At 41.7% G+C, this 144179-nt stretch overlaps 1 protein-coding gene across 1 annotated transcript; it reads right to left on the bottom strand.

The window, feature by feature from the left end:
• Positions 1-64175: 64175 nt before the first annotated feature.
• On the bottom strand, positions 64176-111757 carry LOC147609207 (uncharacterized). The gene is made up of 2 exons (XM_086787428.1): positions 110965-111757; positions 64176-65088 (listed from the first exon to the last, which is right to left on the bottom strand). Exons 1-2 carry the CDS (start codon positions 111631-111633, stop codon positions 64537-64539), a joined length of 1221 nt encoding a protein of 406 aa, XP_086643554.1. The 5' UTR covers positions 111634-111757; the 3' UTR covers positions 64176-64536.
• Positions 111758-144179: the final 32422 nt, after the last annotated feature.

Below are 144179 nucleotides of genomic sequence, written 5' to 3'. Positions count from 1 at the left end.
GGGGGTGGTGGTGAAGAGGCTTGTGGGTTTGGAGGTGGCAAGTTGCCCTACCCATCTGTGCCATCATCTCGCTGCTGTTATCAGGGGTAGGTCCAGTTTTGCAGAGCGGCATCCTGAGGACCGTGGGAGTAGAAGAAATTAACTACAAGGGAAGCCTCAGCTTCGTTGAACTCCCATGGAAAAGTGACATGTGTGTCATTGAACTGGCATATGCTAGTAGCCTCCATGAGCTCAATTAGGGTGAAGCAATGGTGGTAGAGAATGAGGAGGTCGGGTGCTAAATAGGGTGGTAGAGGATCGTTGAGGAGGGAGATGTAGGAGTCATGGACGAGATGCCAACCATGGTGCGGAGGGACTACAGCGCTTGGCTCAAGGAGGGGGAGATAAGGGTAGGGGCAGACACCATCTATTGGTAAGGATAACTCAATGAGGTCGGATGGGGCTGAGGCAAGGAAACCATATCGAAGCAATACGCTCTAGGCTGTTTTATGGTGGCTTGAAGGGGGTGGAAGGGGAGTTCAAAGAAGTCATGAGGGTGTTGGAAGGTGATCAACCCTGGAAGACAAAATGGGGGATGAGGCTTAGGCTATCAAGGGGGATCTTGGAGAGATCATAAGTAAATTGTTGGCGGGAGAGGGAATCCTCTATATAAATATTGTTGGAAGGTGATCAACCCTGGAAGACAAAATGGGGGATGAGGCTTAGGCTATCAAGGGGGATCTTGGAGAGATCATAAGTAAATTGTTGGCGGGAGAGGGAATCCTCTATATAAATATCGTTTTGGCAGGAGAGGGAATCCACTATATAAATATCGTGTTGGAGGAGGTTGAGGCAGATGGCTCGGAATTGTAGGTCGAGGAGCTGACAAGGGGTTTGAGGGGGGAATGCCAAAATTGGGAGCTTTGTTGCGGTCTCCATAAGTGCGTCCACCTTATGATTATCGACCGAGCTAGATGAAGGGGCTGATGAAGTGGTTGGCAACTGTGCAGCCCAGGCCTTTGCCTCCGAGCTACTCATGTAAGCGATGGAGGGTGGCCTCTATTAAGTTTCAGTGCCTTGCAAACTCCATAATCGTGTGGGTGAGAGCTTCCTCTACTGTCTAGGCCCGGCTCATGGCCTCCTGATGCAGTCCTTCTATGATTGTAAGCTCTTTGTGGGCTATGCATGGGCTTGGTTAACATGTTGCTGGAGCTCAGTAATCCTAGAAATGGCCATGCCCAGTTGCTCTGTCTGTTGATAGAAATTTTTCTGCAGCTCCATGAGCTGGACATTTGTTTGTTATAACTCCTCAGACACTACTCTCTCAAGGGCTTTGGCTAATAACATCTCCCTCTGTGAAATTTGTGCCACTTCTTACTATCAAGAGATGCAGTTTGTCATCTATTGGATGAGCTCTCGGGCGATATTAGCAAAACCCTAGGCAAAATTGGGCACATCTCCTCAGGCCGCATGGATGCTTTCTGCGTAATTTTGGCTAGAGCTAAAATTGCCAGCACGGGCCCAACGGAGAGTGTTGATGGTATTTTGGGTGTTAATGGGGGATGAGGGCTAGCCTGATCATGAGGTGGCATTTCTGTGAACCTGTCAGGGGGTGGGGTCTCATAAAGACTTTTGTGGAGGAATTCTTACCTATGGTGATCCTCTTTCTCTTCTGTGGTCTTCTTGGTAGCTTCTGCAAACTGTAGCGACAACAATCTCTTCCTGTGTGGGCTTAGGGCTTGGGGGTGGTTGTGCCTATTTTGTAGCTGCGGGTTCATGGTGGGGCCTCTTGGTGGCTAGTGGGGAAATGGGGGAGGTGGATGGATGGTATAAAGAAGCAACTGTGGCATTAGGTCTGCTCAACTGGATGGCTAGTGGCAACTCTTCCCATCGCACCGCGTAATAAAGAACCCGAGTAAGTAATGTGGTGACCGCCAATTTGCCCTGGGGATTGGAGCAAACTGCATGGAGCTCTTGGAAGAGGTAGTCGGCCCAATTTACCTACTGGCCCTGGTGCACATGAGCCAAGTTTGTCAGACTGCACCTACTAAACCTGTTAGTCCACCTTGTCGTCTCGTGAGGAGGAGAAACTGCAGGGCGCGTGCTGGCATTACAAAGTCATCTTGGGCAATGTTTCCCCACTCTACTCCATCCTTGTTGGCGATTCCCCTGTAGTACAGGCCACGAGTGAGCTTAAGGGCATTGACAAGGCAGACATATGGCTGTTCCACTTGTTGTGGTAGTGCTAATGCCTCTCTCACAAGTCCGATGCTGAGCTAGATTGGATGCCGTCTCCCCTCAATATCCAAAATGATACCTATGTGCTGATTTGCATCATAGGTCTCTGTGAAATGTAATGTGTTGTACAAGTCTACCCCCAAGGCTCCATTGTGGGTAGTCGGGGCCTAATCCAAGTAGCTTCATTGTGGGTAGTCGGGGCCTAATCCAAGTAGCTTCATTGTGGGTAGTCGGGGCCTAATCCAAGTAGCTTCAACTTCTGGACCAAAGTTGGGTCAGCTGCCTGCAACAACAGCTCTATAGCACGGCCTTGTGTAGTAAAGGAGCTTGTGCTCAACTTTACGATGGTTCTTCATCAGGGAATGGACAGTGTGTCCATTCACCTCCTTCATCAGTGCTTCCCCTAGATGGGAGAGGTGGGTTGGGTGCTTCACGTACTCCTCAAAGTGTCCACTGGTAGGTCTCCTCTTGGAAGAGGTAGTCGGCCCAATTTACCTATTGGCCCTGGTGCACATGAGCCAAGTTTGTCAGACTGCACCTACTAAACCTGTTAGTCCACCTTGTCGTCTCGTGAGGAGGAGAAACTGCAGGGCGCGCGTGCTGGCATTACAAAGTCATCTTGGGCAATGTTTCCCCACTCTACTCCATCCTTGTTGTTTGGCAATTCCCCTATACAGGCCACGAGTGAGCTTAAGGGTGTTGACAAGGCGGACATAATATCCACTTTTTTGAATATGCCAAAAAATTCCTCTTTTTGCATTTAAATGATTGAATCCCGAATGTCATGGGAATTCCTCTTTACATTTAAAAATTCTTATGCATAAAATAAATTTATCACAAATTCCTCTTTTTTCTTAATTAAATAGTTATGCATAAATACAAGAAAGTATTCTTTCATGAATATGGTCAAAATCATTCTTTTTACTTAAAATTTCTAAACCTACAATATGGTAGGATTTCCTCTTTTAGTATTATGCATAAAAATAAGATGTGTATTTTTAAAAAAAATTACCATAGCTTCGTGTTGCTATTACTGATAATTTTTAAATTTCCTCTAAGAATAAAAGCTTGTAATGAAAATATGATAAAAGTTCTACTTTTAAGCTTAAATTTAAACTATGAATTTAAATCATAATTTTTATCATAATTATAAACATAATTATGATTATTCCGCTAGATTAAGCTAATTTAGACATTCCTCTTTTCCCAATTTGCTAGGATAATCCTTTTCTCATTTAGAATGAATTAAAGTAATTTTTATCTACTCATAAACAATCTAAAAAGAAATAACCATTATTTTTCCTAGCGCAAAATCATGAAAATATCATTTTCTTAATCTCTAGCTTATCAAGCCTAGCCTCGTCTCTAAATCACACGGTGCATTTAAGAGGGGGTTCAAGTGGGATCGACGGCTGAGGGGGCCCGATTTTGGGCGGGGCCGATCCGGGCCATCGGATCCCTGAAAGTAAACTAGGAAAGTAAACTAGGGCCGAAAAAAAACTCGGCCTGTGAAGTAAACTAGGGATCCTAGTTTACTTCGTAGGCCGAGTTTTTTTTTGTAGGGATCCCTAGTTTACTTCACAGGCCGAGTTTTTTTTGTCGGGGGCTTGCCAAAATGCCTAGTTTACTCCAGTTCCCGAGTTTGGACTTATAATTTTTTTGCCTAAGTCTCAAATTGCAAAAAAATGGATTTGAACCCACGACGTGCCGCTAGAGAGGCCGTAGTCTTACCATTAGGCTATAATTTCTGCTAGCTAGTGTGTTCGGCCTTTATTAATATATGTGCGCGGCAGCCCTAGTTTACTTTCGGACCCTAGTTTACTTTCGGGGATCCGACGGCCCGGATCGACCCCGCCCAAAATCGGGCCCCCTCAGCCATCGATCCCACTTGAACCCCCTCTTAAATGCACCGTGCCTTTTAGACACGAGGCAAGCCTAGAGTTTAGTTTTGAAATAAGAGATTATCATTGAGAAACATTTTTTTGCTAAAGATTTAGCCATAAAGATGACTATTCTTTTTGAGAGAGAGATTTACTTGAAAACATTACAAATAAGCATAAATATTAACTTAATTCTAATTAAACATTAAGAATTTTAGAGAAAGCTTGATTTGAATAAAAACAATCATTTTGAAAGCTTCTCAAGCTTGAGAGGGGTTGAGAAAAAAGAAACTTATTGAGATAATTAAAAAAACCATTAATCTTACCACTAAGATTTGCTTGATTCTTTCCTTTTTTAGTAGTGAAGCCCCTAACCAATCAATTGGTTACCAAGAGGAGAAGAGCAACTTCAAGAGTTGTTGGAGAGAGAGAGAGAAGCTCCAAGCTCCCCAAAAGAAGAGGAAAATTAAGGGATAACAGAAAATATGATTATTTTAATATAATACTGGCACATGGTATAGCTCAAAGATGAGAATACAAAGGAATGAGGGTCTATTTATAGGTGAGGTGAGGTGTGATTTCGGACACTCGAAAAGGTCCTAATCCTCTGTACTTGAGTTTCTTTTTTCTGGTGCTTCCTACACCATACATGAGGACAAGGTCCCCCGTTTCTAGTTCCTTTTGTTTCAAGTTATTGTCAAACTAACGTTTTCTTCGTAATTTTTCAACCATAAGACCATGTGATGCAATTAGTCTAGTTTCATCAAGTTTCTCTAAGTATATTAGCCTTTCAGCTAAAGCATTCTCAGTCAATCGTTCTTGCACTGTAATTCTCAGGCTTGGAACTAGGTACTCCATAGGCATTATCGCTTCAACACCATAAGCTAGACGGAAGGGAGTATATCTCGTTGCTACCTTAACAACTAACGTGTGATTCTTCTCGTGATGCAAGGCTTGTTCACCAAGTATAATAAAGCCTGATGGTATACATAAAATACAAATTTGTTGGCCAATAGGTAATGTAAGATTCCTCCCTCCAACTTTTGAGGTGTGCAGGTATAAGAACCTCCCCTTCTGATCTTATAATTATTCCCCTCTCTGAAATAAAAGAAAGATCATGTTTTATCGTGTTTTGGCCTGGAGAGAGAAAATGTCTAGAGGGAGGTAATTCAAAATTGAGATATTTTTGGATATAAAAATCCTCCTAGTATCTAAAATGGTTTCCCCTGAAACAGAAATTCAAAAAGAACTTTCCAATGTGCATATTGGAATAAATTGAAAATAGGTAAAAAGGACCTTAGCCTAAGGGTCCAGATTTTCAAAAAAAATTTAGATTATGGTTCAATTAAGGTTCCTATGGACCAATAATATTAATCCAAATGTAGGGAGGAGATAAATTGAAGAATAAAAGAAAAACCCCCAAAAATGAGTAAATGCTCACATAAGATGAAGAGTTGACTGAGTACAAGGTTTATTAGTTAAAAATTAAGAGATATTTAGAGGAAATGATGCATTTTTGACACTTCAATGTGGGGATCTCCCCTCATGAAGGAGGTGCCTATTTCACATGTGTGGAGGAGTTTTAAACTCAAAAATAATGAGATATTTTCATCTCTCCTCTCTCCTGTTTCAACTAGATCCAAAAAGTAAGCTAAATTGACCCAAAAATAGTCAAAAATTGACCAAACTGATCTGGAAAATTCTAGAATCAGTTTTCTTGGTTCGAGTCTCACTTTTTTCTATAAATAGAAGCCTCCCCCTTTGTAAAAGCTTAATGGTGTTTATGCACTGTTACTCTGCTCCTGTCCTGAACATTGAATTTATTAATAATTCAATTGTTTTTGGCCTAATCCTCTCCAAAGTGAATTGGTGGCCACTCTTGCTTCAAACAAGAGTAGAACCCTCAATCCCTCAAGCCAAAGGAGAGCTTACAAGCTCTATATAAGTTGATTTTCTTACTTATTTAATTTTAAATCTATGGTTTTTTTGATTTTTATGTTTTGCAGTAAATTGAATTAAATTCAAATGCTATGCCTTGATGAAAAGGCCACCCCTTCTCTTCTTTACATTCCAGTCTTTCTTAATCCTAGAAAGATTAACTAAAGGATTAATTAAACTCTTCTTATTGTTTACTCTCTTGAATTTAGAAAATTGTGTAGATTAGAGTTCTATGAATCTAATTTGGGTTAATTTAAGTCAATTAAAGAATAATAAAAATGAGAAATGGTCAGCCATACAAAGGAGGTTATGGCAAAATTTTCTAGAATTTTGTGGAAAAGAAAGTTGATTTTTATGTTATTCCAAAAGAGTAATTCCCACCATTTTTGCATCTAAAAGAAATATTCTGATTACTCCATGTACATATTCACCTATGAATATGCATAAAGGAATTATTTTTATTTCAAAAGTGTTATTCTCATTAAAATTGATTTTTATGCATAGAAAGATGCATAAAGGAATTATTTTTCTTTCAAAAGTGTTATTCTCAGTAAAATTGATTTTTATGCATAGAAAGATGCATAAAGGAATTATTTTTATTTCAAAAGTGTTATTCCCATTAAAATTGATTTTTATGCATAGAAAGATGCATAAAGGAATTATTTTTATTTCAAAAGTGTTATTCCCATTAAAATTAATTTTTATTCATAGAAAGATGAAAAAAGGAATTATTTTTATTTCAAAAGTGTTATTCCCATTAAAATTGATTTTTATGCATAGAAAGATGCATAAAGGAATTATTTTTATTTTAAAAGTATTATTCCCATTAAGAATTCTCTTAAATTCTATGAATAGATGTGATGTGAATCAGATAGATGTGAATGAATGGATGGATATGTAATGTGAATAGAGGTGATGAGATGTGAATGAATGGATGGATGGATGTGATGTGAATAGAGGTGATGAGATGTGAGGTGAATAGATGTGATGAGATGTGATGTGAATCAGATAGATGTGAATGAATGGATGGATGGATGTGATGTGAACAGAGGTGATGAGATGTGAGGTGAATAGATGTGATGATATGGGATGTGAGTGGATGCATGTGAAAGAATGGATGTGAATGTGTATGTGAAGAATGGATGTGAATGAGTATGTGAAAGAACGGATGTGGATGTATGTGAAAGAATGGATATAGATATGTATGTGAAAGAATGTGATGTGATGTAAAGAGATGTGATGTGACATGAATATATGTGGATGTGAAGTGATAGATATGAATGTATGGATAGATGTGAGAAGTCGTACATGTGAATGATTGGATGGATGTGGATGAATGCTACATTGACCTTTCTGAGATCGACACAGACCCTAAGTTTCCCATTTTTCTTTGGCACTATACTGATCGGTGATAACCAATCCGTATGTTCTATCTCGTAGATGAAATCCTCAGTCAATGAGTTTATCAATTTCCTCTTTTACAATTGTCGCATATTTAGGATTCATCTAGTATGGTTTTTACCTGGTTGGCCTTGATCTGTCCATGATTGGGATCGTATGTTGCACCACGTCAGGTGTGGTAAACCCTTCATCTCTTTGTAGTTCCAGGCGAAACAATCCTTAAACTCTTTAAGGAGAGCAATAAGCTCCTTTTCTTCAATTGAAGTCAAGTCCTTAGCGATATAAACAGGTTTGGTTTCCTCCCCTGGTTTTGCAATATCAATTTCCTTGACTTTAGCTGGGCCATGATATGATGTGGATAACCCATCTTCCTTGACTCTTTTTGCTGTCAATCAGACCACCTTTCGTTCATCAATTGTGTATGTTTTGAAATGGTCTAGTACTGAAAGCAGGTCTAGTTTATCCTCATCCTCACCTTTTGTTTTAGCCATCACCTTCTTAGCCTCTCGCTTAGCTTCTGCCAAAGCTTTGTTTCATTTTTGGCACCTAGCTTTCGTAAGCTTAGGTGTTTTCGGTTCTCAAAGGGTGACTTCCTCCTCCCTATGTTTCCCTTCACAAGGGATATCTTACTCAATTCCTCACCCCAATTCTTAGAAAACTCATCGTCTACCTTAGTAGCTTCAAGGTATCTTAGCCACTGAGCATCGTGGGTTTCCTAAAAACAGGGCATTTTGTCGAGCGATATATCATTTTTTCTTTTGCTATATTCTAAGGCATTGGGCACTAGTATGGCCTTGTGATCCACTCCCTTCTATGCTAGAAACTTCCTCCTCCAATTCCTCTTCAATGGGTTGCCAATTGACCATACAGACAGAGAGGTAGTGGGAAGTGTCCTAGATTCCACGTATTGGGTTCCTCGGGGTTGCATCACATCTATGGTGGCTAGCATATGCATCAAGTTTTCACTGAAATCCGGAGAAGGAAGTGATGCATATATTTTCACTTCCTCTTCCTCTTTGGAAATTTCCACCGTGGGCTGGCATATTTGTACGGATGTGGTTCGCTCGGTTATGACCGAATCATTACCAAACAATTGCCCTTCCATGGGGTGTGCTTTCCATGTCCACAGATCTATCTTTAGAATTTGTGAGTCCATTCGAACATACACATGGTCTAATGCCCAATCGTGCAACCAATTTGGTTTCCCTCATGAAGGGTCTCCCTAATATTATGTCATATGAGTCTGGTTGGCGCAGAAAATCCATTACCACAAATGTATCATGTAGCAAAATGTTAGGAGTTTGAGTCGCACATTCTTTAAAAGCCCAATGGGTCTTGAAGATGTTCCATTTGCCATTTTAACAATAAGATCTGCTCTTTTCACATCGTGTTTTTCCCAATTTCCCCAACATCGTTTCGTGAGATGATGCTGACCCCCACCCCACCATCCAGGATAGCCAGTGATTGGTACGATGAACTGGGATTGTAGCATTAGTGTCGTCACTTTCGTAATAATGCCCCAATTGATTAACCAATATTTTGATAACTCTAGATGTTTTTTCCCCTGTGTATTTAAGGTTCTTTCTGCTAAGGTGACTGAATCTCCTCTGCAGTGTGTCGGCTGGCCTTATCTGCGCTCTACCCATTCTTTTATGTCTGACCACAATGTTGGTGAACTGCATAGCAGTTGTCCCAATGGCATTTGCACGGAAGTGGACAGTACAGCTGTGAGACTGCCTATGTCTCTAGGCTCTCTAGAAAATGAGGATTCATTCCATGTGTGCGTCTCATATCCATTCCTAGGGAATGAATGAATGGACTCATCTTGCAAAACCTCCTCAAACATTCTTGACATCAGGTTTCCTTGAGATCCCCCTTCCGAATCTTCTAGAATTGAAGTAGGTGCGTCCAATTCCCTTTCCTTTGTTGGTTCGTTTCTTGGATACATCATATCCCTGGCCTGGTTAGCACGTAATTTGGCTTCGTGAAGTCATTGACACTCCTCTACTAGGGCCCTGGCTTCTTCAAGCTTCCTTATCTCTTCTTCAGCATTTGGATATTCACCAACTCCTTTAGGGGTTAATGATCTTCCCCCTTGTGCTTCTTGGTCAGGCTCATTTGGTTTGAGTGCTTTATCCCTCTCTTCTCTTGATTGAGTAGATCCGGTGTCAATCGTATCTTCTTCAAATCCATCTTGAATTATGACTTTGGTGTCACCTTTACCCACTTTTTCACCCTCCTTCTCTTGCCAGTTCTAGAAATGGTTGCATCTGCTGAGTTCTTCCCTTTGTCCCCTAGTTGCGTTTCAGGACATTCAATGGCGTGATGTTTCTAGGTTGCACACTTATGGTCCGGATAGTGGCCTAGTTAGAAGTGGAAGCCGAACCACTTGCACGGTATGGACAATCTTTGATCAAATGCATATGAACCACATTCTTGTTAGGGCATTTAGTGATTCGATGTGGTCCACCGCTACCAAAACATTGTAGTGGTCCTCTCCTCATATTTATGTTTATGTCTTTACCTTTCCATTGTACACCATGGTTTGAAACATAGGTACTGGCGTGTTATTCTGTAAGACATAAAATTCTGGTGTAATCTTCATAACTTCCTCATAGTAATCATCACACTAATTTCTACTTCACGCACCATTTCCATATCCTCTGATGGCTCCTCAATCAATACTTGGTTAATTTTAACCTATGGTGGTAGAACAGGTGGCGATAGAGGTGAAGTGTCCTGTACTCAAAACATCCCCCTAGGTAAATAGGAAGGTTTTGGTTGTCCTGCATCTGCAATGATTTGCACGGGTGGTGCTGGTAGGGCCAGTGGTGCTCTAGGTGCCAACAGCTGTGCTATGGTTTGGAACCTTGGATACCTGCACATGGAGGTGTCATGATTCCTTAATTTTACACAGTGCACACAATAGAGTAATGGCCTTGCTCTTAACTGTGGGCATTTAGTGGTAGTGTGATTCAATCTACACATAGAACACCACACCAAATCTCTACAAGGGTAAAGATGGGTATGCCCATGCCCAGATGTTTCTCTTCCATCCTTCACCTTCAATTTTTCCAGTATGGCATTACTAAGTTCGTCCATAGTCATGTTTTCAACTTACTTGCTCCGAGTTCCAATCTCTTAGTGACTCAAAACTCATGAAGTCGTTGCTGTCAAAGATATTTTGACATCTTCTAGTTGTAGCAATTCCAGCATATTATCTTCATATTCAATTTCTAGCTTATAACATGCATCTAGAGTAGCCAATCGGGCTAATACTAGATAATCATGCATTTTGTGGTCTCGGACTCCTCTTCAAAAGCATGGCAATAAACTAATCATCAGTTAGCCTCTCCCATAGTTTGCATCTTGAATTCAAGTGCTTTAGCCGGGATACATCATCAAATATCAACTCAATTTCTTTATGTTTCATGTGATGTAGCTGTGCCACATGACTCCATCTGTCACCACTTCGGGCAAAGCTTGGCACAAGCACATTCTTGAGCCGTGTGAAATTGATCTTTATCTTCTAGTTTGAGGGTTCGGGAACCATTGATGAGCTTTTCCTTCTAGGGTCAAGGAGAAGGCATAAAACATGGTTAAATCACTTACTGGCCCTGCAGGTTTCGCATGGGTACTCAAAGATCTCTACATGTTGGATCGGATCCCCATCCCATCATAGAACTTTTGTATGAGCTTTGAAATTATGTGTGGCTTCATTTGGGATGGTCTAGCTTCTAGAGTAGTGCCTAGTTTCTTGACCATTCCTCGGCCCATTTTTGCAGCCATATTCAACAAATCTGCCACATTAAGATCTATATTTGGATCTGCCCTTAAGGAGTGACTCCGCCCCTACTTAGACCTCGTCCTCTTCCAACATTGGCTCTTCTAGGCATTTTTGGTCTATAGGACGTCCAGCCACTTCATTCTAGATTGGCTCATCATTAGTAGCCTCCGTACGCCGTTGTAGAATCAAGAGCTCCATGTCCTGTAAGAACGTGGATGATTGATCATTTTCTCGATGTCTTTCTTAGTGTATAGATGGTCTTCTACTTTACCCATTTCCCTCGGTAGATTATCCCCTTCATCTTGGGTTACAAACCCTTCCTCCGCTCTTGGCTCTTCATTAATAGGCTCTAAGTTTGGAATTTCTCCCTCACTCCTACCCATGACCATTTTCGGCTCTTTGCCATGTGATTAAAATAGGTTCACATTTCCCATCTCCTTTTGTTCGGCCTTAGCCCTTCGAGCATCGAGCTCTTGTTTCCTTAAGCTCAATTCTCACAATTGTCATTCTACTTCAATCCTTTTCAGATCTAATTCTACTTCCTCTAAGGTTGGGAAGAATACTTAACCTTTCCTAGCTGCACTTTCCAAGTCTCTTCTCATTCTGGGGGTGCCAGTGTTAGACAGCCTAGAATTTGAAGATTGGATTGGTAATTCTTACCTTGGACCAAGGCCAGTGCTGGTTGACGACCCATGCCCATAGATTGCGCTTCCTTGCTGGTTTGGAGACCAAAAAATCCCCAGGCTATATCAATGATACCACTGGTGGTTTCTCCTCTTTGTTATGGCTCACCCTAACCCTCCTTGAAACACATCCAAAAGGAGATTACCTGGTAAACCGCAACTATCGTCGTGAGGATCTTTCTAATGGACGAGCTTGTAACCCTTGAGGTCTCCAAGCTCTACAACTCTTTGAGAAGCAATTCCACCGCGTCTCCCCGTGAGCGTTGTCACACCGCCGCATTGCACTACAAGTCCTTGTCCCTCCTCTCACCTCACTTCACTCACACACACTCACTAGCATGCATTAGGGAGAGAGATTAGCAAGAGCAAGACTCAATTGCACAGTGGGAGAGTATGTTGTATTATGAGAGAAATTCACTTATATACATGGCCATAAGTGTTCACACTCACTTAAACTATGGCCAGCTGAGCACTTTAGGCGAGACCTAATGTTATTACAATGACTACTCTCATAATATATCCATGAAGTACATCACTTAGGAATCCATCCTACCTTGCTACCACATGCTCTTGAAGCGGGAATCACCATAAAAACTCTGTGACACCATTACGGGCACCCGTCCAAGTTGTAGCTTTGGACACTATGGCTTCATATCTTGAATGTATGACCCTTTGGTGTATCTACCGTGAATGCTTGATGTAAGATAATGACAGTAGCTCTTGTTAATCCTAGAATTGGATTAACATCCCCCCCTTCCTGATGGCAATCGCATCCGTGTGATCGCGTTGAAGACCTTTGTGTGGGGAGAATGAACAAGATTTGTTGATGGCATTGATGTTTGAGTGACGTTCAATGGTCTTTGTTCCTTCGGAAGGAATAAGAAAAGCTAGTTAATGAACGAATATGTTAGTTGTGTATTGGGAATTCCTAACGGGGTGGGGGTGGGGTTTTGTTGTTGCGAATGATTACATTTTTATATTTGTTTGAGATCCTCTCTTTTTTTGCTCACTTTGTTTTTGGCAATCATCGACAAGGTTACATGTGATTTTTGTTAGTGGGGACACTAAGAGATGTTAATAATGGGAGGGAAGAGAGAGAAGGACCCGGAGGAACGTAGACTTAATCATCAGAACAAGATGGTGATTCTCAGTTCCTCATTTGATTCATTGAAAGTGACATTCATCATTTGAAGTAATTGGCTTGTGATGATGTCCCTTTGTGTGGCAGGATTCTTGTCAAATGTTTTTGAGTAGGACCTGATCCTATCTTCTTTTTTCCATATGCTTTTTATGTTTTTATATATATTTAAGTGCTCTTATGAAAAGTAGATTTACATAAAGTACAAGAATTGAGTCATATAGACTCATATTGAACTGCTCTGTGTTGAAGTAGCCACTTGTTGGTGAGGATTGAAAGAATTACGTTGACTTGCGAAGCTAATATAGAGATTTTCACTAGGGATTGAAAATCATTGAGTTGTAAAGATTGTGGTGTCGTTTGGAGAGGTTTGTAATTTGCAGGAAAATTCCAAGCAATGGATTGTACCATTGACCAGGCTTTCGCCCACCATGGCCCCCCATCAAGAGATGTACCTAGAAGTTGTTAATGGTGAGACTGGTGCAAATGTTCTCCAGTGCATGAGTATGGATATATACTCATGGAGCAGCTACTACATTAATGGAGCCAAAAGAAAAGTAAGTAATAAGCTTAACAATTATATATATAGTGACTATTGCATGATATGGCTTAATCTGTGATGAGGCTTAAATCGTGAGACAGTGCTGGTTCTTAAGACATGAGATTGTATCCCTTGAGAAACCTGAGCTCGTGAGATTGTAGGATTTTGGCCGTGAGGGGTTATTTTGTGAGATGGCCTAATTTGGTGAAGTTACAGGTTTTAACCCCGAGGGTTTTTATTTTATTTTATTTTATAGATCATCTAAGTCGTGATTTGCAAGCAACAGCTTCTTGTGTGCTAATTTCTCACTTCTAGAGGGGTGACAAGAGCATTGTTATTTTGTTCTTGATGTGCTCCTAAGTCTTCAATTCTTGAATTTGTTGCTGAAATGATGTCGAGGCAGTAGGAAAGACTGCTGATTATTTGCTTGAATAGACAAGCTCTTGTGTTGGTGTGCTAAATGCACGAGAGTGGTTGAGTGATTTACTTGTTGTTGCTTGGGCCTCCATTCTTGTTGAACTTTAGGTGCAGTTGTTGGGGTTGAAGTCGGTGGTGAGGTTTTCTTCACATTGTTTGATTTTGGCAACCATATGATGAAATTACCATCATAGTATCCTTGTTGTTGAATTCCATGCACAGGCACCCATCTTTGATGAACACTGTAATTTGATGGCCGATGTGCTTGGTGTTGAGGCTTTCTTCTTTGTGCAAGATTATGGGACTTTGTGATGCACTTGGGACTTTTTGCAAGATTATGGGACTTTGTGATGCACTTGGGGACCCAAACTTTGGTATTTCTATGGTAGTATCCTTGACAATGTGCTTGTAGCAATGGTTTTGGTACCCACACTTGTTGCATTAGTGGAGTTCTTTAAGAAACTTGCATAGGCTTTTGTGGATGGTGTTGTGGAGTACTTTTCTTTTTCCTCTATGTTGAGGAAGAGGTTTTGACTATCGAGGCACCTAAATTTGATTGGCACCTTCATAGTAGCCTTAAGCTACAAGTAGCTCCTTCTCCACCCACATTTTGATACTATTAAGATATCGTGATTGTGGTAGTCTTGGTGGAGTTTTCTTTTGGGTTAGTGTGGAAGGTTTGGGGCCCTCTTAACTTTGGTTGGCGCTGAGGGTACAAGTTTGAGACTCATGGGCATTGTTGATGATGATGAGGTTAGAGTCTCTTACGGAGAGGTTGTTGATGAGACGAGGCCTTTGAGCATGTGGTTGTCTCCTTTGGTGAGGTTTGTCGATGAAGATGCATAGGCTCAGGGGTCTTTCCTTTGATTTCCTTGTTAGAGATAGATGGTTTGGCTCTGGGAACTTCTTCAGGAATAGCTGCTGATTCCAAGGTTTTGGAATCAAACTTCATAGGGTGAGGATGGGGTTGAAGGAGTAGATGCTTTATCGGAGTCGGTCGTTAACGTAGATGGTAGGTCATTGTGTAGAGAGGATTTTGTAAAAGAGGGTCGTATCTTTTTGCGTTCAGCATCATAGATATCCATTAAGGTTGGATCCTCTTCCTTGCAATATGGTATTGCCAACTTTTTGTTGTTGACCATCGTGAGATGACTCTATCGCTACTAGCAAGGCACAGTGGTGCTTGGGCAGCAATAGTCCATTTATGCCCCAAGAATAAATCTTCTTCCAACACATACTCAACCACAAAAAAACTTGCAAGTAAGGGGGTTAGTTTCAATATACATTGTATAATCAAAATATCCCATACATGGCATGTTCAAGTCTTGTGTAAAGGTAATCCTTTCAGGATGTGCCATGAGTGTTGGTTGACCTAACAAATCCCATAGCTCGAGAGTCATGAGATTGTGTTCTCGTGTTGGATAAAGCTGTGCTTGAGCTATGGTGATTTTATTTGAAATTTTCAATCCCACCAAAATCCTAGGGATCTTTTTAGTAAGATATGTTGGAAGTTCCAGCTCCTACAAGGTTTCTTCCTCCCGTAATAGCAATTGTACATTGCCTACAGGAGTGTTCAAGGTGACTATTTGCATGGATTCATCTAGTGAATACAACCATTCACTTATCCAAGTTTTGCTAAGGGAGGATGACATCATACTCAAGGGAATTTAGGGTAACATGAAATGTAGATTCCATATCACCATCGATTATTTGAGTAGTGTATCTAAAGTAACGTGGAACTTCAATGTTTTCTCCATTAGCTCCTTGTGCAAGACTATTGCTTTGTAGGGATGAGTTTAGGTTGTCCCAATGACACCCAAGTGTCTATTATCACACGATGTTATGACTAGCTCAAGGGCTAATAAATGCGCGTTTGCGCTTAACATCATTACCTATAGGGAAATCTAACCATACCATGATAAAATCTTCCAAAGGAACCATGGCTATTTTGAATAGTATTTCGGTTTCAATTCTTGTTTCTGTTTCATACTCCCATTCACTTTCATCCTCTATTTGGGTCTCAGCTTTTTCAAGAGTACCCAATGCGTACACTGGCATACTTGGCCCTTTGACAATTCTTAATGAGGTCTGTTTGGAAACTTGCAAATCCTCACAGTCTTATTTTATGGAGTTCTTTACGTCTTGGTATAACTTAGGTTGAGCCATTAAAGGTGCGAATGCTAATGTGATGCTGGCTTTATCATGAGAGAAGAGCATTCCTCCAAATGAGGTTTTGAGAGACTGTTTTAATCTTGTAAGGGAATTATTGAATTCCTCACGTGCTTTCTCAAGTATATAGTTCGTACAATTTGTCTCAACAAGTGACTCTTCTGTAGAGAGTATATCTTCCTCTTGAAAGGGAAAGCGGTACTCTTCTAGGCTTTGTATCTTGGTTGCTCTTTTAGGATTGGCATTATGAGGCTCAATCATAACTGGTGACCCTGTAAGACATTCAACCAAGCTAAGCATGCTCTCCTGAGCTTGCTTTTTGCATTCCGCATATGTCATGTGATTATTATTATCCATTTGGGGTGGTTGGGTGGGTTCTAGTTTCTTGATTGGTCTATGTGGTGCAATGAGTGAAGAGTAAGAACTTATTTCATCCTCACTTAGTGATGTACTAGAACTTGTTTCATTCTCTCACTTTCTTTGGTTTGTCAAATTTTCATTATGTTTACCCATGCGACGAGATCGAATTTTCTTTTGAGTTTTTGTATCCTTCATTCGCACATATGGGTGTTGAGGTTTGTGTGGTGGTCTTTGAGGTGGATGCTTCTGCATCTTGTATAGATTTTGGTTCTTTTGTGTTTATGTCCACTTTTGGGTTTATGTCCTTCACAAGCTCTCATTCCCTATCTTTGAATTCGACCTTGGTTTCGACAATGTGTTGTCCTTTTTCTTAGTTTTAGAAGGTTTTGCTCCTTCTTTTAGGTTTTGTTTTGAAGCATGTTCTTCTACCCATGTTGAGGTATTGTCTTTTGCGTTCTTTTTTACTGTTTCTCATGCCTTGGCTTGTAAGCATGTACGCACATTCAAATGTACCGTGGTCAGTTGCCCATTTTGTACACTTAAGATGTTAAGAGTTGTATTTTGTGAGACAAGTTACATTGAAGCAACTCGTCTTGGGCAATCTTGGAACATGTGATCAATGCCACATTGTTCACACATGGGTTGCAAGGTGTCAGTGACTATGGACACGGAAGTATTCCAAAATGTGCAGTCTGCCACCTTGTGAGGTCCACGACAATAGAAACACTAAAATGTTTGATTAACTGCTTCCTAAGCAGTTTCTACCCTTTGGACTGTTTTTGTTTAGTGCACGAGAGATGGAGATTTTGAGTCCATTGTGGATGAAGCGGGACACTTTTTAGTATCGTGGTCAAAGGTTTTACAATATATGTAGTATAGAAGAACAGGTGCCTTGTATGCATAATGAGGATTAGGATGGTCGTAGTGATTGCACTCAACACAAGGCATTTTGTTTCTCACTTTTAGAGGCATTAAGGATGTCTGGTTTTGAAGGTTTTCATCCTCTCTTAGAGATGTTTGCTGTAAGGTTTTAAGCAAGGCTGCATAAAATTCGAGGAATGTCAATTCTGAGATCGATCCAAGGAATGTCAATTCCGAGATTGATCTTTCTTTTGCCATTGCTTCACTTGGTTTAGATGAGGAACACCTCATAGCATGATCATCTTCTAACGTGTTGTCATCTAAACGTATTGCTTCTTTACAACATTGATCGAATGTTTCTAGATTGGATACAATGATCAAGTTGTGTAAGTGGTTATTCTTCAAGCCCATCATGAAACATCTCTTCAATTGAACATCGTTTAATTTTTCCCATGACTCACAACGTGAGTCCAAGAGTTTTATCCTGAGGATAAAATCTCTAATGGATTCATTTGGTTGACGCTCAATTGAATAGAGTTTTGTCACTGCACTCCATCGATTACCTTGTCTGGAAAAGCCATGTATAAAGGCTGATTTCAAGGTTTGGAAATTGGTCTTAATCACCGGCATCAATGCGATGAACCATCAACTAGCTTTTCCTTCTAAGCATAAGTTCAATACATGTACCTTAGTGGGGCAGTTGGGATTTCCAAAGCCTTCACATCTCTGTTCAAACATTTGAATGAATTGAACAGGGTCTGTTGTTCCGTCATATTTGCCCATAATTTTGAAAATTTGTACGGCCGTATTTCTGTATGAGTCACTGAGGCCGTATGAGAGTGCTCTTGTTGAAAGAGACTCACTGAGTCCTTGGGCCACCCCCCTTCCTAGACTAGTCAGTATGTCCAAGGTGTGGGCATTCAAGAAAGGGTTGGTGCTTATAGGATTTGCAAGAATGTTAGGCAAGGGGCCAAAGCTTGGTGGGATCGAAGTCATAGGGGGTGTAAAACCTAATGACACGCTTGTTATAGGCATGGCCAATGACATTGGGAGGTCAATTTGTGGTATAGATCTCAATGGCTCTCGAAGATGTCAGCCATTGGGTCAGTCCTTGCGTGATCCCTGGAAATCCCTCTATCTTGGCCATATTAGAGTGCCTAAATGCTCCTTAATGAGCAAACACAGTTTGTTTTTTTAATATCTTCCCAGAGCTTGTTACAGCCTCAAGAGGCTTGGTGTACTCTTAGTTGGATTAAATGGGTGTCCGTTTGCTCTAATTAGCTTGGGCGCTATATGACGTGAACGACAGAGATATTTTTTCAAAAAAAGCGTATGTTAGGAACTTCCCAGTTGGAAGAGGAGGTTCTAAAACCTATTTTCCATCACTGTCTCAAGACGAAAAAAAATCGAGAATTTGTTCCCTGTTTCGCAGCACATTTTTTAGAGTGTTCCAAAAAGAATTTTGAAAAACTCTGCACGAGGGAGTTTTAGTAATTTTGGAGTACTACAACTTTGCTTCCCTGAGTCGTCCATGATTTTGTTGTTTAGACCCTCAAAAAGTAGCATGAATATGGCTCGTCGGTGTTTTCATGCTATTTTTTACGATTTTTCGTGGTTTTTGGGCTATTTTTGCCTTGATTTCCGGGTCAAATTTTGAGGCTGCTGGTCGGAGGCCAAAATGGTCGATTATAACTTCGGAAAACCAAGTCCAAAGTCAAAGAGCTTGATATCACCTTTCCGATAAGCCCTAGAGCGCCTTCATCGGATATACGGTACGGGCCTCCAAACAGGGCTGTTTTCCAGAGTCTTTTTTTTTGTCGACGGACCTCTTTTCACGTCGACGAACTTCACGAGTTTTATTTAAAAAATTATTTTTATTTTTGGTGCGTGAACTCTAGTTCCATAAAATTACAAAAAATGATTCACGCTGTGAACTGGACTCCATAGAATATTAAATTTGTTTTTTTTTTGCGCGTGCTCTAGTTCCATGAAATTGCAAAAAATGGTTCACGCCGTGAATCGAACACCACGGAATATTAAATTCTTTTTTTTTCAAGTGAACTCTAGTTCCGTGAAATTGCAAAAAACGATTCATGCCGTGAACCACTTCCCAGAATATTAAATTTAAAATTTTTTTTACGTCAACTTTCACATCTGAAATTTTTCATCTACGACTGGATTTCTGTTCACAGCTGTAATTTTTTCGTTCACGACTAGATTTTTTCGTTCACGACCGAATTTTTTCCGTTCACAGCTGGATTTTTGTTCACGGTCGGAATTTTTTCATTCACGACCGGATTTTCGTTCACGGGGCCGCCAGAATTTTTCCGTTCACGGCAGCCGGATTTTCGTTCATGGTCAAAATTTTTCCATTCACGGCCGGATTTCCGTTCACAACAGCCAGATTTTTTTTTTCTAGTGGGAAATACGAATTTCCTTTTTTGGGGGAGGGGGGAGAATATTTTTGAATTTAAAATGAAAGGGGTATGGGCATTTTCCGAAAAAAGTCAACCTTTTAATGACACCCCTTACACCCTTTATAAATGACCCCCAAAATGGACAGTTTGACAACTCATGAGCATCTACTCATTGAATGCTCACATTAGCCTTAATGAGTTGTGTAAAAAAAGTGATTAATGATTAATTAAAGATTAATCCTCATCACTGATGTTTCCCTCTTTTACACTAATCAAGGATTCTAATTAACCCCATCAATCCCTAATTCATTCACACAATTGAGCATATCATTGGATAGAGCAATGGAATGCTAATCTTTGTGCATCAACGATTGTGTAAATTAATCTAAAATAAGAGATTAATTAGACTCTTAATTATGATCTCCTCTTTTAAGGTAATTTTAAGCAAAGAGAGTCAAATTTCTCCAATTGATGTGATTAGGTGTTTTTGATGCATCTAGATGCTCTCAAAACACTCAAAAACACCTATTTCAACTACTCATATGATCCATTTAGACCCCAATTAACACATTTTCTAATTTTTTAGCCTTTTGAATAAGATTAATCACTGTAATGACAAAAATCAGTCCCTTAAGAGAAATTAGTCAAATTCAAGGGTTTTTTTAATGGTTTTAAGATATTTAAAAAAGAATTTAAGCTACTCCTAATGCTTGCTAACACTCCAATCCAAACAATTTCAACAAAAAACACACAATTAAACTAAAATTAATGATCTTAGTTCTATGTTTAAACTAAAGAGAGCTAACATTCAATAAAAATTGCATTCTATTGCATTGTTTGATGCAATGGATGCAAACTAAGCCTAATACAAACTATGTGCAAGCCCTAAGAACATGAAAAACCACCAAAACAACAACAAAAACAACAAATTAATTTTAAAATTAAGCAAAAAACATTCTTTTCAAAAACAAAAAAGAGAGCTATTCTACACCAAATCTCACACAAATCACCATCAATTCCATATCTTTTTCATGGGAAACCATTAATCAAGATAATGGGCAATGGGTTATGCGTAGATTAGAGGCAAAATGATGGAAAAAGCCATGGGATCCCCGACAGTGGTGCCAAAAATATTATGGCTCACCCTAACCCTCCAAAAGAAGATTACCTAGTGAACCGCAATTGTCGTGAGGATCTTTCTAATGGCCGAGCTCATAACCCTTGAGGTCTCCAAGCTCTATAACTCTTTGAGAAGCAATTCCACCGCGTCTCCCACGAGCGTTGTCACACCGCCGCATTGCACTATGGGTCCTCGTCCCTCCTCTCACCTCACTTCACTCACACACACTCACTAGCATGCATTAGGGAGAGAGATTAGCAAGAGCAATACTCAATTGCACAATGGGAGAGTATGTTGTATTATATACATGAGAGAAATTCACTTATATACATGGCTATAAGTGTTCGCACTCACTTAAACTGTGGGCCGGCCGAGTACTTTAGGCTCATAAGAGGCCTAATGCTATTACAATGACTACTCTCATAATATATCCATGAAGTACATCACTTAGGACTTCATCCTATCTTGCTGCCACACGCTCTTGAAGCGGGAATTGCCATAAAAACTCCATGATCTCCCACCCATCCCCCCACATAACCTATTACATGTCCTCTCTCTCTCTCTCTCTCTCTCTCTCTCTCTCTCCCTTACATCCTCACTCCTACACCACCATCTTGCTTGCTTTCAAGATTGCTTACAGATTCATAGTGCTCTAATTTTTTTTTTGGCCTTTTTTTGCAGGTTGCATATCTCCACCCCCCCACATGACCTATTGGTTGTTCTCTCCTACATCCCTGCACTCTCCTACACCACCATCTTTCTTGCTTTCATGTTTTCTTACACCTGCATAGTGTTCTAATCTTTTTTTTCAGGTTGCATATCTTTATCATCTATCCCTAATCTCTTAGAGAGGTAAGCCCCTTTTTTCTCTCCCTAATCTCTCCATATTAATTTGATTTTATGTTTTTAAAATGTAGTTGATTAGTGTGGGCTTTATGTTTTTGTGATGTAGGAACTCTGACAACTAATCTCATAGGTAAGCCATTTGGTCTTATGATTTTTTAAATATATTTGTCACATATTCATATGCTCCTGCATAACCTGCATATCCACCTACATAACCATATCCATGCACATATGCAAATGGAGGACCATATATATAGCTTGGGAAATCACCCCTAGCATTACTTCCCAACCAACTGTCCCACCTACTCCACATGTCATGAGCCCTGACCAGTTTTTCTCCTTCATTGCATAAGCCACCCCCGAGCAAGCAACCATGGCTAGAGCCTATTTTACCCATGGCAAACCGGGTGTAGGCCCATTGGCAACCGTGACCACGGTCACGCCCATACCATCCCCTACTCAAACCCCCCCACCCTCATGCCATTCCTCCAACCGTAGTCACAGCTCGTGTCATAGGGGTAGTGGTGGCTGTTATGGTGGTAGTGCCACATATGCATCTACCCCTACCCACGAGAGAGCGTTCACCCATACATAGTGTGGCTGACACCCCCATCTCATTGCATCAATCTAGTTAGCGTTTTGCTATTAGCCCTCTCCCCAATGTAGATCAAAATCTTTACATAGGCAGGAAGGGAAGATCATTCTTGATGATGTAGGTTATATGATGCGGAATTGTGTGAGAGAGCTACGTGGCATAGTGTTTGCCCATGAGACTCTAACCAACCTCCTCCACCTCCCATCGGAGAAGAAAAAAAGAATATGTAATCAAATCAAGAACGAGTTCAAGCTTGCCCCAGGTGGCAAGGAAGTACCTAACAACTACGATCTCATGAGAGATTGTATGAAACACAAGAGGTCCAATGTCACCAAAGCGGTGAAAACGGCGGGGGGAGAAAAGCCTTGGTTTTGTAACTAAGAGAAATGGGATGAGAAGAATCTAAGGAAGCACAAAGAAAAACCTCGACGATACGTGCAACAAGAGGAAGCAAGAGAGGCGACTAAAGAGTGTGGGGAGATCGCACCTTGGGAGCGCAGATAGGACTCATTTTATGAGTATTTTGCAAGTATCCATGCTTTCTCTAGCCTCTCATTTGTATGTCAACTAATGAATAGTTATATGTTTTTATTTATGTTTTGTTTTCATGTATGTAGGAAAGGGTGGTTAGATGCCAAGATACCAACCTGGCGGAGCGTTATGCATTCAAGTATGGAACTTATGCCTTGCTTGAGCACATTGAGCAAGACGATGGAAATGTAGATTGGATAGCTGTGGTTTCGGTAAGTGCTTCATACCATATGCTGTTAACCCATTCCTAGGGTTAACAAGAGCTACTACCATTATCTTATATCAAGGAGTCAAGGTAGATACACCAAAAGGTCATACATTCAAGATATGAATCAATGGTGTCAAAATCTACAACTTGGACGGGTGCTCGTAATGGTCCTATGGAATACTTATGACAATTTCTACTTCAAGAGCGTGTGGTAGTAATTTAGGATAAAGTCCCAAGTGATGTACTTCATGGATATATTATGAAAGTAGTCATTTTAATAACATTAGGCCTCTTATGAGCCTACGGTGCCCGATTGACCACAGTTTAGGAGTGTGAACACTTATGGCCATGTATATAAGTGAATATCTCTCATAATACAGAGGACTCTCCCATTGTGCAATAGACTCTTACTCTTGCTTATCCTCTTGCTCAACTCTCTCTACTCCATGCTAGTGAGTGTGTGTAAGTGAAGTGAGGTGAGAGGAGGGACGAGTACACACGTAGTCCAACACGGCGGTGTTACAATGCTCGGCGGGAGGCACGATTGAATTGCTTCTCAAGGAATTGTAAAGCTTGGAGACCTTAATGGTCATGAGCTCAACCTTTGGAAAGATCCTCACAATAGTTGCGATTTGTTGAGATGTCAAGCTCAACATGAGTTGACACTCACGAGGTGCCTACATGACCGTTTGACATTTATATCACTAGGCGGGTTTGGTAGCTGGCACCGATATATCTTCACTATAGAGATTCTACAGCTGGACTACACCAGTAGGACTACACTGTCTAGTCTACATCTACCCACTCCTCTTAGCGTGTTCACATTATGGACCGCTTGTATATACTCTATTATGTGTGTTAGTCACTTTATCTTCTTGGTAGACCTCTTTTGTTGTGTGAAGAAGAAGAAGAATTTTCAGCCTCTCGCCTTGTGTGCTCTCTTCTAGGGTTTGTGTGAGTGTGTGTTCTTGCAAGAGCTCAAGCCCTAAAAAATCCACCAAGAACCATATTCATGTACCTCTGAACAAAACGGCTCCAGCTATATAGACTTCCCAAGATTCTCTACCTTCTAAGATCCCAAAGCTAACCAACTTCCCACGACTCACTACCTTCTAAGATCCCAAAGCTAACCAACTTCCAAAAATACTAAAAATCCACACATATAACTTGAAAAATAATCCGCCTAAGGTCTACCCCAAACATGCAAATTGGGTAGGTAGCTCATATGATAGGAGGTCTAGTAGTGGTTATGCCTTTACATTTGGAAGTGCAGTGGTGAGTTGGAGCAGCAAGAAGCAACCTACTATTGCTTTATCTAGTACAGAGGCTGAATACAGTGGTGGAGCCATTGCTACATGTGAAGGAGTATGGTTAAAGAGTCTCTTGGCTAATTTGGGTGAGCCTATTGATGGCAAGGTTGTCATTCATTGTGACAACATGAGCAACATATAGTTGGCCAAGAATCTAGTTTTTCATGAGACGGACCAAACACATAGAGGTCCACTATCATTTTATGAGAGAGAAAGTGTTGGATGGTACAGTGGATTTGCAGTATGTGAAGACTGAAGAGAAGGTGGCCGACATCTTTACAAAGCCACTTAATAGCAAGGAGAAGTTTGAGTACTTCTGTACTATGTTGGGAGTACATGGGATGAACTTGAGGGGGAGTGTTGAGAGCTTTAATAGCCCAAGCTCATCCACATCTTCATCTATGGCATTACAAAGCCACTTAGTAGCAATGAGAAGTTTGATTACTTCTGTACTATGTTGGGAGTACATGGGATGAGCTTGAGGGGGAGTGTTGAGAGCTTTAATAGCCCAAGCTCATCCACATCTTCATCTATGGCATTACATCATGAGCTTGAGAGGGGCTGTTGAGATTCAAGCAGCTCGATGTCAGCTTATGCCAGTTGCACTATGTGGTGGCATGTTAGGTAGTAACATGTGTGAGACATAAATGACCGTGTCCAGCTAGTCATAGTGTGTGGACATTAGCTAGGGTTAGCAGTGTGTGGACACAACATATGTAGTGTGTTGTAGATTATGAATTATGGCTTTATGCATTGTGTGAGAAGGGAGATGGCTTACCTCTATGGTTAGGGTTTGCTCCTGTGTGTGTGTCTCCTCTCCCTCTACCTATTTTTCATCACCTTTCAACCTTTGAGCCTACCCTTTGAATGAGGGAGCTTGTATTTGCTTGAGTAGGAGCTTCTTTTCGTGTGTATATGTGTATAATGCATTGGGACCAAGAAGCTGACGATCTTGGTTATCATTGTTGTGAGATTAAGTTTAGAATCATAAATTTATGCTTTTCAATTATACATTAATCATAAGGTCGTTAGAGCAAAGCCTTGAAATCTTTCATTTCTTGCTTAAATATTTATAAAGAACTAGAGTTAATTACAAGGGTTTGAGATTAAAACGTTTAGTCTTATTTATATACATGATAGGCTTCTAGAGTCTAGACTTTAAGGCATAAGACTCAAGGCACTAATATTGGTAAAGATCAAGGGCTCTACCATAATTTCTAAAACCCAATAAGCTGCTAACAAGGGTGGTAAGCCATGAATGAAGTGGCATTCAAAAACGGCTATCCTATCGGGAGGTAACATCTCGATCACCTTGTCATAGACCCATTGATTTTGCAGCATGCAGTTTCCATCCATGGTTACATAGGTGTCTGTTTGAGCGGTCCCAATAAACCAAAATAGTCGAACCATTTGTAAATTCTTAGCAAAATGGCTACCCTATTAGGAGGTAACATCTTGGTCACCTTGTTGTAGACACATTGATTTTGCAACATGCGGTTTTCATCTATGGTTGCATAGGTATCCCATTGAGCGATGCCAATAAACTAAAATAGTCGAACCATTTGCAACTTCTTGGCAAAACGGACTCACCTTAAGTTGAAAATAATATCCCCAATCCAGTCGGCCTGGATGACAAAATAAGATGATCCACGCTTCCAATGTTCATCATCTCTAGTCCATCCCATTCCATTAAGAGAAGTGAGGAAGAAGGGTTAGCTTATCAACAATGTGCATCATAGCATCACAAAATTCAAAGTTTTGGGAGCAACAAGAAGCCATGAACATACACTAGAATATCAAAAAATGGGAATAAGGATCCATCCCGTCATGCAAAATTAGTTTAACAAGAAATCCTAGCAAATCAAAAGAATACAGCATACAATCTTCTAAACCCTAAATTGCACTCTGATACCATGTGTAGCTGGGCCAAGAGAAAATATTTTGATAGACACCTAAGTCTCGTGGACTTCAATTTGAGGACTCCTCAACCTCTAAAAAAATACAAGAATATGAGAAAATGGAGGGACCTAACTCTATCTCACAGGGGAAACGTAGTCATTCTTAAGAAATCTAATTCCTAAATTAAATGGCATAGCACGTGATTGAGAATGGAATAAGTCCCATAGTTGGTTCGTGGAAGCCATTTTTTCCCCGTCTGCAAGGCATGGATATTGACTCGATCCCTTAAAATGGAACTTGTTACATTATCTAAAGCCACGTGTTAAGTCACGTGGACTCCGATCGACTCCTCGATCTTTCAAAAAAATGAGGATATGCAAAAATAAAGGGACCAACTCTATGTCTCAGGGGAAACATAGTCATTCTACAGAAATCTAGTTCCCGAATCGAATGGCATTCCGGGTGCGTGATTGAGAATAGAATAATTTTCACACTTGGTTCATGGAAGACAATGCCTTTTTCACACTTGGTTCATGGAAGACAATGCCTTTTTCCCTGTTTGTGTGAGGCATGGTGCTAACTCAATCACCTAAAATGGAACTTTCTCGGGTTGTTACATTATTGAACGATGCATTCTACACTTGATTGGAAAGTTACCCAACTAATCAGGTTCACCCCTCCGTAGGATGGTGCCATTGGGGCATCCATCCACCCCCTCGCCCAATTCACTTTTTGTTATCTAATTAGGTCTTGCCACACCATGGAACACATAAAAAAGACAAGTTCCTTAATTAATAGCTTTCACAGTGTTCATAGTGTTCCTTAATATTACCTTCAGTGTATAATAATGGAAGCAACGGTATTTACATTCAAATAGTTTTTATAACCAAATATTTACAAAGACCCTGAAATTGGGTCACAGCCATATTCAGGATTCTATATTTCTATATCCATTCCCATAGCTTGTCAAAAATAACCAAAATCACTGATGATGTAGAAATTAGTCTTCCAACTAAACTAGCTAAGCATAACGGGACATCATTCCTAATCCTAGGTGGACAAGACGTGTTTAGGTGCTCATAGCCCCCACTAAGCCCCTCCTTCTCCTCAAAGGACATGTCACTCACTTGGTGGGCACTTACTTTTCACCACTAGATCTTTTCTAAAGAAGCGTGGTAGCTCATTCTCCTCCTTGGATCAAGTTTGACGGTATGGAGGATTATCGCCGATCAGCACAAAGCCTCTCAATAATGCCTCCACCCGGCTATAAAAGCAGGGTACAGGGTCACTTCCATCATAACATTGAAGTAGTATTGACCAACAATTATAACAAAATTGCAAAGCAAATCTTTCCATAACAATCCTTTCAACAATCTATATAATGAATATAGAAACAACATTAAACAACCATGATCTTCTTAGTCAAAAGTCTTTGTCACCATGACAAGAGAGCCATCAAAATTTCGAGAGCTAGATCTCTCGCTCATGGCTAGTCTTATACTCTAAGACTCTTAAGCCCTTCTATGATGTGAAGTAACATTTTCCCATGTCTCGACGTAAAGAGAGGTGCATAATCATTTAATGATTAACTAGTAAAGAAATAATCACCCTACTAAGTCTATAGTGAGTATTAAAATCTTATCTTCTTAAAGACTCAAAATTATTTAATTTTTAAAGCGATGGAAATTATGGCCAACTTGGTTATCATTTGTGTGATGATTAGCATCTTCAGGAACAAAGTCATTTTGCATGGACACACAACTCCTCATTTCAACTTGGGTATTGCACAGTTCCTCATTTCGGCGGCATTTTAGTGCCATAGTAGCACTTTTTGTTTGTGGGGAATAGAGAGCAAGTGAAGTGGGTATGAAATACTAAGGATAACTAGGGGAGAGAGAGGATGAATCAAACGTATATGAAAACAAAGTCTGTTTGGAGGGCAAAAAGGTCACTCAAATTCCTAAAGCTAATCTTGATGTGAACAAGCCTTATGCTTGACTTTAAGTCTCTTCATATGGGGGGTGTGCGGGTAGGGAGATTTGGGCTGAGTGGACTCGTGACTTAAAGTTTTTTCACATAGGGGAGGGCAAAAAGTTGTAGGACACTATCCTAAGAGCCTAGATGTGAGGGGAGTTGGGGTGTGTGTAGGGCTAGTGTGCGCACCCAAGGCCTTGTGGAATCTCACTTTGTGAAAAGTGAGGGTTTGAATTGAAGAAGAAAGGTGGGCATAGAACTCAACCAAAGCTTAATGTTAAGCCTTATGATAATTATTTCTAGCTTGATTTTTGTGATGCATGTGAAGAAATTTGGGAGTTGCAAGAAGAGATCCTTTTTTTTAGTTTACTTGTAGACCATGTATCTTGAACACAAGTACATTCACCTAATACTTTTCTCTTTGTTCTATTTAGATGGGGTCCTTTTGTCCTATTGAGTAAATCTAGGTGTTGTTTGTTATATTTCTAGGTTTGTGTGAGGATTCCAGTGGGCTTTAAAAATATTGTGTCGCATCTACTCTTCATACATGATAGTGATATGCGTTCTTACTTGGCTACTACCTTCTAGATGTCTCACCACTTGTACTTTACATTTACTATATATACAAACAACATTGCTCACCAAGTAACTTGATCCTTTGATTGCATATATCAAATTTTTATTAACTTACTTATGAACTTAGAACATGCCGAGCCAATTTCACAAGTTCTAAAATTTGGTGAACAATTTGAACGTTTAAAATAAAAAACCTTTACACGCTCTTTATTGGGGTGATAGAACTCGAAGACTCATCATGATGTATGGAGTCAATTCACCATTCTTTAAAAAAATTTGGATTTAATTTACCCAAAAATAAAAAAACTCTATTTAAATTTTGCATCAATATATAGTTTTAGATGCCACTCCTTTTTCTTGACACTTAGCTATAGCATTATATGGTAGTGATGTGTGTGAACACACTTAGGACCACTGGGGAACTTTTTCCCTCACTAGGAGGTTTTTTCCCCATGCATATGTACACCCTCTTATCTACTCATTTTGGGGTGTGTACTTATATTTTATATCTGGCACACATTTGTTCATTCTTCTAAACTAGTGATTTTGTGTGCTTTCAAGCTTCTCTATCTTGTGTGTGTGCATTGTTGCAAGCCTAACCCTAATTCCAACAATTGGTATCAGAGCTAGCTTCCTTAACACTTGATCTAGTAGTCTGCCTCCCTTCTCACGACCCTATTTTTCTGTCTCTGATCGAGATACCCTCTTAGGAGAAGAAGGTATATACTATAGTGTGTTGTATACAAAGTACACAGAGCTTTTGAGGTCCGCGGTGCGATTCGGGCACATTTTGGGCACCGCAAGGTTTCTGCAGAAGTTTTGGAGAGGTGTCATTTTGGATTGGTTCTGCTCGATTTTGGGTGTTTAGATTGTGTAGCGGTAAAGATTTGGTGTGTAACAACATCTACAGTGTCTTCGACAACATCGACCATCATACTTTCACCAGTAACACTCTATTCTCTACTCTGTGTTATTTTTCATACACTTTGCAGGTGATTCAATCAATTGGTAGCCATCCAGGGTTGCATTCACTGAATACTGAGTACTTGTAGTGTGTTGAAAGATTTTGCATTTGGTAGAAAGTCGTGGCTGGCAGTAGTGATGTATTCAACATGTTGTCTGCTGCTGAGGACAAACTTGATGGGACTAACTACCCATTGTGGTCCTATATGATGAGGCATGTACTGGTTGCTAAAGGCCTTTGGAATGTGGTCAATGGTAGTGAAACCCGACTTGTTTCACAACTACCAGTGCAACCAGGTGTTGCAAGCACATCTAAAGTAAAATTTGATATAGATGTGGCTCCTCCACATGCACCACTAGTACCTCCCACTGCTGCTCAAATGAGATGGGATGGAAGAGATGCCCAGGCACATGCATTGCTTGCACTTTCTATGAAGCGAAGCATTATTCCTCATATTCGGTCATATAAGACTTCAAAATAGGCATGGGATGCACTTGCTGCATTATACCAGGTACACAATGAAGCACATGTTGCATATCTGCGCAAACAGTTGGAGTTTGAGCACATGAATGAGGGAGACTCAATGGACAGCTTCTTTACCAAGATTGTAAGATTCCTCCCTCCAGCTTTTGAGATGTAAAGGTGTAAAAACCTCCCCTTCTGTTCTTGTAATTATTCCCCTCTGAAATAGAAGAAAGATCTTATTTTACCCTATTTTGGCCTAGAGAGAGGTAATTCAAAATTGAGTTATCTTTGGATACCAAAATCCTCCTAATGTCTAAAATAGATTCCCCTAAAATAGAAGTTCAAAATGAACTTTCCAATGTACATTAGGAATTAATTGAAAATGTGTATAAGGGACCTTAGCCTAAGGGTCTAGATTTTCAGAAATTTTTGGATTATAGTTCAATTAAGGTTCCAATGGGCCAATTGGATTAGTCCAAGTGTTGGGATGAGATAAATCCAATGAATAAAAGAAAATACCCAAAAATGAGTAAATGCTCACATAAGATGAAGAGTTGATTGAGTACAAGGTTTATTAGTTAAAAATTAAGAGATATTAGTTAAAAAATGAGATATTTTAGAGAAATAATGCATTTTTGACACCTTGGTAAGGAGAGGGGGACCTTTGAGGTAGGCACCTTTTTCACATGTGTGGAAGGGTTTTTTAATTTAAAAAAATGTGATATTTTTATCTCTCCTCTCTCCTAGATCTAAAACACTTGAGAGTGTCAACCAAGACTTTTTCCTCCTCCAAATATAGGCTAGTTACTATTCACACGGGTTTAGGTTCTTGACCCTCCTTTTCAAAATTTATTTTTTGATAGCCTCAGGTCCGTGGCATATTTGATTTGTCTCTTTGTGAGGTTTACATATATACCTTACCATTTTCCATTGTGAAGTTGTTGAAGTTTGATGGGATTGTCATTTTTTTTCCTATTTTATTTCCTCTTCTTTGTTGCTATTATCAAAGGACCAAGCCTTCACCTCTAACCTCTTATTTTGGATTATCTTATTGCATTTTTTTATTTTTATTTTGGCTTTTTTAATAGTAGCTGCTGAGTTTTGAGAACTTATTGTGCTTTTTATTTTTTATTTTTTGGCCTTGTTTAATGACTCTTGTTGTTGGTTTATTTTATGGTGGGTTGTTAGGCATCTGTTTAGCTTTCTTGGGCTTTTTGGTTCTATCCTCTCTTGTGTTTTTGAGCAATTGATTTAGTAGTTGTTTTTGATCCATGGCACCCATATAACAAAGGAATTCCTTCATGCCAAAAAATTAAGGAGGTGGCTTTTTGCTGTAGTGTTGTTTCTTTTTCTTGCCAATTTTAAGGTGGTGTTTTTAAAGCTGTATGACTATTATATCTCTCCCTTATAGTAGCATTCTTACTTTCTCTATTTCACGCTCTAAAATAATATCGTCACTATCTTCTTATATTGTTTCATTTTTTCCTTTGCTTTGTGGGATCTCCATTTCAAAGTGATTTCATAGAGCAACACTAGTGGTTCATAGTCACTCTAGGACCCAAATTGTGCATAAGGGCATTATTATCTCATTTTTGTTTTCTTTCCCTTTGAGGCTTTCAATTTTGATTCTCCTTTTAGGAATGAAATAATTTTTATATTCATCTTAGAATTGGATTCCTCCTTGGAGTGCACATGTATCCATAGTGTTTAATATATGCATCCAATCTTTTTCATCTTTCAAGTTGAAGGGATATAGATCTCGTGTGTACTGATTGTGTTTCATGGTCTGGTTTACAACCACCTATCCCTTTTTAACTTCATGATTTTGAGTAGTGCACAATAGGAAGTTTTTTGTATTTATAAGAGATGAAATCCATGTTGTAGCGGCCTTTGTCATCATTGAATCAAACTCTTCCACTGACGAATGAGTAACATCTCAAAAAGAGCTATTTTTTAGATTGATTCTAGTGTTGACATGCTCATAACATAAGTAGAGATAATTTTATCCCTAATCTTGGGTTATTTGCAATTGTTTGCATGACTAGTCTTTCCAAAATCACCTCGTAGTTGGGGTCTCTTCCAAAACCAACCACCGCAAAAGTGTGTTCGTACTCTATTCCATAGAATTCACTACAAGGAAATGATGGGTTACTGACACCCATTCAAACACCGGTATACACACCAGTATCTGTGTCGTATATAAATGCTAATTTAAGCCTTGGTATATGCATTAGTATAAGCACCAATAAAATACCCATCTAGCACCGATATTGGTGCTCTGTGCAAAAAAAAAAAGTGTTTTGGTAAAATGGTGCAACCAGCTAAAAATTGTAACTAGCTACACCATTCTATCAACTGGTTAGAGTACTCAGCCAATCATACTCAAATTTGACAAAACAATGAAAGTTTTATATTATGTACGGCATTGATAGTTACAAATTTGCATATTTACATCAAGGTGTACACCACCATATATATGCCAAAATGGCAAGCCCAAATGCCAAAATGGCAAGCCTACATCTAGCCCCACATCCAACGGCAAGCCTAATCGCCACCAAGATTGGGCATATTTGTACTCACTGCCACTCCTCAATTGATGGGTGTTTCCTCTGACTCCAATTTCTCGAGGATCACCTTCATGCCATACTTGTAACTATACTTCTCCTTGCGCGGAAATGGGGCACGGCCTACCACGCTCTCCTACATGAACAAGTCTACAAAAAGTCAAATGCATGCAACTAATACACATTATAGACAATAAAGTGTAAGAGAGTAGTAAAAAACTTACAAAGTACTCATGGAAGGTCTTGTAGCCACCACTACCAAGATGGGACAAGTCCACACACTCCATCCATAACCGTACAACTACCTTGTGCTAGATATATTTGTCAAGCGTGTCCCTTTGCTCTACTTAGATCATCTACAATTCTTCATCATCTAGCCAAGTCGGTTTTGGCTTCCTCTCCTTTGAGGCATCCTTTGATGCCATGATTTTCACTATGATACTATTGATCCAATGATTAGGGACTACCTCACGTGCAAGAGTGTACTTGCTTCTCTTAGTTTACGAGATGATAAAGTTCTTTTTATCCTGATCCAAGGTATGCCAATTCTTTGTCACTTCATGAGAAAATTGAATTTGGAGGAGTTGGTGGATATGCCCTTTTATCTCCTTCCCTACATCATCCATAACTATGGCGCCATTGCGCACGTGTTAAACTTTCTCGCTTGTTGGTGTGCGAGGATTGTAAAGACTCCGCGGGTGTGTCTGGTATACTAGATGTGGAGGAGATGGGTGGGTACACATGTTGTGGGCTCGATTCCGTTGTGCCACCACCCCCACCACAACCACCAAGCCACTTCCCACCACCACTGCTATATCTACGCATAGACGAGCGACAAGAAAGGGTGCGTGCCAGTGTCTTTGATGAGGGAATGGGGACCGGTGTGGTTGCAGTGGTAGAGGGACCTAAGGGCACAACCCCACTAAAGTATTGTTGGGCAACGACTCTCTACTCGAGACATGCCTGTGATATGAATTAGTAGAATTCTTCACGACTCATAGCTTGTGGTCTGGGCATGAATGAAAACTTTGGAGAACCCTCAGCAAGGGTATATCTAGGCATGTCTAAGGGATTATAACCCTCCAGAGTGTCGGCCATCTTGCTACACACATAAACTAGAAGTTAAACTTAGTGTAGACATATGCATGACAAAGCCTATGCATAGCCAAGCAATGGCCCTTTGGTATAGGCTTGGCTATGCATAGCCATGGCCATGTAAATGCTTGGCAAGGGCAACCGCCATGGCGTGCCTATGTGTAGCCAAGCCTACACACGACCATGGCTCTACATAGCCAAGCCTACACTAAAGAAAATCTATGGCTATGGCTATGCATAGGTATGCCATGGCAGTAAGGGCAACCGCCATGGCATGCCTATGCATAGCCAAGCCTACACATGGCCATGGCTATGCATAGCCGAGCCTATGCCAAAGCATAGACAAAAATTCTTACTTGAACTAGTAAGGTATACATCGTGCAATTTGAAGTTATGCAACATTTGAAGTTGTGCATGTACCATTGAAGTTGTGCAAGTTGAATTTATATATGCATGCAAAAAAAATTCTTGCTATTTTTTATATTTTTGGCCTTGAATTAGGAGTTTGCTTTTACACATAATACTTTTTTCAGCACTCCTGCTTTCTTTGACATTTTTTTGGTACATTTCTAGTTTCTTTGACATTTTTTTCTTTTTATTCCAAGTCCAAGCATATATTGATAAGGGCTGATACGTTACATATATACACTTGAAGTGAGGCCTTAAGGGTTTACCTTGTGAGCTTAATGAGCGATTGCAAATAATCGCTTACTTAGCTATGATGATAGCTCGGCTATCATCTCATTGTTGGCTTTTCCATGATCATAGCTCAGTTGTTGCCATCATTGATAGCTTTGCTAGAGAACTTAATTGGGATGTATTACCAATGTATGCTTTTTCATGCTTTGGCGTAGGCTTGGCTATGCATAGCCATGGCCATGTGTAGGCTTGGGCATATAAAGTGCCATAGCTTTACTTTGGCAAGCTTAGATCTTATTTCCTTTCTTTGCCATGTTCTACTTTCTAACCCACTGATTTAGCTTTGTTTTTTTGTTTCTTTTGTATGTATTTGCAGGAGGGCAAATTCTCTACACCGGCTCCTTTGCTTTGAGGTATGGACCCTATATCTAAACTGTTTGTTATTATTATTTTATTCTTGCATACAAAGTGCCCCAAGATAGGGAGGTGGGTAGGAAATGCACGTATAAATAAAGCCATAGCCAAGCTAAGCCAGGCTATGACGCATAAATTTAATGATGTATGATGTATAAATTTAATGATGTATGATGTATAACTTTAATGGTACGCGTACAACTTCACATATAAGATCTTCAAATGGTACATGTATTAATCATCTCTCAAAAGTCATGCCTCTAGTGCTTCCAACACCAACCCCAAAGCTCAAACAAGTATGGAAAGAAAAGGTGACCAATAAGAACATGGCTCAAAACCAACACAAGAAGTCAAAAGGTCTTCCAACCAGTAATAAGCACCAAGTAGTAGGAGGCAATCTAAGCACCAAGCACCAAGTACTTAAGTAGTATAAAGAGTACAACTTCACATATAAGATCTTCAAATGGTACATGTATTAATCATCTCTCAAAAGTCATGCCTCTAGTGCTTCCAACACCAACCCCAAAGCTCAAACAAGTATGGAAAGAAAAGGTGACCAATAAGAACATGGCTCAAAACCAACACAAGAAGTCAAAAGGTCTTCCAACCAGTAAGCACCAAGTAGTAGGAGGCAATCTAAGCACCAAGCACCAAGTACTTAAGCAGTATAAAGAGGCAACCTAAAGTCCCCAAGGGGTGGCCTACCCATTTCCATTTCTATCACCAAAGTAATAGGAGGTAATCTGAAGTCCTAAGAGGTGGCCTTATCCATTTCCACTTCCATCAAGATAGATCTACCTTGACCCTCAATAATGCCACACACCAACTCTATCGGCACACCAAACACCCCCAAGGTACAAGCAAGCCATCAAGGTCCCATATACCACCCCCCAAGCACCACACTATAACACCAACTCACCAGTTGGAAATCCAAATCCCAATTAAGTGCTCTCTAGCAAAGCCAACAATGGTGGGAACTGGCTATCATTGTGGAAAAGCCAACAACGATGGTAGAGCTAAGCTATCATCATTGTTGAGAGAGTCTCATTCGAGTACATTCTTAATTAAATGATTGATTAAACTCTTTTCATTGTTTACTCTCTTAATTTTTAAAAAATGGAGTAGATTAGAGATATTAGAATTCAAATTAGATTAATTCAAGTCATAAATTGAATGTTAAAAATTGATAAATGGTCAGCCATACAAAGGAGGTTATGGCAAATTTTTTTTAAAATTTTGTGGAACTAAATTTTATCATTAGGTTATTCTAAAAGAGTAATTCCTTCCGTTTGTGTATTCTAAAAGAATGATTTTTATTTCAAAAGTGTTATTCCTAGAAAAATTGAATTTATGCATAGAAAGATGCATAAAAGAATTATTTTTTATTTCAAAAGTGTTATTTCCATTAAAATTAAATTTATGCATAGAAAGATGCATAAAGAAATTTATTTTTATTTCAAAAGAGTTATTCTCATTAATTTTGATTTTATGCATAGAAAGATACATAAAGGAATTTATTTTTATATCAAAAGTTTTATTCTCATTAAAATTGAATTTATGCATAGAAAGATGCATAAAAGATTTATTTTTATTTCAAAAGTGTTATTCTCATCAAATTTGATTTTATGCATAGAAAGATGCATAAAAGATTTATTTTTATTCCAAAAGTGTTATTTTCATTAAAATTATTTTTTTGCATAGAAAGATGCATAAAGGATTTATTTTTATTCCAAAAGTGTTAATTTTATTAAAATTGATTTTATGCATAGAAAGATGCATAAAGGATTTATTTTTATTTTAAAAGTGTTATTTTCCTTAAAATTAAATTTATGCATAAATAGATGCATAAAAGGATTTTGTTAAAAGTGTTATTCCCACTGAAGTTGATTTTATGCACAAATAGATGCGTAAAGAATCTTTATATCAAAAAATAGAATTCTCTTAAATTCTATGTTTAAAGGAATGTGATGAGAATAGATGTGATGAGAATTGGATAGATATGAATGGATGGATGGATGGATGTGATATGAATAGAAGTGATGAGAATGTGATGTGGATAGATGTGATGAGATGTGATGTGAATCAGATAGATGGGAATGAATGGATGGATGGATGTGATGTGAATAGAGGTGATGAGAATGTGAGGTGGATAGATGTGATGAGATTCGATGTGATGAGATTCGATGTGAATCAGATAAATGTGAATGTGAATCAGAATGTAAATAAATGATATGGGATGTGAGTGAATGTATGTGATGATAATGAATGTGAATGTGTATGTGAGGAATGGATGTGAATGAGTATGTGAAAGAATGGATAAGGATGTGTATGAGAAGACTGGATGTGAATGTGTATGTGAAGAATGGATGTGAATGAGTATGTGAAAGAATGGATGTGGATGTATGTGAAAGAACGGATATAGATGTGTATGTGAAAGAATGTGATTTTATGTGACATAAATATATGTGGATGTGAAGTGATAGATATGAATGTATGGATAGATGTGAGTAGTCGTACATGTGAACGATTGGATGGATGTGGATGAATGAGATGAGATGTGTATTATAAATGAGATATGATGTGGATAGAAGTGATGTGATATAATGGTGATGAGAATGAATGTGATGGATATGAATGAATGTGATGGATATGAATGAATGTGAATGTGATGGATATGAATGAATGTGATGTGATAGGATGTGAATCGGGATAGATGTGAATGAATGAGATGTGAGGTAAAATGAATGGATGAGTAGTGAGTGAATGTGATGTGGTCTGAATGGATGAGATGTGAATGAATGTGATGTGAGATGAGATGTGGATATGAGTGGATGCGAGTGGATGAGATCTCGTGAGGATAAATTGAGGAAAGATGTAATGAGATGAAAATGATGTGATTGGGTGAGAATAGGAATACTTGTGAAATGATTGTGGAATTAAATAATGTGGTTGATGTGGAACAATGTGGAAAGATGAGAGTTCGTTATAGAAACTGTATTTATGACCTATTTTTTAATGAATGTTTTATGTCAAGAATGCTGGGGAAGCATTTTGACCGTCTTGTGAATGAGGTCGTGGAGACCTAATCTAATAAGTTGCAACAGCTGACGGCCGGAGAGTCAATGGAGGACGTCTCGCATAGCAAGGTCGGCCGAGGTCTTGACCAGCCTCGGTTCGATTAAAATGGTGAGCTTTCGGTACGGTGGATGAGGGACCAAGGAAGCGGCCTATGAGTAAAGCGCTAGGTCACCTGCGAGAGAAGGATCCTAGTCGATGATACCCACATGTGCATCGTGGAAGATATTGGAACAAGGAGTAAGAGTTGTTTTCTGAATTCGGGCATGGATCTGGTTGATTGACCTGGCTGGTCCTCAACGGTTGAGTCCATGGCCCTTTTATATGGATCCGTTGGTTGAGTCCATGGCCCTTTTATATGGATCCATTGGTTGATCTTGCTGATCTTGAACGGAGTTTCCATTTTGATATGTGAATATATTGCCGGTTACCTATGAGCTAGGAACTATCGAAAAGGCCCCTGAGTGGACAGGTGGTGAGCGTTCTGGTTGCCAATGATGCCATAGGTACACGGATAAAGGAATGATTGGAAATAAGGATTAACCGAAAATTTTGAGGATTAGGATCAGTGACTCAATGGTTTCATTAAATGATTGTTTTTAAAGATAGCTAATTCTATGGAAAAGGCAATTTCATTTGGGTGTGTAAGTGGTGTGACTAGTTTTAAGTTTGCATGAATATCCGGTTAGGGGGCCTGGGAACTCTTTTCCTCCCTGGTACCCGGGACAAAACCTAACAAAATTCCTAATTGGATCCCATCACTACAGTGGTTGGGCGGTTGGCTAACCCATGGGACTGGATGGGGTTAAGCTGGACTGATGGATCCCTAAATTGAGACTCAATTCTATTATGGTACGATAGATGAAGTAAATCTCGGACAAAAATTGTTCTATGGAAAAGAATCAACGGCTGTGCCTCTCGAGGAAAAAAGCATTGGTCTCTATGATCCAAGTGAAATCTTTTCCCTGATTTGACTATGAGACTTGCGGGTTCGGTCAGATCAGTTCTGTTAGATAAGGCTTTTGACTACGTTAGAGAAAAGTTATCCATGAGGAATTGCCCGTGCTTTTCGGGCAAGGGATTTTTTTCGGGTTTTGGAAGAATCGATGGATTAGTCTCTTGTTCGGATATCCGTGGTGGGTGAGGCCCCAAGTGTGGGACCCTGCCTCATGCAAGAAGTGCTACTTCCACTGCTAGCACCCCTGAATTCGTTGCGCGATGGGGACAGAGATCTGATAATGTGGGTATATATGATGTGTCATGTTCTGGTGGGCAAAGAACCTGTGGGTATATGTATCTGGTGCTAACACCCAACCTATTGGCCCTCCATGTGCTGTTAGCACATCCTATGGATCCGTTTTGTGGAACCACTGAATCTGGTTCTAGTGGCAGTGTACAACCTACTCTTATTCATTCCATCTTTTTGAATTTTCTTAACGAATTTTTCTAATGAGATCAATTCTAAACTATCCTTCACCTGAATAAACCAGATAGAAGGAAACTATCACTGATATAATTTGATCATCTGAGTAAATTCAATGCTTTTTTCCTAATCAAGATCAGGCACAGCCGTTGATCCACTCAATTGAGAAATTTATCACGGAATTAACTAGCTACTCGAATCCTAGCGTAATCCTAAGATTTTTCATTTTGATTATTAAAACTCCACTGATTCCAGCCTAACCCCATCCGGCCCATGGGTTAGCCACCACCCTACCACTGGAATCGGTAGAACCAAACAAGTACTCACCCACCCATAATTGAAATGCCTTTCTTAACTTTAGCTTTAGAAAACAAGTACGCACACACTCCTCTTTAAAACTTTAATATAAAAATAATCCATTAACAAAACATATATGATCACAGATTTCATCATTCAAAATTTCCATTCAATCCCTTGTTTCACAAAAACAGTACCACTCTGGACTCTCCGTTAGGACCAGCTGGTCAGCAACGAGATCCAATAATAGATTACAATAACCACTTCATCAACATACATATATATATGTTTGGGTATCTTAAGCACCGCGAGCCCATGGATCGCCTGGTCAGAACCCTCCAGGATCCTCCTTAGGTGTCCTCGTACTTCACTCAGGGACTGCTTCATCGGCCTCGCCCATCGTACCGGAAGCACACCATTTTTCACCATACCCAGGCTGGTCAAGACCTAGGCAGGTTTTTGCCACGTGAGCTGTCCCTCAAACACTCCCCGCCAGCTGTTGCAACCAAACTTCCCTTAGATAAACATATATGCCAAATGCTCCCTCCAGCATTCTCGCGTAAGACAATCCTTTAAGAAAACAGGGTTTCTATGCAAGTTTTCATTTTTGATTTTGTTTAAAAACCATGAATAATCTTAAATCCGTATCTCAATACTTCTAGATCCAGGTCTGAATTCCAAACAGAATTCCTCGAATTCTGTTAACTTGATCCTCTGATCAAAATCAATATGAGAGATTTTCACTTATATACATGGCCATAAGTGTTCACTGTCAGCAAGAACTTGCCACACAAAAGAGAGAGATTAGCAAGAGGATTAGCAAGAGAGACTCTATTGCACAATGGGAGGGTTCTTTGTATTATGAGAGATTTTCACTTATATACATGGCTATAAGTGTTCACTGTCAGCAGGAACTTGCCACAAAAAAGAGAATCAAAGTACCAAAATTGCACACAATAATCACGAATAAATATTCAACACCAAACAAATAACAAATTCAAACATATTAAACATAGACATGGAAATAAACATGGAAGATAAACCATAGACTTGAAAACTGTGAGCAAAATAAACATCACCACCATCAATCAACAAGGATTGGGTTAAATCTCCCCCTCATGCGTGCTGGCTCCTTGCACGTTTATCATGTATTCCCTAAAAATAGCCCTTGAGCCAATCGTGAAGCTTTTTACAAAAATAGGGCTCTTTTTACAAAAATAATCAATCCTTCTAGAGGATGTTCACACACATCTAGTGTGTACCAAAAACAATAGTGAACCTCTAGTTCACACGGACTACACCCGTGCACATCGGGGTGCATAATTTTGTGCCTAAATTATCAAACAATGTTCTCCAAAAATTGCTACAAAATTTAGAATCTCTATATGACACAATGACTTTAGGCAAACCATGATGCACAAATATATGTTTTAAAAATAAATGAGCAGCTTGATGAGCAATCAGTTTCTTTTTACATGAAATGAAATGAGCCTATTTGCTAAATCTATCAACTACTGTCCAAATCATGTCATTCTGATTAGCAGTAAATGAATAACCAATTATATAAACTCCATTGAAATTTGCTCCCATGGTTCATTGGGAATTGGGAGTGGCATAAGTAATCCTTGAGTTTTCCCCTTATGGCTTTTAAGCTTATGGCAAGTAATGCATTCGGCCACAAACTTGGCTATATCTTTCTTCATAGATGGCCAATAAAAGTATCAGGCAATGGTCTGTAAAGTAGATGATACTCCTCTATGCCCTGCATATGGGGGTTGGTGCAACTCCTCCATAACAAACTATCTAAAAGGTTTCATGATGCATAATCTCCTTTGAGGAAAGAAGAGATATCCATCATGATAAGAGTAATCTGAGTGGGGAGTCCACCCATTATCTCTCATTTGGATCCAAGCGTCTGAAAAGTCTGAGTCTTGGTCATAAGAGTCTTTCATAGCATCGAAAGTCGAGCTGTCTAATCGTGATGTGATGAACACTAGGCCGTCGTCTAAGGGCATCAGCATCAAAGGCTAGGTGAGTAGGTGCCTGATACTCTGCTGGTCTGTTTTAATGAAATGAATTCAGATCCCATCAAATAGTGTTTCCAAGTCTTTAGGGCATGGACTACAGCAGTCGATTCTTTGTCATAAGTGTTGTACTTGCACTCGGGGGGTCTGAGTTTCCTACTCTCAAATGTTATGGGGTGTCCATCTTGCATTAATACTTCCCCCCTATGCCTGTACCACTAGCATCAGTTACAACAATAAAGAAAGGTCTAGCAAAGTTTGGTAATTGCAGAACTAGTGCTTTAGTGAGTGCTTCTTTTGAAGCATTAAAAGATTTTTCCTGTTTATCAATCCACACATACTTGTTTGTTTTCTTTAAAAGAAAAGTCAGATAATGAGAAATGTAAGAAAATTTTTTCACAAAATGTCTATAGTAACTACACAATCCAAGAAATGATCGGAGCTCATGAATATCTTTGGGTCTCGGGGCCAATGGGTCTCGGCGGCCAAGTCCCTATAGTCTCTATCTTTTTGGGGTCCACACGAATACCATCAGCAGAAACAATGTGACCAAGGTATTCAATCTTTGAGAATTTGTCGAATATTAATTCCCATGACAAAATTTAAAAATATAAAAAGAGATGGTTTAAGAACTTAGCTCACATGAATTCGATTTATCGAGCTGCAAAATAATTTATTGGAGAACACAAAACATACATGCAATAATTTTTATAACCAATCAAGAAAACTTAGCTCATGACTTATCGAAGTTGAGCTACAAAAATTAAATTATTTGGAAAAATATAGAAAATTAAATTGTTCGAAGTATGAGAAAGAAGGACTTATCTCATAATTTGTTGGGCTGTAAAATGTGAGTATCTCAAACAAGAAAGCGAAGTTAGCAAAATTAATTTCAACTATTTCCACATGAATTTTCTATAAAATTTTAAACTTAATTTAGCTCAAGAAATAATATTAAATATGAATTTTAATAAAAAGGATATCTTGTCAACTTGAGCTGCAAAATGGAAATTTGAAAAACATTTTGAGAAAGTAAATATATATATATATATATATATTCAAAATAAAGGAAAAAATGACATGCTAGGGAGGACAAGAAAAATTAAGAACTCGAGAATCCACTCGCTGAAGCTTCCGCTCCCCCCTGCTCGCGCTGCAGCCTGCACGCACACCCCCCCTCCCCGCCTCCTATCTGCCTTCGCATCTACTCCCCCCGCCTCTGCTCATTCGCACCCCCTGCCTCTGCTCATTCGCGCCAGCCCCCCCCTTCAGCTACCTAGGATAGGGGGGATGGATAGATCAGAGAGTGGAGTTCTCGGGGCTCCTGAACCAATGTTTTATATGCAGGCAGGTCGGCCACCTGCCTACCCTCACAGGAGACCCCGACCTTCACCGCAGCAGCAAGCCCCCGATGGCCCACCCACAGATGCGGCTCGACAGGCAACCTCCGGGACACCTGCTCAGCCCACAGAGACCTCAAATTGGCAGCCTGGATAGGGGCGCCATAGAGGGAGACAGCCACAAGAGCAGGCCCAGAGGCCGCCGATGCAGTAGCAGTCACAGTCTCAACATCACTGGGGTCCAATGAGGAACAGCTTTGCTCCCCTCCAGGAAGAGACCCCAGCACATATACTGAGGATCTGGAGATGCCAGCACCCCCTCCTTCGCCCCCACCCCCCTCCCCTATCCCCCCTCCCGCCTCGCTTCCACCTTCGCCTCCTCCCGTTCCCACTCCTGTTTTGTCAGCAGCTCCTTCCCCACCCCCTTCTTCCCCCCCTTCCCCCTCCGCTTGCCTCAGCTCCTCGGGAGGCCCTGGCAGTACCCTGGCAATCACTTGCTGTCCGGCGGGCACTGAGCACTGACCTTGCTTGAGCACCACAGAGAGGAGACCTACCATGCCGATTCGGGCTTCACAGATATCCTCTATCCGCCGCAGTCGGCTGAGTAGGCTCAACACTAGACAGCGCTCGGAGGCTTTTGACTACTCCTTCACACGGCTTTTTGGAGCGGAGGGCCCCCATGAGCCAGCACCCATCAGAGTTCATGTGGTGATACCTCTGGCCCGAGGGGAGGAGGCACTTGATTCAGCGGTGGCCTTCTCCTTCCCTCTTTGTGGCACTAGTGACTGAGAGTAGACTCTAGATCTCACTCTTAGCATACTGAAGACTCAGGCAATTGAGTTTTCTCACCATGTGAGCGATCTGGAGGTGACAGACGTGATAGGCCGACTCTGGGAGCTGGCTCACTTCTTTGATTCCGGGAGTGCGGATGCCTGTTCGCCACTTGGTGGTTTGCATAGTGGCAGACCTAGCATGTGACCCTGGATATATGTATGTATACACGAGGTTGCTCTCTCTGAGCGAGAGGCAGTCGCCATGGGACACAGCCACTGGCGCCTGATCCGAGATTCTTGCAGCACACCGGGTGGGCAGATTCGTAGCCGATGGGGACTATTCTCCATCCAAGCGGCTTGTGAAGGCCCGCCGTGTGGCTGAGACAGCCTCCACCTCAGCAGGTCATCCATGAGGATCATCTCATGGAATGTACAGGGCCGTGGCGGTGCACACTATGTACGCTATCATGGTTGCTTGAGGCAGGAGCTTCAGAGATGCCTGGTTGGGGGCAGTATTGATATTCTGATGATGCAGGAGCACCATTTGAGTGAGAGCAAGATTCGGAGATATGGTTCCGTGATGCCTGGTAGATGGGACACATTTTGGTCTGCAGGGTTTGGCCCCTTGGGTGGGCAGGGAGGAGATGTATGGTCATTGCGGATGTATGGCGGCAGGCCATTTTGGATCGTGGGGTCATTGTGCCTGGTAGAGCACAGTATGTTATTCCGAGGATGCACGATGAGCTCTTTGGCATGCTCAATGTCTATGCGCCCAACCATGCTAGTGCGCCAGAGAGCAGAGTTCTAGACCCTTGTTACAGATGCATTGTCCGAGGTCACACATTGGTGTGTCGAAGGAGACTTCAACATGCTTGAGGACCCGGCCGATAGGGTGGGAGGCAGTCATGTTACAATGCACGGCACAGAGCTGGCAGCTTGGGAGCGATTTTGCATAACACTGCGGATCACTGATGCATGGCAGCCTGAGGCTTTCTCCTGCTCTCAAGAGAGTCGTAGTTTTTCTCGATCGGATCGCCGCGCAGGGAGAAGGACTAATCTATCATGGATTGATCGCCTCTATGTGGGCGACAGGTTTGGGGATCGTGGGGGCTCCGTTGGCATTCTCGCTGGCACTTCTTTTTGAGACCATGCACCAGTTATTTTGACACTTGAGGAGGGGACACGAGAGACCAACTTGCAGTTGAGGATTCCAGTCTTTCTGAGGACATTGAGAGGATATGGCATGATAGCCAGAGCTCTGACCTGGATGCAGCAGGCCAGTGTGCCCAGGGACTCATCGAGCTCAGCTCTTTTTTGCACGTTGTAGCCTTGACATGGCTAGGAGAGACACGAGAGTGGGAGCGCCGCTTGAGACGTAGCCTTGCTTCACTCCAGCACCTTCAGGAGCAGCAGCCTACATGTGAGTGGGTGGCGTCCCAGCTGAGCCAGGCACGCCATGAGGTTAGAGAGGCAGAGGAGCAGAGAGACATGAGCAGGCCTCACAGTGGACGCAGCTTGGTGATAGAGTGACTGGGGAGTTCTTTGAGATTATCGGACCCCGCCATGCTCGAGTAGGCGTACGCCAGCTCAGGAGACAAGACGGCTCTTTAGGCACTGAGCCGCCCGAGGAGATTAGAGCCATTGCCACTGAGCTCTATAGAGACCTGCTCTCAGCGGAGCCAGCCACAGAGGCACGTGATGCTTGCAGATAGACTGTGTGGGCCCATGTGCAAAGGAGGGTCACAGATCGTATGCGCACAGTTCTGGGTGAGCCTCTTTCAGAGGATGAGCTTGTTGAGGCTTTGAGGGTCCTTCCGCGCCATAGTTGCCCTGGGGAGGACGGATTGACCCCTGCCTTTTTTATGTGCTATTGGGACATTTTGGGGCCAGGCCTCCGCAGGGGCTTTCAGTATGTTTTGGACACTGGGGTGATGCCATAGAGCTTTTCAGAGGGCTTGATCTTTCTTATCCCCAAGGGGGAGGGAGTGTCTGATGATATTCAGCAGCAGTGGAGACCAAGGTCCTCAATACTATCTACAAGGTCCTGGCCAAGGCCTTGAGTTTGAGGATCCAGCCCTTCCTTGGGGAGTTGATTCATGCTACCCAGACAAGATTCGTCAAGGAGCGCAGTATCCTTGACAACATTTTCACCTTCTTGGAGGCGATGGCCCGGGCGAGGACCTGGTCATTATGCTTCTCGATTTTGAGAAGGCATATCCTTGATAACATTTTCACCTTCTTGGAGGCGACGGCCCGGGCGAGGACCTGGTCATTATGCTTCTCGATTTTGAGAAGGCATATGATAGAGTCGATTGGGGTTTCCTAGAGAGCACTATGCTTCGCCTGGGTTTTGAGCCAGTCTGGATTCGAGGGGTGGCGGCTCTATATTCCACAGCTCGTAGCCAGGTGTGCTGATGGCAGGAGGACGGGGGCCAAGTTTTGAGTTGACCAGATCAGTCCGTCTCAGGGGTGCCCTCTTGCCCCGTTTCTTTTTCTCTTCTTTGCTGAGGCTATGAGCATGTATCTGACAGCAGAGGAGGTTGGTTTGAGAGGACTCCAGCTCCAAGTCCGGGGTGAGAACCTGCTCGATTCTAAGTTTGCTGATGACACGAGATTATTTTTGCATGGCCAAGAGGCCAATTTTCAGAGGGTAGAGCAAGGTGTTTGGTGCAACTTCGGGAGCATTGATCAATTGGCGCAAGACAGTGGCCTTTTGGATCAGTAGCGCTCCCACTCCGGCATGGAGCCTAGACCCAGGTTTTAAATGGATTCCTCCTGGCACAGCAGTGCAGTATTTGGGATGCCAGATTGGACTTGATTTGTCACTTGAGCAGCAGATCGCCCTGCTTCTTCCTGAGCATTCAGAAGAAGCTTTTATATTGGAGTACAGCTCGGCTATCCTTGGCTGGGAGGGTGGTGGTGACAAATCAGGTGCTTTTAGTGACCATGTGGTACATCACGTCTTGCTGGATCTTCTCAAGCTCTTGCATCAGCCAGGTACAGAGGCTGATCAGGAACTTTCTTTGGTCTGGGCGGGACGGTCAGCCAGCCCGGGCTAAGGTTGCTTGGGCAGTTATTACTCTTCTGTTGGCCCAGGGGGCTTGGGCATTATAGATCCAGTTGATCATAGTAGAGCCTTATTGGGGAAGATTATTGTTCGGGGGCTGCTTCCAGGCGCTGAGCCTTGGAAGGAGCTCCTTTTTCAACGCGACTGCAGGCTAGGGCTCCTCCAGCAGGGGAAACTTGGGCACCAGAGATACGATGGATCTTCATAGAGATGAGGAGGACAGCCTCAGTAGAGGATGGGAGGACAAATTTGCCTTGAGCATCCTGCAAGCTTGGGAGCTGCTGAGACCGAGGCTTTCTCAGAGACCTCCTACTTGTGATGAGGAGCGGGCCAGACAGCCGCTCACCTGGAGCCCCGCGGTACGCACTGAGAGTAGGGTCATATGCTAGGTTCTCGGCCTCGTCTAGCCTGGGGACCATTGGCACGGCAGGCCCAACACACAGTTTTGGAGACTGGCAGGCCTTCTGCAGTCTCCCAGAGGAGGTCCAGGTGGAGAGACTAAGTCACTTCAGAGGGGGGCTGATTATGAGGGATGGCGTTCAAGAGGCACTCACTGAGGAGTGGTTCACGCCTTTCGAGCCAGCGGCCCCACGGCGGTGGATGGGAGCCTTTACACAGATGGAGATCCTGATTGCTGTTAGAGCTTGCATTGAGGATGGTAGATGCCTCTACTATGAGATCCAAGATGAGGGCACACTTCAGAGAGTGGAGGCGGAGTTGCCTTTGGTTGCAGAGTGCATCTTTCAGAGGATACAGGTAGTGGCCGCCGCTTCCCGAAAGTGGCGTATTGACCCAGACCCTGCAGATGTGGACTCTGATTGGCGCATTTGGGCATATGCTGCGCGCCCCTTGGCCCACCGGCTCCAGTGGGACCCTCGCGAGTACGAGTGGCATGATCCTTATGCGTCCCCCGAGGCCCCAAAGATTACTTTTTTCCAGTACACTATTCGGTTGGGGAGGCATATTTTGACTGCGAGGAGGATGGTCTCTTCAGCCGCATCAGAGCATTGGCAGCTATAGGGACTCTCACAGGAGTTCTTGGAGGATTTTTGGACCAGGCTCTGGGCTAGTCGATAGGCACATAGGATCTCGACTTTGCAGTGGCTGGTTGCCCACAGGGGCTCTACAGTTGGCACCTGGGTTGTCTACAGTGGTCTTCCGGCCGGCGGCCGGCGGCCGGTGTCCGATGCGGCCACCCATTGGAGACATAGAGACACTGCCTATGGGACTGTCCATAGGCGTAGCAGATTTGGCTGAGGATGCTGCGCATTTTGGCCCCCCTCTCTCCAGAGGGCGTGTATACGTGGGGTGCCGCTGCTTGGTCGACATCGTCAGGGCCTACTCTGGGATACGAGACGGAGCAGGACAACCAGGCCATCAGATTCATTAGGGGCCAGCCTCGCCTTGTTCCTTCACCAGATTTCTTGTCCGCCGTCTGGACACAGGAGAGGGATTTACGATGGGAGCTCCTCAGCAGCCTCACCATCTGGTTCACCTAGAGAGCCCGGTGTTTCAGGGCCTTTGAGGGGAGACTGGAGCCACCAGCAGAGGCTGTTCGGGGAATTTGGCAAGAGCTGATCCACACCCTGTGAGGACAGTATGACCGCATCCGGGGCGACTCGGCGATCTTGCGGCGCTCGGCCTTCCACACCACTTGGCACAGCGGCCCTTCTATACACTACACGTGGGTACCCCCTGCTGGCATTACAGGCCACCTGTTTGGCTTTTTCCCCCTTCTATACACTACACGTGGGTACCCCCTGCTGGCATTACAGGCCACCTGTTTGGCTTTTCCCCCCTCCTATTGTATGATATAGCTCTCAGTTATTTGTACTGATCTTTGTACCTTTTTGCACCTAGGGAGAGTCTCCCTAGCTGCCTTAATTGGATCTCTACTCTGCCTTCTTATGAGCAGGAGAGTTTTTTGTAGCCCAGCGGGCATTTTTTTAACTAATGAAAGGATCTTTTCTCAAAAAAAATGATGAGAAATTGATACTTAGCCCGTAAAGCGTCAAGTTAAGAATTAATAATTCTCCCGGAGTGTCCGAAAACAATTTGGAATTTTTTTTCCAAAATAGTTGAAGTTGTTCGAAATCTTACTGTAATTTTTCAAGAATTTTCTGCACCTCTGAAGTTTCTGCAATTCTGAAATTTTTTGCAGGTCTTCAGAAATTAGCCCTGGGCCTCCATGTGCATGTGCTCCCTTGGTCTGGCTTGAAAATCTTTGGAAGGTTTGAAATTAGAAAAATTTGATAGACTTGAGATTTGAATGGTGTAAATAGACTTTATATGATTAGATCTTGAGATTAATTATGCTTTGAAGAAGTTAATCCCCTTCACGAAAACGGCGCAGCACACAGCGTGGGAGAGAAAGAAAGCAGCCGACCGTCGATTATACAAATCTATGATGCTAGAGCTCTTCAATTTTTTAAAAAAGGTCTTGGGGTTTTGCAAGATGCTGAATCTATCTGTGTGGTTGGATGTGAGAGAGAGCCACTACTGTTGCAGAAAACCACCTTTTCTCGAGTAGGCATGGTTTTTAGGCTTCTTGCAGGTGGTTTTGCATGTATTCATTGCCTTGCCCAAACCATACAAGCTTGAGACCTTTGATTTTCTTCTTTCCACCATATACAAAGCTTTTGTCCTTCATGTAATGCTTTTGCCCAATTTCACCACGAGCCTTCATGCCTTCTCTTTGAGTGTGGTTGGCTGTGATACCACTGTCACAAACTTGCCACACAAAAGAGAATCAAAGTACCAAAATCGCACACAATAATCACGAATAAATATTCAACACCAAACAAATAGCAGATTCAAACATATTAAACATAGACATAGAAATAAACATGGAAGATAAACCATAGACTTGAGAACTGTGAGCAAAATAAACATCACCATCAATTAACAAGGATTGGGTTAAATCTCCCCCTCATGCATGCCGGCTCCTTGCACGACATGAGTATTTTATCATGTATTCCCCAAAAATAGCCCTTGAGCCAATCATGAAGATTTTTCCAAAAATCTTTTACAAAAATAATCAATCCTTCTAGAGGATGTTCACACACATCTAGTGTGTACCAAAAACAATAGTGAACCTCTAGTCACACGCACTACACCCGTGCACATCGGGGTACATAAATATACGAGTACAAATAAATGGCACACGGCCAACCAAAAATAATGCCTATAACTCATAAATGTCGAGGCGATGTAAATGCCTATGCACATGACAAAATCCACGCGACACCTCATTCGGTGACGCTTGCACAACACTCATGCCTGTGTGCGACACCTCGTTCGGTGACTCTCGCACAAGTACAACGCCTCATTCGGCATCCTCGTACTCATCACCTATACTCAACAAGTCAACATGTCAGGTGAGGCAATCAAACACCAATATCAACAACACTAGCATGCGTACACATGGCATCACCCAATCACAACATACATAGCATAGACCCGTAAAGCATATGCCAATCACGCTTACAATGTAGTATTTAATATGACATCACTCACGATACTAATTGCAAGCATGGCACAATGGTCGGCGGATGGGTGTCCCCTAGAGGGCCAATAATGTAACATTCACACTCACTTAAAATGTGGCGGGCCGGGAACTTTCGGCTCATAAGAGGCCTAATGCTATTACAATAACTACTCTAGTATATCCATGAAGTACATCACTTGGGACTTCATCCTAACTTGCTACCACACACTCTTGAAGTAAAAATCTCCATAAGTATTTCATCAAACCATTACGAGCACCTGTCCAAATTGTAGATTTGGACACCATTGCTTCATATCTTGAATGTGACCTTTTGGTGTATCTACCTTGACTCCTTGATGTAAGATAATGGCAGTAGGTCTTGTTAACCCTAGAAATGGGTTAACACCTATACAAGCTTGACATGTATGACAGGAGTACTGATTCTCATGCAAATGCCTGGATAAAGACTGCTTTCAAGGTCTTGAAATTCGCCTTAATCGTAGGCATCAATGTGATGAATCATTGGCGACTAGCCTTTTCCACTAAGCAAGTTCAACGCATGTACCTTGGTGGGGCCGTTTGGATTTCCAAAGGCTTCACATCTCTGTTCAAACATTAGCATAAATTGAATAGGATAAGTCATTCCATCATACTTGCCCATGGTTTTGGAAATCTCTACGGCCGTTAAGGCCATGTGGGGGTGCTCTTGTGTTTAGGACCTCATTTAGTCCTTGGACAACCCCTCTTCCTAGATTAGTCAATACGTCCAAGGTTTGGGCATTTAGGGGTTGCAAAGGATTGGTAGGATTGGTACCTAGCACTTCTAAAGGTTTAGGACTTGTGGTAGTGCTAGGCAAGGGACCAAATCCCAGAGGGATTGATGTGACAGGGGATGTAAAACACGCTTGTTGTTGGCATGGCAAATGGTATTGGGAGGTGCATTTAGGGCATGGATCTCAATGGCTCGAAGATTTTAGCCATTGGGTTCAGTTTGGGTGTGGGCCCATGCAATCCCTTTATCGTTGCCATATTTTGATGTTGCCAATTGCTCCTTAATGAAGCACACATGGTTTTTTCTTTCTTTCTTTCTTTTTTTTTTTAGGTTTTCTTACAGCCCGTTATAGCCTCAGGAGGCCTAGTACACCTTTCTCTGGGTCAAACGAGGATTCATTTACCTTAATTTGCGTAGGCACTAAGAGCACGTGAATGACCTCTTAGAGATTTATTTTTTTTTTAAGTACGTGTGCCACTTTTGTCTCAAATGGAAGACAAGATCTCAAAAGTGCATGTGAATGCCGCCTCTTAGGATGAACTTTTCGAAAAAAGTGCATGCTAGTAGCATCCCAAATGGAAGAGATCTCAAAACCTATTTTTCACTGTCTTAAGATTTAAAAAATTTTCAAAATGACTTTCCTTTTTCGTAGCTCGTTTTTTAACGTGTTCTAGTAGGAATTTGGAAAAAAGTTGTATGAGAGAGTTGTAGTATTTTTGGAGTACGATAACTTTATATCTCTCATTTTTTTGTAATTTTATCATTTAGACACTCAAAAAGTAGCCCAAATATGGTACGCGGTCTTTTCGAGCTATTTTGGGTAATTTTTAGTACTTAAGCCCGTTTTTTGCGTCAATTTTTGGGTCAAATTTTGAGGCTGTTGGTCGGAGATTAAAATAATGGATTTTGCCCTCAAATACTCAACCAATTTTGAAGAGCTCAATTAGGGCTATCCAATGAGAACTAGAACGTGTTTATCGGCCTCACGGTTTAGGAGATACAAGCCTCGAAACAAGGTTGTTTTTTGTACTCTTTCACGAATCTATCTCACGTCGTGAAATGGAGATCTCATGTAGTGAAATGGAGGGTATTTCACACCATGAAGCGTTTTTTTTTTTGCTTCATGGACCTATCTCACACCGTGAAGTAGAGGCTATCTCAGGCCATGACATAGAGCTATTGCACACCGTGAAATGAAGGCTATTTCACGCTGTGTAGCGTTTTTTTTTTCATGGACCTATCTCACGCTGTGAAATAGAGGCTATTTCATGCCGTGAAGCGTTTTTTTTTTCATAGACCTATCTCACGCGAAATAAAGGCTATTTCACGTCGTGAAATAAGGACTAGTTCACGCGGTTTTTTTTTCACAGACCTATCTCATGTGAAATAAAGAGGATGTCGCGCCATGAAATAGAGGCTATTTTATGCCATGAAGTGTTTTTTTTTGTGGAGTCTAGAGGGAAATTTGAGTTTTATTGTGTAGAGGGAATATTTTTTGAATTTTAAAGTGTGGAGATAGAGACATTTTCCAAAAGGGTAACTGGGAATTTAAAAAGTCAACACTTTTATGACACCTCCTTACACCCTTCATCACATAAATGACCCCTAAAATGGACAAGTTGACATCTCATTGGCATTTTACATTAAATTCTCATTAGCCACTAATGAGTTATGTAAAAATATGGTTAGGAGTTAATCAAAGATTAACTCATTTACTTATCTTTCCCCCTTTTGGATTAATTAAGGGCTCTAATTAACCACACCATTGAGCACATCATTGGATAGGGCATGAAATTACTAAGCTATGTGCATCAACTAATGTGTAAATCAGTCCATAATTCGAGATTAATTAAACTCTTAATTTTAGTCTCTTCTCTTTATGCAAAATTAAGTAAAAGAGAGCGAAATTCCTCCAATTAATGAAGAAATTGATGTAATTAGGTGTTTTGATGCATCTAGATGCTCTCAAAACACTAAAGAACACTAATTTCAACCTCTTACATAATCGAAATGAAGTCTGAACAACATATTTACGAATTTTTTAACCCTTGGAATGGATTAATAGCACCTAAATGAGAAAAACCAGTCCATTAGTGAAAATTAGTCAATTCCAAGAGTTTTTAAATGTTTTTGAGAAATTAATCTACCCTAATTGAATGCTAACACAATTATGCCAACAAATCTAACAAAAATTTATGAAAATTAAGCAAAAATTAACGATTTTCACCCTATGTTAAACTAAAAAAGAGAGCTAAAAATCACTAAAAATACATTCTATTGCATTTTTTGATGCAATGGAAGCAAACAAAACCTGATACACTGTATGTGCAAGCCCTAGGAACATTAAAAACCAAATTAACAACAACCAAAACAACAATTTGAGCTAAAAATTAAGCAAAAAAAACATTCTTTACAAAACAAAAAAAGAGAGCTAAATCACACACAAATCACCATCAAAACCACATCTTTTTTATGGTAAACCATTACTAAAGACAATGGACAATGGCTAAGTGTAAATTAAAGAAATACGATTCACATATTCTTGTCCAGCTTCTCACTAACAATCTGGTCAATTCCATCAGACATGTTTACCTGTAGCTAGCTAGAAACCTACAAATAAATAATTTATGTATACAACCTCTAACACAGCAATATCTTCTATTGACCAGCAATACTTTAGCACAACCTGTATATCACCAAAGTAAATGTAAAAATACAACCAAGATCAATAATACATGTGCAAGCATTGTCTGCACTCCTAAAATGCATTGTTGCACTGTAATAACTAGATTTCGAGCAGAGACCATTCTCAACCAGAACTTTTTGAAACTACTAAAAACACCTTACAATGATCGAACGGAGACCAAAATGCGCCCGAAACACGATTTTGGATGCAAAACCTCGTAAGCACCTCTAAGCCTACGAAGACAGCTCCTCAATCACATCGGGGAGATGTGTAGCTCCCAAAGCTATCCAAGGGGCGTTGTACCTAAACAACAAAGGGAAGAGATGGTGATGTTCTTACCTATGTACCGCTTCCTTTTTCTTTCCTCTTGCTTGCCTCCTTAGCTCTCACACGAATTGGAGCTCTGATACCATAAAGAGTGTGGGGGAGAGGGAGAGCTTGAGTTCCTTGTAAGCAAACATATAACTAAAAAGATAAGAGTACATACTATAAGGGAAAGTATTCTCCTATAATAACATACAATGGTCAGTCCATAGTGTGAATTCGACTATATGAGCTGGCACTATAACTATGTCGTAACTCTAGTACTCCGAAGTGGCTCTATCACATAGTCTATCATCCATTGGCAGTATATCAACCATAATCTCACCAACCATGCTAGTTGCATAAGTGTGAAAGCTATCACCAAGGCAAGTCATCAATGCCCACAACACTAGTTGAGCTCGATATCTTAACATCTCCCTGATCTTCAAAGAACATAAGCTCCTTTTGAAAGGCTCCAAATCTTGCCTCTTCTTTGACTATCTTCATCTAGATCCCCTTTAATTGTGTAAGAACCTCCAAGACCTTCAAAGAAGATAAGCTCCTTCTAGCAATCTCCACTTGCCTCTTCTTTGACTATCTTCATTATCACAACAAAAACCTCACCACCAAAGATGTAACAAGCAATAACAAAGCCTAATCAATCCCAATATCTAGCACCACTAGGAGATTTAGGAACCCTATAGTGTCATGCATAAGAATTTTGGACTACCATTAGTCATAGTAAATGAATGTGGTCCTAGCATATGGATCCTTAAAGCAAAGTGAAAGGGCACAAGCCTCTCATAATATGAGAGTTGAGGCCTCACATTCAAGCATGTTTATGCCAACACTATGAAGCTTCTCAAGATAAGCTTCCTACCTCAAGGGTCAACGAACATCTATCTACAATTGGTACGAAATCTTGTGGATTGGTCTCTCACCATTAACTAAATTTTTAACCATCAAAACCTATTTGGAACCATTAACATCTTACACCACCTAAGCTTGGTGATACAAGGACACATTCACCATCATTAGGAAGGGGGGTATGTTAACCACTCTGTCGATTCACATGATTTTACTCACTCATCCTATTTTATAAGGTGCCTCACCATCTTATTTGCACATGTAACATAATAAAATCTTTTATAACTTTTACAAGAAGACGTTGGACTTTATGAAGTAGCCTTACCTTATTCCTAATGCTAAATAGGGCAGTCACATACTTTATGTATATACTTGCTTAAGGCCTCAAAATAGTGGAAACATTTTTGAGTTATGGCTGGCTAAATTTGAACACTAGCCATTTGTAATAAGTCACTTTTAACATTGTGACACAAATTCATCCCCTTATATTAGAACACCCTCTTCTCTATTCTCTTTTTCTTACTTATATTAGAATACAAGTCCCTCTTCTGTACTCTCATTTTCTTGCTTAACTTTTGATGAATCTCTACTTAGCTTGATGGTGGCTTGGACATAGATAGGATTAGTGTAGACTTCTCTGTACCCCCATCTTGTGAGAGAGAACCACCATGAAATCTATCCTCTTTTTACCGCCATCTAGGAAAAGAGGATGTGAAAAGATAAGCTAGTGTACCCACACAAGAAGTTACCTTTGCAGCTCCACAGTAAAGTACCAAACAACACTTGTTTCAACATAGGCTAGGGTAAGATCTTGTCAGCAAAAATCTTGAAGTAGATTAACATCTTTGCTTTTTACATCATTAGCATTAGAACAACCAATGAGGAATAATTAGAGAGTTAAAAATTAAAAAAGTTCATATAATGCAAAAATCACATGTTAGCACCGAAAGAACCAATTAGGAGTAATTACAAACTTAAAAATACAAAAGTCCATTTAATGTGAAAATCACATGTTAGTGGTATTGAAATACATGTCCTAGTAGCACCATGAATCATGTAGATTCTTGCCATTTATCATGTGATTTTTTGAAAAGTCCATGAGAATGAACCAGTGCTCGAAAAACATGTTTTTGTGAACCAATTAAAAAACCTTTTACTCTATATCTCAGCTAGGATTTTCAAAAGCCAAACGGTTTCTAAGGGCACTTAAGAATTTCATTCAGTTTTATTAAGCCAACATAAGATTTCATTCGTTTTTTCAAGGATGAATTCAAACAATAAAAATAATTAAAAGCACCAATAGTCTAGCTTGTAAGAGTGCATAAAGAGAGTGTCGATAGTAAGATTACTTAGTTATATCTACAACAAACTTAGCCTTTAAGGTTGGCCGTCCTTCAACAAAAAACCCTGCAAGTCCATGTCACATTCGCCCACCCATAGGTTGCTCGTGCTAGCAAAGCATTGCTATCCTCTAGTAGGTCCATGCCACATTCGCCCACCTATAGGTTGCTTGTGCTAGAGCAAAGCATTGCTTTCTTCCTTTCTTCTAGGGTGAATCTTGTTGGGTAAAACATGGCATAATAAAAAGGGTTTGTTGAGACATTATTGAAGCTTTTAAAAAAGAAAGATTTTGTTATTAATTTATGCTCTCTCTCTCTCTCTCTCATAAGGTTTTCCTCGAAAGATAGATCTTGAGTAATGTTTTGGTAAAAAGTTCATGTTTTTCTTGGAGAATTATCCCATTGTCATGTGGCAAGTTCTTATGGCCCTTTACCTTCTTAGAAAAGGAGGTGCTTCTTAAAAAGAACCTTTAAGTTTCTTAACCATATTGGCAATGTTAGACCATTCATATGTCCAACCATAGGAGATGGTCCCATCAATGTCCAAGCATACCACCTTAGTACTATGTTGGATTGCAAAATCAGCCCATATGTGATACATTTCTTATATGCCTTATAGGTCTTGATGAGAGGCAATGGAAATTATAGTCACATAAGGTTGGTGAGACAAGGCATATACTATTGGCAATCACATTCCTTGCTTCTTTTGGATCTTCTATAATGTAGTATTAGGGATTGCACTAGAGAGTGAAACCCTAATTGCAACAAGCACAAAGCTTAGACAAGATCACAAAAACTTGCTTTATAGATATACTCTTGTTTGCATGCAAGGTGTGGTAGACGTGGAAGAACATATGAGGTGGATGTAATGAAAAGATTGGGGGAGGAGAGAGAGCTTGAGATCTTGCAAGCACGCACACACTCTTACAATAAAGGATAAGACACACACAAAGATAGAAGGCTGAAATCTTCTTCTCCTTGTTTCTCTCAAAAGAGGTCTACAGAAGATAAGTGAAACCAACATAAGTACAAGTACTATATACAAGCAATCTATAATGTGAACTCGCTAAATAGGCGAGCTCACAGATTAAGTATGCCATAACTCAATTGGAGTAGGTAGGTGTAGTCTAGCTATAGAATCGTTGTGGCGAAGATCCATCGTGTCAGCTACCAAACATGCTAGTGGTATAAAGGTGAAACGGTCACCCAAGAACATCATGAGTGTCAGTTCATGTTGAGCTTGACATCTCTCAACACCCCCCCTCAAGCTCCATCACCGAGACTCCAAGCAGGCATAGTGTGGAATCTATGAAGCTTCTTTGCTCCCAAGGCCTTGGTAAAAATGCCACATGCTACTCCATGGTGCTAATATACACAAGATCAAAATCTCTTGATGAAGTAACAATCAACAGTGCTTGGTCTACACATGAAACACTGGGTTCCTAGCTAACCGTATGCTACTAAGGTTGTCGTAATAGATGACAACAGCTTACATAACCAAGCTACCTCACATATTGCCATTGATAACAAATCTCTTGGTTGTAATCTTGGCAATGGGATTGAATGTTTCCTCATAATGAATGCCATAGGTTTGAGCATCACCTTTGGCAACCAATCTCACCTTGTACCTGCTAATGCTTCTATATGAGTTGTTCTTGACTTTATAGAGAGCCACTTATATCCAATAGCCTTTTTACCCTCAGGCAAAGGCACAAATTCCCATGTCTTATTTGTATCCAATATAGCCATTTTTTCATCCATGGCTTTCTCCCAATGTGTATGCTCAACATCATCCTCAAAACATGTGGTTTCAACCTCCTGCACAACCTTTGCCATGTATGCATAATGGTGAGCTACATAACCATCATACATCAATCTCAACACTATCTGAGTTGCGTGGTCTTGGATCTATCCTTGGTGTCCTTGTAGCTACCTTAGCCTTCCTTGCACCAAGTGCCCTGATAGCTGAAATCCCAAACTCCTTATCAAGGTTATGCTCTAAGCCACTAGACTCTCCATCAACATATGAATGACTTCCTTGCACCAAGTATTCTAATAGCTAGAATCCCAAACTCCTCATCAAGGCTCTTCTCTGAGCCACTAGACTCTTCATCAACATATAAATGCCTTGCTAAAATGTCAGGCATACTAATAGACTCATCAACCTTCTCTTTACCTTTATGTCAGGCATACCAAGAGACTCATCAACCTTCCCTTTACCTTTATGTGATGCATTTGTTAAACCTACGAGATTGATTTTCTAATACAGCCTCCCACTCCATGGTCTATCATCAATAAACCCAATGCGAGAGGACTCTCTTGGTCCATGTAATAACTATCATTGATGACCTATATTTTGTGCAACCACATGTTCCTATGCATCAGTCCCAATTACACACACCCTCAATTTTCCATTCATACTGAGATGACCCTGCTTTGAGGAGATTATCTATCTCTTCCTTCACCCTCTTAGCATAGTTGGGATTCATTTGGTAGCATTGCATTCTTACCATGCATTCTTACCGGTCTAGCATCGACTATTAAAGGAATCTAGTGTTCACACACCTCAGGGTCTATACCCTTAAGTTCTGTGTGTTCCCAAGTGAAGATATCTTTGAATTCTTGATACAAAGTTATCTCTTTTTCAAAATCTTATGGAAAATATTTTTTTACAATCATAGTTTTTGGCTTTTTCTTAGAACCCAAATTTAGTTCCCAAGTTTTTTTGATCGCTTTGGTATTGCCCATGCTTTTTGTTCTTGGCCTTCCTTTTCAATCATTTCGTTCACTTCTCTTCCCTTCCTGAAATCTCTGGGGGTATATTTGTTTTTATTCTTATTGCTACTTTATGTTTGCTGCCACCATGTATAAATCAATCTCTCCCACCCCCACATTAGGTATATTTTAATTAGCATTAGCTTTTCTTCATTATCCTTCCTTGGCTCCTGTCTTCCTTCTATTCGGACCTTAGTGAGGTATCCACATCTAACACTATAAAGGTTATGTTGAACTCCATACATTCCTTGGCTCATGTCTTCCTTCTATTCGGAACCTTAGTGAGGTATCCACATCTAACACTATAAAGGTTATGTTGAACTTCATACCTTTGATGCTTACTAGTACTTCGGCCAATCAAGGAATCTCTTTCATTACCCCTCCTAAACCTTTAGACGAAGTACAAGATGTACTAACTAGGCACAAGAATGATAAGGCAGGGTGCTAAAAGACAGCTACATCTTCTTAGGCTAGTACTCAAGTTATCCAGGATTTGCAGAGAAGAAGCTAGAATAACAAGCAAAGGAGAAAGAGAAGGCAAATGGGTATTCTTCAAGGATCTAGAGAATGGCCAACTAAACGGATAAGATCCAATGTGGAAGGAAATGACTCTCACATCAGTAAACTTCAAGAGTAGGTCGTGTCGCAGATGACCATGAAGAAAGACTGCTAGCGGATTGAACTTTAAGAACATGAAGAAAGATTGCTGGTGTTGCAAGAACATTGCAAAGATTGACAAACAAAAAGAGGATAATTAAACTACACAACATGAAAAAATACAAAACTTCAAACTTTCAAAGATTAAGCTAAAGCAGCCTTAGGTGAAGTAGACAGGTTAAAGATAGCCAACAAAGAAATCTAAAAGAAGGTGAATGAAGCACACTAGGAACTTACAAAAGTTAAGTACGTCAGTGAAAGCTCTACAAACACAGTTCAAGAGAAAGGATGAAGAGCTGCATATGAAGAAGAAACAATAGGTTCATTTATACAAACATTGGATAATTATGTCTCTCGGCTTAACACTCTTACATTTGCTTTCAATCTTTCTACACTTCTAACATTGCTCTTGTCCATGACTAATAGGGATATAAACTTTGAAATGCCAATACACCATAAGGATATGGACTGGATGGTAAGAAAGTTATACCACTCCTACCCTTATTACCATCTTCAATGAGGACCTTGAACTCCAAAATCCTGATTACATCTTTCTATTTGGTTTACATCCCATAGTGCTAAAACTGAATGGGAGGAAGTTCCCCAATTCCTCCGTGATGATAGTGCAGACCAGTCTCAAATGGCACTTAGATGAAAAAGCAGTGCCCTTAGCATATTCCCTAGAAGAGAGATTTACACTATGGCCACCCACGTGCCCGACCACTTATTAAGTTTGTATAAAAGATAACTCAAGCAATGACAATGAACACTTTCCTTGTGTGAGATTAAGAGCACCAACTCCTCTACTCTACCTTATCTCTTGAGTGTGTGTGGTGAGAGTGAGTGTGATAGTGTGAGAGCTTGCAAGTTATTATCTCATGAAACCATAGCTTCTTGCTTTGACCATGATGTCAACTCCCACAGGATTTAGCGAGGAATACCAATGCTTATAAGTGGTTATGTGCCTAGAAGCCCCGTTATCACTGCAGCACGATATATGGACACAATTATCACAAGGTAAGGTATCCAATGCTTGGGAGTATCCACACCCTCCACACTTAGTACTTTCTCCATTGAGAGTCTGTCTAGTTCGCCATCATCTAAGCTCTACTTGAGAGCACACGAGTGGGCAGCACCATCACATTGTACTTGTCTTAAAAAATTTTAAATTCTCCATCTATTGCACTTTGTTTTGCTATCTATCTTTTCGCTGTGCTATATTCTTATACACCTAGTGTAATTCTTTACTACCGAGTGTCCCAATCTTTCGCACTTGGTATACACCATACCTCCTTTTTCAGTGAGGCCGGCTTATTCTTTTGTGCATCAGCTCCTTCAGATGTTTAGTGACCTCTTCCAATATTCTTCACAGTGTTTAGTCTCTCATCTTTTCTTCTTCCTACTGATCTCAATGTCTAATTCACTTCCTGATTTTTCACTTTCTGAGGTATCATATTTCCTTCCCTTATTTTTCTTCTTAAGGGAAGCAAAAGATGGGAGAAATGGATGAAGGAAGAAAAGAAGCAAGAATCGAGCCAAAACTTGAAGATAACAAAAGGAATCCAACCAACTCAAAGGAATTGAGAAACAAGAAATACAAAAGTCAAATGAAGAACATAATTAGAACAATAAAGGAAAGAGGGAGGAGCCAAAGGTGTTCTGAGAGGAAAATACAAAGAAGGTGTTGAAATCATGGATCAAGCTCTCCTACTCACAAAACATCTACCTAATCATGCACTAATCCTACACTAATGGCAACACTAATCTAAGGTGAATAAAAATGAACAAGACTCATTGTGATGAGTGTGTGCTAACTAAGTTTAGACTCAAGTTCAGTTAGGTTACATGATGGAAACATGTTCTCATAAAAAGACTTGAGATGTTGTGCTTGTATTCCAATGCTTGAAATGTCCTCCTTTTATATAAGGAGAGTACAACTTGGCCTTTCTCTTGCATGTAGGATAATTCTCACTTGGTGATGTAGCTTCTCACACTCACTCCATATTCTCCTTGTGCTCTTTGGCACCACATTTCTTAACAGAAGGGAAATGGGAAAGTCAAAAACTCACATCCAGAGAAACCAAAAGAAATCAAGAGTTGGGAAGCAAATGCGAGTTCTTAATTTACCTCAGTAGAAATAAGGAGGCAAAGGGTCACAAATAAGGAGAGAGCAACACTTAAACCAAGTACCCCAAGTCAAAGGACACAATCTAAGAAATGGCATTTAAAACTCAAAGTAATTAGAATAATCAAAACTCAAATTAATGAGAAATTGAGGAAATCTCATTAAAAGAAACAAGATCATTGGATGAGGGAAAAAGAGAAAAGATGAACACGAAGGAAACAAAGACAAAATAAATGGAGGTGGAACCACCTTCAACACAAAAACAAGGGAATGGAGGGTCAAGCAGAAATGAAGAAGTATGGGAACAATTTAAAAGGCTTAATCTCACCATCACTCTCAAGGAGGTAGTAAAAATGGCTCCGAGTTGCCTACACTATATGTGAGAACAAGGGTCTCTCAAATTGCCTACACTATATGTGAGAACAAGGGTCTCTCAAGGGCAAGGAAACCAAATCAAGAAATATAGGCAATAAACCCCAAGATGAAGAGGTGTCAACGATGATAAAATGGGAGCTACTAATTGATCTTCAGATTTTTTCAACAGGATCACTGAGTTTCTATCACTCTCCGAAGGTGGTGGGCATACTCAGCCATGATAGAGACTCTAGCACTCAAAGTCTGCTCTAAGGTATAACAACAAAGAATCACAAAACATAGGAAAGAACCAAACTAAGTTTATATTAAGCTAAAGCGAGAGAGAATTACAAAAAGACTAAACAAGGCCTACTCTAAGTTAAAACAACAAACCCTACTCTGAGCTAGAACAAGACACTTTTACAAAAAAGAGCATTGAATTATGAATTAAGTGGGCTTTTCAACTCTCTTCTTCTATAAAACTTACTCCTTATCATTTTAAACATTCTAGAAGCTCAAATACCAAAGATAAACTTACTACGATTCATAAAAGAACGAACCTTATCTTATTGAAACTATAACCTTTTTCGATAAGCAACAAAATAAGATGGCGTGATTGAGAGATAAAGGCAAATTTAGTAGAGCAAAGACGAGAGAATCTAAAAAGTTAAGCAAATAACACCATACTTAACTGTATAAGAAATATTGGAAGAAAAGTGTGGCATCCGAATGATCTTTAAGTTAGCATATTCAAGTTGTAAATGTTTGTCATAAATATATATTATGAAGCTTGAAGATGATTTGAGTGATCTTAAGGCCTAAAAAATCACAACTATCGCTATTCGAGGTGCAGTTAAGTTCACAAAATTCCTTAGGATAGATCCCTCCACCTATGGAATTTGGGATGATATACAAAAACTCTTGAAAGAAAGGAATGTCAAGAATGAAGAGGTCATCTACAAAACGTCTCACATTACAAAGTTTGTGAAGAAAGAGTAGACAAGTATTAGCAAAAAAAGGACGTTCCATAAAATCAAACTCGCAAAAAGATAAAAATTCGCAAGGAAGATGACACAATTGGTACCCATGGGAATACCAATTGCTTGCTTAAATAGTCGCCTAAGGATATATAAAGGTTATCTAGGAGAAAATCTAACCAAGTACAAATATCATCTTTGTCTACAATTTTGGCGAAACTTTTCTTTCTCTTATCTACATCTTGATTTTTACTTTTTAACCAAGAAAAATCAAAATGCAAAGCCGACTTTTCTACTAATAAAGCCTTGCATCTATCCTTTTCTAATCTATAGGCAAAAACTTTCGTCATAAGGGATACGATCCTTACACGTAAGTCTTCTAAGTCTAGTTTGGTGTATAAGGTCGTGAAGTGAAAGTTTGTAGGCATAAAGGAGACGACTTTTCAACCAAGCTCCGAGAGGAGTAACACGATAGCCCCTTCTTTTGTTAAGAGGAAAAAAAGCCTTTTTGAACCGTTTCTGTTGTGCCATGTCCATTTAGTTATGTTGAACATTGACATTGGAAAAAGGTTCAAGATGCAGAATAAGTTTTTGTAAACCCTACAAAGGACATTTTTATATCATGTGAGGCTGCCAAACTAGTGTTGAAGCAGTCATGGTGGCATGGCACTTCTAATAAATACAAAAATGCCCTTCATAGTACGGATTAAGATCATTATAGCTTTACTAGAACAACTATATAACAAGAAGTCAGAAAAGGGAGGGGGGAAGAAAAAACTAAAAACTCCACGCTAAGCATCAGAATGGTGCAGTAAACCATGCCATAAGATCATGCAACAAATCCTTTACCTTGACCTTACAAACATAACCCACTTACATAACACAGAAAAGCTCCCATTACACTGATTTAAACACTGAAAACTAGCAGAATCCACCTTAAAACTAAGATAAGGGACGACAGCATGCTTCCTCCTTAGTCTATTGATTCCAACCCCAGGCCAATGATCAATGATCATTTGGTGTACAGTATTAATTGTAAATCTAATAACAAAATGTGTGATGCTTCTTCAAAACCACCAAGTCTTCATTGGTTGTCTTTATGCCCAGCTTCAGATGGTATCAAGGAAGGCTTGTACTGTCAAAAAAAAACTTGCTGAATCATCACATCTATCAGAAGTGTCTGTACTACTGACCCATCAAAGAGGTCTGTTTAGACTCTTGCAATTTCTTGACCCGGGCCGCATGCTTCTTGCCTCCGAAATGGATCTCCAGAATTGCCCTGCTGTTGCATTCCACACCACATAGCTCACACCGTACTGGCTCTTGCCCTTTTACTGCGTCTGAAGGCATGACATTGGAAGGGGCCTCTTCAGTTTTGATTCTCTTTTTAGTACGACCATGTGATTTCCCTGTTCGAGCTGCTTTGCCCATCATAGAGACTTGCAGCCACATCTGCTCCAGCATGGTTGCCACACCCCCTCCGTTCTCATCTGCTGCTTTTGCAGCTATTTCTGCCCTCTCTTTCTGCCGTTCAACCTGTTTCTTGTGCCCCTTTCCATCCAAGTGCTGCTTCAATGCCACCTCTGTGACGCAATTGCGTTGGCATACAAAACACCATCCAGGCCCTTTTTCCAGTAAATGGCCTTTAGTAGAACCAGCTTCCTTCATCACAGCAGTCTTGACTAAGGGAACTTTCTTCTCAGTGTTTTTAATATGCTTCTTTTTGGGCCAGACCTTCTGCAGCACCATCAAGGGGGGAAAAAACATGTGCAACCTTCAGCAGATCTTATGTGGCACTTAGGGAAAGCATACAGAATCACTTCAATAACAAACCAGCTCCTTCAAAGTTGTTAATGTGAAAGGGCTATTGCAAACAGTTTCAAACAAGTCCATGCAACTGGAACCCAGCATCAATCTATTGCCACCCCATTTATCAAGAAGCAGGAAGATGAATTAAAAACTACTCTTAAAGAGTAAGCCCAACTCATGCAAGAGGGAGTGTGTTAAAGAGCTCTCCCACTAGCGCACGTCAAGCCCACCGCCTCAGCACACACCACCCTGTCCCTCCTGCGTGCACCCACCCAAGAGAGTTCCCAGTTATAAGTAAATGAAGGTGGCATTAATCGCGAGGTATTGAGACCCAAGAATTAATTAAGCAAGGGTTGTTTTCTGTCAGCGGAGTTGTGGAAAGAATCAAAGAACCATCCCAACAACTTAGTAATGCACCAACTGAGAAGACTCTAAGAGCCTGGTTTCTAAATGGCTTGAAGAGCAAGAGGTTCAGAAAAGCTCAATCCTCATACCTGACAAGAAGCTTGGAAGAGCTGGTAGAACGGGCTTTGAAAGTAGAAGTCAGCAAGACAGAAGAAAGAAGGGCATAGAGTTGAGCTCCAAGAGCAGTTCAGAAAGCAGCTACTTCCCCTCCCTCTTGCTCCACAGCCCCTTCTCCCTCTTGCACAGCCCTCCTGCCCCTCCAAAGAACCTGCCCCATAGAGCAACCGCAGAACGGAAATCAAGACTCCTGTCCCTCCGTTTGATCATCCCAACACCTTTGGATTCCTCGGCTGGATGGGTTCTCCGGGCTATGTGACCAACGTTTGCCAGATAGAAAACATGGCACAACCATGCTCCCAGCACCACTCTAGTGGCAGGCAGTCGCAGGCTACATGGCCAATATTTTGTGTGATGCCAGATGGGGCACATCGTGCCGTAATGCCCCCAGCACCGTTCTCCATTGGTAGGCAGTTGCAGCAATCATGGCAGATGGCCCCACCCCCCCCCCTTGCCCTCTTGTGCATCTGTAGCTCACATCCCCTACCCTCTTCACTTCCCCTCCCTCTTCCTCAACAGCCCGTTCTCCCTCCTGCACAGTCCCTCTTCTCCTCCAAAGAGCCTGCCACAACATGGGAATCAAAACTCACATCACCCGAGAACTTCCCCAACGCCTTAGGATTCCTCGGCTGGATAGGTTCTCCAGGCAATGTGACCAACATTTTTTGTGCCGCAAGATGGAACACATGGCACAGTCATGCTCTCAGTGGCAGGCAGTCACAGGCTACGTGGCCAATGTTTTGTGTGATGCCAGGTGGGGCACACATGCGGTATTGCCCCCAGCACCACTCTATCGGCAGGCAGTTGCAGCAGTCATGGCAGACGGCTCCCCTCTAAAGAGACCCCACGTGACTGGCACTAGAGAGATCCCATCACCCTCCAGAGCACCCCTGATATCCTTTCTTCTCCTACTCTGCCCAGGAGTATTCACCTTCACAGGATGGAGAGCACACTACTTGGAATCTCACACCATTCCTTCCCACATCCTCTCCAATTTTTAAAGACACTGGAGCAATACCTGCCCAAGAAATATTTCTCTCTCCTCTGGCTACAGTAGGCACTTGGCTAGCAATAGTAGGCAGCCCTTCCGTACATGCCACACCCCATAAGAGTCCGACCGACAACCTTTGGGATTGTCCAAGCGGATTTTGTAGCTATACACAATGGACATAGCAACCGTTCATTATGTTACTTGGGGCACCATTGCATGGGACATAAAGGTACAGACAGCGCTTCTCTTTGAGGATGGCGAGGGTCACACCCTTAGTAGCACACATCTCCTGATCACCATCATCACCTCACTAAGGTCTTCATTGTCCCTTGACTACACTGACCCACAAGGGATCAAAGGTGCAAGTACGTCTGCAGCATCACAGCCTGGTACACTTGGTGGGTGCCTGTGCTGCTAAGGCTTACCGCCCCCCAACAAAGACTATTCGTTTCATCTAGACTGGCGCCATCCAAACCATTTGGGGATGCTGAGATCGCTTGCATACTATGCAGCAGCAGCATGCAGCCTTCCTACAGACATGAAGCCCGAGCCCCTTTCTTGCCAGAAACCACAGTGGCATTTTCTGGCATTCCAGGCCCCCCACGATCACCTCATCAGCTCCAGATCCAAGACATGCTCCACCGCCATCGAGCTACCTTTCCACATAACATAGCTGAGGGAGACCTCTCGGCCATACTCGTCAACCCCATGCTTGACATTTTGGAGAGTGGTATACCATCTACTCGGAGCTGATGTTGCTCCCATGTTTTTATGTTCTTAGTATTCCATGACGAGTCTCCATGGACAGTTTTGTATCACCCCAGTGAGATAGCTATATTTATGTTTTCATTCTGTTTTATTTTCCATTCCATGATGAGATATGCCATGGACATTATTGTACCACTTTGGTCTCATAGGCCAGTAGACGCTTAATATCTCTCTCTCTCTCTCTCTCTCTCTCTCTCTCTCTCTCTCTCTCAACAAGACTGTCATTAACATCCAGAGGATGATCGAGGAAGATTTGAAAAAACGCATCAAATCCGAAGTCACAGCTGCAGTCGAAGAAAAAGAATTCAGGCAATCAAAGGCCCTTCGAATACGTGTGGGAAATTTACCTAATGCTCTGTCACGTGCAACACGCACTTGGATGCCACGTGGACATATCTGTACAGTACAGGTGCAAGTTTGTTAACATCCTCAGAACGTCCGCAGTAAAACAAGACCATGGCTTGCTGGCCTTCAGTAAGACCATAACAGTTGAGTAGGTGGAGTGACTTCTCCTCTTTGGGTACTCTTGCTGATTCATGGAATCATTCTGTTCCTGCGTAGCTGTAGGCACTGTAAGGAAAACCTCCTCCTGCCTATGGTACCCACAAATGGGGCTAATAGAGGAGGTCCTTTTCGAGGAGTGTGAGTAACAATTGTGGCAGGAGATTATACTGGTGGAAGTAGACTACCGTGCTTAGAACACTCATGCTTGGGATGCCCCAGCGTATGACAAAAGAAGCACCGAATTCTACTGTAACTCTGCTGGAGAAAATCTCCCTCATGTTACGCCCTAAGCTTTTGGTCTCAGGTCAACTGCAGTTAAGCCCCCTCTAGTGGATTGGAGCTGGGTCTCCGTAGAACCATAGAGTTATGCCTTGTTACTTCTAGGCGGGGTGGTTTTAGCCACTGACACCTACGGTGAAGTCTTGGGTTTTCTATGGGAATGCTGAAAACAAAGAACTGGCACCGGTGGTCACTCCCGAGCAGAAAACTAAGCAGCAGCGGAGTCGTAGATGAATTTTGGTCGCATAAACATCAATGCACTGGTCACGGGCTTCGCCCACAGGCACAAACATGTATTATGATTCCTGTAACAGCCCTAAATCAGCACGACCAACCCCCAAAAGGATTTAACCAGCTCATAACAGGCAGTCTAGCAGCATGGGCAGATCAAGGGCAACACATGAAGGCCAAACAGCAGCAAATTTGTGAGTGCCCTTAGCCTTGTGGACATCCAAACGTTGTGGCTGGTGTTCACAGGTTCATGAGCGTCTCTGGCTATGTGACTGGTTGTCATTTGACTTTGAACTTGAAAGAATTACATGAAGTGTGATAAAAAGGCCTAAAACAGCCTAAGAATATGGAAAAAAAATCCCTAAAATTGACAGATAAAAATATACCTAGATATACCTAGCTAAATTCTTAGCTGCTTTATCATCAAGCTTACCTCTCAATTGTTGAGGAACATGTGCATAAGCTATACATCCAAAAACTCTAAAGTGATCAACTTTACGTTTTCTTTCGTGCCAGGCCTCATATGGCGTTAAGGTTTTCAATGCTTTGGTAGGGCATCTATTCAACACATGTGTAGCACACATTATTGCCTCCATACAGAATTTGTGAGGCAAGCCTTTGTCTTTAACCATGCATCTAGCCATTTCCATTAAAGTCTTGTTCTTTCTCTCAGAAACACCATTTTGCTGAGAAGAATACCATTTTGCTGAGAAGAATACGGCATCGTACATTGATGCTTTATGCCTTTTTCTACCATAAAAGCTTTGAAAGCAATGGACATGTATCCCCCCCCCCCCCCCCCCCCGCGGATCTGTCCGGAGGGTTTGCACTTTGCAACCTGTTTGATTTTCAGCTTGTGCCATAAAATACATCAGATTTTGCCTTCAAGGGATACACCCAAGCAAATCTGGAGTAGTCATCCATAAAGGTTACAAAGTATAGGTGCTTACCAATAGATGGTGTCCGCATAGAACCACACACATCACTGTGCACAAGTTGTAATTTCCGGACAACCCTTGTTGACCCATGTTTTGGGAATGCATTTCTGTGTATCTTACCCAACATGCACCCTTCACATACATGTTTTGGTGGCAGTTCTACATGAGGCATGTCTTGTACCATTTTATTGTTGGGGTAAAGGCGTTATGCCCACCCTTATAGTGTGTACAAGCCCATAAGTTATAGTACATAGTACACTTAGTACTTTTAATGTACTAAGTGCACTATGTGTACTAGTGCAATATACATGTGTGATAGGGGAGTCACACACTCATGCCTCATGAGTTGACTTATCCCCACAACTCTCTCTCTCTCTCCCTTGCTTCTCTGTGTATGTCTCCCATGAATGAACTCTAAACCCTAATTCTGTTGATGGGAAGAAAACAGAATTAGGGTTTAGAGTTCATTCATGGGAGACATACACAGAGAAGCAAGGGAGAGAGAGAAAGAGAGTTGTGGGGATAAGTCAACTCATGAGGCATGAGTGTGTGACTCCCCTATCACACATGTATATTGCACTAGTACACATAGTGCACTTAGTACATTAAAAGTACTAAGTGTACTATGTACTATAACTTATGGGCTTGTACACACTAAGGGTGGGCATAACGCCTTTACCCCAACAACCTCCCACTTAAAGGCAAAGTGCCCTTAAGTAAAGGAAAAGAAAAAATCAGCATGTACATGATAATATACAAGGCCATATCAAGGCTGAAACTGGCCTCATCCAATGCCCATCAAGTGTCTGCAATGAGCAAACCGCTCTGGAGGCAAACTCTTTGTCAACAGATCAGCCGGGTTGTCATCCGTATGAATCTTAACAAGCTGAATTTGCTTGTTCTCTATCACCTCTCTGGTGAAGTGATACTTCACATCCACATGCTTCGTCTTTGCATGAAAGACAGGGTTCTTTGCCAACTGGATGGCACTCTGACTGTCACAATGCAACAATGGAATATCCCCTGTATAGCCCAAATCAACCACTAACCGAGATAGCCATAATGCCTCCTTGCAAGCCTCTGTGGCTGCAATATACTCGGCCTCTGTAGTAGATAAGGCTGTGCACTTCTGCATCCTGGATATCCATGACACAGCACCTCCTGTGAATGTAAACACATAACCGGTAGTAGACTTCCGGTTATCTGGATGACCGGCATAATCCGAATCCGTGTAACCATGCACTAATGCATCCTGTTTGCCAAAGCAAATGCACAAATCCTGTGTGCCCTTCAGGTATCTCATGACACCTTTCACTGCTTCCCAATGCTTCTTGCCAGGGTTGGCCATGTATCTAGAAACCACTCCCACTGCAAATGCAATGTCCGGCCTAGTAGCAACCATGGCATACATGAGACTGCCACAAGCTGAAGCATACGGAATCTTGGCCATATCAGCCCTGTCTCTATCTGACTGTGGGCTGTCCATAGCACTGAGTTTCACATATGGAGGCAAAGGAGTACTAGCCTTCTTCCCCCCGTCCATATTGAACCTCTGCAAAACTTTGCCAATATATTCCTTCTGAGACAAATACAACACATGCTGATTTCTGTCCCGAAGTATCCGCATACCCAAGATGTGATTTGCATCACCCAGATCCTTCATATCAAAGGTCTCATGCAGCCTCTTCTTCAAGGCATCCATCTCTTTACGAGATTTCCCGGCAATCAACATATCATCAACATACAAGATGAGAATCAATAGACTGCCATCCAAAGCTTTTTTGGTGTACAAGCAGTGATCTATGTCACTTCTCCTGAATTTCTGAGATTTCATGAATGTATCAAATTTATGATACCATTCTCTTGGTGCCTGTTTGAGCCCATAAAGACTCTTTTTCAGCTTGCATACAAGCTTCTCCTTTCCACTTACTGCATAACCCTCTGGCTGCTGCATATATATCTCCTCATGGAGATCACCGTGAAGAAAAGCAGTCTTCACATCCATCTGAATCAAGTCCAGATCATCATGTGCAACCAAAGCCAGCACAGCTCTAAGTGTGGTCATTTTGACCACTGGAGAGAAGATCTCATCAAAGTCCACACCATATTCCTGCTTGAAGCCCTTAGCCACTAACCTGGCTTTGTATCTTGGCTTTGCATCTGGTGCAACTTTGAGCCTGTATACCCACTTGCATGGCAAAACCTTCTTGCCTGCAGGCAAATGCACCAACTTCCATGTTCCATTTTTATGCAGAGAATCCATCTCTGACTTCATGGCACGCTCCCAAAGAGCCTTGTCTGCCCTCTGTAAAGCCTCTTTATAACATGAGGGCTCTCCACAGTCAGTAAGCATCAAATAGTCAACCCCTGGAACAAACCTGTCAGGGGCTCTGGAGGGTCTAGTGGACCTCCGTACCCAATGACCATCATTTGCAGGTTGCTGTCCAGCCTGCATATCACCCATTGGTGGCTCCTGTTCCATGCCATAAGGCTGAAAAATCATGCCCGGTATATCCTCTAACTGTGGTATATATATAGGGATATCTTCTGCCATGTCTGGCTGTCCATTTGGACCATTTTCAGCACCATTTAAGGGCTGGATTTCCTGCTGTAATGGCTGATTTACAGCCCTTTGTTGTTGTCCATGATGTCCATCATCATCAAAGATGACTCTGCCAGGCTCCTGTTGCCTTGCAGGCTCCTTATACATGCATGTTTCATAAAAAATGACATCATTGCTGCGTATGATCTTTCTATTCATGGGATCCCAAAGTCTATACCCCATTTCACCTCTGTCACCATATCCTAGGAATATGCATTTATGAGACTTAGGATCAAGTTTGGTGCGCATTTCCCTGCGTATGTGCACGTACGCAACGCAACCAAACACTCTCAAGTGCTTGTATGACGGAGGCTTCCCTGTCCATACTTCCTCTGGCACTTTCCCACCAAGCCTCGTGTTAGGTGACCTATTTATAAGGTGAACGGCTGTCATAACAGCTTCAGCCCAAAAACCATGAGGTAATGCAGCATGTGACAACATAGAACGGACCTTCTCCTGTATGGTCCTGTTCATCCTCTCTGCTGTCCCGTTTTGTGGAGGATCATAAGGAGTAGAGAGCTCCCTCTTGATGCCTTTAGCATCACAAAAGTCCTGAAACTGTTTGGACATGTACTCTCCACCATTGTCGGAACGCAAAGCCTTCAGTGTTTTGCCAGTTTGATTCTCAACAAGAGCAACAAACTTCTCAAACACTGAGAATGTATCACTCTTCAAACGAAGAGGATAAACCCACACCTTGCGTGTGGCATCATCAATAAAAGACACAAAGTATTTTGCCCCTCCCAAAGAAAGCTGAGGCATCTCACATACATCTGTATGCACAAGCTCTAACTGAGCATCTTTCTGTCCAAGAGCTTTCTTGTGGGGGCACTGTAGTTGCCTACCATATATACAATGCTCACAAAATTGAAAACTTGAAAACTTTAGAGAAGGCAAGTAACCCAAACGAGACAATTGCTCCATTCCTTTGACACTCATGTGTCCCAACCGGCTATGCCACATAGAGATTTCCGGCAGCTCGGTTGCATTTACATTAGCATGGTGACAAACACCTGCATGCATGAAATAAAGAGTGTCCACCTTAGAGCCTCTGGCAACAACCAGTGAGCCCTTACTAATCTTCCACTTTCCACTACCAAATGTGGTAACATAATCAGCATCATCAAGCTGTCCAGTAGAAAGCAGATTCTTTTTGATCTCAGGCACATGCCTGACATCATGGAGCATAAGCTGTGAGCCATCTGAAAACACAAGCCTCACATCACCTCTGCCAAGTATCTTGCATGCATGGTTATCACCCAAATAAACCACTCCTTCATTGCCAGCAGTATACCTGACAAACAAGTCTCTGCAACCTGTGACATGAAAGGAGGCACCTGAATCAATGATCCATGAGTGCATACCATGACCACCTGTAAGAAGTGAATGGGCATCAAGTGAAGACGTAAAGAGGACCTCATCCTCACTGCCACCTGCATGTGACACATTGATTTCTTCAATCTTGACTCCACTTTTGCCCTTTGGCTTTACATCTTTGGCTTCATCCTTCTCTTTGTCTTTGCCTTTTCCCTTTTCCTTTTGATCATTTTTCCATTTGTAGCATTGTTTTTTAATGTGTCCCTTCTTGCCACAATAATGGCATTCCAAATCCTTTTTGGAGCAAGACTTGCTCCTTCCCCTTTCTTGGCTTTTCCCCCTTTGCTGGGATCTCCCACGTGCATTCATTGCATTGGACTTGCAAACAGAGTTGTTTTTCCTGTTCATCTCTTCTTGAAGAAGAGCACCCTCAACATCTGCATATGACAGCATAGCATTCGAATTGCTAGTGGCTGTCCTGAATGTGTCCCAACTCTCTGGCAAAGTGCATAACAAAAAGGTGGCTTTGAACTCATCGTCCATTGCCAACTTTTGATTAATGACTTGGCTGACAATACCATTAAACTCATTGAGATGGGCTGTCATAGACGCCCCTTCCTTCATCTGAAGACCTATGAGTTTCTTCAACCAATACACTTTGCTTGAGGCACTTTGTTGGGCATACAAGTCCTGCAATCTCTGCCACATTCCCCAAGCTGTCTTCTCTTCACGAATGCTGAAAAGTAATGAGTCTGACACAGACAACATGATAGTAGATCTTGCCAACTCATCCATATCTTCCCACTCTTCAGCAGTAAGAGAAGCGGGCATTACACCCCTTTCTTTGATAGGCTTGTGCTGCTTTTTCTGGAGCAACACATTGTAGCACTGGGTTTGCCAAATATCATAATTATGCGAGCCTTCAAGCTTCTTGATGTGAAGCAATGAAGAGCTCTCACCTGTGGTTGCCATAGCAAAATGCAACCTGTAAATGCCTGACTCCCTGCAAAGTGTGCAAACACTGCACCAAAAGCACACAAAGTGCTCACAGTTTTTCTCCCAAGCTTTATCTCCCACTGCGGAAGCAAGAATGCAACTTTTCTCCCACTTTTTGTGATGAAAACACCAAAATCTGGTTGCTGCAGATTTTGGACAGCACCTCAAATGTGCTCTTTTGCCCTTCCAAAGTACTGTACAGCAGTACCAAGTGCTCACCAATGATGTACCAAACCTGTCTCGGCAAGTACAGCAGCTGAAATTGAACCTTTTGGTCACTCAAAACAGTGTACAGCCATGCCAAAACATGCACAAAGCTGTGCCAAATCTGTACCAGCAGGTACAATAGCAATAAATGCTCTCCTGGCTGTCCAAATGAGTGAAAATCAGACTTTTACAGTCTCGAACACTGCATACAACAGTCCCGAACAGAAATTGGGCAAAAGCCCCTTGACTGCAAGCTGATTTCTGAGGATTCAAGGCATAAATGTCTTGCCTGCTGCTTTGCCAAGCTCAACAAGCATACAAACTTGAAAAGCCCCTTGATTTGAGATCAATTTCTGATCATGCATGGTACATTGACGCACATGAAGGCATCCAGAGTGTTAACGATGCTTCCCCTTGGCCACATATACATCAAATACATGAAAGCCCCTTGATTTACAGGCACATTGAGTGCTTGTAAGGCATCAGCACATTATCCACAGCATCAAATGCGATTGCCTGCATGCAAATCAATCCAATCGGCACAAAAGCCCCTTGATTTGCACTGCAATATGCTGCAATTTGCTGCAATTTTGCCCAAATGTGCGATTTCTCACATCATACAGCATGTATGAGTGCTTAATTGCACAATTACATCAAAAGCCCCAAATTTCGACATCCAATTTCCTGCAAATTGATCCTGATTTGACCAATTTCCTGCAAATTGATCCTGATTGTGACCAATGTCCTGCAAATTGATCCTGATTGTGACCAATGTCACCCCAATTTTGCCAATTTTGCTCAAAAATTGAGCAATTGGGCACCTGTACCTGCTCAATTGATAATTGTACCTGCTCAATTGCAAGTCCCAAAAAAAAATTTGAAGCAAAATACCTTTCAAATTTCTGATTTTTCTGAGTTTCTTGACTTGCAGGCTGAGACAGAGGCGGTGGTGGTGGCGACTTCGGTGCTGGGCAGCTTCTGGAGCATCTGATTGGGTAGCCCTTGTTGGGCTGCGAGGAGCAGGGCGACCACCCTAAACCCCTTTTACGTGGCTGAGCGTTGTCTTGCGTTCGCTTCTGGCCTCTTCACCGAGTAGCAGCGCTACATGATACCAGTTGATGGCTTCGCTTAGCGCCTTACGCTACTGATGTTTTCGCTTAGCGCCAGCCGACGCCCAGCGCTAGGCCTTCGCTCGTTGCCTCAGCCACGCTACACGCTGCCTTCGTCATGTTTCGCCTAGTACTAAGACTAGTACTCGACGCCCCGCTATGCTGCTTTCGTTGGTCTTTGCCTCACGACCCTCGCTTGTACGCATGGGCACGCATGCCTCGGGCTATGGCACAGCTGCTGCTACTGGGCAGCGTGGATTCGCCTGCTAGGCAGCGTGGATGAGCCTGCCTACGCTGCTGCTTCTCTCCACCCACCTGCCTGCGACTGGTCACACAGTCGACTAGTAGCCAGTGCTGCACAAAGGCGACCAGCGAAAAAAGGGCGACTCACAGAATGAGCAAACGACCAGCAAAAGGGCAAACAATTCTTGAAGAATCTGCTTGCACCGAATGGCTCTGATACCAGTTGATGGGAAGAAAACAGAATTAGGGTTTAGAGTTCATTCATGGGAGACATACACAGAGAAGCAAGGGAGAGAGAGAGAGAGAGTTGTGGGGATAAGTCAACTCATGAGACATGAGTGTGTGACTCCCCTATCACACATGTATATTGCACTAGTACACATAGTGCACTTAGTACATTAAAAGTACTAAGTGTACTATGTACTATAACTTATGGGCTTGTACACACTATAAGGGTGGGCATAACGCCTTTACCCCAACATTTATGTCTTTGCAATAGCATCAAACGGCCATAATTTACATGCCCAAACCTAGCATGCCACAATTCTAGTGGTAACCACATGCGCATCATGCTCTCTCCTATCAAACCTCTCAAGCTGATATAACCCATGATACAATGTGCCAGAAGTGACCAATGCATAGCCACCTTCACGGTCTTTCACTATGCATCTATCGTCCTCCAAGTTCGCTGCATATCCTCTTTTAGCAAAAGAGGAGACGGACAACAAGTTCTTCTTAATTCCTGGGACATACAACACATCTGGAAGACATAAGTCTACACCATCTGTTGTTGTGAGGATCACCTCACCAACACCCCGAACTGCATAAGAAGAATTGTTTGCACATGTTACCCGCTTGCCTTCAGGGGCAGCCATAAGCTTCTTAAACAAATCCCTCGGTGAGGTAATGTGTTTAGAAGCACCGCTGTCAAAGTACCATGTGTTGTGTCTTTCATTGACACAAAGGCATATGCTCCAATGATGCATCATAACTACAAGTAAGGAAAGTCCACTCATCTTCAACAAGATTTACTGATGCATCATCTTTCCCTGCAGGTGATGAAGAAGAATCTACAACCATGCCGCTTTCCTTTTTCTTCTCCTTTGCAAGCCTTTTTCTGCACTCATTCAAGTAATGACTTGGTTTCTTGCAGTAGTGACATTTGCCCTTTTTCTTGGGCTTTGCCTGCATCATTTTTAGCCTTTTTTGAAGGCTGTCCCGAATCAGCCTTTAGCTAAAAACTGTGTTTGGCTTTTCCTTTGCCCTTGTCTTGGGCAACAAAAGCCCCATCACTGCCATGCATCCTGGAAGATTGGCTCTTCCGATTCTGCTCCTCCTATAGTAACAAGCCAACCAACTCTTCAAACAAGATTGGTTCGAGGTTTCCCCGCATAGATAGAATGAGCGATATGTAAAAGTTCAAGTAGGTTTCTGACAGAGATGATAGGGTCCTGGAAACGAGCTCCTTTTCAAAAATGACATCATGAGTATTAAGCAGCTCCTCCCGAAGATCCTAGATCTTCGTAAGATGATCAGCCATACTATCACCATCATTCATGTCCAAGTTCTCAAGCTCTTTCTTGAGAAACGCAACCCCCTCCTCATTCTTTGCCTAATACATGGCTTCAAGTACATCCCAAGCTCGTCGTGAGGTCTAGCAAGACTGAATATACGGTATGATTGATCGCTTTGCTGACAAAGCAATCAAAGCCATTGCTTGGGCATTGCGAGTATCCCATCTCTTCTACTCCTGTGAGAGAGGAGTGGTTACTACAGCGTGTTAAGCACCACGGCCAAGCATGTTAGGTGCTATGTTAACCGGGCGTACATCTTCACCTGACACATAACTCCATAATCCTTTAGCCACAAGAAGATTTCGGACCACGAAACTCCAAAGGGAGTAATTAGTGCCATCCAATTTGTCCTCTTGGGACAAAACCCCGAATATATCCGTCGTATTTCCAGCCCTTTGCTGAAATCTCTTTACCAAGAGATAAGCAAACACGTGCAACCAAATGCTATAAAAAGCACCTGCAGGCAAAATCCCAAACGCACCGGAGTGCAATGCCAAGCAACCACAAAGTCTTGTGCAAATGTTTTGCCCCCACCCCCGGCGGCGAATACAAGGCTACAGATAATTGCAATGCTGAAAATCCCTAAATTTATGAGCACCAATGGTCTGATTTACGTATCAATTGCACATAATTCATAAAAGCCCCAAAAATCTGTGGACCAATGAGCTTTAATTGTGCAATTAAGCACTGATTTTAAGAAAGCCCCAAATTTCTCTGTCCTGTAACTGCAATTGTGCATTCAAGCACAAATTTCTAAAAAATCTCCACATTTCCCTAAATCCTACGCTTCGATGTTGCCCTGCACTGCTGCCTACACTTGATTTTTGCAAGGAAGCAATAAATTCACAAAATCCCTATGAATTGAAGCAAAAATCGATTACCTATATGGCTGGAACCTGAATTTGCAGAGTTTCAAGCGAGCAGATGGCAGACAACGAGCTGGCAACAGCAGATGTGATACCATGGATGGAGGCGTTGACCCTCTGGCGACGGCCTCTGACCAACAGACGGGCAACAAGCTGAAGCAAGACGTCAGCGACGCACGTGGCAGACTTGCAAGCACGGCTACAGGTCCAATGAGCTGGAGACGGAACCGGCGGAAGATGCACGGGCTACAGTGAGAGATGGCAGGACCCCTCAAGCGAAACCAGGCAGCACACGCGGGAGCTGTCGGACGAAGTCGCAGATGACGGGAGTCTGTGACATCCCGTCGCATTGTAGGCCAATAGAATGACCTCTCTAACTTCTCCAAGGTACTGTTGATACCCCTATGACCCCCAACAAGAGAATCATGGACATCATGGAGAAGGACTTGGCGCTTTTCTTTGAGTACACAAAGACAGAGCTTCAAAAATAACCAGCCATCCCGTATACTATAGTGACCTGGTTCTGAATTGAGAACCAACTGATATTGAGTCTTAAACTCTTCCGAATCCGGATACTATGCCTTCATACTATCCAAGTCTTTGCCTTGAATTTCTAGCACAGTGGACTCCTGCAATGTCTGAATAGTGCCCTTTCGATTAAGAGCATCAGCAATGGGGTTATTCTTGCCCGGAACATATTCAATCATTTCCCCAAATTGTTGAAACAATTGATTCATAAACTGTCTGTCACTCCATGGGGCACTGGGCATGGTTTGCAACCATTTAAGTGCTTGGTGATCTGTCTTAACTGTGAAGTCCCTCCCCTAAAGAAAGAGCTTCCAATGCTTAAGAGCAGTCATCACTCTCAAGAGCTCTTTGTCATACACCGAATAATTCTTTTCCGTGTTATTCAATTGGTGGCTATAATAAGCCACTAGTCTACTATCTTGCTATAAAACAACTCCAATGGCAAGGATATAGGAATCGGTGATCACCTCGAAAGGATCATCCCATGATGCCAACTTCAAAACTAGTGACTCAAAGACAACTTTCTTCATTGCTTGGAATGCCTCTAGAGCCTTGCCCGTGACGGACACTTTTTGACAACGAGTCTTCACGCCCTTGAGGAAGTCCATAAGAGGTGCTGCAAGGTCAGAAAACTTGTCCATGTGGGTGTTGTAGGCCTAACAAAGACCCACAAATGAGCGGATTACTTGGACTATAGTGGGAACATCCCAACTTAGAATGGCCTGTACCTTTTCAAGATCGAGGCTAAAATACCTAATGAACTGATGATGTATCCCAGGTAATGAATTTCTTGTACTCCAAACTCACTCTTCTTGGCATTGATAACCAACTCATTGTCTTACAAGAGTTGCAAAACCTGTGCCACATCTTGCTCATCCTGCTCTGCAGTCCCTGAGAAGATAAAAAAGTCATCTAAGAAGATGAAGACGCATTTGCCAATGAGATCCCGAAAGGCTCGAGACATCATTTTGTTGAACGTCGTTGGTGCGTTGGTGAGGCCAAAGGACATCACCACAAATTCATAGTGCCCGCGCTCGGTCCTAAAGACCATTTTTGGAATGTCGGCCTCGAAGATCCAAAATTGATGGCAGCCACTCTTAAGATCTATCTTAGAAAAAAAAAATTGCACCATTGAGTCGTTCTAGGATGTACTCTATTCTAGGCATAGGGAATCTATTCTTTCACCATTAGCTTATTGAGCGCCCTGTAATCCACACATAAGCATGCGGACTTATCCTTCTTTTGGACAAACAAAATGGGAGCAACAAAAGGTGAGGAAGATGGTCGAATAAATCCAGACCGGAGTAGCTGGGCTAACTGTTGCTCGAGCTCGCTCTCCAATGCCTTAGAAAGGCGATAGGGGAACTTGCTTGGAGGTTCTGAACCAGGAACCAACTCTATGCGATGGTCCTCAGGTCTACTGGGTGGGAGATTGGGTGGGAGGTTGTATCGCAACATGATGTTACTCTATTGAGACAAAAGACCAGCCATCCGCTACTCCCCTACGGGTGCTACTTGAACTGCATTAGACTGAGAGTGGACATAAAGTAACACACACTCTGCTCCTTTTCGGATGGCTCGATAGACCAAAATGTGGAAAATGAGTGGAATTCCAAGAATGCTCTAACCCCGCGAATCATGAGAGGCTTAGGAAAGCCTTCAATGATGGTGAAAAGCTCATGCCTCCAATCAGGACATACTCTGTCTAAACCACTAGATCCCAAGGATCATGTGACACCCTGAAAGAGGGGAGACAATGAAGTCCCGTTGGAATGTGGCCCGCTAAACCTGAAACTCAAATTGTTGAGCTTTATGGTGATGTGTGTACATAAACCAGGGGCAAACCCGTCCATATCTAAATGATGAGGAACCAAGGTACAGCTCATCTTGGTGGCCAACTGGGGAGAGATGGCATCCTCAGAACTGCCCATGTCAAAGAGGACAATAAACTGTTGTCCCTTTGCACTGCCATAGGCACGGTTGAGAACCTTTGTCTTTCTCTCAGCCTCACCCTCCTGCTTATTATCAAATACCATTGGTGGCACTGAATTCAAAGAGGGCACAAGTTGAACTGCGTTCGAGGTTGAAGACAGAGGTGTGGATAAGGATGCTACAGTTTCTACTGTGGAAGTGGATACCTTAGCAGACTTTTCAACTTGGAACTTAGTAAAATCTTTCTTCCCGTGTCCAACAATGTGACAGAAGAAACAACGATTCTCTGTCTTGTACCGTGTCTGTTCATCTGGCTACAGATGATCTCCAGTGATTCCCTCCTTACCTTTTTCCTCAGGAGTCTTTTCTTGGGCGTAGAATCTTTTATATTGCCCAATTGACCCGGAGAATTTTTCTTTTGGTCCTTCTGGTCTTTGTTGTTCTAAGCCCCCTTACCCTGGGCAGATGACTACTCGGTAGATGCCTGTTGTTGGGACTTTGGGAAAGATTGTACCTACTTGGGCTTACCTTCGTTCAACATCAGCTCCTGATTCTGAGTAAGGGTCAGTGCTCGTGCATAAGTCTGAGGCTCAAAATTCCTCACTGGGTACCTAATGGTAGTGTCTGTAAACCGGCCTCAGTCTTCAGACGAAACCAAAGGGCGGTGCAAAACAAACTTGCACACAAAACACTTCAACACCATCGAGGACCTAGAAAAGAAAAACAAACAGGGGGAGCTAGAGTGCTCCTGCAAACAGTACACGAACACCAATTGGCCCCAAAACGCAGTGGCACCCCTTGCGGTATTTCTTTAATTGATTATAAGAGATTTGATTACAATATGGCTGGAAACTCAGCCATCACAATAGAACTCCTGAAGCCTGCAAAGACCCTGCATCATGGCTTCTTGTCCACTCGGCATCCACAAATAAGTCCAGCCATTGTTCACATCAAAAGACTCTTTCACATGGAATCTGCATACAAAAGCTTTCTCCCATGATCAGGCCTCTCACCCTATGAACGGCATCATACTGCATCACAACACAGACTCCCAAACTGTCTCCCAAAAGAGAACTCACATCACAACACAGCATACAAAACAGTCAACACACCTGTACCAACCCTCTCTACCTTCCAAGGGTACTATCCATCTCTGCCATGGATTCCCTGTTCCCTGTCCAATCAGTATAGCAAGGTTGTACCAAACATGTGTCCATTCATGTACCTTCTGCCTACATGTGACCTATCTCCTGGAGAACCATAAACATGTTTCCTCGAGAAACCTACGACCTGTTTCCACATGAGACCCTTAGGCATGTTTCCCTTTGAAACCTTTGTCCTGTTTCCATACAGAACCATTCACAACACCATTCAACAACAGTGCCAACAACGGCATACATCTAGTTACCTGTTCCCTCATGAAACATCTGGAAACATAGAGATGCCCATAACTATAGGTCCCTTTGTTCCTTTCTAGCAGGAAGAAAAAAATCTGCTCCATGAGCATACAGCCATGCAAGCTTGCATCACTCCCATGCCAAGAAACACATTCAAGCGACCTATACTTGCAGCCGGAAACCCAAGCACATACCTGAATTTGCTGCCAACCAAAACAGTCCATAAACAGTCCTCGAACTGATCTCAAAACAGTCCCGGAATTGCTCATGTTCGTAGCCACATGCACTGCCACGAAACAGTCCATAAACCTTTCCAAAACAGTCCCGAAACAAAGCAAAGAGAAGCTGAAAGTTCCATCACTTGAACGCCATCGACATGATGTCTATGTTCATGAAAAACCAGCCCCTGTCCGCCTTTATATCCAGAAAAACTAGCCCCCTCGCCACCTACAAAAACACGCCTCCTCCAAAAAGCACCAATGCTGCTGGGCGTTTCATAGCAAGCAAGGGAGTGAAAGAGAAAGCCAAGGCGCATGTGCAGTCCTACTGTTTTTCCACCAGTAGATAGGCGCACCCAACCATCTGCTCTCTGCAATCCAGCCAACCAGCGTGTAAGTGCTGTCCAGCCATCAAGCGGCACTCTGTTTTTTGCAGTCCAGCGATCTGCTTTTTCACTAATCAAAAGGCGCCTAGCTGCCATGCCATCTGCTTGAGAGAGAGAAAAAGCACAAGCGCAAGAGTGGCGCCTGCTTTCTGCCCGCCAGCCCTTCTTCTTTTTTTTTAAGCACACACGTGGCCCCAATAATAGCATATGGGCCACGTTTACTTTCATAAAAAGTATTATAATGTTTTTAAAGGTTTTTAAAGGTGTTTAAAAACCTTTAAAAAGTATATGGGCCACGTTTACTTTCATAAAAAGTATTATAATGTTTTTAAAGGTTTTTAAAACCTTTTGAATTAAAATCTCTTTGACCCCTTCACACTTGGGGTTGTCCACACATGGGTTTCCTTTTTAACTCCAATTTGATGCCATTCACACTGTCCACCATGTCCCCGTGCACACCTGCATACTGTCCAGAGAAAAACACAGGGTCGTGACAGTGTCTAAACCTCGAATAAACTGCTTGAGCTTATCTTCTTCCGATATGCCCAACTGATGGGCCATTGTAAAGACCTTGTTGGAATAAGTCAAAACAGGGAAACCACCCTAAGTGAGTTTGTAAAACTCATCCTCAAGATTGGTCATGTCCTGTGGTGGAAGAAAACGGGCTTTTAGGTCAGCCACAAAGGTGTTCCAATGAAAACAGAATCGGCATGTGATGGGGTCTGAGTGAAGTTGTGACCATGGTTGCCACCAAGTAACAGCTTTCCCCATGAGTTGGGGTACTGCTACATGGACTTTGTCTTGTGGATCTATAATTTCAGCTCAAGGAAAATGTGCTTCAAATTGATGAATGAATTGAGTAACTGTAGCATGATCACACGTACCATCATACTTACTAAAATTTGGAGAGATTCGTATGACGGTGATGGTAGGGTCGATGGAGGACGAGGAATTCGGAGTCTGCTGAGGGAGAGCCGCCAGAATCTATGCCATCATTTGCTTATGCTGGATTTGCATAATCTCCCAGTCGAGTCTTTGTTGGAACTCTCACTCGGCTTTCTCTCTACAGCGTTGGTCTTCCTCATATTTGCCTGTGGCTTCCTTATCCCTTTGTTCTTCCGCACGTCTCAGTTTTTTCTCTTCTTCTGCTTTTCTTTTTGCTTCTTTTTTCTTCTTTGTTTTTCATGTCCATCTTCGTCTTTTCTTCTTTGTTCCTCCATATGGCGAAGGACCTATGCCAGATCTGAGATGCCTTCTTTGGGCTTCTATTTTTAGCGGCAAGCTGCATCTTCAGAGAATTTGTTTGCTTCACCATTATTCTCAGAAGCTCTTCTGTGCTTGGCGGAAGCATTTTTTCTATTCAGAAGCTTTGTGCCTCCATCTTTTCTTGTTAGCTCTCTTGTAGAGGCCTGGGTGTTTTTTCTGGACCACAGTCTTACCATCCACCGGATGCTCTCACTTCTTTAGGTAGCCGAGTTGGGTTACCAGTCTGATGCTCTGATACTAACATTACATACACTGAGCTTGACCGTGATAAAGCACAACAGGGCCTTCTTTATAGCTTTGTGGTGAGAATCTTTAGCATCCACTTTAGAGAGTAGAGAGACAGAGAATGAGGATGTAGAAGACGACACAACATTGGTTCCAAATACCCACTAAAGAGTCCCCCCTGCAAGCAGGAGTATTTGCTTAAATTATTCTTTGGAGAATGTTGTACAATGCTTGAGAAACAAGCAATATGAATAGTATCAAATACAGATCCCTATAACTTCAAATTGCAATTCAGAGTTGGTTTGATACTCCAACCATTCCGTACAAATTGGTTACCCTTGATTTAATGTAATTTCTGGTAAAATTGTGCTGATAAATTTGTGATAATCATCATTTTGCATTTAACCCTTGGTTAATGCCTGTAAATCTCACTCAAAATCAAGATTATTCATAGCCAGAGTTGCATTTGGGAATGTGCATAAGAATGAATGCTATATGCATTATGTATTGGGCACATTACATCAGTGTAAAAATGGGATCAGACACTGCCCTTGTCCAGAATAAGGCAAGAGGTAAGACCTCCCGCATAGATTTGGGTTTGCATTGCATAATGACATAAGATAAACATCAAAAACCCAAAAGAACTGTCAACAAAACATTTAAACATCCAGACTAATGTGCACTTGCTCCATTAGCCTCTCCCTCCCTTACTTCATCACGCATCATGTCGGCTCCCGTCTTCACCCGTGTGCCTTGATCTCCAATAAGAGTACATGTAACATGACTACTATGCGGAAGCGTTCTTAATGATGATTAACGCAAAGCAATAAAGACTTTGCGTTAAAGATTAACGCTAATCACATGCTCATGACATAGAGAAGTAGAGAGAAGGAGAAGAGAGAGATTCTTTACCTAACCTACACCTACTATATATTACTGAATGAATGAGTAATTAGAATGATTGTCATAGATCCAATGTAGATCTAGCCTATAAATGCTATGAATGAACTTATGCTTATTGTCCTCCATTGTGAGTTAAAGGAAAACGCAGATTTGGAGATGTACTTGGCTGATCCAAACTGTTAGACTGCATGTCCTTGGTTTTGGCTCTGCAATCTTTGTCTTTGCATGATTATGAATGACCCATGACTTGCCTTTATATAGGAAAGTGATAGCAAGTCGTAATCAGGTTGGTTTTCACTTTTGTGTTCATATTGTGCCCATAATATGTCCCAACCATTGGTGCAAGTCCTGGGCAGCTCCAGGCACCTATAGGGCCACCAAATTGGCTCCACCCTGCCCATATACGACCTCCAACTTTGCCCTTAAGGCGGCTGTAAGAAATAATCACGTCTATGTGGCACCGGATTAAGGTGTGCACGTGACATTCCCTCCCTTCTTCTTCATGTTGTTCCCTTTCTTGCCTTGCTTCTTCTTCACGTTGTTTCCTTCTTTGCCTTGCTTCTTCTTCACATTGTTCCCTTTGCTTCTTCTTCACGTTGTTTCCTTCTTTGCCTTGCTTCTTCTTCACGTTGTTCCCTTTGACGATCTTGGTCTTCACATTCTTTTCTATTTTTTTTTTCAACTGGCTTTTTGGCCCAAGATCCTCCCATAGTTACCAAATTTCACCGTCCGTAGACAGCCGCCCAAAGGCGCTTATTTATCCACTTGTAGGCGATGCCACCGAGGAAGCACCAAGGAGGGTTTTGAACCCAAGACCTCTTGGTCCTAGGCTAACACCTTCACCACTTAAGCTATCACCTCATTGGCTTGGTCTTCACATTCTTGTTGGTAAATCTTTTCCCTTTCATGGGATTGCCGTTCAAACATTGCCCAACTAGCTTCACTTTGCCTTTTCATCAAAGCGAAAATATCCTCTATGGTTGCCATGAAGAAACGTTTGCTGTTTTTTTGCTATAATCAGTCCCAAAACCCTAAAACTAGGCTTCTACATGCGTCCTAGACACCCTAGAACCATGCTAGACTTTCAAGTACTATACTATGCTGACAATGAGCAAAAAGCTGATGCAAAAAGGCTAACTTTCTCTTTGCTGAGGGTTTACATGCGTAGAAAGAGGGGTAGGGAAAAATTTTGGATTTTCATCCTTTCTGCTTCTTCCAAACAACTCCCTAGCTATATGCAAGAAGAGGGTAGGCTACACAAGCTGAATCCTATTTTGCTCTGATAGATTTTTATCTTCTAATCTCTCTATTAACTATTCTAATCACATGATTAAGAACTAGAATGACAAGACTTTAAAGATTTAAGCCAAAGAACTTGAGTTGATTGAATTGCACATGGGAGCCCTCTTTAAATAGGGACTGAAGAGTTACAATCAAAGAGTCATGTCCCTGTGCAAGATCATGTCCTTTCATGAATTGATGTGTCTTTAGACTAATAGTTGTGTCCCAAGTGAAGTGGTGTGACCCTTCGAGAGGATGTGTCCCTTGACTGATGACCACTCAAGAAGGCACAACTCTTCACTAATGAATAATATTATTATTAGTCACAAATCATGACAGTTCAGTGGGAGGGGAAAGGTTAGGAGCAGAGCGCGAGTTCGCCAGAAGATTCGTACCGAGTTGGAACGGTGGAGCATCGCTTTCACCCATGCTCCAAATTAAGCAAGAGGGAATGTCACATGCACACTCTCTCAAGTGTGACTTCTTCTTCTTCTTCTTCTTCTTCTTCTTCTCTCTCTCTCTCTCTCATCGCAGGACCTTCTTGCACCGGCTCAGTTTTACCACCTTGAGCACCATGTCACAGTAGCCCAGGATGGATGTATTAGGGTGATATGAGAGCTCTCTGCTCATGTACCTAGATCAGATTTTATAGCTCTAGATTTTTATTATCTTTCTTTATTACTATTTTGTACCCAAGATGATGTACCTCATGCATATGATGACGAGTGCAGAGCCCTGTACTCACGGCTCCGCATACAAAGAGCCTTGGGAGCCATCACAGAGCAGGAGTCGAGGAGAGAGATGAGGAGACTTACTCGCCGCAAAAGGCAGGCCTTCGCAGAGATACAGGAGCTAGAGATCTTCCATTTCTTCATGAGTAGAGATAGCCCTATCTCATGGCAGCACTTCAGAGAGCCCCGAACACCAACACCTATTGCAGACCCACACACATGGCACACATGCAGAGGGCCTATACCACGCCCCACAACAACCACCTATACCTTAGCCACAGGAGCCTCGACCTACCACAGCTAGCTTCTTTACCCACTCGATGGTAAAGGAAGCTATCCGCCGCCTACAGGGACAAGCCGCCGACCATATGGGCCTACAGGGTGAGCATCTCATATATGCAGTCGATTCTTTGGCTCCTTTTCTTGCACACCTGTTTAACAAGGCACTAGCAGAGCGTTTGCCTGCGGAGCGGACGATGCACACCATTGTGCCGATCCACAAAACAGGGGATATGCTCGATCCGAGCAACTACGGGACGGTTATGGTTGGCCACGTGTTGGCCAAACTCTATGGTGTAGTGTTGGAGCAAGAGCTTAGCTTATATGCTGAGCGAGCAGGTTTACCCTCTTCAGGGCAGGCAGGCTTCAGGAGAGCTTTCTCTACCCACTGACCATGTATTCACTTTGAGATGTATGATCGATCAGGCCAAAGTGAGGACGAGAAAGCTCTATTGCTGCTTTGTGGATTTCCACAAGGCATTTGACACAGTACCACGAGAGAGGCTCTTTCAGCGCATGCAGTCTCTTGGCATACCAGCAGATATGACATGGGGCATCTATGCATTATATGAGCAGGTTTTTGGGCAAGTCAGATGCCCAGGAGGTATGTCCAAGACTACTGCTAGCACCATTGGTGTGAAGCAAGGATGCCCACTTTCCCCCACGCTATTTGGGTTATACATTGATGAGGTGGCTGACTTCATTACACGGGGAGGCGGAGATGGAGTTGATTTAGCAGGTACCTCAGTACATATTATGCTTTATGCTGATGATATTGTATTAGTGTCTGAGTCTCCAGGAGGTCTACAGCAGCATCTACATGCACTCAATGATTTCTGCACACAGAGGGGTCTTACTATGAACCTTGGGAAAACCAAGGTTATGGTCTTTCATACATCGAGACAGGGCAGGAGCCAGCTGACATTCACTCTCGCAGGACGCCAGGTGGAGGTGGTGACATCATACGTGTACCTAGGGGTTACCTTCTCTGCAGCCACGCGCTTCACCATGGGTTCAGCAGCCAGAGCTAGATTGACACGGGGATATGCAGCATTGGCTATGCTAGAAAAAAAAAAAAAAAGATTTTATTAACGTCTTCCAAAAGACCGAACTCGGCCTATGAGACAAATCAATGTACCTGTGTGGGGTATCCTCTGTCATCCCAACAAAATGAAAAAGTACTGAACTAAAAAGCTGAATCTGGGTATGCAATAAGTACAATTGTTGGGTGTTGGACTCACACACTCACACACACAAACCTGCACATTAGGGTTAGGTGCAGGATGGAGAAGCTCACACAGAAATGAGAAATGAAATGAAATGATATATTAACGTCTTCAAAAGGCCAAAATGACCTATGAGACCAAAAAGGTTACAACAATTGGTGGATCTGATACAATGTCTGTGTAAGAAAAGCTAAAAAACAACTAACTAAAACTGAAATAACTGTGAGGAAAAGTACGGTACTAGGAGCTCCTAATGGATAACATCTGGGAGGAAAACTCTAGCAACAAAGGTAAGCATCATACACATCACTATCCAAAGATGTCTCTCATCGGTCGATGGCGGATATCCTCAATGTCCTCCATGGTGAGTACTCTGACTGGACGTCTCCCATGCCATGCTAGTATGGTCCTGATCCTCTGTTGTAGTCTCCGCCGGTGTCGAGATGGGCCTCTCATCTTGGGGCGCCTGGACCGCCCCAGCTCTATAGCCCGATCAATCAGTGTACCTCTAGTGCGGCTATACTCTGGGGCTAGCTGCAATGCCTGCTGGACTGACTGCTCAATCTCTGGTCGAAAGAAGTCAGTAATCTGCCTCTGTAGGTGTGTCTCCCTCTCTGATCCCGTCCCTCTCAAGAGACCCTCTCTATGTCTACTAAGCTCCAGCAAGTATAATCCGAGGCATCTCTGATCCTGGTATCTCATGACTCTAGAAAGTGGTCCGAAACCCTCTCTAAACAGGCAGTGAAAACGGCCTCGTATCTCATAATATACTGGACAATGACATATGTAATGTAACTCTGTCTCTGGCTCCATCTGGCATAGCTGACAAATCCTGGCCTTAGCTGGTACTCCTCTGAATCTGCCAGTCTCAATCTCTAGCTGGTGTGAGGATGTGCGCATCTGACCAATAACACACCGTACCCCATGAGAAAGATGAGTATCCATGTAGCTGGGTCTAATCACAAACCCATCCTGCGTAAGCTGGAGAAGATGATCCCTATAGAAAGCCATCTTCGTACCAAGCTCCTGTGTCGGCTGTATCCATGTCCTCCTAGTGTCCAGCTGAATCAAGTCCTGCCTGATAAGTCTGGTAATCTCTGCCCGTGTGAGAGAGAGGGAGGGTGCATCCAGGGAGTACTGAAATGGAGGTAGCCTTTCCATACTAAAGCCATGCAACTGGAACCAAGCTGTCATCTGTGCATACCAACATGATCCGTCTCCCTGTGATGCCAACTGTCGTGAAGACTCCAGGGCTAAGCGAGCATATCTGTCTCTAGGGAGAGCCCAAGTGCTATGTATAAAGGAGACTGATCGAGTGAGTGCCTCTACCACCAATGGGGGGGCAGCCATCTCTGCACGGATAATATCATGTGGTACGGAGGCCTTGGCCCTAATCATCCAGGAAATCATAGAAACCAAGGGCCTCTCCATATGTCTCCATCCATCAGTGCTACCAGCTCGGCTGTGGTGATCCACTGAGGGTCCCCATATCACCACTCCATACAGCATGGCTGAAGTGACCAAAGTGTCAGAGAGCCAGAGCTTTGTTCGAGGTTCGTGAAACTGAACCTGCGAACACATCCTCTCTAGTCTCCCCAATGCTGCATAAGCTCTGGTCAATCTGGTCTCCGCTGCTCTCCTCAAGGAAAATAGTGGGCCACTGAAAACCACAACAAGGTAAGTATATGCATCTGTATACTCCACTGTCTCCTGACCATATGTAAAGGTGGGTACTGACCTCGTAACCCACTGTGTTGTGGTGTTAAACACCATCACCTTGGTTTTACCAAGGTTAACAAACAATCCACTGTTGAGAGAGAGAGAGAGAGAGAGAGAGAGAGAGAGAGAGCCAAAAGCGTGGTATCCACAAAATGCAAGTCAACCCTTGCATGTGTGCCACATCCATATAATATAGAAGTACAAAATATTATATGTTAGAGTGTCCTTTCACACTTGATGTCCAAGGGGAAAAACCACATGCCCTTGGTTAAGCCCTGTTCACACATAGCACTACCATAAGTGAGCATATGCCTACAAATCCCCCCTGTAGTGGAAGTGTGAACCTGTACAAGGTAGCAGATCACTCTCTGTATGAGAGTAAGCCCAAAGCTTTGCGGAAAGCTTCAAACTTTTCTCGAGGTAAAGCCTTTGTGAATAGATCTGCAACATTATCCTCTGTAGGGCAGTAAGATAAACAGATCTCCCCTGCATGTAGCCTCTCTCTGACATAGTGATAATGAATCTCAATGTGCTTGGTACGTGCATGAAATACTAGATTTCGTGCCACGGTCATAGCACTCTGGCTATCAGTGAGAATGGTGGTGGGTGTCTGCTGACACTTACGAAGATCAGCCAATAGTCTCCTCAACCATACACAATCTACTGTAGCTGTGAAGACTGCCCTGTACTCACCCTCACAAGTAGATGTAGCAACAGTGGGTTGCTTTTTACTCAACCAAGATATGCATGAACTGCCAAGAAAAAAACAATTCCCACTGGTGGATTGCCTGGTATCATAATCACCAGCCCAATCTGAATCACTGTATGCATAAAGCTGCAAGCTGCCCCCCCCCCCCCCCCCCCCCCCCGGATAGAACAAACCAAGATCTAGGGTACCCTTAAGATAACAAAAAATGCGTTTGACTGCTTGCCAATGCTTTGTGCCTGGGCTGTGCATGAATTTGCTCAACAAAGGCACCCCAAAAGATATGTCTGGCCTCGTGTTACACAAGTAAATGAGGCATCCCACTGCCTGGTTGTAAATGCCGGCCTCAAAAGGCTCTCCAATATCATGCATAGTAAGCCGTACACCTGGTTCTACCGGAGTAGAAATGGGCTTACATTCATCCATGTGAAACCTTTTTAGCAAACTTTTTATGTACTTAGTTTGCTGCATAACAATGCCATCATCTGTATGCATAAACTCTATGCCGAGATAGTAGTGTAAAGGCCCCAAATCTGACATATCAAATTCAGCTTTCAAATCAGCTTTGAAATCTGAAATTTGTGCTTTGCTAGTACTTGTAATGAGCATGTCATCTACATACAAGATGACTGAGAATATCGGCATCGGTTTTCTTCACATACAATGTGCTTTCAGCTGGACTATTCTCATAACCTTGGCTGGTTAGATGAGCATGTATCTTATCATACCAAGCTCTTGGAGCTTGCTTTAACCCATACAATGCTTTGTGTAACCTGCATACTTTATGTTCCTCACCACGAACTACAAAACCAATGGGCTGATTTACATATACTTCCTCCTGTAAATCCCCATTTAAGAATGCAGTTTTGATGTCCAATTGATGCACTTTCCATCCTTTATGTGCAGCCAATGCAATCACTGATCTTATTGTGGTCATTCTAGAAGTAGGAGCAAAAGTCTCTTCATAATCTATTCCCTTTTTCTGGGAGTAGCTTTTAGCCCACAAGTCTTGCTTTGTACCTATCAATAGTACCATCAGACTTTCTTTTGACTTTGTACACCCACTTTGTTCCAATGACATGCTTGCCTTTAGGCAATTCCACAAGATCCCATGTATTGTTCTTCATGATAGAAGAAATTTCAGCTTGCATAGCTTGCAACCAATGCTCATTCTCATGTGCTTCTTCATAAGAAGAAGGCTCTTCTGAATCAAAGAGACCACCCATTGCTAATGCAGACTCCCCACGATGTACATTCAAAGCATGGCTGGAACTAGCCCTTGTTCTACCTCTGAGTGGAGCTGCAAGTTTGCTTTCTTGCAAAGTTTTCAGCAACCATCTTGGCACTGACTTGGCTGTGTCTATGGCTGTTTGCTCTTCCCTGACAAGATCTTCCACTTCTTCCATAGAAGGGGGCTGAATGGCTAGCTGTTCCACATGTTCTACATGAGGAGTTTCTTGTGTTGGGGCTGGCTGATCCGAATCCTCCCTAATTGCAATGGGTAAAAGTCCATCAAACTCATAGCTGTCCAGCTTATACAAGCCTTTGTATCGTGTTCCAGAAGTGACTATTTCATAACCCTTTGATGGGTCTTTCACCAAACACTTCCCATCTTCAAATTCAACCTTTAAACCTTGGTTGTTTATGGTTGAGACGAAGAGCAGATTTTTCTTTATCCCTGGAACATACAATACATTTTTCATACATATATTGGCACCATTGGCTGCAATAAGTATGACATTGCCAATTCCCTTTACTAAATATGTGGTATGATCTGCACATGATACAGTGCGGCCATTTGAAGCATAAACCAAGTGCATAATTAAAACATTTTTGCATGAAGTGATGTGGCTCGAAGCACCACTATCAAAATACCATGATGCATTCTGTCTGTCAGATGCAATGCAAGACATATCAGTGTCTGAAGCACTTGATGTGCCACTAGTGCATGTGACCAAAAAAGTGTACTCTTCTTGGATTACATTAGCTGATTGCTGTGCTTTGTCATCAGAAGAGTCTGCTACTGCATTGCCTGCTTCTTTCCTTTTCTCTTTTGCAATCCGCTTCCTACATTCACTGATGTAGTGTCCAGGCTTATGGCAGTAGTGACATTTGCCCTTCTTTTTGGGCTTGTTTGCATCCCCTTTGTCAGACTTTTCACCACCAGAAGAGGGCTGTCCATGACCAGCCTTGCTAGACTGTTGTCCCCCATGCTTAAAGCTCTTTGCTTTACCCTTATCCTTGGCTGTAAATGCCTTGTCTCCACCACAGTTGCTCGATAAGTTTGCTCTTGTTTGCTCTTCCTGCAAGAGTAAACCCACGAGCTCTTCAAAAGTGACGGGATCACCACCTCCTCTCATTGAGAGGTTGAGAGAGGTGTGAAAGCCCAAGTAGGAAGGCAGTAAAGAATGAAGAGTGTTGGTGACCATCTGTCTGTCTGGGATAACCTCATCAATGTTGAGCAATTGTTCCTGCAAATCTTTCACTTTGGTGAGATGATCTGCCATCATCCATAGAAAGAAGATCCAATTGCCTCTTCAAGTAGGCAACTCTTGCCTCGTTGCAAACCTGATACATTGCTTCCAATGTGTCCCATGCAAGCTTCGATGTCTTGCAAGAACGAATGTGCGGAATAATAGTCCTTTTCACTGAAAGGGCTATCCATGACATGGCCTATGCATCTCTAGAGTCCCATCTCTTCTGCTCTTGTGTGGGAGCAGGTTCTACATCAGGAGCTCTTTGAGCACCTCCCCTTTGCATGGCTGGCTGTATGGTAAGTGGGCATGTGTCATCACCACACACGATGCCCCAAAGCCCTTTGGCTACCAGCAAATTACGGATCATGAAACCTCGGAGGGAGTAGTTAGATCCATCCAACTTGTCCTCCTGGGTGAGCACACCAAATACACCTGTAGCATTCTGTGCCATGTCAACAAAATATACCTGCAAGCAAACCAAGCACCAATGTGCACTGCCAGGCAACCAAATGTCCTGTGCAAATGTATGCCTGCAAACCAAAGCAAGTGTAAACCTGCACCAAATTGTCCAATTACACACAATGTGTATACATACGCGACGAATCACACCTGTAATGCCCAATTACATGCTCCAATCAAAAAATCCCCAATTTTTATGCACTCCAATCGCTTCAATGTGCATTTAATTGGCCAATTTTCATAAAAGCCCCAAATTTCTGCAACTGAAAGAGGTTCAATTTGCTGATTTTGACCTCAATTTTGAAAACCCCCAAATTGCAATTTTTCAATTTGGCGTCAAATTGAGAAATCCCCCAAATTGCACCTGCAACTTTTCTTTGAATCTGACCTGCACAGAAGTGTCTGCAAAATTTGAATATTTTAATGCATATTTTCACTCACAGGAAAGTGCCTGCAGGCGAGTGCATTACGGATGGAAGGGACTTCTCTTGCAGGCGTCAGCCCAGGTCCAGATGTGTTGCTTTGCTTACAGGTGGCAGGCCAAGCCAGGTGTTGGGGCAAGCAAGCGCAGGTAGAGGCGGGCTGCCAACGCAGGTCGAGGTGTGGTGCCACCGGGGGTCTGAGCGGCAGGGAGCCGCCCGAGCTGCACCAGAGAGTTGACGATCGGGCAGGTGGAGGCGGCGCTGGACGCGAACAGCGGACGGAGCTGGAGGCTCGTGCGGAAGACTGAATGCCGGAGGCGAAAATCGTCTGTTGGGCGGCCGTGAGGCAGCAGTGACGGCGGCAGCTCTGCGAAACCAGGGTGGATCAGCAACGGGCGACGACGGGCCGGGACGGAATGGGCGGCCGGAACGGACCTGTGACGGCGGCGAGCCTGGGCAGCCGTAACGGAACAGCGACGACGACTCTGGCGACCGAAACGGAACAGCGTCGGAGGGGAGGCACTGCTGGTCGGCGGCAGTTTTGGGTGCACTATCGCCGCCGGCTGGGCAGGGAGGTGCCGCCCGCGGTCTGAGCGGCCGTGGTGGGCTCCCCACTAGCGCCGCCGGCTTTTGGTGGCCGGAACTGGCGGATGAAACCAGAGGCGACAGAACTATCGAACGGACGGCGACGAAATTCCGCAGGGCGACGGAATTCTGCAGGTTTCCTCCAGGGGTAAAATTCCATGTCCAGCTCCCTGCTCTGATACCAATTGTTGGGTGTTGGACTCACACTCACACACACAAACTTGCACATTAGGGTTAGGTGCAGGATGGAGAAGCTCACACAGAAATGAGAGAGAGAGAGAGAGAGAGAGAGAGAGAGAGCCAAAAGTGTGGTATCCACAAAATGCAAGTCAACCTGCATGTGTGCCACATCCATATAATATAGAAGTAAAAAATATTATATGTTAAGAGTGTCCTTTCACACTTGATGTCCAAGGGGAAAAACCACATGGGAAAAAGTGCCCTTGGTTAAGCCCTGTTCACACATAGCACTACCATAAGTGAGCATATGCCTACAACAATGAGTGGGGGAGGGGATGGAGCTCTACTACTAGGAGAATGCAAAGCTATATGCATGGAGTATACAATCATGATATGCAACCTAGCTAGCTCCATCCTGTACCATACTGGGGGTATAAAATGGTATACATCAATAAAGGGGGTGTCCACAGCTCCCTGAAGAACATGCCTGGGTCTGCTCTAAAGCGACCCAGTCGCTCCGCACCCTCTCTGTGAAACTGAGCTCTGATCTCTGTCATCTCTCTTTGGTATAGGCGGTGTCCGAAAGCCAGGTGTCCTCTGTCTCTTGCGGGCTCTGAGTGTCTCTGCTCTCTGGAGAGTAATTCCCTGCTGTGTAGGGGCTGGGAGTGGGATGGATCTCTGAAAAAATGTAGTAATCTATGTCTGTTGTCCCCCCTCTGGAGCTGTCTGAGCCTGTAATGATGTCTCTATGTGACGCTGTATGTCTAGAATGAATCTCCCCAGTATGCGCTGGTCTGTTGCCTCAAAGATCTGGCATAGGGAATGTGGCTCTCTGAATAAAATGGGATATCTCTCTCTGATGGCTGTATATGCTCTACGTCTGCATACATAATGCTCCTCACTCTCCACCTCCTCTCTGCACAATCTGCATACCCTCTCCTCTCGGGGGATCCATGCTGCTCTGCCAGTCTCGATCTCCAATCGATGTGATGAAACTCTAAGCTCACCAATAGCCACTCGGGAGCCGTGTGGTAAAAAGCCCTCCATGTATCTAGGCCTCTCTATAAATCCATCATCAGTGATACTCATGAAGTGATCTCTGTAGTATAGCATCTTCGGTGGAAGAGGCTGTGTAGGCGATATCCATGTCTCTCGTGTATAGAGCTGTCATAGGTCGTGTCTCAATACTCTGTTCCTCTCACTATGAGAGAGACGGATATGTGGTGCATCCCTGTCATACTGGAATGGTGGTAGATGATCCATGTCTAGGCCATGCTGTGAGAACCAATGTGTGACCTGTGCATACCATGATCCTCTGTCTCTTGCCTCAGCCAGCTCTCTAGATGCCTCAAAAGCTCTGTATGACAATCTATCATGTGGCATCTCTCTGAATCTGTCTAGCAGGCATATAGTTTGGAATATGGCCTCTACCATCATAGGAGGCGCAGCAAACTCTGCTCGGATAATGTCATGAGGTACTGATGGTTTGTTGCGTATCATGCATGCCATCATGAGGGCCTGTGGTCTCTCTATCTGTGTCCACCAATGGGTAGCAAGGCCTGGCACCCATACCGCTGCTCCATACATCAGTGCCAGTGTGACTAATGTGTCAAATAGCCACCTCTTCGTCAGGGACTCCTGAAAATGCGCCTAGTGGCACTGTCTCTCTAGCATAGCCAATGCTGCATATCCCCGTGTCAATCTAGCTCTGGCTGTTGAACCATGGTGAAGCACGTGGCTGCTGCTGCAGAGAAGGTAACCCCTAGATACACGTATGATGTCACCACCTCCACCTAGCGTCCTCCGAGAGTGAATGTCAGCTGACTCCTACCCTGTCTCGATGTATGAAAGACCATAACCTTGGTTTTCAAAAGGTTCACAGTAAGACCCCTCTGTATGCAGAAATCATTGAGTGCATGTAGATACTGCTGTAAACCTCCTAGAGACTCAAACACTAATACAAGCATAATATGTACTGAGGTACCTGCTAGATCAACTCCATCTCCGCCTCCCCGTGTAATGAAGTCAGCAACCTCATCAACGTATAACCCAAATAGCATGGGGGAAAGTGGGCATCCTTTCTTCACACCAATGGTGCTAGCAATAGTCTCGGACATACCTCCTGGGCATCTGACTCGCCCAAAAACCTGCTCATATAATGCATAGATGCCCCATGTCATATCTGCTGATATGCCAAGAGACTGTAGGCGCTGAAAGAGCCTCTCTCGTGGTACTGTGTCCAATGCCTTGCGGAAATCCACAAAGCAACAATAGAGCTTTCTCTTCCTCACTCTGGCCTGATCAATCATACATCTCAAAGTGAATACATGGTCAGTGGTAGAGAAAGCTCTCCTGAAGCCTGCATGCCCTGATGAGCGTAAACCTGCTCGCTCAGCATATAAGCTAAGCTCTTGCTCCAACACTACACCATAGAGTTTGGCCAACACGTGGCCAACCATAACCGTCCTGTAGTTGCTCGGATCGAGCATATCCCCTGCCACCAGGTGCATTTTCAGGAGCCCCGGACGAAGGGGTGGCTATTTGACACATTAGTCACACCAGCACTAATGTATGGAGCAGCGGTATGGGCGCCATGCCTTGCTACCCATTGGTGGACACAGATAGAGAGACCACAGGCCCTCATGATGGCACGCATGATACGCAGCAAACCGTCAGTACCTCATGACATTATCCGAGCAGAGTTTGCTGCGCCTCCTATGATGGTAGAGGCCATATTCCAAACTATATGCCTGCTAGACAGATTCAGAGAGATGCCACAGGACAAATTGTCATACGGAACTTTTGAGGCATCTAGACACCTGGCTGAGGCTGGAGAGAGGATCATGGTATGCACACGTCACACATTGGTTCTCACAGCATGGCCTAGACATGGATCATCTACCACCATTCCAGTATGACAGGGATGCACCACATATGTGTCTCTCATAGTGAGAGGAACAGAGTATTGAGACACGACCTATGGCAGCTCTACTATACACGAGAGACATGGATATCACCTACACAGCCTCTTCCACCGAAGATGATATACTACAAAGATCACTTCATGAGTATCACTGATGATGGATTTATAGAGAGGCCTAGATACATGGAGGGCTTTTTACCACACGGCTCCCGAGTGGCTATTGGTCAGCTTAGAGTTTCATCACATCGATTGGAGATCGAGACTGGCAAAGCAGCACGGATCCCCCGAGAGGAGAGGGTCTGCAGATTGTGCAGAGAGTAGGTGATTGTGCAGAGAGGAGGTGGAGAGCGAGGAGAATTATGTATGCAAATGCAGAGCATATACAGCCATCAGAGAGAGATATCCCATTTTATTCAGAGAGCCACATTCCCTACGCCAGATCTTTGAGGCAACAGACCAGCGCATACTGGGGAGATTCATTCTAGACATACAGCGTCACATAGAGACATCATTACAGGCTCGAACAGCTCCAGTGGGGGGACGACAGACACAGATTACTACATTTTTTTAGAGATCCATCCCACTCCCAGCCCCTACACAGCAGGGAATTACTCTCCAGAGAGCAGAGACACTCAGAGCCCGCAGGAGACAGAGGACACCTGGCTTTCGGACACCACGCCTATACCAGAGAGAGATGACAGAGATCAGAGCTCAGTTTCACAGAGAGGGTGCAGAGCGACTAGCTTGCTTCAGAGCAGACCCAGGCATGTTCTTCAGTGAGCTGTGGACACCCCCTTCATTGATGTATACCATTTTATACCCCCAGTATGGTACAAGATGGAGCTAGCTAGGTTGCATATCATGATTGTATACTCCATGCATATAGCTTTGCACTCTCCTAATAGTAGAGCTCCATCCCCTCCCCCACTCATTGTACTTATTGCACACCCAGATTCAGCTTTTTAGTTCAGTACTTTTTCATTTTGTTGGGATGACAGAGGATACCCCACACAGGTACACTGATTTGTCTCATAGGCCGAGTTCGGTCTTTTGGAAGACGTTAATAAAATCTTTCTTTCTTTCTTTCTCTCTCTCTCTCTACGGGACTTGCACCAACATATACTAAGGATCTACAGAATACCCAAAGGTTCTATGAGACTAAGAATAAACATATAATCCATGAATAAGTGGTTGTCAAAAATACATATAATCCAATAAATCGTGAATAAGACTAAGAACAAATACTAGGGCTTCCAAGGATGTCCTAGATGTGCAACTAGACCATGACGCCTAACACTCTCTAGAGATTGCATCCTCTCTCTGGTGACTCCCTGGGAGCATGGTGCCAGAGGATCACCAGCTCGGCTGCAACGTATGTGCTCTTATCAAGTCCGCATGTGTCTGGGTGGTAATAGAGGTGGTGTGAGGACTTCTCAGTGTATTAGTGATTTAAGACATGATTAAAAAGACTTACTGAAAAGTAAGGTGCTTAGAGCAGAAAGCTGTGTGTTCACATTGAGACACAAAGCTCCTTTCAAAGATTAAGAGTAATTAAGGGTAATTAAGAGCAATTAAGAGAGATTAAGTCACAATCATGACATTCCCTCCCACTTAAAATAAGATCCAAGGTTATATAAGTGAGTTCTGATGTTGCTGAAGATCTTCATCATTAGACCATTTATGCTTGTGGTAAAGTTTGCACTGAGAAATATTGAACAAATTTTCTCTATTGTCTTGCTGTTGTGCTTTAAATGCTAAATCCCAAGTCATAGCATCATTCTTTAATGTCTTCTTCTTTGTCTGCTTCAAAATGTTGGGCTTGAAGTGGACTTGGCTATATTGCAAAGAATCTGAAGATTCAGCCATGAATTCTCTCGATGATACTTGAATGGTATCTACTAAAGTGTGCATCTTGAACGTAGTGAAGTACTCATCCAATTTGTTAGAAGAATGCTTGAAATTCTCTGCAATGTTGAAAACATTATCCTCTTGTTTAATGTCAACTTTGTCATCCCGTGTGGGTAAGGTTGAAACAAGTATTATATCTACTTTGGTAGTCTTTGTGTCTTCAAGGAAGCCCATCGTTAGTGGCTCATCATGTTGAGATATAGAATCTAAGGCCTTTTCAATATCATCTTGTTGTTCTTCCGAAGTCATGCTCGAAGAATCCTCGATGTTGTCATCAATTCACTCAATAAAGTTTGCCATGGATGTGTGAAGATTAAGATTAACATCTACTCCATGTTTCCTTTATCGGAGCAGTCTTCCGAAGTTGAAGATTCCACATTATGGTTTTGAGGAGCATTGGGTCGTTTAGGGAATTCAAACCATCTATGGTTGCCATTACAAATTGTGCAAAATCTTGTCTTTTGCTTTTCACGAGAAGACGAAACTATTGCAGGACGAGGAGTGCGAGATTGGTCATGTCCAGAGTCCCATCCACGATCAGTTACACATGGTTAAAAGAACTAATGACGCTCAGAATGATTAAAAGACGACATTTCCTATTGGCGAGGTTGCTGGAATGACTGCTCTTGAGAATTGGATCGAGGTTGAGAACCGCCACCAAAAGGTTTGGAACCATCACGAACGAACTTATTACCGTTGCCGAAATTAGAAGAGTCTAGCCGACCTTGTGACGAAGATCCCCGTGGTGTGACTAGGATATCGGCCATGCGTTCAACATAACGGATGGCAGCTGCAAGGTCGACTCGGTCATATTTGTGAAGATCCGTGTGCAACATGGGGATAAGTCTCTCGACAAAAGCATGTAGCTTGTCTTCTGGGAACAATGTTGAAATCACCAGTACCAAGCTCGTAAAGTGCGAGATATATAAGAGGCCAATGATCCCGTTTAGGTCGAATGGCCTAAGTCAGATCGTGCTTGAAAATCTGCATTGACAGGTATGAACTGCTTACGGATGACACACTCGAATTTTTCCACGTGCTGACGGTTTTCCCATCAGACAGCCGCCGTTGCCACCATAAGAATGCATTGTCTTTCAACAAAGACGCGGCGAAGGTAATCCTTTTTGAGATCGAAGGAATTGAAGTACTTCCATTGGTCAAGTGTACACTTATTGCGTTGGCCAGAAAAGGACTCAAGAGGTTTAATGTCCAATTTCTTAGTTTTTTATGCTTGTAACAAGCCGTTCATCGGCTTCTACCTCGGGGGGGGGGGGGGGGGGGGGGGGGGGAGGGGGGGGTACCACGTCGTGTCGGGAACTGGTTCGTCAATTGAAGCCGTCGAACTTGCAGGTTGAGAATGTCGACACTGCATCTACTACAACTGCAATGTCAAAGTCTCCAAAGTCTTTTGGAACTGACTTTGCATAGCTGCCATCTGGGTCTGCATCTCCTACTGCCATCGAGTGAGAATGGGTTTTTAGCATGCACCGAGCTAGGACCAAGTGAAACAATGAAGCCTTTCTTTAAACCTAAGTTTAGTGAGTCTTTAGCAATCCTTTAAAACAGCATACATGAATCTGAAAATAGATGTAGTAGAGACGACACCAAATGGGGTCCCGAATTACCCACTGAAGGGCCCCCCCTACAAGCAGGAGTATTTGCTTTATTTCTTCTTCTAGAGAACTGTATACAAGCTAAATTGTGTCCACAAGACTGTGCGGACAAACTGACTAACAGACCGCCAAACGCAAGGACAAAGCGACCAAACGCTGGGCAGAACTATGCATAAGCTTTAGGCGGCTTTGAAGCTATCTTCGAGAGAAATACACCGGCCCAAGACTGAGGGAAGGTGTGCTGAAAACTCCTGAAGAGACTGAGCTTCTTTGCCTTGGGCTGAGAGCACAAGTATGGCTGCAAGTATGCACAAGCACAAGCCTAGGCACACATGCTTGACTTCTGATGATAATCTCTGGTTTATATCTGATGATATATGGACTGAATATGCATTGCCCTTTTACATGTTTCAGGGTGCCCAGTCGGCTGCCCCTTAAAGCCTGTCGGAAGGCAAAAAGTGTCCACGACTGGCATTAATACCTAGTCGGCTGAATCTGGACATGGTCGGGCTGCTGCAATTGATCACGACTAGCATGAGATGCTAGTCGGCTTCCTGTAGCTGGTCGGGTGGCTGCCAGATCTGGCCGACTGAGCCCAAGTCTACATGGGCCTGGCCGACTGGAAGCCCAAGTCAAAGGACCTAGCTGACATGGTCTTGTAGGCATGGCAAGGAGTTGGCTACCCCTTGCAAGGCTAGCCACCTCTTGGGGCTGGCCTTAGGGCTGGTCCCTTTCAATATGCAATTTACTTATATGCCCTACATGCATCTACTGCTATGGTTGACATTTGCATGCCCTATATGATGAACACTTGCTAAATTCTCCACAGTGGGTTAAGATGACTGATCTGACACTGGCTGGGAGATTGACCTACGTAGCTTGTGCCTGACATGTCCCAGACTCGGCAAAATGTTGAGCTTTCTGAGAAATATGAGTACATAGGCCCGAAGTGACCCATCCAAGTCCAAATGATACCGCACAAGGGCACATTTCATCTTGGTCGCCAACTGCGGAGAGATGGTATCTTCTGAACTGCCCATGTCGAAGAGAACAACAAATTGTTGCCCCTTCCCTGTGCCACAAGCCTGATAAGACCTTTCTAACGCTCCTCAAATCTACCCTCCTGCTTTATCATCGAATACCAGGCAAGTACCGCATTCAAGGCGGGCAAAAGCTAAACAGCATTGGTGGTTGAGGGCAGGGGTGGAGGGGGTGGTATAGCTATGGCGGTAGCCGTTGTAGAGACTGGTTGTTTGCTCTTTTTCGCCTGCAATTTGGTACAATCCTTCTTGGCACGTCCCGTGTGGTGGCAGAAAAAACAACGATTCTCTTTGAAGTAACGTTCCTTCTCATCTGACTGCAGGAATCCTCCAGTAAGGCCCTCCTTGATCTTTTCTTCAGGAGTCTTCTTAGGTCCATCTTGTCGCTCCTTCCCAGAGCTATTCTGGCCCTTCTTCTTTTGATCCTTCTTCTTCTTGTTGGTGGGAGCCCCCTTACCTGACTGCTGGTTAGACGCTTGGTTCTGTTGGTTGGTTTGCGTCTGCTATTGAGGTTTGGGGGTGACTGGAGCGGTCTTGGGCTTGCCTCCATTGAGCATCATCTCATGATTCTGTGCAAAGAGTCAAAGCCATGTCATATGTCTGAGGTTCAAAATTTCGAATGGGGAACCGAATGTTTGGATCCAATCCCCAAATGAACTGCTTGAGCTTCTCCTCCTCAGACTTCCCCAACTGTTGAGCTAATGTGATCACTTGTTGGAGTAAGTGAGCACAGGGGAACCGTTCTAGGTGAGTTTGTAGAACTCATCTTCTAGATTGGTCATGTACTGCGGAGGTAGAAACTTGGTCTTCAAATCCGACACAAAGGTGTCCCAATCATAGTCCGGTAAGCCAATGTAAGGATCTGTATGCAAACGGGACCAATGTTGCCACCAAGTGACTGCATCACCGGCGACGTGTGGAACCACCAGATGGACTTTGTCTTGGGTTACTGTGATTTTTGAAAAAGGAAAGTGGGCAACAAACTGGTGAATAAACTGAATCACAACCGAATGGTCGCACTTGCCGTCATACTTGCTGAAGTTCAATGAGGCACGGATAACTGTTGTCGAGGCTATGCCTAGGGTTGTGGAGGATTGCACAGGGTGGAAAGAAGTTACCAGAGTCCGGAGTGTCTGTTGGAACTGGTCCCGCAAGTCTTCGTGAGCCTCTCGCTCGTGGTTCGCCTGCGCTTCGAGCTCCGCCCGCAATCGCTCCTCTTTGGCCTGCTTTCTCTACCACTTGTTCGGCCAGTCTTGCTTCACAGTCTTTGCTCGTCTTTTTCAATCATCCATCGACACCATTGTTCCATTGAGGAACTTTGCTCTTTAGGTGTCTCCTGCTAGGCCAAGGTTGCCTATAATTCTGCCAGTTGTTTTTCCATCTGCACTCTTTCCAGTTCAATCCAGAGTTGCCATATCTACTCCTTTAGTTTTTGATTGTCTTCGTCTTCTTTTTGCGGAAGCGTTTCTTCGAATGGTTCTTCTTCTTTAGTGATGTCTTCGGAGCTTGATGCCATTGTGGATGGGTGAGTGGTTTTTCCCGATCTCAGCTTTACCATCCAACAGATGCCCTCACCCTAGGTTGCCTGGTTGAATCAAGTCCCAAACTCTGATACATTGTAGCATGCGCCGAGCTAGGACCATGTGAAACAACGAAGCATTTCTTTAAACCTGAGTTTAGTGAGTCTTTAGCAATCCTTTAAAATACCATACATGAATCTGAAAATATATGTAGTAGAGACAACACCTGTCACCAGATGGAATCCCAAATTACCCACTGAAGGGGGGCCCCTGCAAGCAAGAGTATTTGCTTTATAATTTATTTCTTCTTCTAGAGAACTGTATACAAGCCGAATTGTGTCCACAAGATTGAACCGACAAACTGACTGACTGACCATCAAACGCAAGAACAAAGCAACCAAACACTGGGCAGAACTATGCATAAGCTTTAGACAACTTTGAAGCTATCTTCGGGAGAAATACACCGGCCCGAGACTGAGGGAAGGTGTCTTGAAAACTCCTGAAGAGACTGAGCTTCTTTGCCTTGGGCTGAAAGCACAAGTATGGCTATAAGTATGCACAGGCACAAGCTTATGCACACATGCTTGACTTCTAATGATAATCTCTGGTTTATATCTGATGATTTATGGATTGAATATGCATTGCCCTTTTACATGGTTTAAGGTGCCGAGTCAGCTGCCCCTTTTACATGGTTCAAGGTGCCCAGTCAACTGCCCCTTAAAGCCTGTCGAGGGACTAGCAGAAAGAGTCCATGACTGGCATTAATACCTAGTCGACTGAATCTGGACATGGTCGGGCTGCTGCAACTGATCACGACTAGCATGAGATGCTAGTCGGCTTCCTGTAGCTAGTCGGGTGGCTACCAGATATGGCTGACCGAGCCCAAGTCTACATGGGCCTGGCCGACTGGAGCCCCAAGTCAAAGGACCTAGCCGACATGGTCTTGTAGGCATGACAAGGAGTTGGCTCTTGCAAGGCTAGCCACCTCTTGGGGCTGGCCTTAGGGCTGGCCCCTTTCTATATGCAATGTACTTCTATGCCCTACATGCATCTACTACTATGGTTGACATCTACATGCCCTATATGATGAACACTTGCTAAATTCTCCACAGTGGGCTAAGAGGACTACCCTGACACTCTAAGGTTGGAAGACTGACCTATGTAGCTCGTGCTTCACAATGGACATGTCCCAGACTGGGCTCACAGAGGGGTCACGGCATACAACAAATAAATCCTAAAAGGTACTACTTCTGTACATGATTCTTGCACTGTTGATGAGCCAGTTTAGCACCGTGTACCACAGTGCATGGGTACACGTGACAGGATTCGTCCGCAATGAATGGTTCATCCGCCGCGGTAGGAGATAGAACTGGATGCAGCTCCTATTGGCGCTGTTGTGCCCTAGTGAGAACCATCACCTGGAGGGCGAGTTGATGCCACGGAGGAAGGTTGGGGCGAGGTGGTCAAGATGGGAGCAAGAATAGGCCACCCGGTGTAGAGAAGCGGGTCAGCACGTGGCTAGGACTCTCGGGTACTAGTGTAGGTGTCCGAGGAGAATAGTTAGGTAAGGCAGCACGTACCATAAATAAGAAAGGTGGTCCCTTTGGATAGAAACCAAGCTCATGGAAGAGGCCCACGTATGGGTATTGTTGCAGAAGAAAGGTATAATGGTGCAGGTATTTCTTGGAAGTTATCACTGCGAAGATCCACATGTCGTACTAGCAAGGCTCTGAGGTAGGTGTAGCTACCTGTACTCGAAAGATGAAAGGTGGGGGTCCAAGTATGGAAGAAGGCACTGAAGGTGTCGCCAAAGAAGGTGCCCAGGAAGGAGAGTCCTGAATGTAAATAAACTCGTAACTCCCTTCATCCATAAGCTACTACAATAAAAGAGAATTCACTCAAAAATGGTAAGATGTATCCAGTAAGTTGTCACTGCGAAGATCCACACGTCATACTAGCAAGGCTCTGAGGTAGGTGTAGCTACTTGTACTTGAAAGATGCGAGGTGGGGGGTCAAGTATGGGAGAAGGCACTGAAGGTGTCGCCAAAGAAGGTGCCCGAGGAGGAGAGTCCTAAATGTAACTAAACTCGTAACTCCCTTCATCCATAAGCTATCGCAGTAAAAGAGGATTCACTGGAAAATGGTAAGATGTGTCCAGTAAATGTGAGTAGGTATCTTCAACCCGTAGAAGGTAATGTTGACTCTCGAAGAGTGCTATGCCTAGAGAAGAATGAAACGTCGGGTTTCTTGAACACGGAAATACCACATTTTTTTGTTGTTTGTGTGTATTTATAAAGGCACAAAATAAGAAATTGGAACGCGTCGATGTGATGAAGGCTCGCGTCGATGTGAGGCAAAGGCACTCCCTGAGGTGGTCGGTGTCGTAGGCTCACGTCGGTGGATGGAGAGGCACTCCGAGGTGGTAGTGAGCAACGGAAGGTGAAGTGACAATGCAAACTCTGGTGACAAGGGTGCTGCGGTACCTGAGTGGTGATGAAGAGCAGAGAGGGCCGTCTCAAGTGGTGCAAGCTCTGTTGACAAGGGTGCTGCAATACCTGAGTGGTGGAGAGGAACAGAAAGGGCTGACGTCCCAAGTGGTGTCGATGAAGATAAGTAGAGGGGGCTGCCATCCCAATGATGTGAGATGGTGAGCAGACTGTCACGAGGTAAACTCTAGAAGAAAAACACAGATGTGCTGTAGCAGCGAGTGGGCTGCTGTCCCAAGATATGAACTGATGATAAAAACGCTGAGGTGCTGTACTGTAACAGAGAGTGGGCTGCTGTCCCAAGGTGTGAACTGAAGATAAAACGCTGGTATGCTCTATGTAGCAGAGAGGGCTGCTGTCCCATGAGCTGAGGTAAAAACGCTGATGAGCTCTGATGATATGCTGATGTAAACGCAGATGATATGTAGCAGAGACGGCTCCTATGTAGCAGAGAGTGGGCTGCTGTCCCAAGGGTATGCTGCAGCTGGAGCTGACCTGACAACGATGATGATATGCTGATGTGGAAACAGACACCGGTAGCAGCAGCAGCAGATGATGAAGTGGTACCTGATATGGTCAATGATGTGGTACCGGTGCTGAATAATGAGGCTATGCTATATAAGGTGGTGTGCTGCTGGTCAGCCCAGTAAAGGGGCAGTCTGCCAGTAGCAAGACCTAATAAAACAAATAAATCGGATAAAACCCAGAAAAATCCCCTTTTTAGGGCTGGGAAAAAAGCCATTTTCACACAATTGGGGCTCATCGTGGTTGGCCATGCAGATTAGAATGGATTTCGTTCTTTTTTTTGTATGTGGCTGGTCAGGCCTTCTTCACTTGAAAGGAAACGACTGTTGAAAGAGGATGATTCTACCTGAAGGAGTCACCACACCAACCGATGCTTGCAAAAGATGAGAGAGAAGACCCAATATTATGCTATGAGTACCCTGGTGAGGCTACAGCTTGCCATCATTGTTTTTTTTTTTTGTGTGATAGAAAATTGGGGGGCAAACTAAAATTGAGCAAAACTAAATGGGGCATTCTCTCCCTCTCTTCCATACAAACTCTAAACCCTTATGAAAGGGCGTGACTCTTGAATGAATAGTTATGTCCTTTGGACGTAGAGATGTGTCCCATTGAAGAGACGTGTCCTTCGGTGATGACCCATGTGACAAGGTGTGACCCTTCATGTTCTCCTTTGGTGCTCTCAAAGGCATGAAAGAGGACCTTGAATGTGGAGTCTACTTGTCCCCAATGATTAAGAGTAATTAAGGGTGATTAAGAGCAATTAAGAGAGATTAAGTCACAATCATGATAGGTGGTCACCTAATGGAGCCCAAAAAATTCTAAGGATATGTGAGTCATCAAAAACTCCCGATTACAGCCGAGCTCCTTTAAGTACAAGCCCAAACTATTGGAGGTGGCAATTCTCGTCGCTACTCTCAGGTTATCGCATGACTGGAAGTTGTGATGGATTATCCCATGTGCAAGAGATTGGGAAGTCGAAGAGCCATATATAGGGTGTGGTGGCACCTTGCCATAGATGTCTCCTCTCGCGGAGTTTTTGGGGGGAACAACAGTTGGGAGATGGGAGCCGAGCCATCGACGTTGCTCAATGCCCTGGGGTGGTGTGCATGCTGCTGCTACTTGACTTTGACATGGTATCAGACCTCAACCTATGTGGTCCTGGGCGCTCCTAACCTTTGTTGATCGAGGTGCTCAAATTGAAGGAGGGTGTTGGAGGTGGCAATTCTTGTAGCTACTCTCAGGTTATCGCATGATTGGAAGTTGTGGTGGATTATCCCATATGCAAGAGCATGGGAAATCGAAGAGCCATATATAGGGGTGTGGTGGCACCTTGTCATAGATATCTTCTCCGGCCGGGTTTTTGGGGGGAGCAACGGTTGGGAAGATGGGAGCCCAACCGCCGACGTTCAGTGCCCTAGGGTGGTGTGCGTGCTGCTGCTGCGTGACTTTGACACAAACATCTTTGATCTCTATACTGCATCACCCATGAGAGGGGGCCAAAACCATCTTAGAACAATAGGCAATGAAATCTCATAACATGCTTTCCCTCGATCCTGGCTCCATGTCACAAAAGGCTAAATGTACTCATAAATCCTTGGCTCTTATGCCTACGTAATGAGCTTTTTGAGCCAAATAAGAGAGAAAGAGAGAGAGACAGAGACAGAGAAATTATCTTAACGTCTACACAAGACCCAAAGGGTCTAAGAGACCAAAAAGTAGTACATATGATCCACGTATAAACTGGAAGGATGAATATGGAAAGAATTAAAAAAATCTTGTCAATCTACATATACAATGAAACAAGTATGTGCTATCATATGTCCACCTCCTATGGTTGTATCACTGAGTCGTCGAAGTATGTCCCCTGTGTGAAGTTGTCTACAAAAGACCAAAATGGCCTACAAGGCCTAAAAGATACATTCTGTATTACAAAGATGCCTAGAGCATACCCTAAATATGATTTCAACAAAGAAATGAAAAAATAAATGACGTGTACATTGGCAAATGCTAGAAAACCACAATGAAGTACAAAGGTAATGAACATCAAATATAAATAATTTTATAAGATTGGAAAACACCCAAGCCTACATAGAGAGAATAATTACACTTACTTAACAAGGACAAACACAAACAAGGAAAACACTAGAAACCATTTTGCAAAGAATACAAGGACATAAAGCAAAGCAAGTTGGCCTATTTTTGGACTCTGGGGCCTATTAATAGAGCCCCTCTCTCTCCATCCGGATACTTGTCATGGGTCTTTTCAAGCCTAAAAATACACATTGTATACACAATCTGTATTACAAGGATGCCTAGAGCATGCCCTGAATATGATTTCAACAAAAAAAATTAAAATTTTAATGACATGTACCTTGGCAAATGCTTGAAAAGCACTATAAATATATACCTTCATAAGGTCAGAAAAATCTGAACTTACGAATTGAGAGATTTGAGAAAGAAATAATAGTGTAGAAGGACCAAGACAAAAACAAAGCATTTGAAAGATCAAAAATAAATAAACTAACAAACCTAGCTCCTAAGGAGAGGAAATCAAAAGATAATATCAAACGAAGACTTGCTACCAAGTGCAAAGGCTACAAACCTAAAGCATATACAAGATTACGAAGACTAGCTACTAAGTACAAGGTGACAAACCTAAAGCATATATAAGATTACAAAGACTAGCTACTAAATACGAGGCGACAAACCTAAAGCATATATAAGATTGGAAAACTCCTAACTCTACAAATTGAGAGAATAATTGCACTGATGTAACAAGAACAACGATAAACAAGGAAAACACTACAAAATGTTTTGCAAAGACTACAAGGACATAAAGCAAAGCAAGTTGGCATACTTTTGGACTTTCGAGCCCTTTCAATAGAACAACTCTCTCCATCCCGGATACTTTATACCGGAATTTTAACGCAACCAGCCAAGGGAGAGGAGATCAAACTTGAGGATTTATAGAACCCATCCAAATAGCAACAAATTCAACTCTTAAAAGTGCCATATATTTCAGCAATAGGAAGAGGAGTACATCTATTTTTCTTGCTCTATTCACATCTCATTGAGCTTAGTATGTGGTTTAGTCCTTCACATATAATGGAAGTTTCTTTATAAATTGGTAGGCTTTCCGACATTGAGAGAATCTAGCTTCTTTGTAGCTTTACAATGTTAAGAGAATCAAGTCTTCGGATATCACCTACTTACTCTCTTCCTCTTCTCTATGTACTCTTAAGTAGTATACTTAAAAGTGATTTAAATACCACGCTTTCATTGTTATACCCTGAGAAAAGATCTCATAAAAAGTGCGGCCTCCTAAACAGTCAATGCACATTGCCAAAAACTTCACAAGTTATTCTTGAAACCTAACACCTTATTAGCCAACCAGGATCCAAATCTTCCTATATTTTCACTATTCCCTAAATAATAGGCCCATTAACTAGCAGCTAATCAATGCACATGTATCAACAGATTAAGGGAGAAAAAGAAAACAAAATTAACAGAAAGCAAGACAACTACATCACAATCGCATTCCCTTACATTTCATCGATGCCTGGACAATGGGGGTTAACTTTGAGACAAAAATGCTGAATGGTCAACCCAAATTTGTTGAGACAAAAAATGGACATATGGGTTACCCCAACAAATTTGAACGCTAAACTACAAAAATGAGAAACAGAAAATGTGACACAAGAGGAGGTGATGATGGTACTTACAGGGGCCGGCCTAGCTGTCCTTAAATCGGCTCCAACAGCCGGGGTTGCGGCAGTTGGTGAGACTCCGGGGGGAAGGCAATTGTCCCATGATTGAGCCCACTGTGATCTATAAGGCTCGGAGCCCCAGCCATACAGGGAAGAATACTGCAGAGAATGATCAACAACAGCAGCACCACCAGGATGCACTTCAGCATTATAGGAGGGCAAAGGGTAATGAAGCTGCTGGACGGGGAGATGCGCGTTGTTGCTGAAGGTAGGGTTTCTGGCCCAGGTATGCCCAGGACTATGAGAAGGTAAGGGCGCCATCATGGATGGGGGGTACTGCTGGAAGGGGAGGGCACCGGCTGTGGCGGCCGTAGTTGGGGCCGCAGGGTACGGCATCACGTGCTCAGTATGGTGTGGAGGAAGCAGTACCCCTATGCTGGTGGGCGCAGAGGCCGTGCCGCCCGGATGCTCCACAGGCTCGAGGTCATAGAAACCCTTGCCTGTGGGGGGCGCCAGAGAGAGCGCATGTTGATGCTGATAGTAATGTTGTTGATGCTGCTGCTGCTGCTGCTGCTGCTGCTGCTGCTGCTGCTGAAGATGATGGTGGTGGTGGTGATGGTGGCTGCTACCATCGACGCTGAGATAGGGGTTGCTGTACTGCTCTGTTACAAGGGAAAGATCCATGGAGAAAACAGCCTACAAGAACCTCTTCCTCTCTGTACCTGCTCCCAAGAATCGTTGCCTTCTTCCCCTGCACCTAAATAGCTAATGTTTATTAAGCATATATATGAAGGGTACTTTTCATGTGCCTTAGCTAAGGGCTAATAATATATTTCCGGGGGGCAATTTTAAACTTTTGGATCGTTTTGTTGGTCCTCATCCTACCAGAATTCACAAATGTATACTTCTAATGGGTAAGATTCCAAGCATATTATTTATGTTCTTTGGTTAGGTTAATGGAGTCTGATTAACTAGCTAGGGTTAAAAATTAGGAGCATAAACAGTGTTCTACACGAAGACAACACCCACCAATGGGTATGCCTTAAATGACTCAAAAAAGACCCTTTGCCTTTAGAAATCATCGGGGTTTGTATAAATAGTCTTTTTTTTAAGAGCAAGTACTATTTTCTTTTTATACTTCACTAATAGAAATTTTTGAGTGCTTTGCACCTTTGTGCTACAATAATGGAACCTGCCTATTTGCCAAAGTATATTGTCCAATGTATTAGTACGTCTACGTTTGCTATAAAGAACATTACTATTAGAAAGGGACAAATCCTTGTGAAGATCGACCTTCTTAAATCCCACTCCTTAATTATATATTATTGGTCCCAAAAAAAAAAGATCAACCTTCTTATTTTATCTCCTCCAATGTACTTATCCATAACATCAATACAAATACAAAGCATAACCAACATGAACTCAAATACTATTTGAAGATAGTGTGTCTATAAAATTGCATCCATATAGGTAAGATCCATATTCCATACCCTAGCAGCATACTAGCAAATGCTTGTTGCAAGAACACCTAGTGGGGGAGAGTTAGCACACTTCTTTTCAAAATTTGATAAAACTAAGATTATGGTCTTCCCCTTTTATTCTTGATAAATTAGCAACGTTTAATGGTGCAATGGTCAATTTCATGATAAACTGAGATTATGGCATTTTATTCTTTATAAATTAGCAACGTGCAATGTGCAATAGTTAATTTCATTATTAAATATTCCTATTTTTACTTTAAGACCAATTTTTTTTATTTAAAAAAAAACTTTACCATTACGCATCAAGGTTCAAAAGCCCAAGCACAAGATGTATGCTCACACCTTATAACCACGTTAATATATGTAGTTCATGTAACCTAAAGAATGTAGCAACCCCTTACATAGTGGAAAACCACCTTAATGAGTAGGCTCTCCCTTTGTTGTAATGGCATTGTGAAAGAGGACGCCAACTGCCTTTGCTTGAATGCGAGTCTCTCAAAGGGTAAAGGCAAAGTGTTCACTTCTTAAATGGCATTTCTATACTAGTCATCCTTGTTCTAGTTGAAGTATTTAAGAGTCTTTTGATCATTGGATGAGGGAGTAGATGCTCTACACACACACACACACACACACACAGAGTCGTATCGAGCTCAAAGAGCGAGAGAGATGAGATGTGATAGTTGGAAGTACTCGATTATAATCATGAATGTGTGGAGTACAAAGTACTAGTAGCCTTAGCCCTAGGGCTGACATGGCTAACACACTAGAGTGTGTTCACACGGGAAAAGAAACCCCTACAGCTAGCACAGGGTAAAAAGTGCATGTGTGTAGGGCTATTCACACCTGGACTTCAAGGCAAACAAACCCCTCTGAAGTGAATGGTGTGAACATGTACATGGTGTATCAGACTACCTTGGTAGAGGTAAAAAGTTCAAAGCCTTGCGGAAAGCCTCAAACTTTTCCCTGGAAAGGGACTTGGTAAATCCATCTACCACATTAGCTTATGTAGGCACATAAGTCAATAAAATCGCTCCTACATGGAGACTTTCCTTGACATAATTATGAGGCACCTCAATGTGTTGTGTTCATGCATGAAAAACTGGATTCTGCGTGACTACTAATGCATTCTAGCTGTCAATGAAAATGGTGGTAGAAGACAACTGTATAATACCAAGATCTGCCAATAAATGGCGGAGCTATACACACTGTACAGTAGCTATGAATTCTGCCCTATACTCAATCTCACAACTAGAAGTGGCCACTATCAGCTGCTTCTTACTGAGCCATGAAATGCATGAACTGCTAAGAAGGAAACAGTTTCCACTGGTTGACACCCTAGTGTCATAACATGATGCCTAGTCATTGTTAGTGTAGGTGATCAAGCATAAAGAAGACGCATTGCTATAAAACAATGCAAAGTCTAGAGTGCCTTGAAGGTAACGAAAGACGCGGTTCACTACTTGCCAATGCGGAGTGCCAAGGCAACGCTCAATTGTGACATTGCATACTGAATGTCAAGATGGGTAGTACATAGATACATAAGGCATCCAACAACCTGCTAATATGTGGCTGCACAGAAGGCTCGAAAGAGTCCTCAAGTAATAGCATGATGCCGTTCTCAACTAGTATAAACTGGATACCTAAATAATAATGCAAAAGCCCTATGTCTATAACATCAAATGCATGTTGTAATTCGACAATGAAAGCTGAAATTCACCCTTCATCAGGGCCAGTCACGAGCAAATCAACCCTATCATCATTATCCAATGCATCAAACGGAGAAAGTGGCTCCTCATTTAATGTGGAAGCAACAAGGGCTATATCAACAAACTCAGATGCGTGTCGAGAGGTAGCACGTATCTACTTCTGTTGACGTGACATAAGTGTAGTTAGCTTGTTGTCAGCGGGAAACTCTGTGAGTCACAGTTAGCTGCATCCTCTTCAACTAATGTATCACCCAAGGCATCCTAATCAAAGTGTGGCTGATCTGGAGTAATATGGAAAAGTTAGACTGCTGATGATTGATTGATTGTCAGTAGTAGCAGAGCATAAGACTAATTTGGAGTAATATGGAAAAGTTAGACTGCTGATGATTGATTGATTGTCAGTAGTAGCAGAGCATAAGACTGATTTGGAGCCAAAGGAGGCTCACCTGATTCAACAATAAGCATGAAGATGTGAGAACTGTGAACAATTTTCAATAGCAATGCATAAGCTGTCAAGGTCCACTTAATGTCAATATATCAATAAAGGACTTGAATTATCCATAGTGATAAGGCAGCAAAACTGAAGACAATGTAACAGTCTGACACCATTAGCATCCATGTAAATAAGCTGTAAAGGGGAGGCAAATCAAACATGAAGCAAGGAAAGAAATTAATACATCTCAGCAAGTAAGCGTCATTACATAAAGGTATGTCTCCAAGACATACCTTTATGTAATACATCTCAGCAAGTAAGCGTCATTACATAAAGGTATGTCTCCAAGACATAGCACAATTGAGAGGTCAAGTGCATAAGTGACCACCCACATCACCAATAGCAATACACAACATGTGCCCCCCCTCAAATGCAACAACCATAGAGAAAACTCAGTTAACAATTGCTAGAAATCATAATCATCAAAGTACGGATCATGACCAGAATCTATGACTAGCAGAGTAACATCATGCAATGAGGATGTATTGACTAAGCCACAATCTCATGAGCCCAATTAGCCTCTTCCACTGCATCAGATGGACCAACACCAACTGACAAATTTTGCATCTATATCAAAGTATCAATCAGCATCCAACAATGACAAACAAGAAGTAGGCAAATAACACATGTGAATGTTAATGCATAGCCATCATGTGCGAACCTCGGCATTGTCGGTTGTAGTGGTAGTAAGACCTTGCTGCTTCATCCATTTTTTTTTCATTCTATGTTTGCTTATGGCATTCCTCAATGACATGACCAGGTTTTTGACAATAGGTGCATCTCTTATTCTCAAATTTCTCATCTTTGGGCTTAGGAGGATCTGAATGGGTTGGTGCTTTACCCTTAGGTTTAGCACGAGAAAGAGCCCCAGATTTTCCTTTGCCATTTTGCAGCAATGTGATGAGCTATGGTGGATTAAATGCTACAATCAACATCATTAACAAAGAGATTAGATGATAATTAAGATGTGATTAGTGAGCAATTAACTGATAGCTTAATGTAGGCATGGATAATAAAAAACCAGCAAATTCTCATTAGGCCAATGCCTCGATTTATAGAGTTTACATCCATTTATAGAGTTTACATCCAATCCCACTGATTTCTCCTTGATTCACTCCACCTCTCTTGCTTGATTCTCTCCACCTCTTCCCAGAATACGTCCACACCTCCTAAATCTCCTCATGCTACCCTTTATTCTCTCTAAGTAGATACTTCTCACCTTTTCACAGCTTCTACAGATTCTCTTTTACAGTCTCTTGCTAAGGGCTTGTTCCCGCACACACCCTATTCACTTGTATATTTCAACACCTCCCCTCAAGTGAATACTCCTAGCACACCTGGACCCCATACCAAGTTTCCCTCTTACTTGATAGTCCGCGACCAGTGCCTAGCACACCTCCCCTCAAGTGAATAATCCTAGCACACCTGGACCCTATAACAAATTTCCTTCTTATATACAGAAGGAGGCAAAAAACCTAGATCTGTGGAAAGTGTGAGAACTTACCCAAAATGTACGATGACAAGATTAATGACACCAACAAAGTATAGAAGGGCGTGAGTGTACCTGAGACATACAACGGCGTAGATTAATGAACCGCGATAGAGAATAACGAAGTGGAGCTATTGGCTCTAAAACCAAGCTTTGAAACCAGGCTCTGATACTAAGCTCTGATACCAATGCTGGATGAGGGAGTAGATGCTCTACACACACACACACACACACACACTCGTATTCAGCTCAAAGAGCGAGAGAGATGAGATATGATAGATGGAAGTACTTGATGATAATCATGAATGTGTGGAGTAAAAAGTACTAGCAGTCCTAGCCCTAGGGTTGATGTGGTTAACACACTAAAGTGCGTTCACAGGGGGGGAAAACCCCTACCAGCAAGGGTAAACGTTGCCTGTGTGTAGGGCTATTCACACCAAGACTTCTAAGGCTAACATTGATAATCAAGGACAATCCTCCACATTTTACCTCTTGCCCCCTACCTTTCAACCCATTGTTTTTATAAGATCGACTTCCTTTGTTTGACATGAGATAGGCCTTTGCAATAAAACCTAAGTAAGGCCATAGAGCTTCAAATATCCAATTTATCTTTTGCAAGGAAGACCATGGTGGTGATATAGCTTGCATGTCTAACTCACATCATTATTTTTAATATGCCTCCCCTTTTCTTTATTTAACCCAATGATTTCCATGAGAACGCCTCTAAATATATAAGCTCAAAGCATTCATGTATATGTAGAAATCATTCAAGTGCCATGTCAAGAAAGTCATAAGTGCCTTTAAAGCTTTCAATCCACCTCCACGTGACTCTTAACCCCATGCATCATCACTTTAAGAGAGTACTTCAAAGTATTTTGGATTGAGTTGCAAGGGGACAATTCTAATGTTTAATAATGCATGAATAGCTACTTCCTTAGCTTTATTTTAGGCTTAATGGAAATAGATATTGGTATCTAATACTATGTCAGGTATCCCTCTAAGAGCATTAATGAGCTTATAAGATAATATGTTGGGTGCCTACATTTTGAACTTGATTCTAAGCCATGGCTCATTAAGAAACATTAGTTTAAAGAAGATCGTGTTCTCTTTCTGGCTACTATGATCATATCAACCAACCCATGTTAGGGTCAAACATGTCTCGCTGTAGTATTAAAAAGAGAAAGATTTTACACATTCTCTATGTGTGTGTGTACACTTGATAGAACCTCAATTGATTTAATTATATATTGATAGATAACACTAGATGAAATATTTTATAAAGTGTTCAAGTCAACAACTTACCTTAGCCTTGCCGAAGCATGTGTCATTAGGTCTTGCCTTCGAGCCGCATGAAACTTCCTATCATGGGTGTGCTAGTTCATCTGTCGCATCCGCACTCGGTTGTCACACTAGAATGCTCCTTACCAAAGGGGTGAAGGGGGAACTCTCAATGCCTAGATGGAGGCAAGAAGAGATGGTCCTTCATGATGGTTCTCTCTCACAAAGGCATGGGAAGAAGAAGAAGCTATTGCAAGAAGAAAACCTACAATAAAACCTATCTAGCATACATCCATCAAGCAAGCAAGATTTAAAAGCATACAAACAAGAAAAAAGAGGGAAAAAGGAGAGCTCACAAGTAAACCATTGCAAGGGAATGATTATATTATAAAAAATTACTTATATACAAGTGACTAGTTTTCACATTAGGCCGACTAAACTTAAAAACGGTCCGGCCTCTATTACTAGTCTCAATCAACTATGTACATTAAGTTCGTAGACTTTTCCTATTTGACATTAAGCTTATGGTAAGGTTGGTTTATATGTTTTAGCATCATCTTACAAAAGTTACGTGTATGTTCTCATGTAGGTAAGATAACAAAGCACCTTACAATGGTGACACATCCTTGCATCATCCAAATCGATGGTGAAGTTGCCTGTCGAGATGTGGATGGTGTGGATGGTCCAGGGATACTCCATGGAGTTGGTGGCCAAGGTTAAGTGGTAGAGTTCAAGACTGATCCATAACAAGATATAGGGTAAGGTGATGGGAAGCTTTAGGCAACCTTGATGGCAAATAGCTTATCGAGGTGGCATGGAAAGTGATAGGCGATGTAGAGGTTCTTCATGCAGGACCTCCGTTGGTTATGGAAGTGGTGTGCATCCTTCAACATGAGGTAGCGGGGAGAAGCCGTCCATACCCTATGACTGGCAGAATAAATGTCAAGACCACCATGGAATGGTTTGCATGGGTAGTTGGTGGTCCAAAACTTCTTGGCACAAAATGATAATATGTCCCAAATCTCACAGCATGATGCTCATAGATAAGGCTTCTTTGTGTGGTGAATACATCTGCCAAGGCAAGATTGATGTTGAATTGGAGCCAAAGGAGAGATCAAATGCATTGAAGTGATTTGGAGGTACCTGTAAGGTCGAGGGTTTTCCAAGCGATGGGTTGTACCATGGGCCAAGCTTGTACCCGTCTCGATTCCCTCATCCATAAATGTACCTAGAGGGTTGTTGACTAGTTACATGTGCAAGTGTGTGTAAGTGCCATGAGATGTGAGGTGAAAAATTTAGGATACCCATAGTAAAATATGTAGATGATGTGGATAGGCAATATAGGTGGAAGGTGTAACCATGTGTGCACACTTCTCTCCAAACAAGGACTTATCCAAGTTAACTACTTTCTTTGATTCTCTTTGCTACTTTCTTCAACATTTACTTGACATCCCTTTTCTTGGGGAGTCAAGATGGTCCAGGATACACCATGGAGTTGGCAGTCGAGGTTGAGTTGTAGAGTTTGGGATTGATCTATAGCCAGATCCAGGGTAAGATGATGGGAAGCCTTAGGAAACTTTGATGACATGCAGCCTGTCAAGGCGGCATGGAAAGTGATAGGCGATGTAGAGATTCTTCATGAGATGAGCCTCCATTGTTTGTGGAAGTGGTGTGGACTCTTCAACATGGGGTAGTGGGGAGAAGTGGTTTGCACCCTGTGAGTGGCGAAATGAGTGCCAAGGCCACCATGGAGTGATTTGCATTGGTAGATGGTAGTCTAAAACTTCTTGGCATGACATGATAATTGGTGTTGAATTGGAGCCAAAGGAAAGGTCATATGCATTGAAGCACTTTGGAGGTATGAAGGTTCTCCGAGTGATAGGTCATACCATGTTGAAATAGCAATGTGTGACAGTGCAACAAGTATAGAGCAAGGGGAAGAACATGCACATGAGAAAGTAAATAGAAAGTCTAAGGGTCCTAACTCAAAGGTTGATTTGTATGGTTACATGTAAAAGGTGAAGTCAATTGTTGTCAAAAAGGTAGCACATGGAAAGCACAAGCTGGCACGTGGAATGTGAGAATTTATTGACACATGGAAAGCACATAGCTTGTGATTTGGGGGCTCCTTTGAGAGCTATAAATTCACGTAATATCCTTGGCTCATTTGAAGATCTTGATTAATGAAGATCATTATTTGGTTTATTGAGCTTATTATCTTGCTTAATCTCTTGGTGATTTTAATATTTAATTAGTAGGTCTATTAAAATTATAACATTAGTACACCATAAGTTCTTGCATTTTAACTTGGTATCAGAGCTAGGTTAGGAGGTTTCTTAGCTACCATGGATCTACTTATTTAGCTTAGCATTAGGTTTAATGTTTTGGATCCCATGACCTGGTTGCAAGAAATCCATCTTAGGTGACAGGGTGTGTGTGCGCATGTATGCGAGAAGGTGGGTGTAGGCGATGGTGCACGTAAGGGGTGGTCATCCACATGCAAGTGAGGGTGTGCATACAAGTGCAGGGTGCATACAAATGGGTGTGGGCATGCGGGTGTAAATGGATAAAGAGTGGTGAATAGTGTGCATGTGATGTGTACATACATGCGGGTGTAAATGGATAAAGAGTGGTGAATAGTGTGCATGTGATGTGTACATACATGCATCATTATGTGCATAGAACATGCGCGTGCATGCCGAGTGTAAGTGTTTGTGCATGTGTACGTGCGTGCAAATGTGTGTGAGATGTGCCATCGTGGGTGAGCGGGGTGCATAGTGTGAGAACATGTGGGCATATGTGCATGTAGGAAGGTGGGTGTATAGTGTGAGAACATGTGGGCATATGTGCATGTAGGAAGGTGGGTGTATAGTGTGAGAACATGTGGGCATGTGTGCATGCACGAAGGTGGGTGTATATGGTGCCAATACGTGTGCACATGCAGGTTGAAGTGAAAGTGTGTGTAGGTGTGCATGTGCACATTGCAAAAGGGACTGTAAGTGAGTGTGTGGGCATGTGCAGCTGAAGGAATGGGTGTGGTGCACGAGAAGGAATTTATTACTGGGGTGTAATTGTATGTGCACACACGTGTGTGTGTGTGTGTGTGAGTTAATGCATGTGCACACAAGGGTGAGAGTGGGTGCACGTGCGGAGAGTGGAGGTAAATTAGATGATACATGCATGTGTGAATGTGTGTGCACACGCATATGCACGTGCACGTGTGAATGGGAATGTGTAAATGTACAAGTAAATGTGCATGCACAAGGTGTGGGCATGTGCACATGTGAGTGAGTGTAAGTGAATGTGCATGTAGGGGTGGATGCACATACAATGTGCATGCACCCACATGTATATGAGTGTGAGGTGTACATACATGGGGGAAGGTGTGGCCATGCACGTATAAATGCAAAAATGTGTGTGTGCAGAGAAATGTTCAGAGAGTTCAAAGTAAGCTTCTACTAGACATGTAGGAAAAATGACAGAGATGCCCTCTTTATATAGGTGATGGCTCTTTCATATACACAAAATTCATGTAAATTGGCATTATGAGTCCCAACCACCATGCACTTCACATTTGATGAGTTAAGTTAAATAGGTGATGGCTCTTTCATATACATAAAATTCATGTAAATTGGCATGTATGAGTCCCAACCACCATGCACTTCACATTTGATGAGGTTAACTTGAGGAAAAAGGGGCTAGACTAAGTTTCACTAAAGCAAGAGTTCACCATGCACTAATGTAACTAGAGTTGAGGGAGCCTGACACCACTCATGCAAGAAACCACTAGCCAACCAATTCCCCTTACCATTTTCCACTTATCACCTTCTCATTTCCACTTGGTTTCCTCAAACCATGGTTTTCAGTCAAACCGTAGATAATGATTTTTTCCAAGGGCACACACACTTAGGCTTAGCCTATTTAATTTATTATCTCTAATATGTGAATATTATTTTTGTCCATGCTCTTAATCCCACGATAAAGCCCACATTTCAGTTTTAATTACAAACTCAAAAAGTTAAAATTATTTTGGGATTTAAGTGCTTTCACCTTCTTTAACTTGGATAAACTTTGGTCGACTAGGGCTATTGATTTCTTTGGAGAAATCAAGGGCATCCTTCTAGATTGAGGTTTCTCCTTCGGAAAAACCTTGGTGAAGTCTTCTGCCATATGCATTGCTTTTGATACGGAGTTTGGCTTAGCATTCTAACTAGCTTATCTATAATTGAATTAAGCTTTTTGATAAAATCTATTAAGCAACATGGTATCATCCATAGATGGAGCGAATCACATTAGATTAGCATAAGCTTAATGATATGCATTGATAGATCTACCATCTTGGGATAATTCTAAGAATTCATTCATCTCGTCCTCTTCATATCTTGGTGACGAGGAGAATAGATATATGTTTATGATTTTCCTCAACGTGATTCTTCCGAGCGGACCAATGATCTTAAGACAAGCCAAGGCCATTTTAATTTGTTCATTGTAACTAGCAATATAAAAATATTCACCTATTGCATATACCCTATTACAAACAATTTCAACCACATTATTACCTTTGCCCCAATGAAGAAGTCCTGGTTGAGATTTTTGTATGGCCTATCACTATCAAGTTCTTCCACCAAATGGGAAGGTTTGCTTGCATGACTCATGGTGGTAATTTTTGAAAAAGATAATCACATATTTAAAGCTTAGAGATAGGAATCTTGAGTAAATGGTGAAGACTTCTTTATTTACTTGTTAATCCCATTTTGGATTAACAAATATGCTCCTCCATTTGAGAACATTAATAAGTGTTATGCAAAGGCACTATAAAAGTTGTACATTATGAGATATTGGCTACCCATGGCCTTAGTTAAGTAAGTTTTAGGTGCCCAAGTGTGAACAAGGGCCAATTGTATATAAGGCATTTTCTCATAATGAATGGACACAATCCCCCTTTGTGCTATGAGAGTTCTTGCTTTTGTCTTGAGAGAGTATATTCTAGCACATGTGCCTTCTCTATACTTGTATGCTTGTATGCTTGTGTGCTTGTGTGGAGGAGTGAGAGAGAGTAATTGCCTTGTGTGGTGGTGTGAGCGACTCTGGTGAAATCGTGGAGCTAGAGCTTGGAGGATTGGAGCTTCTCAAGTAAGCTCGGAGACTTCAAGGGACACGAGCGCGAAGCATTGGTGAGTGCCCTCCTATGATAGTTGTGTTCTATTGCTCTTCCTTAAGACACTCAATTGAGTGCTCACTGAGTGGCTTGAACCAACACTCTTGATAGAAAGATCTTGGGTGATTTGATGCACTATCGTCAGGAGTGAGGTCGTCTCCGATCCAGACCTCAAGTGCATGTGAATATGATTTGATAAGCTAATTTGCTACCCCAATTGACTTTTTATAAGACACTGTCAATTTGTTTTCTGAGGCCGTGAGAATGCAAATAACAGTTCACGGCATGAGAAGTCAGAGAACCGTTCACATCGTGAAATGGTAAACTGTTCCGTCACATGAACTAATTTTTATACTTTCACGTGCTCCAAAATTTGTTTCAGACTCAGAAATCAGCGTTACCTTCTTATAATTTTTATTGGTCTCAAGCACTTCCCTAACCTTAATCTGACAATACCAGGTTCATGATCTAGATTTGGTTAAGTCGTGAAACTGCAGAAACAATTCACATCGTGAAATGGAAACCGTTCACCTTGTGAGTTCTTATGTAGCTCATGCTGTGAGATGTAATTGGTTCATGCCATGAGATGCACTGAAACAGTTCACGTCGTGATGTAAATCGTTCACGTCTTGAACTATTTAATGTTTCACGTCGTGAAGCATTTTCTGCTAGTTCACGGCGGATTACAATTTTGTTAGACCTGTGGTGTCAGAGGTGTCAGGATAGGACGACCTATTTTTAGCAAGGTAATCTCATGAACTGTGACGCTAATTGCAACGATGATTTCGGGAGCATTTCACACCGTGAGATTGCAGGGAGTAGTTCACATCGTGAACTTTCCTACAGTTTCACATGGAAAATTCCCATGGCAACAGAGAGGAGTTTGGGTGCAAATTATAATCTAGAATGCTTCCAAAATGATTGTGCTAGGCATAAAGAAGGTAATACGAGTTCAAAACACAACCAATGGCTCCTTATTTTTGTGAATTTTGTGGATTTTTCAAAAAAACAAAAACAGAGTATCACCCTGCTCGTTCACGTTCACGATTTTGGTGATACAAACATCAAAATTGAAAGGAAAAAACAGTGGAGCTTTCCTCTAAGGTCACTCCAATACACAACCACAACCAATTTCTCACAAACTTTCGCTTCTACTCAAACCTTGTCCATTTATTCCATACACAATGCACTAACAGAATGCAAAGGCAATGATGAAACTTAAGTAACGGGAGTTGAAACTCAAAGAGGATGGAAGAAACAAAGGTGTTTCCCTGGTAGCGCTGCCAAAAATGTTATGGGCTACTGCACCTCCAAGAAAGAACTCAATGCATTCATCTCTAACCAGCGTCGAGACTAGTAGTGATGAAGAATCCACGGAAGAAGGGCTACAATTCTTTGGGTTTGGGGAAGAGTGTTAATCCAATTCTAGGATTAACAAGAGCTACTACCGCCATTATCTTACATCAAGGAGTCATGGTAGATACACCAAAGGATCATACATTCAAGATATGAAGCCATAGTGTTTAAAGCTACAACTTGGACGAGCACCCGTAATGTGGTTTCATGGAGTTTTTATGGCAATTCCCGCTTCAAGAGCGTGTGGCAGCAAGATAGGATGAAGTCCTAAGTGATGTACTTCATGGATATATTATGAGAGTAGTCATTGTAATAGCATTAGGCCTCTTATGAGCCTAAAGTGCTTGGCCGGCCCACAGTTTAAGTGAGTGCGAACACTTATAGCCATGTATATAAGTGAATTTCTCTCATGTATATAATACAACATACTCTCCCATTGTGCAATTGAGTATTGCTCTTGCTAATCTCTCTCCCTAATGCATGCTAGTGAGTGTGTGTGAGTGAAGTGAGGTGAGAGGAGGGACGAGGACCCATAGTGCAATGCGGCGGTGTGACAACGCTCGCGGGAGACGCGGTGGAATTGCTTCTCAAAGAGTTATAGAGCTTGGAGACCTCAAGGGTTATGAGCTCGGCCATTAGAAAGATCCTCACGACAGTTGCGGTTCACTAGGTAATCTTCTTTTGGATGTGTTTCAAGGAGGGTTAGGGTGAGCCATAATATTTTTGGCGCCGCTGTCGGGGAGCCATCCCATGGCTTTTTTCATCATTTTGCCTCTAATCTACGCATAACCCATTGCCCATTATCTTGATTAATGGTTTCCCATGAAAAAGATATGGAATTGATGGTGATTTGTGTGAGATTTGGTGTAGAATAGCTCTCTTTTTTGTTTTTGAAAAGAATGTTTTTTGCTTAATTTTAAAATTAATTTGTTATTTTTGTTGTTGTTTTGGTGGTTTTTCATGTTCTTAGGGCTTGCACATAGTTTGTATTAGGCTTAGTTTACATCCATTGCATCAAACAATGCAATAAAATGTAATTTTTATTGAATGTTAGCTCTCTTTAGTTTAAACATAGAACTAAGATCATTAATTTTAGTTTAATTGTGTGTTTTTTGTTGAAATTGTTTGGATTGGAGTGTTAGCAAGCATTAGGAGTAGCTTAAATTCTTTCTTTAAATATCTTAAAACCATAAAAAAACCCTTGAATTTGACTAAATTCTCTTAAGGGACTGGTTTTTGTCATTACAGTGATTAATCTTATTCAAAAGGCCAAAAAATTAGAAAATGTGTTAATTGGGGTCTAAATGGATCATATGAGTAGTTGAAATAGGTGTTTTTGAGTGTTTTGAGAGCATCTAGATGCATCAAAACACCTAATCACATCAATTGGAGAAATTTGATTCTGTTTGCTTAAAATTACCTTAAAAGAGGAGACCATAATTAAGAGTCTAATTAATCTCTTATTTTAGATTAATTTACACAATCGTTGATACACAAAGATTAGCATTCCATTGCTCTATCCAATGATATGCTCAATTGTGTGAATGAATTAGGGATTGATGGTTAATTAGAATCCTTGATTAGTGTAAAAGAGGAAAACATCAGTGATGAGGATTAATCTTTAATTAATCCTTAATCACTTTTTTTACACAACTCATTAAGGCTAATGTGAGCATTCAATGAGTAGATGCTCATGAGTTGTCAAATTGTCCATTTTGGGGGTCATTTATAAAGGGTGTAAGGGGTGTCATTAAAAGGTTAACTTTTTTGGGAAAATGCCCATACCCCTTTAATTTTAAATTCAAAAATATTCTCCCCCCTCCCCCAAAAAAGGAAATTTGTATTTCCCACTAGAAAAAAAAAATCTAGTTGTGAATGGAAATCCGGCCGTGAATGGAAAAATTTCGACCATGAACGAAAATTCGGCCGTGAGAACGGAAAAATTCTGGCGGCCGTGTGAACAGAAATCCGATCGTGAATGAAAAAATTCCGGTCGTGAACAAAAATCTAGCCGTGAACGGAAAAAATCCAGTCTCGTGAACGGAAAAATTACAGCCGTTAATAACAGAAATCCAGTCGTAAATGAAAAATTTCAGACGTAAAAAAAATTTTGAATTTAATATTTCGGGGAGTGATTCATGGCGTGAATCATTTTAGCAATTTCACGGAACTAGAGTTCACGTGGAAAAAAAGAATTTAATATTCCGTGGTGTCCGGTTCACGGCGTGAACCATTTTTTGCAATTTCATGGAACTAGAGCATACGCAAAAAAAAACGAATTTAATATTCTGTGGAGTCCAGTTCACGGCGTGAACCATTTCCTGTAATTTTATGGAACTAGAGTTCACGCACCAAAGAAAAAAATAAATTTTTTTTATAAAACTCGTGAAGTTCGTCGACGTAAAAAAAGGCCCGTAAAAAAAAAAGAGACTCTGGAAAATAGCCCTGTTTGGAGGCCCGTATCTCCTAAACCGTATCTCCGATGAAGGCGTTCTAGGGCTTATCGGAAAGGTGATATCAAGCTCTTTGACTTTGGACTTGGTTGTCCGAAGTTAAAATCAACCATTTTGGCCTCCGACCAGCAGCCTCAAAATTTGACCCGGAAATCAAGGCAAAAATAGCCCAAAAACCACGAAAAATCGTAAAAAATAGCATGAAAACGTCGACGAGCCATATTCAGGCTACTTTTTGAGGGTCTAAACGACAAAATCATGGACGACTCAAGGAAGCAAAGTTGTAGTACTCCAAAATTACTAAAACTCCCTCGTACAGAGTTTTTCAAAATTCTTTTTGAAACACTCTAAAAAATGTGCTGCGAAACAGGGGAAAAATTCTCGAATTTTTTTTTCGTCTTGAGACAGTGATGGAAAATAGGTTTTAGAACCTCCTCTTCCAACTGGGAAGTTCCTAACATACGTTTTTTTTGAAAAAATATCTCTGTCGTTCACGTCATATAGCGCCCAAGCTAATTAGAGCAAACGGACACCCATTTAATCCAACTAAGAGTACGCCAAGCCTCTTGAGGCTGTAAAACGAGCTGTGGGAAGATATTAAAAAAACAAACTGTGTTTGCTCATTAAGGAGCATTTAGGCACTCTAATATGGCCAAGATAGAGGGATTTCCAGGGATCACACAAGGACTGACCCAATGGCTGACATCTTCGAGAGATCTATACCACAAATTCACCTCCCAATGCCATTGGCCATGCCTATAACAAGCGTGTCATTAGGTTTTACACCCCCTATGACTTCGATCCCACCAAGCTTTGGCCCCTTGCCTAACATTCTTGCAAATCCTATAAGCACCAACCCTTTCTTGAATGCCCACACCTTGGACATACTGACTAGTCTAGGAAGGGGGGTGGCCCAAGGACTCAGTGAGTCTCTTCCAACAAGAGCACTCTCATACGGCCTCAGTGACTCATATACGGCCATATAAATTTTCAAAATTATGGGCAAATATGACGGAGCAACAGACCCTGTTCAATTCATTCAAATGTTTGAACAGAGATGTGAAGGCTTTGGAAATCCCAACTGCCCCACTAAGGTACATGCGTTGAACTTATGCTTAGAAGGAAAAGCTAGTTGATGGTTCCTCGCATTGATGCCGGTGATCAAGACCAACTTCAAAACCTTGAAATCAGCCTTTATATATGGCTTTTCCAGACAAGGTAATCGGTGGAGTGCAGTGACAAAACTCTATTCAATTGAGCGTCAACCAAATGAATCCATTAGAGATTTTATTCTCAAGATAAAACTCTTGGACTCACGTTGTGAGTCATGGGAAAAATTAAACGATGTTCAATTGAAGAGATGTTTCATGATGGGCTTGAAGAATAACCACTTACACAACTTGATCATTGTATCCAATCTAGAAACATTCGATCAATGTTGTAAAGAAGCAATACGTTTAGATGACAACACGCTAGAAGATGATCATGCTACGAGGTGTTCCTCATCTAAACCAAGTGAAGCAATGGCAAAAGAAAGATCGATCTCGGAATCGACATTCCTCGGATCGATCTCGGAATTGACATTCCTCGAATTTTATGCAGCCTTGCTTAAAACCTTATAGCAAACATCTCTAAGAGAGGATGAAAACCTTCAAAACTGGACATCCTTAATGCCTCTAAAAGTGAGAAACAAAATGCCTTGTGTTGAGTGCAATCACTACGACCATCCCAATCCTCATTATGCATACAAGGCACCTGTTCTTCTATACTGCATATATTGTAAAACCTTTGACCACGATACTAAAAAGTGTCCCGCTTCATCCACAATGGACTCAAAACCTCCATCTCTCGTGCACTAAACAAAAACAGTCCAAAGGGTAGAAACTGCTTAGGAAGCAGTTAATCGAACATTTTAGTGTTTCTATTGTCGTGGACCTCAGAAGGTGGCAGACTGCACAGTTTGGAATACTTCCATGCTTATAGTCACTAACACCTTGCAACCCAGGTGTGAACAATGTGGCATTGATCACATGTTCCAAGATTGCCCAAGACGAGTTGCTTCAATGTAACTTGTCTCACAAAATACAACTCTTAACATCTTAAGTGTACAAAATGGGCAACTGACCACGGTACCCTTGAATGGACGTACATGCTTACAAGCCAAGGCGTGAGAAACAGTAAAAAAGAACGCAAAAGATAATACCTCAACATGGGTAGAAGAACATGCTTCAAAACAAAACCCAAAAGAAGGAGCAAAACCTTCCAAAACTATGAAAAATAAAGGACAACACATTGTCGAAACCAAGGTCGAATTCAAAGATAGGGAACGAGAGCTTGTAGAGAACATAAACCCAAAAGTGGACATAAACACAAAAGAACCAAAATCTATACAAGATGCAGAAGCATCCACCTCAAAGACCACCACACAAACCTCAACACCCATATGTGCGAACGAAGGATACAAAAACTCAAAAGAAAATTCGATCTCGTCGCATAGGTAAACATAATGAAAATTTGACAAACCAAAGAAAGTGAGAGAATGAAACAAGTTCTAGTACATCACTAAGTGAGGATGAAATAAGTTCTTACTCTTCACTCATTGCACCACATAGACCAAACTAATCAAGATCAGGCACAGCCGTTGATCCACTCAATTGAGAAATTTATCAAGGAATTAACTAGCTACTCGAATCCTAGCGTAATCTTAAGATTTTTCAGTTTGATTATTAAAACTCCACTGATTCCAACCTAACCCCATCCGGCCCATGGGTTAGCCACCACCCTACCACTGGAATCGATAGAACCAAACAAGTACTCACCCACCCATAATTGAAATGCCTTTCTTAACTTTAGCTTTAGAAAATAGGTACGCACACACTCCTCTTTAAAACTTTAATATAAACATAATCCATTGACAAAACAGATATGATCACAGATTTCATAATTCAAAATTTCCATTCAATCCCTTGTTTCACAAAAACAGTACCACTCTGGACTCTCCGTTGGGATGAGCTGGTCAGCCAACGAGATCCAGTAATAGATTACAATAACCACTTCATCAACATACATATATATATCTTCCTCGACATACGTATGGGTATCCTAAGCACCACGAGCCCGTGCATCGCCTGGTCAGAACCCTCCAAGATCCTCCTTAGGTGTCTTGGTACTTCACTCAGGGACCGCTTCGTCGGCCCTCGCCCATTGTACCGGAAGCACACCATTTTTCACCATACCCAGGCTGGTCAAGACCTAGGTAGGTTTTTGCCGCGTGAGCTGTCCCTCGAACACTCCCCACCAGCTGTTGCAACCAAACTTCCCTTAGATAAACATATATGCCAAATGCTCCCTCCCAGCATTCTGGCGTAAGACAGTCCTTTAAGAAAACAGGGTTTCTATGCAAGTTTTCATTTTTTATTTTGTTTGAAAACCATGAATAATCTTAAATCTGTATCTCAATACTTCTAGATCCAGGTCTGAATTCCAAACAGAATTCCTCGAATTCTGTTAACTTGATCCTAATATCAAAATCAAAAGTCTTAACTTAGTTTCAGATTCGGTGGGGGATTTGAGTACATTTTTCTTGAACTGAGCACATCGTCATTGACGAAGGAATTAGGTCTTGGTCATCAATAGTCTGAATCAGAGTTTGGGTCTGGAAAGGTTCTTCCTAAACTATCTTTCTCGAAAGGTACTATTTCAGTTTCTCTTTTTCTAAATTTCGTTCGACGAATATTTACTTACAAATTTCTAAAACATGAATTTCTTATGAATAATAAAATAATCATTCATCTCGATCTTCGACTTCGATAGTTTAATTGAATTTTCTCATTACCATCTTAGTGAATATGAAACGGTAGCATTTCTTCTCACAGATTATCTACTTATTCATTTTTCTAATTTTTACGGAAATTAAACAGAGGATTATGAGAACCCTTATTTAAATATAATAATTATATATGCATCTATTTATGCATAAAATCTAATTCTGATGAAAGTCACACTTTTATCATCATAAAAATCATTTATGATGAAAATCACTCTTTTAATATAAAAAATATATCTTTTATGCATATGTTTATACATAAAAATCATTTATGATGAAAATCACACTTTTAATATAAAAAAATATCTTTTATGCACCCATTTATGCATAAAAATCATTTATGATGAAAATCACACTTTTAATATAAAAAAATATCTTTTATGCACCCATTTATGCATAAAAATCATTTATGATGAAAATCACACTTTTAATATAAAAAAATATCTTTTATGCATAAAAATCATTTATGATGAAAATCACACTTTTGATATATATAAAATATCTTTTATGCATAAAAATCATTTATGATGAAAATCACACTTTTAAGATAAAAAAATATCTTTTATGCATAAAAATCATTTATGATGAAAATCACACTTTTGATATAAAAAATATCTTTTATGCACCCATTTATGCATAAAAATCATTTATGATGAAAATCACACTTTTAATATAAAAAATATCTTTTATGCATATGTTTATGCATAAAAAACATTTATGATGAAAATCACACTTTTAATATAAAAAAATATCTTTTATGCATATGTTTATACATAAAAATCATTTATGATAAAAATCACACTTTTAATATAAAAAAATATCTTTTATGCATATGTTTATGCATAAAAATCATTTATGATAAAAGTAACACTTTTATAATAAAAAAATATTCTATTATGCATAGAACTCAATAATGATAAAAGTAACACTTTTATAATAAAAACATATTCTTTTATGCATACTTTTATGCATAGAAATCAATAATGATAAAAGTAACACTTTTATAAAAAAAAAATTCTTTTATGCATACTTTTATGCATAAAAATTAATAATGATAAAAGTAACACTTTTATAATAAAAAAATAAATTATCAATATGTATCTTTCTATACATAGAATTTAATTCTATTGAAAATCATTCTTTTATAAAAATTAATCAATATGCATCTTTCTATGCATGAATGAAAATGACACTTTTAGAATACTCTAACAATGGGGATTACTCTTTTTGATTAATAAAAGATGAAATTTATTTCACAAATTTTCAAAAAATTTTGCCATAACCTCCTTTGTATGGTTGACCATTTTTCAAATTTTAACTCTTTAAAATTAATTAGAAGTTCACCAAGAGTATTTAAATCATTCTAATGTAAACATTTTCTATTTATTTAAGAGAAACATTATGAAAAACTTGATTTTATTCAATAATCAATCATCTAGGATAAAGAATGGTTGGATTTACTAAAGAAGAGAGGGAAATGCCTTTTTTCAATGAGGCATAACATCATTTCATTTTAGAGAAGACAAAAATCATAAAAAACCATTAAAAAATAGAAAAGAGAAGAATCTCCAACTTACATAGATAATTTGAGAGCTTTCCTTTGGCTGATGGTTTGAGGGTTCTACTCTTGTTTGGAAACAAGAGTGGCCCACCAATCTTTTAGAAGAGGGAAGGTCAAAAACTAACGAATTATGAGTAAAATTTACAGTTTTTGGCACTTGGGAGAGGCAGGGTAACAGTGCAAAACACTATTGAGTTTCAACAAAGGGGAAGGCTTCTATTTATAGGAAAAAGTGAGCTTCTAACCAAGCCAACTGATTCTAGAATTTTCCACATCAATTTGGTCAAATTTTGACCATTTTTGGGTTAGTTTAGCCCACTTTTTGGATCTAGTTGAAACAGGAGAGAGGAGAGATAAAAATATCTCATTATTTAGGAGTTTAAAACTCATTCAAGCATGTGAAATAGGCGCCTCCTTCATGAGGGAAATTCCCCCATACTGAGGTGTCAAAAATGCATCATTTCATGTAAATATCTCTCTTTTTTAACTATTAACCTTGTCCTTAGTCAACTCTTCATCTTATGTGAGTATTTACTCATTTTTGGGGGATTTTCCTTTTATTCTTCTATTTATCTCCTCCCTACATTTGGATGAATCTTATTGGTCCATAGGAACCTTAATTTAAAATTTTGAAAAAATCTTGACCCCCAGGATAATGCCTCTTGAACAGATTATACTTAATTTCTAATGCACCTTCTGAAAATATTTTTGAACTTCTCTTTCAGGGGAACTTATTTTAATAAGATGAGGTATTTTTCTATCCAAAAATATTTAAAATCTAAATATTCTCTCTCTAGAATATTTTCTCTCTCTAGGCCAAAAATGGTAGAAACAAGATCTTTTATATTTCTGAAGAGGGATTTGATTACAGGGGAAGATGCTGGACATCTTGAGAGGCTGGGGAGGAATCTTATATTTTTTCCCACTTAAAAAACGCTCGATGTCCTCATCTCGCAAACTGGGGGTAATCCTACAACAGATCGGCTTCATTCTCCCAGGTAGCATCTTCAAAAGGATAGAACTTCCATTTTACCAATAATTCTCTGAGAATTCTATTCCTGAGAATCTTTTCTCGAACATCAAGAATTTCTGCAGGTTGGAGTTCCATCTGCCCTTGGGTTGAAGAGGTTAGGATTTCATCATCAAGTACATGATTTGGGCTTGACACATATTTCTTTAGAAGGCTTACATGAAATACATTATGAACTTTGAGATGAGGAGGCAGAAGAAGCTTGTAGGCTAAGTCACCTACCTTCTTTGTAATCAGATATGGCCCACAATATCTGGGAGATAACTTCTTGTACTTCCCAAGAGATAGAGAACTTCTTTTGGGCCGTACTCTAATAAAGACCATATCCGCTTCTTCAAAATTTGTGTCTGTCCTTTTCTTATTTGCATACTGCTTCTGTCGATCCTAGGCAGCTTTAATATCTTTACGAATTGACTGCATCTGCTTCTGCTGCTCCATGTCGTCAAGCATCTGTCTAGACATCTCGACCCTAATCAATGGGTCGGACCAAGTTAATGGAGTTAAGCAATCTTGTCTATACAAAGCTTTGAAAGGGCTCATCCCAATACTTCTGTGATAAGAAGCATTGTAGGCGAACTCGACTAGGTGCAAATAGCTTAGCCACTTCTTGGGTTCCTTGCCACCACAGCATGACCGAAGTATATCTTCCATTACTTGGTTTACCCTTTCAGTTTGACCATCGGTCTCAGGGTGATAAGCTATGCTGAGATCCAAGAAAGTTCCCACTGCTTCGAAAAATGCAGTCCAGAACCTTGAAGTAAATTTGAGATCTCGATCACTTACTATTCTCCTGGGTAGGCCATGCAATCTGAAGATTTCTTTGAGGAACACTCTAGCCACATCCATTGCGGTGTAGGTTTCTTTTACTGGGATCAGATGGGCAACTTTGGTTAGTCTGTCAACTACCACAAAAATGGAGTTGTAACCTGATTGCACTGAAGATAATCCAGTAATAAAATCCATACTGATAAATTTCCACTTCATCTGGGGGATGTCCAATGGATGTAACTTCCCAGGCATTTTTACTCTTTCAGCTTTGACTTTCTGGCATGTCAGACATTGACGTACATGATTCAGTACATCCTTTTTTCAGACCAGGCCAAAAGAGGCTTTTCTTTACAGACATGTAGGTTTTGATGAAACCTGGATGTCCTGTAAGGCTGTCGTGGGCTTCATTCCAAATTTGACTCTTGGTTCCCTCATCATTGGGAATGCGTATCCTGCGATTATAATACATAATGCCATCATCTAGGCTGTACCCTTGAACTCTATTCAACTCCTGTGGAGTTTTGCTTTCCTACATAAGTAGGGTAGCAATAGGGCCAAAGAATCTATCCCGCATGATCTTCTCTCTTGCTTCAATAATCAAAAGATTTGATACTACAGTAATTGCAAGCAAGGAGGCTTTTCTGCTGTGAGGGCATCTGCTACCACATTTTCTTTGCCTGGGCGGTACTTGATTTCAAAATCAAACTCCTGTAAGGTCTCCATCCACCTTCTTTGGCGCATGTTGAGGTCCTTCTGAGTAAAGATCCACTTTAAGCTCTGATGATCTATCATCAAAGTGAATCTTTTTTCCATTAGGTAATGTCTCTCCACAACTTTAAGGCATAGACTACTGAAAGTAATTCCAAGTCGTGGACAGCATAATTCCTCTCATGTGTTCTGAGCTTTCGGGATTCATAGGCCACTGCATGAGTGCACCTCCTAGGGCAAAACCACTTGCATCAGTTACTACCTCAAAGGGTAGAGAGAAATCTGGCAGCTTCAGAACGGGACTGGTTACCAAGGCGGTCTTCAGCTTATCAAAAGCACTCTGGCACCTGGCAGACCATTGAAATGGGGTATTCTTTTTGAGAAGGTTAGTCAGGGGGGAAGCTATGAGAGCATACTTTGGTATAAAAATTCTATACCAACCACTCAATCCCAAGAATCCTCTGACTTCTTTCACTGTCTTTGGTTCAGGCCAATCTATGACTGCTTGGACTTTTGCGGAATCTAGAGAAATTCCATCTTTGAATACCAGAAAACCTATTCAACGTGGTCGGCAGAGAAAGTGCATTTGCTTTTTTTGGCAAAGAGTTGGTGCTTCCTTAGAATCTCAAGAACTTTTCGGACATGAGTCTCATGGTCAACTGCATTCTTTGAGTAAATCAGAATGTCATCAAAGAAAACTAGAACAAAATCATCCAAGTATTCTCTGAGAATGTCTTACATTAGACGATTGAATGTAGCTGGGGCATTAGTTAATCCGAACGGCATGACAGTAAATTCATAATGCCCATAGCGAGTATTGATGCTGTTTTTGGTATATCTTGATCATTGATCCTGATCTGGTAATACCCGGATTTGAGATCTATCTTTGTGAAGATCTAGGCTCCATTTAGCCTGTCCAGAAGCTCATCAATTCTTGGGATAGGATACTTATTCTTAACTGTCAGCTGATTTAGACCTCTATAGTCCACACAGAGTCTAAGCGTTCCATCTTTCTTTTTCAGAAAGAGAACTGGCGCACCCCAAGGTGAAACACTGGGTCTTACAAACCCGTGTTCTAAAAGCTGTCTAAGCTATTCCTTGAGTTTGATGGCTTTAAGAACTGGCATTTTGTACGTGCACAGGGCTACTGGCTAAGCTCCAGGGGTCAATTCAATCACATGATCTACTCCTCGGATTTTAGTTAGCTCCGCTGGAAATAGATCATCAAATTCATTTAACCATTCTGGTTCTTTAGCCTTAAGCTTTGAGTCTACTGGGTTCATTTTGACAACATAAATTTGTTGCTTCTTTTGAAGTCCTTTCAGCAACCTAGAAGCTTTTACTAACTGAAGGTCTGGGGATCCAAAAACTCCAGTTCCTTGAACTTTGTTCCCGTGAAGGTCATGGAAGGAAATGGTTCCATTGTGACAGTGTATGTCAGCTTGATTTTTGTGGAGCCAATCCATTCCAAGGATCCCGTCAAAAACTCCCAGAGGTAAGACTTTGAACCGACAGTCGGTTACATTACCATCTAGATTGAACTGGATAAGATTTGTCTCATGGTAAGTGAAAAGAGTCTTCCCATTGGCCAATTCAACTTGCATAGGTTTCCCTGATTTCTGTTCTAAGACTAGCTTATGCAAGCATTCAGGGGAAATGAATGAATGAGAACTGCCTGAATCAATCAAAAGCTTAAAAGGCTTACCCTGATATTCTGCTAGAGTATGGATGACTGAGAACTGACGGCGGTTAGGTCCTTGGTTTTCAATTGCAGCAAAGATTTGCCCTCTTTCCTCTTCTACTACATTTGAAATTGTGACTGCTCTGGCTGCTACAGTCTGAGGTGGAACTCTTTCTCTTTGGGTGCCCCAGTTCTGGGAGGGAGTTCTGAGGTTACTCTGGATAGAGGTAGATGGCTGAGTTGGAGTTCTTCTGGGGTTTCCCTGGCTTGGGCGAGACGGACCCTGATTAGACTGGTATGAAGGGGTTGGTCTCTAACTTCGGGGTCCTTGACTTCCCTGTCCCCTTGACATGGCAGGAGTCGGGCAGTCTTTCAGTTGGTGACCAAAACCTTTGCATCCAAAACATCGGTTTTCAGTTCTGAGCTCATCCCTCTGATTTCTTGAAAGAGGTGGGGCTCCTGAGAAAGTATTCTGGGGGAAGGGTCTTCGTTCACTTCGGAATCTTTCTGCATCCTGATTCTGATTCGAGCCTTGCTGCCTCTTCGGGGGTGGAAAGTTTGAAGTACTTCCCTGGGCTTGGAATCTTTTAAAGTTAGAGGGTGCAGGCTTTGGCGGGACCTTTACTACAAAGGCTTTGGCAAAATCTTTTGCCAAAGCCTTTGTAAGAATGGCAAAATCTTTTGCCATTCTTACTGCTTCAGCCATGGACACTGGCTTGGCATTTTTGACCAGTGTGTCCAAGGGTTCGTTCATTCCCCGAATGAACCTGGCCATGAGTTGTTCTTCATCTAGAGGTGGTGAATATTTGAGTAGAAGAGCAAAGGCCTGGTGATATTCCTCGATGGTTTTGCTCTCCTGCTTTAGCTCTAAGAATTCGTTCATTTTGATTTCCAAAAATCCAGGGGGACAAAATCTCTTTCTTAGATCGGTTTTTAGGTCGTTCCAGGACTGAGTATTTCTGTCCAGACGGTTGGTGTCACAATGGTTCCTCCATGCTACCCTGGCTGTTTCCACTATTTTCAGCCGGGCAAGAGCCATTTTGCTCCGCTCATTGTAGCCTGTGACGTCAAAATATTCTTCCATGGCTTCCACCCATTTCTCCACAGCCTCGCCTAGGTTCTCCCCTTCTCCTTTGAAGGGTCTTGGGGCTGAGTCCTATAAAGAGACTTGCGAACATCAGGGTCAAGCTCGTCATCTTCAGAGAGAGGGTCTGGCTGACGGTCACGGTTTCCTCGTCTCATGATTCTGCCAAAAATTTATATATTGGACATATTGCACTGCAAACCACTTATGCTGTAGTTTCTCCACTGGGTTAGGAAAATATAAATCCTTGAAATGGCGTGCGAGTCTAGCTCGGCTTGTTCGAGTTGAAGCGGAAGAAATGAGATGCTTGAAGGCGGATGCAGTCATATCTTGAGACTGGGTGAGGTTGGGAATACCAGATAAATAGGGAACTTCCATCTATAAAAACAATTTCTTTGATTAAAAATTCTTCATTTTAAAGAAGCTTACGGAATGAAAATACATTATGAAAAATGCTTTTTTTTGAGTTTTTATTATCAATTTCTGATAAGAATTTGTTTATCCTTATTAGATTTCAACTTCGCTCTGATACCAACTGTGAGATCCCTCTGCCCCCTCCGCGTACCGGACTCCCGGTAGCTGGCAGCGGAAGCAGCCCCCTCATGCGCGGGGTAGGGTTTCTCACTCGGGGACTCGCCCATGAATGTCCAGGCGCACGAGACTAGGCTGGTGGTTACTCCGAAAACCGAAACTGGGAAAATTTCCCATGCCTAGAAAGCGGGGACGATTCCACCTTTTTGAATTTTCTTAACGAATTTTTCTAACGAGATCAATTCTAAACTATCCTTCGCCTGAATAAACCAGATAGAAGGAAACTATCACTGATATAATTTGATCATCTGAGTAAATTCAACGTTTTTTTCCTAATCAAGATTAGGCATAGCCGTTGATCCACTCAATTGAGAAATTTATCAGGGAATTAACTAGCTACTCGAATCCTAGCGTAATCCTAAGATTTTTTAGTTTGATTATTAAAACTCCACTGATTCCAACCTAACCCCATCCGGCCCATGGGTTAGTCACCACCCTACCATTGGAATTGGTAGAACCAAACAAGTACTCACCCACCCATAATTGAAATGCCTTTCTTAACTTTAGCTTTAGAAAACAGGTACGCACACACTCCTCTTTAAAACTTTAATATAAAAATAATCCATTGACAAAACAGATATAATCACAGATTTCATAATTCAAAATTTTCATTCAATCCCTTGTTTCACAAAAACAGTACCACTCTGGACTCTCCGTTGGGGCCAGCTGGTCAGCAACGAGATCCAGTAATAGATTACAATAACCACTTCGTCAACATACATATATATATCTTCCTCGACATACGTATGGGTGTCCTAAGCACCGCGAGCCCGTGCATCGCCTGGTCAGAACCCTCCAAGATCCTCCTTAGGTGTCCTGGTACTTCACTTAGGGACCGCTTCATCGGCCCTCGCTCATCGTACCGGAAGCACGCCATTTTTTACCATACTCAGGCTAGTCAAGACCTGGGCAGAGGTTTTTGCCGCGTGAGCTGTCCCTTGAACACTCCCCGCCAGCTGTTGCAACCAAACTTTCCTTAGATAAACATATATGCCAAATGCTCCCTCCAGCATTCTGGCGTAAGACAGTCCTTTAAGAAAATAGGGTTTCTATGCAAGTTTTCATTTTTTATTTTGTTTGAAAACCATGAATAATCTTAAATCCGTATCTCAATACTTCTAGATCCAGGTCTGAATTCCAAACAGAATTCCTTGAATTGTGTTAACTTGATCCTCAGATCAAAATTGAAAGTCTTAACTTAGTTTCAGATTCGGTGGGGGATTTGAGTACATCGTCATTAACGAAGGAATTAGGTCTTGGTCAATAGTCTGAATCAAAGTTTGGGTCTGGAAAGGTTCTTCCTAAACTATCTTTATTGAAAGGTACTATTTCAATTTCTCTTTTTCTAAATTTTGTTCGACGAATATTTGCTTACAAATTTCTAAAACATGAATTTCTTATGAATAATAAAATAATCATTTATCTCGATCTCGGACTTCGATAGTTTAATTGAATTTTCTCATTACCATCTTAGTGAATATGAAACGACAACATTTCTTCTCACATATTATCTACTTATTCATTTTTTCAATTTTTGCGAAAATTAAACAGAGGATTATGAGAACCCTTATTTAAATATAATAATTGTATATGCATCTATTTATGCATAAACTCTAATTCTGATGAAAGTCACTTTTATCATCATAAAAATCATTTATGATGAAAATCACTCTTTTAATATAAAAAAGTATCTGTTATGCATATGTTTATGCATAAATAAAAATCATTTATGATGAAAATCACACTTTTAATATAAAAAAATATCTTTTATGCACCCATTTATGCATAAAAATCATTTATGATGAAAATCACACTTTTAATATTAAAAAAATATCTTTTATGCATAAAAATCATTTATGATGAAAATCACACTTTTAATATAAAAAAATATCTTTTATGCATATGTTTATGCATAAAAATCATTTATGATGAAAATCACACTTTTGATATAAAAAAAATATCTTTTATGCACCCATTTATGCATAAAAATCATTTATGATGAAAATCACACTTTTAATATAAAAAATATATAAAAATATATCTTTTATGCACCCATTTATGCATAAAAATCATTTATGATGAAAATCACACTTTGAATATTAAAAAAATATCTTTTATGTTTATGCATAAAAATCATTTATGATAAAAATTACACTTTTAATATAAAATTTATCTTTTATGCATAAAAATCATTTATGATAAAAGTAACACTTTTATAATAAAAAAATATTCTTTTATGCATACTTTTATGCATAGAAATCAATAATGATAAAAGTAACACTTTAATAATAAAAACATATTCTTTTATGCATACTTTTATGCATAGAAATCAATAATGATAAAAGTAACACTTTTATAATAAAAACATATTCTTTTATGCATACTTTTATGCATAAAAATCAATAATGATAAAAGTAACACTTTTATAATAAAAAATAAATTATCAATATGTATCTTTCTATACATAGAATTTAATTCTTTTTATAAAAATTAATCAATATGCATCTTTTTATGCATGAATGAAAATGACACTTTTAGAATACTCTAACAATGGGGATTACTCTTTTTGATTAATAAAAGATGAAATTTATTTCATGAATTTTCAAAAAAATTTGCCATAACCTCCTTTGTATGGCTGACCATTTTTTAATTTTTAACTCTCTAAAATTAATTAGAAGTTAACCAAGAGTATTTAAATCATTCTAATGTAGACATTTTCTACTTATTTAAGAGAAACATTATGAAAAACTTGATTTTATCCAATAATCAATCATCTAGGATAAAGAATGGTTGGATTTACTAAAGAAGAGAAGGGAATGCCTTTTTTCAATGAGGCATAACATCATTTCATTTTAGAGAAGACAAAAATCATAAAAAACCATAAAAGAAATAGAAAAGAGAAGAATCTCCAACTTACATAGATAATTTGAGAGCTTTCCTTTGGCTTGATGGTTTGAGGATTCTACTCTTTTTTGGAAACGAGAGTGGCCACCAATCTTTTAGAAGAGGGAAGGTCAAAAACTAATGAATTATGAGTAAAATTCACAGTTTTTGGCACTTGGGAGAGGCAGGGTAACAGTGCAAAACACTATTGAGTTTCAACAAAGGGGAAGGCTTCTATTTATAGGAAAAAGTGAGCTTCTAACCAAGCCAACTGATTCTAGAATTTTCTAGATCAGTTTGGTCAAATTTTGACCATTTTTGGGTCAGTTTAGCCCACTTTTTGGATTTAGTTGAAATAGGAGAGAGGAGAGATAAAAATATCTCATTATTTGGGAGTTTAAAACTCATTCAAGCATTTGAAATAGGTGCCTCCTTCATGAGGGGAATTCCCTCATACTGAGGTGTCAAAAATGCATCATTTCATCTAAATATCTCTCTTTTTTAACTATTAACCTTGTCCTTAGTTAACTCTTCATCTTATGTGAGTATTTTCTCATTTTTGGGGGATTTTCCTTTTATTCTTCTATTTATCTCCTCCCTACATTTGGATGAATCTTATTGGTCCATAGGAACCTTAATTTAAAATTTCAAAAAAATCTTGACCCCCATGCCTCTTGAACATATTATACTTAATTTCTAATGCACCTTCTGAAAATCTTTTTGAACTTCTATTTCAGGGGAACTTATTTTAATAAGACGATGTATTTTTCTATCTAAAAATATTTAAAATCTGAATATTCTCTCTCTAGAATATTTTCTCTCTCTAGGCCAAAACTGGTAGAAACAAGATCTTTTATATTTCTGAAGAGGGATTTGATTACAGGGGAAGATGCTGGACATCTTGGGAGGCTGTGGAGGAATCTTACATCCTCCTACACTGGAATGACTTAGATGGGATGCCAAAGATGCATAGGTGCATTTACTTATTTCTCATGAAGCCCAAGTTGCCTATCTTTGGAAAAATCTTGACTTGGAGCATGTGACAAAGGGTGAATCTATGGATGCATTTCTGACCCGTGTCAAGGATCTGCGAGAATAGTTAATCAATATTGATGAGGTTATTATGGATAGTTCTCTTATCTCTACCATTCTCAATGGCCTGCTTGAATCATATCAGGGATATTCTACCACACTCTGCCTCCTGAGATAAAGAGAAATTCAGAATTGTATACTTTTGATGAGTAGGTGTCTCTCCTCCTCCTTTAGGAAGATCAGTCTTGTTCCAATCAGAACAATATGCTTACTTCTGATTAGGCATTTTCTGCCTCCCATAATGGCAAAGGAAAATCTAGAGCTCCACCTCATGCCACGCCTAAGAGCAAAGAGGAGCCAGCTGAGAAGAAGAGATGCAATTATTATCGAAAACCTGGTCATGTTTTAGAGGACTATCAGAAGTGGAAGGAGAGTGAGAAGAAGAAGAAGCAGCAAGGACTTGTTGCTTCTACAAGTGACAATGCAGAGGAAGCAAATTGCACATGATGGCTATGCAATAGCAGTAACATGCACTGATCTACTTGCCTCTTGTCTATTCTTTTCAAATGCTGACTATGGTACTTTGATCTTGGTGCCACTAAGCACATTGCTTCATGCAAGTAGTTGTTTTCTACCTTAAAAGATGCTCCTTCAGGTGGAACAGTTTTGTGTGCTAACAATGCATCATATGCCATCAAAGGCATTGGCAATGTGGAATTGACTTCATGTTGTGGGGATCCTTATACTCTTGCTGTCTAACACCTTATATGTACCCAGAATCCGTAAGAATCCAATTTCTATCTCAACACTTGTTGAAGATTCAGCTTTCAGATCATTTGTATACCATTCATTTGTATTCCATTCATGATAGAACTGATTCTGATGCACTTCTCTTGTTTGGTACATTGCGTAATGGCCTATTGTTATGGCTCACCCAAAGACCCGTTGAAACACATCCAACACGAAGATTACCTAGCAAACCGTAACTATCATAGAGATCTTTCCAATGGGGGCTGAGCTCGTAACCCTTGAGGTGTCCAAGCTCTACAACTCCTTGAGAAGCCATTCCACCGTAGCCTCCCATCACTCGTCACTGCTGCATTGCACTACATGTACTCGTCACTCGTCTCACCTCACTTCACTCACACACACTCACTAGCATGGATTAGAGAGAGATTAGTAAGAGGATTAGCAAGAGAAAGACTCTATTGCACAATGGGAGAGTTCTTTGTATTATGAGAGATTTTCACTTATATACATGGCCATAAGTGTTCACTGTCAGCAGGAACTTGCCATAAGTGTTCACTGTCAGCAGGAACTTGCCACACAAAAGAGAGAGATTAGCAAGAGGATTAGCAAGAGAAAGACTCTATTGCACAATGGGAGAGTTCTTTGTATTATGAGAGATTTTCACTTATATACATGGCCATAAGTGTTCACTGTCAGCAGGAACTTGCCACACAAAAGAGAATCAAAGTACCAAAATTGCACATAATAATCACGAATAAATATTCAACACCAAACAAATAACAGATTCAAACATATTAAACATAGACATGGAAATAAACATGGAAGATAAACCATAGACTTGAAAACTGTGAGCAAAATAAACATCACCACCATCAATCAACAAGGATTGGGTTAAATCTCCCCCTCATGCGTGCTGGCTCCTTGCACGACATGAGTATTTTATCATGTATTCCCTAAAAATAGCCCTTGAGCCAATCGTGAAGCTTTTTACAAAAATAGGGCTCTTTTTACAAAAATAGGGCTCTTTTTACAAAAATAATCAATCCTTCTACAGGATGTTCACACACATCTAGTGTGTACCAAAGACAATAGTGAACCTCTAGTTCACACGGACTACACCCGTGCACATCGGGGTGCATAATTTTGTGCCTAAATTATCAAACAATTTTCTCCAAAAATTGCTACAAAATTTAGAATCTCTATATGACACAATGACTTTAGGCAAACCATGATACACAAATATATGCTTTAAAAATAAATGAGCAGCTTGATGAGCAATCAGTTTCTTTTTACATGCAATGAAATGAGCCTATTTGCTAAATCTATCAACTACTATCCAAATCATGTCATTTTGATTAGCAGTAAGCGAAAAACCAGTTATAAAGTCCATTGAAATCTACTCCCATGGTTCATTGGGAATTGGGAGTGGCATAAGTAATCCTTGAGTTTTCCCCTTATGGCTTTTAATCTTATGGGGCAAGTAATGCATTCAGCCACAAACTTGGCTATATCTTTCTTCATAGATTGCCAATAAAAGTCTCGGGCAATGGTCTATAAAGTAGATGATACTCCTCTATGCCCTGCATATGGGGGTTGGTGCAACTCCTCCATAACAGACTGTCTAAAAGGTTTCATGATGCATAATCTCCTTTGAAGAAAGAAGAGATATCCATCATGATAAGAGTAATCTGAGTGGGGAATCCACCCATTATCTCTCATTTGGGTCCAAGTGTCTGAAAAGTCTGAGTCTTGGTCATAAGAGTCTTTCATAGCATCGAAAGTCGAGCTGTCTACAGCCGTGATGTGATGAACACTAGGCCGTCAACTAAGGGCATCAGCGAGACTACATTCTCTTTTCTAGGTTGATAGAGAATAGTAGGCTGGAAACTCCGAATAAAAGCA

The sequence above is a fragment of the Cibotium barometz genome, chromosome 51, assembly GCF_041138505.1.
Source record: "Cibotium barometz isolate CiBa-2024 chromosome 51, ASM4113850v1, whole genome shotgun sequence".
In the NCBI taxonomy this organism is placed as follows: Eukaryota; Viridiplantae; Streptophyta; class Polypodiopsida; order Cyatheales; family Cibotiaceae; genus Cibotium; species Cibotium barometz.
Note: the sequence above shows the minus strand (reverse complement) of the source record. Positions and strands in the feature narration are given on the sequence as shown.

Bases quoted from the DNA above. Each gene is read 5' to 3' on its own strand.
- LOC147609207 (XM_086787428.1), bottom strand. From the start codon at position 111,633: ATGGATCTTTCCCTTGTAACAGAGCAGTACAGCAACCCCTATCTCAGC. The intron at 65,089-110,964 runs GTAAGTACCATC...ATGGTGCTGCAG, and splicing joins GGACAGCTAGGCCGGCCCCT to AAGGTCTGGCCCAAAAAGAA.